The sequence below is a fragment of the Rattus norvegicus genome, chromosome 3, assembly GCF_021556685.1.
Source record: "Rattus norvegicus strain SHRSP/BbbUtx chromosome 3, alternate assembly SHRSP_T2T, whole genome shotgun sequence".
NCBI lineage: Eukaryota > Metazoa > Chordata > Mammalia > Rodentia > Muridae > Rattus > Rattus norvegicus.
Window position 1 is genome coordinate 78,765,736 of NC_141536.1, and position 143,985 is coordinate 78,909,720.

The 143,985-nt window shown below is 49.4% G+C and overlaps 2 long non-coding RNA genes across 3 annotated transcripts; both read left to right on the forward strand.

Moving 5' to 3' along the window:
* The first annotated feature begins 2,290 nt into the window (after positions 1-2,290).
* On the forward strand, positions 2,291-65,563 carry LOC148006514 (uncharacterized). 2 transcript variants are annotated; one of them, XR_015683664.1, is made up of 4 exons: positions 2,291-2,475; positions 2,971-3,580; positions 62,812-62,913; positions 63,644-65,529. It is a non-coding gene; the product is annotated as an uncharacterized LOC148006514 (long non-coding RNA). The 2 variants fall into 2 exon arrangements; XR_015683665.1 differs by having other exon boundaries at positions 2,299-2,475; positions 3,067-3,580; positions 63,644-65,563.
* Positions 10,354-13,217, forward strand: LOC148006515 (uncharacterized). The gene is made up of 2 exons (XR_015683666.1): positions 10,354-11,521; positions 11,729-13,217. It is a non-coding gene; the product is annotated as an uncharacterized LOC148006515 (long non-coding RNA).
* Positions 65,564-143,985: the final 78,422 nt, after the last annotated feature.

Genomic DNA, 143,985 nt, shown 5'->3' on the forward strand with positions numbered 1-143,985 from the left:
GCTCATGTAGGCAAAATCATGTACAAGACATGTCCAGGACATACAGGGGAAGGGCTGCTGCCTGGTCATGCTTGCTGCTGCTGCTGGGTGCAGTTTCCTCATGGCTGTGTACAGGAGGACCTCTGGTGGCCTCTCCCTTGAGCTTTCTGCCAGAAGATTCCTCCTAGATGTCCATCTGAGAAAGGATCTGCCTCTCAGCCCTGCCGGTCCACCAGAGCACCTGAGCCTTTGGTTTCTGATTCAGGAAGTGCTCCCCCACAATAAAGCCATCATCGACATGTTAAATTACCTCCTCAGGATTTTTAAGTGCATTCTGGGAAGGGATTTGGCTCTGACTGTCACTGCTGTTATGGTTGAGCACCAAGAAAGGGGAGCGACAGTGTCAACTCCCAGACCAGTGGTCCACTTGGGCTACTGGGTGATACTTTCTCCCCATTGAAGGCAGCATGCTAGGCAGCAGTTCTCAGCTTTGAGAGCCTTTGGGGGTCAAGCGACCCCTCCACAGGGCTCACACATCAGGCATTCTGCGTGTCAGATATTTACATCATGGTTCATACGAGTAGCAAAATGACGGTTATGAATGAGCAACAAAAGTAATTTTATGGTTGGGGTCACCATAACATGAGGAACCATATTAAAGGGTCATAGCATTGGGAAGGTTGAGACCTATTGTGCTAGAGGCTGTGGGCACACTTTTAAATGATGGCAACCCCACAGAGAGACAGTTGGGTCCGCTCTCCAAGTACCAGAGGTCCAGGAACGACTTTAATCTACAAGAATAGCCCAGGTTAAACTTACAGGTGGAGTCAGAGATCCCTACCCAGTTCAGGCTTCATAACACCCACTGGAGGAAGGAGGACCCCCACGTTTATAAGTAAAAGTTAAAACCTAGAGGGATGACTGTCTTGGACAATGTCACACAGCTAGAAGGTGAGAGTCAGGGGGCGTCGCAAGGGCTTGGATCCAAACCTCTCTGCAGAGGAGAAGGAAGTGGAAGCCGACAGAGGGGATCAGACTCCAGAGGCCTCTACCCAACCCAACTCTTCCCATCACCCGACTAATTCACTCTCTCACTCCTCTGTTTCCAGCAGATGCTTATGAAGAATCTTCTAGAAGATTCTCTGGGACTGGCCACCAAGCCTAAAGCCCTGAGTTCAGTCCCTGGGACCTTCATGGTGGAAGAAGGGAACTGGTTCCTGCAAGCTGTCTCCTCCACATATACCCAGTGATAGACATGAGCATGGATGCCCACAGGCAACGTGCAAGCACACACGTGTGCCTCCACACACAAACAATGTAATTTAGAAAAGTCTCTAAGGCTTGTGCTAGTAAAATGGAGTAATTGAGGTGATATGAATGGGGAAGTAGGAGACAGGTCTCCGCCTCAGTGACTTTGGGGGTCCACCACTTTCTCTCTCACCCCAGGGCTCTCCTAACTAGAGAAAGGCCAGTTTCAGCCCTGCTCAGCCTCAAATTTATTTTCACCCACCAGGCGTAGCCCCAGACAGGGCTGGGGCCTGCAGGTGAGCCCTTGTGGGTTTCTCCCATCTTCCTTCCCCGCCCCCCGCTCCCCAGCCCTGGCCCCTGGCCTCCATCCTCCTGGTGCCAGCTCAGCAGGGACAGGGCAGGGTAAGGGGGCCCCCAGGGAGCCTGGGTCAGCTTGAGGAAGGGGTGGGGTGGGGAATCGGGGACTGCAGAGGTGTGTTTTGAAATCTGTTTCCTCTTGGCCACGCTTGAACTTCTAAGCCGCTGGGTTTGACTGACAGGCAGGAAAAGAGCCGCAGGGCAGAGATGGAGGGGCTCTGCAGGGGCTGTGCTTGTGGCTGCTTTCCTGGTCTCCTGCTCTGGCTCGCGGAGGGGGCCTGGGTTTTAACTCACCCTGCTGGGGGAGGGCAAAGTCGGGTGGGGCTCTTGGAATCAGAAGCAGAAGATCTTGGACTCATCGTGGGTCTTGGCCTCTTGGGGCCCTTCTGATGGCCGAGCGGTCGGCATCATCCCTGCAAGAGAGGGCAGCTTGTATTGTATTCCTGTCTGTTCTACAAATGTGAGAAAGGAGCTAATCTTTGCAAGAAGCACACAGCAGAGGCCCTTCCCCATGCCCTTCTCAACTTAGTGCCTAGGTGAGCCTGGGACCTGTTTTTTTTTTTTTTTTTTTTGTTTTTGTTTTTTTTTTTTTTGACAAGTTTAGCCCTTTTTGGCCCTGCTGGATAGCTCAGGGTCACCCCTACTAAACTACACTTCCCAGGCTCCCTGCCCACCAGCTTCCCATCAGCCTTGGCCAACAGGAAGAACTGGTCTGAGATTAATGGGCCGGAAGAAAGGGAGTCCCAGGTCCTTCCTCACCTATCCCTGTGGCATGGAGGGGACACCTCCACTGTCCAGCTCCCCAAAGCTGCCTGTGCCTGACAGAGACTCCACCTTCCCGTCTGTCTGACTCCGGGGTTTCTTTGTCCCTCCAGTGCCAGGAAGTTACAGGTCAGCACTGCAGCTGGTCTCCAGCTGCCCTACCATCCCAAATAGACTGCCTCAGCTATTGTAGATGAGTTCCCCTCGTCAGACCCTGGGGAGACCCCTAATGTGGTCTCTGCTTTCCCCATTGCATCTTAACATCTAAGACCGTGACTCTGTGCCAGGCTCTGACCCCTGCCCCCAAGGCTGTGTGACCTTTAATGGGCTAGGAGGACTGTGTGCTCCTGGTCAGACCAGAGACCCCCTCGCTGCCTCTTTTTCTCCCCCTCTCTCCCACATGCTTCCCATGGTACCCTCTCCGTTACTCTCTTGCTTCAAGCTCTGTCTGCATCTCTCTGGGTTTTTTGTTTTTTTTGTTTTTTTTTTTTTTTTGGTTCTTTTTTTTTCGGAGCTGGGGACCGAACCCAGGGCCTTGCGCTTCCTAGGTAAGTGCTCTACCACTGAGCTAAATCCCCAGCCCCATCTCTCTGGGTTTTAAAGGGAAAATGTCCTTTCTCTTAGGGCCTGCTGCTTCTGACAGAATGTGCCATCTCCACTAACTGCTCTTCTATCTTAAGGCCATGACCCCTGCAGATGTGACCCTCTTCTTTTCTAAAGGCCTATTCCTTGTCACCTCCTGTGAGCACACCTGTGTGAGGACCTCAGTGCGCACACCTGTGTGAGGACACCTGTGAGCACACCTGCGGGAAACCTGTGTGGAAGGACACCTGTGAGCACACCTGTGGGAAACCTGTGTGGAAGGACACCTGTGAGCACACCTGTGGGAAACCTGTGTGGAAGGACACCTGTGAGCACACCTGCAGGAAACCTGTGTGGAAGGACACCTGTGAGCACACCTGCGGGAAACCTGTGTGGAAGGACACCTGTGAGCACACCTGCGGGAAACCTGTGTGGAAGGACACCTGTGAGCACACCTGCGGGAAACCTGTGTGGAAGGACACCTGTGAGCACACCTGTGGGAAACCTGTGTGGAAGGACACCTGTGAGCACACCTGTGGGAAACCTGTGTGGAAGGACACCTGTGAGCACACCTGCAGGAAACCTGTGTGGAAGGACACCTGTGAGCACACCTTCGGGAAACCTGTGTGGAAGAACACCTGTGAGCACACCCGTGAGTAGTTTCTGTGGGCTTAGAGTTACCTTTCCAATGTTGTGTGGAAGTAAAGAAGCTTGGCAAGGGGCACCTCAGGTCACAAGGTTCCTCGTAGCTGTTGGATCCGTTTGTCATCTCTGTCTGCCCTTTTTTCTCCATGTTCTCTTAAAGTCATATAGTGTGCCCTTTGTGATTGCCAGGTCCTAGAGTCCTGGAACAAAGACAGGCAGGAAAGACAGAGGAACGTGCCAGACTTGAAGATGGCTAGTTGAGAAAGAAAGGAAAGGCACTCTTGTGATGTAAGAGGACAAGAGAGCCAGCCAAGTTTAAGGTTTGAGCCCTTATCCTTACTGGCCACTCACATAGTGTCCCAGTCCCCTCCCTAGGGGAAATGTGTGATTTTCTCAAGTGTCCTCTGCCTGTGCTGTAGCCCAGGTAGGAGGGTTTCCAGTCTTTCTCTGCTTATTTCACTGTGGTCTTCTGTCGTTGCCATTGTTAAGATTTATGTATTTTTACTTTCTGTATAAGTGTTGGCCTACTGCATGCATCATTATGCATGCATGGAGCCTACAAGGCCAGAAGTAGGAGCGGATCTCCTGAAACTGGAGTACAGGTGGTTGAGATGAGCCGTCTTGATGTGGGTACTGGGAATGAAACCCCAGTCCTGTGCATGAGCACCAAGTGCTCTTAACCTCTGGGCCATCCTCCAGCCCCATTTCCATCCTGATGTCTGTCCTTCTAACCCCTACTTTCTGAAACTCGACATTTTTCTGAAGAAGCAGTGAGCCTAGAGAAGGACTGAATGTCCTAGGGCCACTGGACCAGGGGACACCAGGTCACCTCGTCCTGGAGTGGATCCCAGGGCAGCCTCTGCCCTGAGGAATCTTCCCCATTATAGCTCAGCTGCACATTTGCCCTCCTCCCAGCTTCCCTCCAATTTAGGGCTGAGGCAGCTTCAGAAACCACGGAGCTGGGCCCACTGCCAGAGCCGGCCCCTCAGCGACCCCTTCCCTGGCCCTGGTTCCTGAGATTGCTGTTCCTTGGGGGAGGCTTTCTCAGCCCTCCTGGGCTGGGTGTGGTGTCATGCGTGTGTCTGTAATCATTTGGGGTAGGTCTCTCGGTGGTGTAAGGCTAAGGAGAAATTGTGGCTCTAACCTCCCACGTTAGCCTGTCCCTAAAACAACTATCACCACAGCGTGGATGCAACCTTCTGCTTCAGAGGGCACAGGTAAGTGGGAATTTGGGGATTCTGGGAGTCCAGGAGACTTTCCAGGGTAGAGCTCTCCCTTCAGTAGGCAATCTGGAGCCCTGGGAAAGAGCCAATGGCTTTCTGGCACAGTGCTGCCCAGGCAGGGACAGAAATCAGGTCCAGAGAGCAGGGAGGCATGACTCCAGCACAGCTGGGCTGGAGGAAGGTGCAAAACACGCATGCAGGAGAGGGTCTGGATGTGCACAGCCCAGAGGCCTTTGGGAAGCTGGGGGGAATGGGGCGTCGGAAAGCTCAGTGATCTGGGAACTGGCTTGGGAATGGGTGGAGGGAGGTAGACCTGCTGGTGGCTTCCTAAGCACCTGGGGACACTGAGGCTGAGGTGGGGGCATGATTCGTTTGAGCAAGTGCCTTTTGACTTTGTACCCACCAAACCCAGATCAAGATCCTCAAGCCTTAGCCTGACTGCAGAAGGAGCACAAGCAGCCCTTACCCCAGCAGCCATGTTTGCATTTACCTCAGCTCTTCCTGGTCTTCCTGTGTTCTCAAGGCAATCCCAGGAGACCAGCACTGTGTTCAACCCACCTCAAAGATGAGGAGTCTGAGGACCAGGAAGGTTTTAAAACAGCTCTAGATCAAATCTGCTCCATCCCTCAAGGTGGTTTCTCATGGCAATTCTGAGTCCCAGCAGCTCTGAAGCCATCCTGAGTTCTAGGTACTTCAGCCTGAGAAGCTCTGCTGGTCTCTTCTCCTGTGTTCTTTTGTCCTCACCTTCAGAGTCAGTCTGAACTCAGTTACATCTTAGGGAGTCCCTCCCTCAGTCCTGGCCAACACTCCGGTGTTCCCTCTCTGTAGCTGCATGCATTCATTCATTCATTCATTCATTCCTCACTCAGCCTATATGCTCTGAATACTGAAGAACATGCCAGATATTAGAGACTGAGAAAATGGCCCCAGCTCCCAACCTGTAGGCCTGTGAGCTGCTTCTGTGTTGCTATTAGTCAAACACCTGACAGAAACATACAGGGAGGAAATGCTGATTTGGACTCAGTTTCTGAAGGTTTCAGCTCATCACCTGGGGCAAGGCCTGGCTGAGTGGCTCTGTCAGAGGCAGCCATAGCATGAGGCTGAGGCTGTGCACGCTGTAGTGGACTTGAGCGATGGAGCCAGGAGCCAGGAGCTGATCTGCGCTGGTGAATCATCTCTTCCTCCCCAAAGTCCAGCCAGCTCTGAAAACGGAGCCACCCGCTGCACCGAGTGGGGGGCACTTCAAAGCCAAACCCTAACTAAGAGAAGATATACTGAGCAGTACACAGCCAGGCACCAAATGCACTACTTTTCAGGCAACAGTTTAGAGTTCTCAGGTCACTGGGAGGGGACAACATCTTAGCAGAGGTGGGAGCGAAGGAACTTACCACACAGTGAGTTTATTATTGTCTGAAGCTGTTTCTAATGGTTGTCTTGCCCACTGGGATATCATCACCATCATCTGCATTATCACCATCATCATCATCATCATCATCATCATCATCACCATCACCCTCATCCTCACAACCACCACCATCATCATCACCACCACCACCACCATCATTATCATCATCATTTGTTGGGGTGGAGGGTGTGAGAAGGTAGCCACATGTGGAGGTAAGAAGACAACTTTGTGGAATCAGTTTCTCTCATTCTAAGGGTTCTGGGGATTGAACTCAGATCATCAGGCTTGCGAAGAAAGTCCTGAGCACTTTTACCTCTAATAACTGACTGGCTTCTTTTCCTGTTGGTTGTTTTGTTTTTCTTTGCTTTATTTTGTTTTAGTTTGGAAGACAGGGTCTCTTGTAAAACCTCTTAGCTAGCCAGGGATGGTTCTAAACCACTGCTTCTCCTGGCTCCGCCTCCCTGCTACAGGTGTGACCTACTTATAACCCCACCGACGGGTTCAAACCCAGGGCCTTGTCCATGCTAGACAAGCAAGCACTCTACAGCTGAGCTTTGTCTCCTGCCCTTGCTCCCAGGCCACTGCTCCCAGACTGAGGGAACTATTCTGGTGCTTAGAACAGTGTCTGCTGTAGATGCTGTACAAGCCTCCCCCTCACAATTAGGTAAAGGAGCAATTGGTGAATGGTTGAGGTGAAACCCTCTAGGGTTCTGTCTGAGTGTCCTTCCAGTCACCCAAATGCAATGTTCTAGCAATCACCCATAAGCCCCCTCTTCAGCTGAGCCTACCCTGCAAAGGAGAATGCAGGGCACAGCTGAAGAACCGAGAGGATAGGTCACCCCAGAGCACAGCCACCTGCTCCTGTGGACCCAGGCAAGACATGACCCCGAGGGCTTCTGTCTATACAATAGGACATCTGTGGAGCTTCACAGAGTGGCTGTGGGGACCATGAAGAAGATCCTTTGTAGGACTACAGTGCAGTCCACTCAAAGGATGGGCAGTGGGTGGTAAACCCAGAAAAACATCATCGGGGAGAGCGAACCTCCCAGGCTTCCTGACTTCTTGTGATTAGCAGTATCCATTCACTTAGTGTTTTGGATTCAGACAGATGTAGGCTCAGATCCTGGCTAATGATTCTCTGCTGTATAAGACACTGAGCCACCAGCGCAGCCTCTGGAATGAACCCGATGGGCTCCATTAACATCACAAAGTCTGGGTGTCAAAAAGAAAAAGGTGTCTGCTTCCTCAGAGGACCTCTTTGGTCACTTAGGGGGAGGTTGGTAAGGGCAAGGAGGGAGAAGCGAGCCCCTTGTTCTACGCAGGAAACCTCAGCAGTGCCCAGGCCACATTACAGGTGAAACTTCCCCAGGATGCTCCGTTCTGCAGACTCTGGGTCCTATGTGGGCTCAGACAAGGGGATGACAAAATACAGGCACGACCAACAGAGACCTGAATCTTTAACACAGATGTTCTTTGAGCTTAGCCCAAAGTTAGGAGAGCTGGCTCTGCTCCTCAGGGGGATGACTGTAGTCATCACTGTCCTGTGACCTGCTCTAAGTCACCTTCCAAAGGGCCAATCCCTCTGTGGCAATCACTTGGCAGGAACTCAGGGCAGAAACTGGGCAAGGCAGCCAGGTTGCTGTGAGACCCTCTCCTGCTGCCTGGCCGCCCCCCTCCCCAGTCCTTTAACGAAACCATAAATCCCAGGTCCTGCACATGTCCCAGTGGCTGGACGGAGGACTGAATCCCAGGCTGGCTGACTTGTGGGGACGGCGCCCCGGACACCCCATCACTCATCTCCTGCGCCCCGCCGCCCCCTCCTGGGCAGCAGCCCATCCATCTTGGCCGGGGACTTTCAAGTCCAGCTGAGGCCTCTCTGCTTAGTGTTAAGATGAGTCCCGCTCACGCGGACTGGTCTTATTTATCTTTTGGTGTGTCCCTTTGCGGCCATCACTCTGCAGGGCGGCCTGGCGCCCTCAGAATGCAAACCTCCTCCACTTTCCTTTCCGCCCCCACCTGGTGGGACCCAGCCAAGGCCTGCAGCCTGGTGGATCTATCTTAGTCAGCAGAATCTCTGGCCACTCTTCATCTGGGGCTGTGGCCATGCAGTCTGGAAACAGCTCTTCTAAACAGGAGTAGAGTCTGGGCTTGATAACAGTGGGAACTGAAGCACAGAAAAGGGAAAACTTCCTCGGGTCCCCAGATCATGACGTGGAGGTCATGGAGAGGCCAGGAGGGAACTTGTTCAGTCCTGGAGACACAAGGTGTAAGAAGGGCGTTCACAATTGTTGTGGCTCTCTTAGGTGTTGGGTCTTTGGAAGGTTTTAGGAGTTCCTTTAGACTAGTCACATAGTGCCATATCAAGGGAACTCAGGAGAGGTAGAGACATCATAGGGGTGACTCAAGTTTCCACAATCCACTGTGGAGATAGCAGAGACCCCAGCAACCAGAAGTGGAATGAATGACTGCTTTTGAACAAAGCTTAGAACCTCCAGAAATACAGGATCATAAAAGGAGAAGGAGGAGTAAGAAAAGAAGGAGGAAGAAGGAGGTGAAGGGAAGGAAGAGATAGAGGAAAAGAAAAGGAGGAGGAGAAGGAAGAGGAAGAGGACGAGGAGGAGAAGGAGGTGAAGTGGAAAGAGAAGGGAAAGAAGGAAGAAGAGGAGGAGGAAGAAGGGGAGAAGGAAGAGGAGGGAGAGGAGAAGGAAGTAAAGGAGAAGGAGAAGAGGAAGAAGGAGGAGAAAGAGGAGGGGAGGAGAAGAAGTAGGGAGGAGGAAGAGGAGGAGGAGGAAGAGGAGGAGGAAGAGGAGGAGGAAGAAGGGGAGAAGGAAGAGGAGGGAGAGGAGAAGGAAGTAAAGGAGAAGGAGAAGAGGAAGAAGGAGGAGAAAGAGGAGGGGAGGAGAAGAAGTAGGGAGGAGGAAGAGGAGGAGGAGGAAGAGGAGGAGGAGGGAGAGGAGGAGGAGGAAGAGGAGGAGGAGGAGGAGGAGCAGCAGCAGCAGCAGCAGGACCCCATGTCATCCCTAGAGCAGGACTCACCAACTCAACAGTTACATCAAAGGCAGTCATCATAGGGGTTTGAGGGGGAGTGAGCACTAACTGGTGAGTTATGCCACCTGGGTCCCCACTTGTGTCCCCACCTGGAAACCCACCTGGGTGCTCACCTGGAACTCCACCTGTCTCTACTACCTGTTGTCTGGCCCCTCTGGGATGTCCAGTTATGAGGGTGGAGGGCACCAGGCTCAGGTTAAGAGTTGTTCTCTAGGCTGCCAGGCTCTTCTGTTCCCTTCAGTAGTGGCATCTGGGTTTGCTAATCCTCCCTGGTCTAGTGGCCAAGGTCTCCAGTCCCTTATCACCTTGTAACATCAGTGGTCCCTGCCCCAGGGGGCCAAGGACATGAAACACACTTTGAGGGTGGGCTGGAGCTTTCTAGAACATGGGTGGGAGGGAGGACAATCAGAATTTTAAGATCTTCCTGACCAAGGATTCTCCCTGGTGCCCATGTCCCTTCTCGATCAAGAGACAGACTTGTCTGCGCCTCTTTCCACCTACAGCTGAGATCTGGGCGGCCACCTTTCACAAATGGACCACAGAGAAGAAAAGTTCTTCACTCATAATCACACAGGATAAGTGTGACAAAGGTCAAAGTGGAAGGCTACAGACTAAGCTGTTCTTTCTGGAGCCAGCCTATCGGGCTCCTCTCGCTAACTGCCACACCCAGGACTGGAAGGAGTTAAATAGCTCAGTGCACTTCTGGGGGCTCCCTGTATTCCTTTCTTCCTCCTCCTCCTTCCCATCCCCCACACGTCACTGGCCATAATTCACGTGCTTATTATAATCCTGACCATATGCTTAATGGCCTCTAATAGAGCCACTGCTAACCTGCTCCTGCTCTCTAGTCTCTGACCACCTCATTCCTGGGCTGTCTCCTGGTCTCAGGCTACTTCAGTGCTTTCTCATGCCATCCCTGACTAGAGGAACAGGAGCCAAATTGGAAAGTAGAGTCAGCCATTCACTTTGTGCTCATTCACCCATTCATTCATTCATTCATTCATTCATTCATTCATTCACTCTTTCATTAATTCACTCATGTATTTCCTCACCCACTCTGCATGAGGTGCCTATGCCCCTCAGCCTTCGGAGAGGCAGGAAGGTGGAGCCCATTCACTCTCCATGTCCACCCTGACAGACCTGGTGAGGCACACAGGTGCCCCACAAAGAGGTCATTTGATCTCACAGCCCATCACAGAGGAAACGCAAGGCAGGAAGGCCCAGCTGGAGCAGGGTTGAGTTTATAAGACCTGTCAGCATAGACTGAGCCTTCAGAAGGTCAGCCATGAACACCAGCGAGTGAGTGACTGGTTCAGCGGATGGGTGTGCTGTGGTCTGCAACCCAGAAAAGGCTTTCCTGACGCATAAAGGCTCCATTTTAGAATAACAGCCCTCACGTGGTGTGCCCAAGAGAACCCAGGAGGCACATGGAAAATAATAGACTTCTGTTTATTCGTTTTTCTCCACGAAAGGTGTGGGCACCTTCCTGTTGCCTCCCATACAGAGTGCCAGCACATGAGGCTGAGTGTGCAGGAACTTACACCACGCATGTAGTTGGGTCACGTTGTGCTTTTACTGCTGGGAAGGGGGTGCAGAAAGCTTGGGGAGCCCCTGACCTGGTCATCTTGGCTATTTGAGACATCTTGGTGTTTGAGGTGCCATGGGATCTGGTGTCGTTTATAGCACATGTCTATTACTTGGATCCTGGGTGGTGGAAGGCCAAGTTCAAGGTTCTGTCTGGCTAGGTTCCCAGCACGTTTCCTGGCTTGCAGAAGGCCACCTTCTCACTGTCTCCATATAACTTTCCAGTGTGAGGGAAACAGAGATGGGGGGGGAGGTCACCCATGTTTCAAGGCGGGGGACACAATAGGTTCTTGCCTTTGTCGGCAGCCTCATTCACCTTAGGACTCCATACAAATCCTGTCTACTAATACAGTCACACAGGGTGGGCTTCAGTGGACCAATTTGGGAGTGGCACCTGCCTGTTCTATTCTACAGGGGACAGCCAGGCTCTGGTGATAGATTGGCTAGGTTGGGAGAGCCACACACAGGAAGCCAATGGGAAGCCTCCGCTGCTTCCAAGGGGCGAGGAGTGTGCTAGACTTCCAAGGTTAGATTTTTTTTTTAGTTCTAGTTTAAGTTTATGCTGGCTTGAACCAGAGGCCCTTTCAGATATGTAAAACACTCCTGAAGGCAGCAACAGGGCCCAGTGGGAGATGCTCTATCTACTGGGCTCCCAGAAAGAGTTGGTGTTGATATATAAAAAAGAGGCGTGGGCTGGAGAGATGGCTCAGCGGTTAAGAGCACCCGACTGTTCTTCCAGAGGTCATGAGTTCAATTCCCAGCAACCACATGGTGGCTCACAACCATCTGTAAAGAGATCTGATGCCCTCTTCTGGTGTGTCTGAAGACAGCTACAGTGTACCTATATATAATAAATAAATAAATCTAAAAAAAAAAAAAGTTCTTTAAAAAAGAGGCGTGGCAATAAGCACTCTAACCTACTGAGACTTTTGCTGGCCTTTTCTTGACCCACCCTGGGCTCCTAGATTGTCCCCAGCATCTTCTTGGATCTTCTGTGCTACAAGTTTCATGCTGCGTCTTGCTACTAAGGTTGCAGTCTGCCATGTCCAAGCAGCTTTTCTGAGCTCAGCACAAAATGGAGGGCTCCCTGTTCCTAGCAGGGCTTCCCTTTCTCCACCTGATCTGGGGAGTCTGATCACCCAGTCTTCTACCTGAGAAGTGTTATATAATCCTTGATGAAACTTAAGCCTCAGCCAATGAAACTTCACCCTAAGGAGAGTCCCTTCCCACTTTCCAAGGTGTGTGTGTGTGTGTGTGTGTGAGTGTGTGTGTGTGTGTGTGAGTGTGTGTGTGTGTGAGTGTGTGTGTGTGTGTGTGTGTATTCCTTGATTCATCCCAGTAAAGTGTATGCACATATGCTGTTTTATTGAACTTTGTTTAAAAGAGCTACTTCATTGAATAGCATCTAAGAGAGCTGTAGCACTAAAATCCTTGGAGAAGGCCTGCTACCTCTGGCATTCACTGCTGGACTGGGATCCTGCCGACCCACTGATTCTGGACTTCATTTCATCCTTCCTCGACAGCAGTGTTGGGACACCACGAGGGGAGAAGCAGAAAACAGAACCACAGTTTCATGCATACCAACCTTTTTGGGGTGGCCACATATGCCATCACGTGCCAAGTTCATGTTTTGAGAACCTTGCAGTCAAATTACAGAAAAAAAGAAGAAATCACCAAAAGTGACCTTAAAATCCTTTAGGTGCATTTTTGTGTTTGTGGGGACCACAGTTGTAGCTATCCTGGGCTGCCTTCAGAACACATCTATGTTTCTTTCACGGCCCATGGGACCTGCACGGCGTTTCCTTCAGGCACCTCCTCTGTCTTATCTCCTACCTCGCCCTTTGCTCCTCACATGCGCTTCATGTAATGGTTGCGTCTCACCCCTTTGCACTGCTGTTATTTCTTCTCGATGTGCCCAGGGGTCCATAAAAGGACCTGGCAGCTGTGGGTCCTCCTGAAATCTGTACGGAATGATGGAAAATTGATCTGGTAACATATGTAGTGATGAGACAGAGTCACCTGTAGAAAGTGAGATAGGGAAGACAGAGCCTCGGGGTCCTGGAGACCCTGTCAGGAGTCTGTGTTTGACACTTAACTTCCAACGGAAGCCAGCAGAGTGTTGAACAGCATTGCCCTTTGGTTTCAACCCTTTTGGCCCTTGTTCCCCTTCGTGTACAAGTGCTCAAGAGTGGGAAGGGCTTCCCCCCTGTAGAATTGTGAGCAAATGGGGTGATCACATAGGATTATGGGAAAACCAATAACTCCAGTCTCACTTTCTGGATCCTCTCCATGCCTTGCCTTCACACATCCTCTCATCTCTTCAGCTGAGACAAGTCACAAAGGGCACAGGTAAAATGGGTCAATAAAAGCTGTGCCTGCCATTACTGACTTGCCCCAAGTTTTATATCTGTTCCCTGAGTGTTCTCCCCACTCCTGGGCGTGTAAGCAGAGGCCTAGCTCTGATTTATGCTGCTGACAGAGATCCTAATGAATCGAAGACATGAAAGCATAACAAGGCTCCCCCCTGGGGTAGATCTGCTCTGGATGCAGCCTCTGAGAAGGGCGCATGGCTGCGCTGACAGCCTGGTGTCCATGACAGATGTGGCCCTGGATGCTTAGCCAGGGGGTACTGTGGTGATCCTGAGGTGCTGAGAGGATGAGTGGATGGAGATGTGGGAGCCTCTAAGCATCCTGAGCTCGGAGCAAAGGAAGCTGAAGCTGAATCCACTGTGGCGATCCCAAGTGCTCGCGTGCGCGCGCGCGCGCGCGCGCGCGCGTGTGTGTGTGTGTGTGTGTGTAGCATGGTTTCCAGAGGCCAGGGAGGGGCACAGGGAACCAGAGGCAGATGGGGGAGGAAGATCCTGAGTCCCAACATGGCCACCAAATGTGACCTCGGGCAAACTCTGCCTGAGAACATCCATGTCTGCTTGTAAAGTAAGTCGTGAATTGGTCAGGGACCGAAATGTGAGACAAATTGTTAAAATAAGAAAAAAAGGAAGGAAAATAAGCTGACCATTATCCCTGTCACCAACAAGCTCCAAACTGTAAAATGACTGTCGTCAGAGTAGAGTGCAGGCCTGTGTGTGTGTGTGCACGTGTGTGTGTGTGTGTGCACTTGTGTCTGTAAGTGTGTATGTGTGTGTGGGGAAGTGTGTGTGTATGTGTGTGCATATGTATGTGTCTGTATATGTGTTTATATGTCTGTCTGTATGTGTGTATTTGTGTGTATGTGTGTGTGTGTGTGGAGTGTGCATGTGTGTGTATGTGTATTTATGTGTCTATATGTGTGTATGTATCTGTAAGTGTGGGGGGAGTGTGCATGTGTATGTATGTGTATGCATGTGTGTGTGTCTGTATGTGTTTATGTGTATGTATGTGTGTATTTGTGTGTGTATGGTACGGGAAGTGTGTGTATATGTGTGTGTGGGGAGTGTGCATGTGTGTGTGTATGTGTGTGGGGGAAGTGTGTGTGTGTCTGTATGTGTGTGTATGTATATCTAGGAAAGTGTGTGTGTGTGTGTGTGTATGTGTGTATGTATGTATGTGGGGGAAGTGCATGTATCTGTATATGTGTGTGTATGTGTGTATATGTGTGTCTGTATGTGTGTACATGTGTGTATACATGTGTATGTGAGTGTGTTTGTGGGGGGAGTGTGCATATGTGTATGTGTGTGCATGTGTGTGTGTGTGTGTTTGTGTGTTTATTGAGGCTGGGGTGGACATGTGACTCAGTGGGTAGAATGTTGGCCAACCATGCATGAGCCCTGGGTTCTATTCCCAGAAGTACACAAACATGGAGTGATGGCACGAGGCTGTCTTTCCATCACTGGTAAGGTGGAGGCAGAAGAATCACAAGGTCTAGTTAGAGGTTGGCCTGGGGGCTACAGGAGACACTTTTTGAAAACAAAACAACATGGACCTGGGAAAAGGGTGGGAGTCAGGGATCAGGGGTTGGGGTCAGAGGTTGGCAGGGCTCTGCTAAGCTGAGACTCCAAAGTAAAGTTCATTTCTACCTAGACTCTCCCATTTGAAAAATACTGGCAGCTAGAGCAAATAAAAGCATTTAAATGAGGCTGGCTAGACCCAGCCCATTTGAGACCTCAGCTGAGATGAGTACCCAAGGGTCCCATCTCATGTTCAACAGCCTTTACTGTAATCATCAGTGGAGGTCATTGTGCTAGATCCCTCGGATACAGAGAGAGCACACAGGCCCAGCAGTTGGTAAGAGTCACTGGATAGAACCAGAGGGTCAGTGCATCTTGGGTTAGTACATAGGTATGGCCCAGAGGCATGATGGCATCCATGACTACGGGCTAGAGTGGGGAAGGAGGAGGTGGGAAGCGCCTGGCAGGCCTGGGTCAGATGAGGACCTTTATTTGGGGGCCACCAAGAGCTATAGATGGCTTGGGAGGCTTAGATCCCATGCAGAAAGTGCCGCCTAGCTGCAGTGGAGACTATGGTTATAGGTATGATTGTGGGCAAGGTAAACCCTACAGAGGGGCTTCCAAAGAACCCAGAAGTTTGTGTGATGAAGCCAAGCAGAGGCAGAGAGGGCACACGAGAAGTCACCTGTAAAAGATCATGGGTGTCTCCCATATTTTCCAACTTTTCTGTGCCATTAGCAGTGACCCAGAGCTCCTGGGGACTTGATAAAGGCCAGGGCAGGAAGCTTGGAGGCAATGTAGGAAGAGCAGCATCTGTGGCCAGGCTGCAGAGCTTCCCAGAGGATGTGCCATCACCTACCCTGAGCAGACCCCACTGGGCATAGCCCCCAGGCTGGCCCCTGATAATCTCAATGGGCTGGGACACAGAGTGACTGCCAGTGCCGGGGGCGGGACATCTTGCTTCAATGAGTCTCCCTTAAGACTCAAGGGTTGATCCCATCTACAAGGCTCCTGGCCCACAGCCCAGTGCCTGGCATATGACCACACCAGCATAATGGCAGCTGTCACTGTGGTCTTTAGTATCCTCAGTGTCTCTATGGTGACTTTCTTAATAGTTTCAGCATTGAGTTAGAATTGCCCTGAGGACAAGATCCTTATATCGTACTTCATGTGTCCCAAACAGTTTTCTCCACAGCTAAGTGCACTTCCACCTCTGAGTCTCATCTGTGTCTGGCATAAGACGCCTGCTGAGTACCTGCATGGGAAGGGGCTGGATTGCCACAGGACAATGAGTGACAGACGTGTCGAGGTGGACATTCCCAGTGTTTTCTCTTTGGTTACAAGTGTCATCACCCACTTTATTCACTTGGCTGTCCTCAAGACAGAAGGAGAGCAGATGTGCCTTCAGTCATCCGAGGCTCCCCAACATTGTCAAGACACCATCTGTGGTCAGGTCCAGTCCCCGCTAGGACAGGAAGTTTCTGATGTTTCCAGAGAGCTGGATGCTCAGTGGAAGAGCAGGGCATGGAGAATTGTGAGCTGGGAGGGGTTTGGGACAGAGGCTGGCTGCAGGCTGGGTGCTGAAGTGTGGAGTTCACTTTTCCCCAACACCAGGGTCTCAGGTATTTTCTGTTGCTGAGACAAAATACCCTGGCAAGAGCAACCTAAGGAAAGAAGAAAAGGGCTTATTTTGTCTCACAGTTCTTACTCCTTTGAGGAGCCAGGAGCTTGAGAAAGCTGGTCACACTGAAAATAGAGAGGACGAAGAAGATGACGAATGCCTGGGCTCAGCTGACTTCCCATTCTATTCAGTCCAGGACTCAAACCCATGTGATGGTGCCTCCCATTTAGGGAGGGTCTTCCTGTCTTGATTAAGCTAATCTAGATAATCCAAAGGCATGCTTGAAGGCTCCTTTCCTACGGGAGTCTAGGTCCTACTTGACAACCAGTATAAACCGTCAGACTGTCAGAGATCGTTGGAGGCCACCAAATATTTTAAGGGCTCCCCCTCCCCCAGATCTGCAATCCTTTGTTGGTGGTTTGTGTCCCAGAACTTGGTGTCTCCTCCAGGCAGAAGCAGATGTGGACGCCAAGCTTCTGTTGTCTGTCTCAACCTGACCAGGGACCTTGGAGGCCATGTGTTCAGATTGTGGCACAGGCTTCCTATCTGAGGGAATTCCACCATGGCTGGGCTAAGCCATGTCAGAACTGTCAGCTCCCCTGACTGGCAACTGGACTCCCATCTGAACCAGTCTCCTCTGGCCCAGAGATTGTTGCAGCAACATGAGCCTCAGCTCTCAGGATCGTCTTAGCTCAACTGCCAGCCTTACACGAAGAGGGAAACAGAGGCAGGCCCAGGGAGTGAAGGCAGGGTGCCTGAAGCTGTACAGTGCAGCAGGAACGCAGGGGCTTCCACGAGAGGACTGCCCCCAGTCATGACCTTTCACAATCTCCGAATATTAGATATTCGTCTCCATGATACATATCCTAAAACGTTTTCTTCTAATAGGCCCTAAAAGGGCACTCGTCAAGGGCCACTGATAAACTCCTGATGACCACCTGCTTCTGAGTGACTTACAGCAATTGCCCAGCTTCTTTGGAACCATACATGTCTCCTCCTTCCCTCCCTCCCGGTCTGCAATCCCTCGGCTCCACCCTTTCTTCCTTTATGGAATCACACACACCAAAAGTCTCCAGTGAGGCTTCACCTTATCCCCAAAGCTCCAGTGAGGCTCTGTCCCCTAGGGGTGAGTATGCACCCCAGTAATTCACACTGCTTCTCCCCCTCCTCCAAGATGTGAGAGCTCCCTTGACAAGAGGGACTGGCTGGTGTGGCGCTGACGCTGCTGAGGACAGACAGGTTATATGAGTTCAAGAGATAGTCAAGCCCTGAAGGCCAGCGCCCTCCACTGACATCAGTAGATGCCTGCTCTGGAGAGCTGGTGGGGTGACTGAGATGCCACTAAACAATTCACTAATGACAACCATGAGAAAGCTGTGTGTGAGTCACAGACTGGCATGGGAGCAAGTAACATCATGGAAGGTAGAGATGGAAAGCCAGGGAACCCCTAGGAAACGGGAAGCGATCAGGTGACAGGGGAGAGGGACATGTTCAAAGGTCCTGTGCTAGGAAAGGGCTGAGAAAACTTGATAAGAGGTAAGCTAGAGAGTCAGCAAGAGGGAAAGAGACAGAGATGGAGATGAAGACGAGAGAGAAGGGGGGATGGAGGGGGAGAGAGAATGGATGACTGAATGACTGAATGAATGAACTAGAAATCCCTTTAATTCTCATTAATCATATACTTCTATAATACTCCCCAGAATAAGGGAAGCCAACCACAGAGCAAATCCGTGTAGACATCAGGGTTGTCTGTCACCATGAAGGGCAGGAACAAGGTAGAGAGTAAGCACCTCCTAGCTCATCACAAGAGCACTTGCTCCATGTTCCTTCAGCCTGGAACACTTCCTGTTTTGTTCAGCTTAAATGCCTACTTCAGAGAAGGGCTCACCCTCCTAACACAGCACTGCCCAGGGCCTTCAACCCAGTTTCCCTCCTGCACTGCTGAGGAACAGACTACAGACCACGCTTCTGCTGCAGTTTCAAGGGAGGATTTTGGATCCATCAGCCTCGCCTTGCTGGAATGGGGTATTTTACAAGAGCAGAGAGCCTGGCTATGTCTACCTGGAATCTCCCAGGACAGACAGCTTAGCCAGGGCACCCAGTGCAAGATCCCCATGTTTCTAAAGACAACCAAGGCCTGGGAAATTAATTGACTCAGAGCCACCATCAGGGCCACAGGCAGCCCTGGGCAAGTCCGGGATTCCTCGTACCAGTTCAGGGCATGTCCTCACCCTATAGCTCTCATAGTGGCAACTGCATCTTGGCAGAGCCAAGTAAGCTGTGACCACCCTAGGGGCAAGAACCTTCTCCCACACTACACAGTGCCTCTGAGTAGCCTTGCTGGCTTCTGCAACCCCCATAATTGGCCCTGAAAGGCCATAGAGACATCCTTGATACCCTCTCTTTTGTGTGGTTTCACATCACCAAAGTGGCTTTCTTGGAGAGAGGTCAGGGCGAAGGGAGGCTCCCAGGGATGGGCGGGCATATCTAGAGCCAAGAGAGGAACCCCAGCTTGCCACTTCAATGTTTTACTGGCTGGAGAGAAAGGTCCCCAGAGCAGTGAGTCCCACAGTTCCTGCTTGCATGGTTTTACAAGGCTCCTCCACTGGGCCCCCCTTCATCCTGACCTGTGAGGCCTGCATCTACCTTAGCCATGGGGCTGAGGCACCTGGCTCAACAAGGCCTTGTTCCCTTCTTAGACAACTTTCTGTAAAAGGGCTCTGAGAACTGGAACATGAAGGTTGTCCATCACCAGACCCCAGACTAGTGAAATTGACCTGTGTCAGTTTCCTAAGGTTGCTCTCACCTAAGGTTGGAGGAGCAGGAAGGAAGAGCCACTTTCCTGGGAACCAAGGGCTAAGGTGACAGGGTTGGGGAAGAAGAAGAGGAGAGAGGCCATGGGTGGACAAAGAGATAATGTGAACCAGGGATGCTGTTGGGACAGACATTGCCATTCTGAACAGCAGTATTTTGAGGGCGAAGTCCAAATGGACTTTGGTGGCTGGATGCAGGCCAAGGCTCCAGAGAGAGTCTATGACCCCATAACGGAGGTTCCTGTTGTTCCAGAATCTTCCCACCCTGAGGCATGATGTCCTCACCCTGCTAGGCCAGGGGCTGCTCTCCAAGTCAACCTACCCTGGGATGAAATACACCCCTCTTCCATTGTATATCCCCACTGTGAACCCTCACCGGCCATGCCCACCTTCTTCAGACTTCCAGGTGCCAGGCATGGGCTCTAAGCTGGGACAATGATCCCTGCTCCTTCCCTTAAACTTGTCACCTGCAAGCTCATGAAAGGGTTTACGTCCAATGAGCTGCTCAGGTCTTCACAAATGGGAGGGGATTACAGTGAAGGGCTTAGGAATCCTGAGTCTCTGCTTTCTCATCTAAGTGGACACTGTCCTCTGGGAACAGCAGTAAGAGCTGATTAAAACTACAGTCATATCTCCTATTTTCCAGCAGTAGGACATGGGGTGTCAAAGACTAAAGCGGCAGACAACATGGCCACCATCAGAGGCCGGGCCAGTCCTCCAGCTTAGCCACATGTCGGTCAGTTTATAACTCAGCCAAGGCTCAGTTTCCTCTTCTGTAAGTCAGAGAAGGAAGAGTTCCCCTCTCCACCTTCCTGCAAGGGTGGACTGCAGGCTAAACAGAAGCAGATGTGGGAAGGTCAGCCTCAGAGTCTGGCTGTGGTAAGTAGCTGTTCCGAGGCGACTGGGAAATCGACTTTGGGATTTCTCATTAATCATATGCAACCTACGTAAAGAAAGTTTTAAAAGTGAATTGTTGATAGTCGGGAATATTTAGTTTTGTTTTAACCTTATAGCTGATCTAAAGTTGCAAACTCAGGCTGTGTTCCAACAGGATCACCTCCACACTGACTGCGGAGTCCTTGGGGTTTCCTCAGCTACAACTCTCTTCTCTAAGAGCAGTGACCATATTTTCATGAACAGCCGCAGACTGTGGGACCATGACATGTCCAGGACACATAGTGTGCCTACTGCATGTCCTGCAGGACAAGGTGATATGTTCCCCCTTTAGAAAGACTCCATGTCCCATGAGACTTTGTTTCCCTAGACTAGTTCATTTTCCAGGTATGGACAGGATCTGGGCAAATTCCTCCACTCCATTTCAGCATAGTGGCCACAGATGTGAGTGAGTCTCGGGGCTGAGGGACCAGAGCCTGGGGTGCTTGACCCTGTTTATTCAGTCGATTTCCTCTTCCAGCAAAGGAAGACACTCACAGAATCTCTCTAGAGCTTGGTGGCCATTGTATTACTTACTCTTCTCACTGCTGTGACCAAATACATGACAGGAAGTGACTTAAGGGAGCGAGGGTTTATTGTGGCTCATAGTTTGACAGGACACATTCCATTATGGTAGGGATGGCATAGCCTCAGGAGAATGAGGCAGCTGGCCAGATAACTTCTACAGTCAGGAAGCAGAAAGCAGACAGAAAGTAAGGCTAGGCTATGAAACTTTAAGGGTATCCCCCAGTGACCTTACTTGCTCTGTCACCTTTTAAAGGGCCCACATCTTCCAAAACAGTGCCAGCCGCCAGGGATCAAGTGTAAAAACAGATGAGCCTGTAGGGGAACATTCCAACTCAAACCCACTGACCCACTTTATAGCTATGCAAACAGAGACCCAGGTCATTGTTCCAGACTCACTCATGCAAGTCACGTGAGGCTGTAGAGGAGGACAGAGGTCTGTGCCTGACCCTTCCTTTCAAAATGTTAATTGTACAGAGAACTACCCTTACTCTCAGGTGCTGGGAGCAGGACCAGACTGCACGGCCTTCCTGCAGTGGTCTTCCCGCTCAGCTGTCTTGTACCCGTCTGCACTCCATCAGAGATGGCTCACATGGAGTCCATGTCTTCCTAGCTCATGCAGCAAAGTGGTTTAGCAAAGGCTTGGAAGGACTTGCCACATGTACAAGGGCCCTTGACATACTCAGGACAGGCAAGAAGTCAGGGACAGGCAGAGGGTGGTGGGCTGGGGTCAAAGAAGATGACCAAAAGGACTGTGTCTCCAAGGGAGGTAACAGTGGTGTGATGGTTAGTGGTGATTATTAACTTGTCAGAGTCTAGACTCACTGGGAGGTGCGCTTTGAGGCATGCCATGAAGATTGTTTTACCTGATGTAGGACAACCCATGTCAACAGTGGTGGGGACTGTGCCCTTGAGAGGGGATCCTGGGCTGCATGACATGGAAAAAGCATAAGGAACGATCAGTGTTCACTTAGTCTTGAGTGTGAGCACAAGGCAACCTTCTGTGTGGCCTCTCTACTGTGATGGACTGCACCCTGGAACAGTGAGCTAGAAAAGGCCCTTTCCCCCTGAGTTTGCTTCAGTTGTCATGATAGTACTCTGGTGACAGGAAAGGAAATTAAAGCAAGCCAGCCTTTGCAAATCCCTAAGACACAGTCTGAGCTGGAATCTTAGAGAATGCTGCTCTCTGTTTCTTATGTTGTGTGTGTGTGTGTGTGTGTGTGTGTGTGTGTGTGTGTGTGTAAGAGAGACAGAGACACAGAGAGACACAGAGAGACACAGAGACAGAGACACAGAGAGAGAGAGAGAGAGAGGGAGGGAAGGAAGGAGACAGACAGATTGGGAGCATTCAAGCATGTGGAGGGGTTGATTGTTGAACAGTTTGAGGTCAGAGATCAAGCTTCAAACATCAGGCTTGGCAGCAAACCCCTTTACCTGCTGCACCATCTTGAAGACCCTAGAATATGGTTTTCTGTGGTGTATGGTTGGTAGTGAGAGAGGCCCACAGAGGACGCCCCTCGTGCATATGACAGAGCACTACCAGAGGGTGGCTTTAGAACTCTTTCAGCTCTGGAGGCCAGGAGTCCAAGGTCAAGATGAGGCAGGGATGATTTCTTCTGAGGGTAGTGTAGCTCCAAGAGATGGTCACAGCCTTTGGGTCTGGATAGGCCCTCCACAGGCTTTTGATGACTTCTGTTCAAACCCCTTCTCAGCCTCTAGTTTGCTGTTGGTCTTTGGTGCCCCTGGCTCCTAGACGAGTCACCCTGTAGGTGAATCTCGGCCTTCATCTTTGCATGTCTTCTCCTCCTGTGTGCAGAGCTGTGTGCAAATGTCCCTTTTCACAGAGACACCAGTCATCCTGACTTTGGAGACCTCCCCCTACTCCACTGTGACCTCATCTTAGCTAAGCACATCCTCCCTGGGGATGCAGCTCAGCTGTAGGGCACCTACCTAGTGTGCACGGAACAGGATAGACTGGCCATAGTGGGGCACACCTACTTTCTCAGCACTCAGGAGGTGAAGAAAGGAAAGTTAGAAGTTCAAGGTCATCCTTTGAGTTCAAGTTCAGCCTGGGCTGCATGAGAACCGTCTCAGGGTGAGGGGGCATTTAAGAGTCTGCAAGAGACCTGGTGCTAAGCAAGATCCCATCCCACTCGGCTTGGGGCTGGGACATCAGCATAAGAATTCAGGGGAGAGATAGATGCAGTTCATCCCTTAACAAAGAGCTTCTCTATAGTCCCAGGGAGACAGAAAATGGCTTGAACTCAGGTGGTGTCCTCGGTGAGGGTACAGAGAACAGACAGACTAAAGACAAATCTTGAAAGTAGAGCCGAAGGGACTCGCTGATGGATTGGATATGGGGGGAGTAGAGAGAGACCCGCTCATTGTAGATCCAGGCTGAAGAAACAAGGGGATGCTGGGTGGGGGTTGGGCTCAAGGGGAGAAGTCAAGAGCAAGGTCTTGCAGCCAGCTGTGGCTGACACATATGGTGTTTGCCCCTGCTTACCTCGAAGGCCCACCTTGTCCTGGGCGGAGGAAGCAGGCCCTAATGGAAGGCAGCTGTGGCCGGGCGGCCCGCTCCATTTGTTCTGCTTTTCAGCATCAAAGGCCTGCGAAGGGCTTGTCCAGCCCCGAAGGCCATGGCCATCCATCTTGGAGCTACACTGCCAAGGAGCCGGGTCCCTGTGGCCAGGGCCTACAAACTCAGCGAGGAGCCCCACACCCCCTTTGGAGTACGACTTCCTGGCTGCAGCTATGGAAGCTTCCCCTCCATTTGGGTCCCCACCTGCCCCAGGCCTGCTCTGGTCCCCAGGAAGGTCAGACACCTGAGCTGAGAAGATTAAAAGGGAAGAGAGAGGCTCCCAAGGCCATGGCCAACAATCCCTGTGAGCCCCTGAACATATTCCATTCTATTTAACCACAGAGGAGGGCGGCCATCTATTACAGCAAGATGGTGAGATGCTGCAGCCCTGAACAGCCTCTTACCTGCTCGTGTATAAACTGAGGGGACACGGCTGCCATCTGAGCTGGTGACTGTGACCCTGTTCTCAGTAGTACTGTGTGTACTGCACTATACATTCTTGATAAGTTGCTGTTACTATTTCTGGGGTACCTGATACTCATTTTTTTTCTTTTCAAAATTATCTACAGTAAAATTTTTTATTTAAAACACACACAAAAATCAACCAAAGCCCAGGTAGCTTGTCACCACAGATCTTCTGTGTGAGTTAGAGGTGTGGGCAGAGGCCTGGGGATGTTGCCTCAGCTGGCACAGTGTCTACCTAGCGTGCACACAGCTCTCGTTTTGACTCCTGGTACTCTATAAACTCGACGTAATGGTGCCCGTAATCCTTGCACTCAGGTGTGGTAGCAGCAAGAAGATCGGGAGTTGGAGTTACATAGCAAATAGAGGCCAGCCCGGGCTACTTAAGGACCTGTCTCAAAAGAAAAAAAAATGTAAGCAGTTGTGGTATGACAGCCCGAAGATACAGTGGTGGGAACATTCCTCTGCACTAGCCTCAGTGAGTGAGGAAGGTCGTTCGCTGCAGTCAGCAGACATGCAGTTCTCCTTCGTGTGTGCCTCCCAGCTTCGCCTTTCTGAGGCGCTAAATTAAAGACGAGGTAAAAATACTCATAAGTAACGAAGATAGTTCCTCTGTTCCCCCTAACTCATGACTTCATCTTCTGTGGTTTCTATCAGCTGTGGCCAGATACCCTCTGGAAACAGTCAAATTACATTTCTGCTGGAAGTGGGAGATCAATGGACAAGCTCTGGGCTTTTGTTGGTGTGTAAGCAGGAACATTTTAAATACAAATTATGATATAATTGATTAGCCCAATACCAACAACAGCAGTAGTAGTACTTATCAAGCACTTATGTCATGGTGTTCCTAGGTTTGCTATTGATAGCACAGCGAGACCTCTACCATCCACTGATGCGGGTGGTCCCTTTGTCCACTGTTCCTTGTCCACGGACGATATCACTCATTACTGATGCGGTAACCGTCCCTGCTATCAGAACAGGTGCCCCACTGTCAGAATGCGTGTGCTACTTAGCTAACAATGGTCCCAATGTGGAAGAGAGCAATGCTGGTCCTTGTATCACAGTGTCCACATCACTTTAATCACGCTAACCTCTCTCTGTGCCTCGTTCAGAAGTTAGACTTTATCATCAGCGTGCTTAACAATTCCTGTTCTTGTTGCTGTGACAGGGTACTGAGTGGAAGTCTTTTTTTTTTAGTGGAAGAGAGGTTTATTTATAGACTTACAGGTTAGAGGATATGGCCCATCCTGGCAGAGAAGGCTTGGTAGCTAAGGGAGCTCTGTCCATGGTGGTGGGAGCCTGTGTCACAGCTGGCTACATCTTGGAGGAGCGGAAGGCAGAGAGCTCATGTTGGAACCTGAAAAAGATGATACTTTCGAAGTGGTGACGTCTGCTAGTTTGGCCACGGTCTCAAAAGTTTCACAGACTCCCAAAACAGCAGCATCAGCTGGAGACCAGGTTTTCCCAAATTCCGGCCTATGGCAAATGTTTTGCAGCCTAATCTAACGGTGCCTTAGGAACAGACACCGAATCTAGTAGGTTCTGGTAGTATTTACAGTGTTAGGTATCCAAGAGGGAGGCTTAGAGCTTCATCTCCCACAGATAAGGGAGCTATGGTGTGACTGAAGACCCAGCCTGGTTTCTGGCTCACATCAGACACAGTAAATGTTAGGTGTAGTACAGACGCCAGCCCGGCCCTGCCCCCGACAGTCTTTAGCATTTTTTACTTCCTTGCTCTCTTCTAGAAGCCTCTTTAGTGACCTTCCTCTGTAACTGTGGCACACACACAAGACTTGCTTTGACCAGGGTGCTGTCCTGACTGGGACTCAGGTGTCTTCTTCAGAACATCCCACACCGGTTTCCACTTCCTCCCGCTGTGGCTCCGCACTATGCCCAGGCTGCCCTGCCAGACTCCAGCGGGTACAGCCACCTTAGCCTGGTCCTCTCACACCAGCAGAGATCCCGCTGCCTCCACAGAGGGGCCTGAGCCCATTTGAGATTGGTTGAGATGCCTTGCAACCCCAGCAGAGTGCAGATGTCTGAGAGAAGCCCTCAAGGGCACTCCTGGTCTAAAGCAGCCCAGCCCAGCCCAGGTCAGCAGGACTTAGAGACTCCGAGTCAAGTGTATGTTCCCAGCTTCTGTCTCTTCACCTATTACACGCATGAGTGTGGCCGTAGCAAAGGACACGGCTAGTAATCCTCTGCATTACGACTCCCTGCCTGCTGAGGTGGTCCACCGCCGTTGTCAATTTGATTAGACTCACCAAGGACACACGCTTCTAAGCACGCCTGCGAGTGTTTCCACAGAGGTTTAACTGCAATGGGAAGATCTGGCCTGAACCTGGGCATCACCATTCCCTAGACTGAATAAAAATAAGGAAGCAAGCTGAGCAACGGCGTTCATCTTGCGACTTCCTGGCTGTGGATAATATATGATGTGAGCATCCACCTCCTGCTCCTCACCACGATGGTCTATTCTGTACAACATTAGTGTTGGGGTGGGGCAAGACCCTCCCTCCCTCCTTCCCTCCCTCCCTCTCTCCCTCCCTCCTCCCCTCCCTCCCTCCCTTCCTTCCTCAAGTTGCTTTCATCAGGTGTTTGGCTAAAGTAACAAACAAAACAAACAAACAAAACCACCCAGAGGCATGTCTCTTAGTTGATTCTGGGTCAACTAACACAGATCTAAGCATTTTCAGCTTGAAACCCAAATATATCTCTTGAAATTAAAAAATAAAAGAATAATGTGTGTATTGGTGTTTGGATGTATATATGTGCACCGTGTGTATGCAGTCCCAACAGAGGCCGGAAGAGGGCATCAGATGCCCTGGGACTGGAGTTACAGATGGTGTAAGACACCATGCAGGAGCTGGGGACCAAACCCTCTTCCTCTGCAGAAGGAAGCTCTGCTCTTAACGTCATCCCTCCCGTCCTCCCCAGACATAACTTTAAAGCCATAGTGTTCAACCCCTTGCCCTCACAGATCATAGCCTTCCCATAAGGCCAAATGCTTTCGTTCTACCTTCAGAAGTCCCCTGAGTCTTTAATGATTCAAACACTGTTTCAAAGTCCACATCTCAGCTGAGACTCAAGATGGTGCCTCGGCTCAAGCTCCTGTTACGTCCTTCAGCACACAGTGATGCAGGGTGAACATTGCCACTCCAAGAGGAAGGCAGGGGAACTTGGCAAGGAATGGTCGGACAAAAGCAAGACTGAAACTCAGCCAAACACCAAACCCTGCAGCTCCGTGTGCAGCATCTGAGGCTTGTGATGATTGTGTCTGGGCTGCCTGGGGCCTGCAGTGCACCATGAAACCCCTGCCCTAAACTGGCTCCATTCCACGTAGCTACCTCTGGCAGACGTCGTGTTCCTGGCCTCTCCACTACCCTGGTATTTGCACTGCAACATAGACTTCAGCTCCACAGTGTCACTCAGGGGCCTTTCAGGGTCTTGCAGCAACTCCAGCCCTGGCCCAGACTGGCTCAGAAGCTCTCTGGAACCTGATTCAAGACTCCACGACCCCCTCAGCCCTGCATCTTTCAAATCTGAAAAACTAGTATGTCATGTGTGATACTCCCGAGTTCAGCTCTCTGCTCAGTACAGAGTCTGGCCCTCGAATCAGAGCGGCATCTGCTTCCTTGTGCTGACCACGGGGAAACCCTTCCCTACGCAGTTCCATTTGAACAGAGAAGCTCTCTTCCATTCAGTACACTTGCGTTTTTACATGTCATTCCATGCAGAGCAGGGCGTTTCTCCTCAGCAATTACACTCTCTTTTTCAGCTCCTGCCTTGACTGTGACTTTACACCTGCCTGTGTTCTCTTTCTCCATCAACTGTACATTAAACAATGGCCTTCGCCTCCTCTTGTTCTTTCCCCTGGAGACCTGCAACAAGAGTGACGAGCCACAACCATGCCTCAGCCTCACTGCCTTCCTGCCTTGACAGTTTCTCCACCGAACACATCAGTCTGTATGAGTTCTGTCTCATTGGAGCTCTCAGAGTACAGACAGAGCACAGCCAGCTTAACGTGACCAGAATGGCCTCCGGCCCATTTCCTGAGTCTTCGCACCTCTCTGAAGTCTCACAAGCTGTGCCTTCGCTGTCCGGGTTTCTCTGAACTGAAGAGCCAGCTGAGTTCACAACCTTCAAGGACCTCTCTATTCTCTATTCTGACGTTGTAAAATTTTCCACACTCCTCCCATCAGCCAGATCCAAAGGCCTAGGAGCCACATGCCCTGGTTTATCTCAGCGACAGTCCCACTTCTTGGCCACAATTGTCTGCACCAGTAACTTGCCTTTTGTGGAAGCAAAATACCCGACTGCAGCAACATGAAGAAGAAGGGGTTTGATTTGGCAGAGAGTTCCATCATGATGAGGAAGTTGCAGTGCAGGAAGCATGGGGTGGTAGACGACATCACATCCATGGTCAGGAAGCAGCACTGAATGCTACTGCTCAGTTTGCTTTCTCCTTAAGTGCACTTAGCAGCCCAACCTATGTGGTCACTCATGTTTACGGTGGGTCTCTTCGCCTTGATTAATCCTTCCAGCACATACCGTCACAGGGTCACAGAGAGACCTATCTCTCAAGAGATCCCAAGGTCAATGTTAGGTGTCTCCCTCCCTTAGTTTTGTTTTTGTTTAGTTTCAGTTTTTGTTGATGGATTGTTTGTTTGTTTACCACAGGTCTTTCCCTACCCAGAAGCACACCTACTTGTCTATTATTGGATGGTCAGTAAGCCCCAGAGAGTTTTTTGTCTCCACATTCCCAGCATGGTTGTTAAAAGTGTACGCTACCAGACCCAGATTCATATGTGGGTTATGGAAATTTAACTTAGGCCTTTTTTCTTCAATAACTTACTTTTTATTCACTTTACATCCTGATTGCTGCCTCCCTTCTCCTCTGTCCTCCCAGTTCCACCTCACAAATCCCTCCCTCTGTTACTCCCTTCTCTTCTCAGAGAAGAGAAAGCTCCTCTTGGTACCACCCCACTCTGGGGCATCAAGTCCCAGCAGGACTAAGCAACGCTTTTCCACAGAGGCCCAGTGGCAGGCAACACAGAGGCAGCCTCTACTCCAATTGTTAGGGGGACCCACAGGAAGATACCTGCTACAAATATGTAGGGGTCCTAGGTCTGTCCCTGCATGCTCTTTGGTTGGCAGTTCAATCTCTGTGAGCCCCTGTGGTCTCAGGTTAGTTGACCCTGTAGGTCCTCCTGTGGTGTCCTTGACCCCTCCAGCTCATTCACTCCTATCTTCCCACTTCATCAAGACTCTCCAAGCTCCACCTGCTGTTTGGCTCTGGGTCTCTGCATCTGTTTCCATCCGCTGCTGGATGAAGCCTCTCAGGAGACAGTTATGCTAGGTTCCTGTCTGCAAGCATAGCTGAATATCATCAATAGTGTCAGGGCTTGGCTCTCTTACAAAGACTGGTTCTCAAGTTGGGACAGTGGTTGGATGGCCATTTCCTCAGTGTCTGCTCCATTTTTATGCCTGTTCATCTTGTAGACAGGACAAATTCTGGGCTGAGAGTTCTGTGGGTGGGCCAATGTCTCTCTCCCTCCACTGGGTGTCTGGCCTGGTCACTTCAATTTCCATATCCCCCATGATAGGAATCTCAGCTAGAGTGGCCCACATAGGCTACCTGGAGCCTCCCTCTCCCCATCCCAGTTCCCAGATCCAGAGATGCACCTCCTTCACTTTTTGTTCTCACTCCCAGCCCTCTCCTCTTCCCCTCTCCCCACAGCTGATCTCTACTCCTGGTCTCTTCCTCACCCCTCCCCCCACTCCCAGTTCTCTCACTCCATCCACCTCAGATGACTACTTAGTTTCCTCTTCTGAGTGGGATTCACACATCCTCCCCTGGGCTCTCATTACTACCTAGTTTCTTTGATTCTGTGGATTGTAGCATGGCTGTCTTGCACTTTATGGCTAATGTCCACCTAAGAGTGAATACTTACCATGCATGCTTTTCTGGGTCCAGGTTACCACACCCAGGATGGTATTCTCTAGTTCTATCCATTTGCTTGCAAATTCCATCATGTCTTTGTTTTTAATAGCTAAATAGTATTCCATTGTGTAGATATACCAGATTTTCTTTATCCATTCTTCAGTTAAGGGACATCTAGGTTGTTTCCAGTTTTTGGATAAAGCAGCTATGAACACAGTTGAGCAGGTGTCCCTGTGGTATAGTGGGGCATCTTTTGGGTATATGCCCAGGAAAGATATAGTTGGGTCCTGGAGTAGAACTATTCCAAATTATCTGGGAATCTGACAAGTTGATTTCCAAAGTGGTTGTACAAGTTTGCACTCCCACCAGTAGTGGAGGAGTGTTCCTCTTGCCCCACATCCTTGCCAGCACTTGAGTTTTTGATCTTAGCCATTCTGATGGCTGTAAGGTGGTATCTAAGAGCCTTTTGATTTGCATTTCCCCGATGACTATGGATGTCAAACATTTTTTAAATGCTTTCCAGCCATTTGAGATTCCTCAATTGAGAATTCTCTGTTTAACTCTGTTTAAATTAGGTTATTTGGTTTATTGATGTCTAATTTCTTGGATTCTTTATATATTTTGGGTATTAGTCCTGTCAGATGTAGGGTTGGTGAAGATGTTTCCCCATTTTGTAGGCAGCTGTTTTTTCCTGTTGATGGTGACCTTGCAAAAGCTTCTCAGTCTCATGAGGTCCCTTCTATTAATTATTGGTCTCAGTGCATGCACTATTGTCTGAAATCAGGTCTTCATACTTGTGCAACAAGTGACCCAGTGACCCAGCGACCTCTTGGCTCTGGAGTTCATGATCATGACCACTATAGTAATATGGGTTTTCACAATCTATTCTTTGCTGAAAGCTCTGGAATAGCTCTGATTCTAAGTCCAAGTTAACACCAGGGGGTGCTTTTCCTAAAACACCTCATTTGACTTGGTCACCAGTAAGTCAGGGGCATCTGGCCCCAGGACATTGGACTTGTGAAGTAGAGTCCTCGTATAGCTGCCAAGTAGGGACACAGAGGTAAGCAACACAGTATCCAAATGTCCAGTGGGGTACACGGACATGGGATGGAGGCTCTTGGCTTTGAAACTGCAGATCTTAGTCAGGCAGCTCTCATCAATGTTGTGCTGTGGCCCAAGCTAGGACTTCCTCCTTCTTCTAAATTTAGTTCTCGGGTTGGGCCTTGACCTCATGTTCTCAGGCGAGTGTGCTGCATGGCGCATGGCGTGGAGGCTCCTTGCCTGGCTAGTCCATCCCAGAGTAGAGTTTCTCAGTCACTGTGGCCATAGTCTCCTTTTCATAGCCTTGGAACAGCTTGTCCAAGATGGGCCCAGCTACCCCAGAGGTACCGTGAGTAATCAAAGTGCTGTCAGGGAACGTTTCCAAGTTGATTTATTGTGACCAGAATTGTGTTGACTCATGTATTCGACAGTCCTTTGTATAATATGCTGGAGAATAATGAAAAGTAAATCATGAGGAGGCCCAGACTTATCTTGATGGCAAGTACGGAGTCCACCATAGTAGATATTAGAATGCATAGGTTCCTGGCCAGCCTGGGCTACGTAGAGTTACTCTGTCTCAAAACAAATAACAGATGAGACTTTGCCCTGAGCTTTTGTCCAGGCAGCTAACATATGAATAAAGGGAAGAATGAAGTCACTGGCTGAGAATCTGGGAATAAAGATTATGATGTTGGGAAACTGAGGAGTTGGAAGATGTGGTTGGGAGGTACGATACCATTTTGTGGCTCTTCTCCCTTTTTCCCCGGGTCTCACTTTCTGGATCCTCTTCTATAATGTGTCCTCAGCCTAGAGGTGATGGCACAGATGGCTTGTGGCAGGCCAAGCACTTCACTGTCACTTGTTCTCAGGACCTTGCATGGACACATATGTCTGCATCCACCACCATTACTGGAAAGAGAGGGCGTTCTGTTTAAGGGTGACAGCAGTATCTTTCTTGTGGCATGGAGTTCTCTAGAGGACTGGCCTTTTATCAAGCTCCCAGGAAGTAGTTTCCAGCTCTTGAACTGTCCCCTGGATAGTGGATTCCCTGTTATTCAGCTCTCAGACCATTCTCCATGGGCTACGCTGACAGGCAGCTCACATAGAAACATTGCTGAGGCCCCCAGTGTGAAACAGTGCTGTCATAAGCTTGTGCCAGGGAGTGTCTCATTCTGAGGAGAAAGGAGGTGTCACTAGAGAGATGCCCAAAGGCCCTTGCCTGTAATAAAACTTTTCTCAAAGCTCCGTGGGTCTTTCCAATGATTATTGAACTTGATGAGGAGCCCCAGAGAGCTGGATTTTGTAGCCAGTTTCTGTAAGTGAGGGTGGGTCTGGGTGTCCATGCTTGTATCTAAGGTCTGGAATGAGGACAGTCTTGGGTGGAGACTATACCCTTGACCTGTAAAAGTTGGTCCAACTTAGTACATATGGGAAAAACATTACATGTGTGGATTTATGACGGAAGGATTGAACCATGAGCCAGATTTTTAATTTTTTTTAAATTATTTTTGTTCAGAGGGACACATGTGGAGGCCAGACGTTGATGCTGGGTTTCTTCCTTTATCATGCTCCACCTTGTTTTCTGAGACAGGATTTCTCAGAACCCTGGGTCACAGCACTGGGACACATGCAGTCTTTACATGGGTTCTAAGGATCTGCAACATGGTTCTCAGGCTTGCACAGCAAACACATCCACCTCAGAGTTAGTTATCTTCCTGTGTACCAAAACGATCTTCCCCTCCCAAATCGGTGTGGTATGCCAGAGTTTTAGAGTGACTTTAAGCACTGCTTGGACATCTTAGAGGGACCCTGTTTCATAATAGAAAAAAAGGGGGGGCATATGGCTCAGTAGTATTTACCTAGCCCTTGGATTAAATCCTTAGTAATAAAAATTATGATGGTTTGAGTGAAAATGGCCCTTATAGGCCCATATATATGAATGCTTAGTCTCTAGTTTGTGGAACTGTTTTGGAAGGATTAGGAGGTGTGGCCATGTTTGGAGGAGGTTTATGATTGTGTGTTGTCTTTGAGGTTTCAAAAGCCCACATCAGACCCCAGTGTCTGTCTGTCTGTCTGTCTGTCTGTCTGTCTCTCTCTCTCACACACACACACACACACACACACACACACACACACACACACGCACACACCCCTGTGAATCAAATATAAGCTCTCAGCTTCTGCTATGACTGCCACACTTCCCATGTGATAGTCATGGGCTCATCCTCTGAAGCTGAAAGGGAGCCCAATTAAATGATTCATTTTTAAAATTGCCTTGGTAATGATGTCTCTTCACAGCAATAGAAAAGTATCAAAACACAAAATAAATCACAAAACCAAATTTCTTCCCGCTGGATTATCAATGTTCATATCCTTCCAAGAACCTGACCTAGATTCTCAGTGGTACCAATAACACAGTCACAAGCTTAGGGCTCTACTCCTTGTACTCCTGGGGCACTCTGCTCGACTCACCTAAGCCTCTCACCCTCGTCTGGTCCCCAGTTTCTGACATCACTCAGAAGTACCACTGATGTCAGTTTACCCGGCTATGTAAGGGAGACTCAGGCCTAGGGCAAGTGTTCCAGAACCTGAGACTGGGGGTCCTTGGCCAGAGCCATGGCTCACTGCAGAGGTTTAGAGGAGAATAGGCCACCATGCAGCCTACAGCGATAGGCTCTGATTCATATGGATTTGGGGTCTGACCCTGCCTGGAATAAAAGCCACAGCCCATGATAGCGACTCTGCTGGGTTCTTCACCACTGCAGTCTTGTTGTAGTGGCTGTGGCCCTCACTCCACGCAGTGCTCCATCACTGCTTTCCTTTGGCACAGTCAACGTGGGGAGGGAGTGAATGGGAAGCAGAGACTATGGTACTGTCACGCTTAGAGATGCCCAAGGCTTCTCACCATGGCACCTGTCAGAGTCAACATTATCTACTCAGATTTACTGCTCCCCTTCATAGGGGCGGCAGCTGTCATGCAGTGTGATGGATGACTCCATTGGCTGGCCCCCAGACTCATTCCAGTTCATTCCCTTGGTTCCTGGGATTCAAAGAGGAGCAAGTGACTTTCCAGGTCACACAGCCAATGAGAGTCTAGCTCGAGGTGGTCAACCAGCAGCACGGCCATGACACAGGACAGAGGACAACTTGAAGTGCTTTGCAGGGAATTCCAGTAGTCATTTATTCTTTGGAGCTTAGAAGGTTTTGTTCTCTTTTATATTTATTCATTTGGGCATGTATTTGGGGGACACACACTTGCCACAGCGCCTGTGTAGAGCTCAGAGGACAAGCTGTAGTGGTTTTCTCCTTCCACCGTGTAGGTCTGAGGGACCACAGGTTACCAGGCTTGGCCACATATGCCTTTAGCTTTTGAACCATCTTGTCAACCCACTTTTGAATATTTCTGATTTCCCAGAATCCCCTTACAAGATGCTAAGCACTCTGGGATGAAAGAGTCCTAAATAATTTCAATGAACACTTTGACAACTTCTGGCTTCCTGCACCTTCCAGTGGTACAGGAGGGCAGAATGGGGCCCAGGGCATATGCATGATGTCAGGATCTTGGAGAGGGCAAGGCTCTCTGGGAAGTGTTTGCATATCAGAATCTGTTCCCTTCATGTCATCCTTCAGGAGATGTGACTAGACATCCTGGTCAGTCTGCCTGGCTAGAGTCCTGGGCTCTACCACTCCCAGCTCAGTGATGGGCATTCTGGTCTGTCCCTTCATTATCCGACCCTAACTTTCCCATTTGTTAACTAGGAATAACACACCTGTTCACTGGCCTGGTGAAACTGGCCCAACTAAGTTCCAGCCTTTGATCTGCCAGACCCTGGGGAGGCCCAGAGAGAACACAGTTACCTAAAGTTTCCCCATCCTCCTTCTTGGGACCAGAGCTAGCAGCAGTTGGACAGAGGCATCCAGACACTTGGGGACCGCAGACACAGAGGCATTGCCTTCCCAGCGGGAGTATGCATTCTTCTCTGTCCTTGGCGCCTGGAAACTCATCCCTGCTGCCCTTTCTTCTCTTTAGGAAGCAAGGAAGCTAGGCCAAAGCTGAGCCCCTCCTCTGGGGACGGGGGGGGGCGGGGGGGGGGAGGACAAGGAAGCTCCGTCTCCTTCCCATACCAACCACAAGCTCCCCCTTCCATTCTCACCCTCTTCTCCAGCTGGCGGTCGTGCTGGGTGGAGGGCCCTGGGAACATTCCCTGGAGCCCGGCCTGGAGCCCGCAGACAGTGCCCCAGGCCTTGGCGGGGTCTGAGTTACAGGATGTTCCTCTGGGGCCTCTGCTTAGCTTGGGATGTGCTGAAGTGATGTCTGGTGGTTTGGCACCAGCCTGGTGAGCCGCTCTTTCCAGGTGAGGTACATATGTCTCCTGTTCAAGGCTGCCCTGGTCTGGGGAAGGATGGTAGAGGGTTGAGAACCCAGAGGTGAAGAGGAAATTAGAGAATACAGGCTGGAACAGAGAAGAGTGTTTCAGACTCCGATGCCTCAAAGCCTCTATGTACCCCGGCTCTTCCTTCAGGAAGCATCTGACCCATGCCTGGTCTGACAACGGCAGCCAAGAGTCTGGTCAGGAAATTGGACGTTGTCTTGGCTATCTGCCCAGCTTCTCACACAGCAGCAGAACCCCTGCGCCAGCTCCTTAGGAGGTGTGCGTCAATCCCATCCCAAGACCCTCGCCACTCTCCCTGTGACTCCAGAAAAAGAAGTCCAGAGCAACAACGTTGAAATGAAGGTAAAAATAGAAAATAGTGACCATCTTTCTCAAAACCTGGAGAGAAACATCACTTTGTTTTCCTCCTAGACATAAAAATAAGAAATGAACCAAAGCAGTACAAGCTGAGGTTGTTCTCCTGCATGAAGAGAGAATTGGGGACACTGAGGGGAGGCAGCTAGAAATTAATGCCTCAATTGGACATTGCCATCATATTTTTTAATCATCATCATAATCAGCCACATCTTCAGCATCACTAGTAGTAATATATATGTATATGTATGTATATGTAGTAACATTATATGCTATATATTAGTATGCATATATATGTAGTAATATATGTATGTATATATATATATGTGTGTGTGTGTGTGTAGTAATATATATATGGGGGCTGTAACCACAGTGCACATATGGAGGTCAGAGGACAATTTTCAGGAGCCAGTTCTTCTCCATCCCGAGGATGGAACTCTGGTTGTCAGGTATGGTGTCAAACATCTTCACCATCTAGGCCATCTGGACAGTACCAGCTTTTCACTAATGTTTTATTATGTGTTGCAAAGTATCAGCTTGAGTAGATTGGAAGTTACAGAGCCGTCCTTCAGCCTGGCTTCTTAGACAAGTGTGTCTGTTTGCTGACTCCTGTGCTCTATCCCTGGACCTGGGTCTGCATCTCATGTCTCCCTGGCTACCTCAGATTGCATTCTGTGGCTGCTCAACACAGTGTGCGGTCTTTAATCCTGAAGCCTAAGAAGATGGCTTTGGGCGGGGAGGGTTCTAAGCTAGAGTTTTCCCCCTATGTCTGTCATTTGCTCTGTGTCTCAGGGTTCTTTATTTCCCAGTAATTTCATGGCAAAAGATGAGGTGAAGGCCCTTGTAGGATTTTTAAACTCACGTTGCTATGGTGATATGAAGGAAAGCCTACTCAGTCCACTCACACTGAGGGCTCATGTGTTGACAGCAGGCCTTACCTTAGGGCCCATTGCACAAAGCAGCCGCCTCTTGTGATGACAGCCTTCCACATACCTGGAGACCACAGCACCCGCCCTTTCTCTGGCCTCCAAAGCCTCAACCCTTTAAACCCCTTCTCCTGAGTACTCAACCACAGGAAGACACAGTGTGGGCTGGATGGACCACTGCTTCTTTAGGATGCTAATTGCAACTTACTTACTAAAGGCTTTATGTTACAACCATCTGAGGAGTCAGTGAGTGCAATCCAAGATGGTCTCTGCTGAGGACACCCAAGTACACTTAACGTGTGCACTCGTGCATGAGTGAATGTGTGCGCATGTGTGTTTGTGAGAGGATCTCACTATGCAAACAAAGCTGGCCAAATTTTCATCCTTCTTCCTCAGTCTCACAAGTGCCGGGATATCTGGTGCTGCCACTAGGCCTGGATAACAAAATTGCTAGTGAACTCATCCAACCACAGATCTCTTGAAGGAGAGACATCTTTAAGGAGATGGAGGTGCATCCCCGATACAGCAATACAGGCTTGAGCTTCCACACCCTGCTCTGTAGGCTGGCTTTCTGGCATTTGTTGCAGAGGCCATTGAACAGTTCCCATAAAGGAAAGCATTGAGGAGGAAGAGGTCCTTCCCTGCAGCATCAGAGAAGGCATCTTTGAGAATGTTAAACTGGACCGTCGCTTTTGGGGATGGAAAGCCCCCAGACAGGAGGTAGAGAGGGTGACAGGTGACCACAGCGGGATGGGATATGTAGTATATGGGTGAGAAGTGAGGGGGTAGCTCCAGGTCATCCTGGTCTGGTCCTAGGGCAGAGTTCCGACAGTCTATCCCTAAGGCTAAGTTTCCGTTTTTGGCTGCCAGGCTCCTGCCATCACACCTGAGTTCACATCTGTAGTCACTCTTGCTTCCTGACTCCAACATGACCTGGTCTGTCCTACTGATACCCAGGCCCTGGCTACAGGCTTCTATTTCCTGTGTCAAGGGGCTGCTGGCTCACTGAAGACATCTTCCTTAGATGGACTCATCCCAGGGTGACAGGCATTCACGCTGAGGTAGAACAAGTTGCTGGAGTCATAACAGTCTAAGAAATGCTGGCCTTTTAAAAGCAAGGACTTATTTACCCAAACGGGACCATGACCGTGGGATTCCTGGAAGCTTAACAATGACATAATAATTTCCAGACCAGCTGGAAGCTCTCCAGTCTCTTCTTCCCTGAATGGGACTGGGTTTTCTTCTTTTACTCATTCTATTACCTTGATCTTAAAAAAAATCCATCCTGATACAACAAATAGAAAGAGCCCAGAGTCTATGGATCGTTCTCACCAAGAACAGCCAATGTCAGATCGAGTCTTTAAAGTTAGCTTCAAGTTCACTGAAGATACAAGCTTCTAGGTGATGACTCCAGGAAGATGCAACTGTTTGCAGAAGTGAGGTGCTGCATGGAGGCCAGCCGCAGGCCTGCGGCCATCTGTTCTGCTGACTGAAGTACGGCAGCCTGGGTGGTTTACGAATGAGGAGCTCACTGCTCAGATTTCTGGAGTCTAACAATCGAGACACAGGCTCGGGAGGACTTGGCTCGGAGTAAGGGCCACATGCAGGTTTCCATACGGCTGTCCCTCACTGTTCCAGCACTGGGGTAGGAGTGTGACGTCTCTCTGAGGGCTCAGACTCTGTGACCTGATCTTCTGAGTAACCCATGTCTGATACTATCACCCAGTGGGGTGGGCACAAATGTTCAGACTATAGCTCCTGTGAAGGAGTGGAGCAGGGGGCTGGCTGGCAAGGTGTTTTATTGAGTAAAGGTCTTGCAGCCAAGCCTGACCACCCAAGTTTGATCCCTGGGCCCTACAAGGTGCAAAAAGAAAACTGACTCGCATAAGCTGTACTCTGACCTTCACTTACACGCTATGGGATGAGCACACAGATACAGACAGACAGACAGACAGACAGACACACACACACACACACACACACACACACATACACAATTTTTTTTAAGTTAGGCAAGAATAGCTTGAGGATTAAAGACTTGAGAGGCATAGCAACCAAATGGATTCAATTTAAAAGAATCAGTATTAAAGGACATATTTTATTTACTATTATTATTGTTGTTGTTGTTGTTGTTGTTATTTAGTACTGTTATCATTTTGAGACAGGGTCTCGCTATGAAGTCCTGTATGGTCTGGGATTCAGTATGTATGTAAACCAGGTTTGTGACATGGCCTTTGGGGGACATTCAAAATGCAGAGCAGTTGCATTCTTGTGGGTTCTACTATTCCATTTCTCACATTCAGCAGCTCCTGCACCACACACACGCGTGCACGCTCACACACACACACACACACATACACACATACACAGACACATGCACGCACACATGCATGCACACACATACACACACAGACACACACGCACGCATGCACGCACACATGCACACACACACACACACACACACACACACACACACACACACACACACACACACTGGCCCAGCTTTCTGATGAAGGGGGTTGACTCTATCTTGACCCCACCCCCATCCCATTCCGCAGGCCCAGCCCTATCTAGCAGTAGAGGTCAGCAACTTCCCACTGGCTCAAACTCCGTTCAATTCTTTTCAACTGCTTTGCTTTGAATGTAATTTTACTCTCTGGGGTTCATGAAATAATGCACGTCAACCTGGTGACGTTATCACCAACCGCATCAGTAAGTCCTGAACTGTACCCGCCGGGTTGCTGTTCCGACCCATGTAAGATGTATCAGAGTTCTATGTTTCGTTTACTTAAGACACCCGGCACATCAGACTCAAACTTTCATGTCTGAGTTCCTTGTATATTGCCTGGAGTTCATGAAAACAGCATTTTTCAACAAGTTCAGGGAGGTAGAGTTGGGGGCGGGGTTGGGAACGCCACAGAACTAAAAGAATCTCAGGCAACTGAATGCCACAGCCCCAGCCCTGCATCTTCAAAGACAATGGCGGAGCCCGTGGCGCCACTCGGAGTCTAAAACTGCTTTTGAGTGACAGGATCTATCATTACAAGGGAACCTAACCCAGAATCTCAAACCCCAAGACAGACAAAAGAGGAAGATCTTTGAGGAAATGAGGGTGTAGGGCCCAGGGTCGTGTCCACAAGGTCTCCCTCATGCGGAGGTACCAGGTTGGTGAGTCCCAGGACACTTATGCTTCATTCCTGAGCTCCCTCCCTAGGAAGTTAAGAATTGTAAGGTTTCCCATGTGATGCTAAAAAATCAATGCCTCCAAAATCACGATTGTCTGCCTCTAGCATTTTTCTATTGTGTCTGCCCATGAAAGCAACTCGAATGTGACATTAAGGCAGAGAAGATTCTTCAAGTGACAAGAAGCAATGTATAGTTTCCAAGTAGGACTTGCTAAACCTGTCATTTGACGTGAGTGTTGTCTTGGGTTCTCTTCTGTCATTGTGATAAGATACCCTGGTGAAAACAGTTTATTTTGACTCAACAAGGTTAGAACCTGGCATTGCAGGGAAACTGAGGCAGCAGGACTTTAGGGCAATAGGCCTCATTGTATCCACAGTCAGGAAGCAGAGAGAGATAAAGTTCAACTCTCTTCCTCTTTTTTATATAGCTCATTATCCCAGCATAGAGAATGTTTCCCCCCACAGTGGGCAGGTCTTCCCACTTCAATTAATCTAATCAAGTTGATCTCCTACAGGCTACTTAGAGGCCTGTAATCCAGGTATTTGTTATGTCTCATCAGGCTGACAGTGGATATTAATTGTCACAAGTATGAACTGGAAAGCTGCAACAAGGAGCAGAGATGGTGTATTGTAAGGGCTGGTGCGCACGCTTTTTCAATATTACTCATAATCACCAAGGAATAAGTAGACTTAGCCTGGCCTAAAATCCCAGATACTAGTGATGCTGAAGCAGACAGGTCACAAGTTCTATGTCTCCCTGGGCTACAAACTAAGTTTACAGCCATTGTGGGCAACTCAGTGAGACATTATCTCAAACTAAAAATTAAAAAGAGGTTTGGGAATATAGATCCATGGTAGGGTGCCTACCTAATATGCATAAGGTCCCAGGGTTCATTCCCAGTTCCAAAGAAAGAGCAGAGGAGGAAAGGGAAGAAAAGGAGGGAGAGAGAAAGAACAGAAGAACACAAGGATGGGTGGAAAGGATAAAAATTGTGGACATAAAATACGTTTATATTTTGAATGTTTTGTGCTTAGCTGTGTTTTACTTTTTTTTTGTACTCATGTAAGGGGTGTGTGTGTGTGTGTGTGTGTGTGTGTGTGTGTGTGTGTGTGTGTGTGTGTGTGTGTGAGATATGTCCAAGCCATAGCCCCTGTGCAAAGGTCAGGGTCAGAGGGTAATTTTGGGAATCAATTCTCTCCCACCTATTGAGGCAGAATTTACTTCTGCCATGCTGTGTTTTCCAGGCTGGCTGGCTCCTGAGAGTCTAGCTGATTTTCCTGACACCTCACTTTAGAAGGGCTAGGAGTACAGATGTCCCCTGTTTCATCTTGCTTTTTATGTGGGTTCTGGAGAATGAACTGAGGTCTTCTAACTCATACAAGGGTTTTTACCCAGTATCTTCACAGCCCATTATTGGAAACTTAAAATTTTTTAATTATATTTATTTAGTGCTCGTGGAGGTCAGGAAAAACAAAACAAACAAACAAAAACACCTTCTGGGAGATGGTTTTCCCTTCACACCATCTGTGTCGTGGGGGTTGAACCCAGGCTCCGCTGTCGCTGTCCGTAGGTGCTCTTCCCTGCTGAGCTGTCTCCGCAGCTCCTTTGACTTGCATGCACATTAAGGGTGCTGTTAGTAAGTGGTGGTGATGTCACAGGGCTGCCTACATCCCAGACTCCTTCAGCTCTCTCGTTTTGTTGTTCTGGAGTCTATCTGCCTCTCCTCTAGTTCTTCATGCCAGAGACTGTACCCAACTTACTGAGGCACCAGAGTGTGGTCTTCCAGTCTAGCTGCCCGTTCTCCCACTCTCCCTCCTCTGAGACCATTCTCAGGCTATGGAAACCAGTCTGCATCCACTCTTAGGACAGCCACCTGAGTGACAATATCCATGTCTGTCATTCTGGCTTACACCCAATTCTTAGCTCTCCTCATTGTCTATCCCCTTAGCATCCCTGTGACTTCACCTCCCAGAATCCTGCCCACTGTCCCCGGGACTCCTGGGATCCAGCATCTTCTCTGGTGGGGCCTGCCCTATCCTCCACACTTCACTACCCACAGCTGTCGGAAAGAGACATTAAGACAGTCTGCCTCTACTTACCATGCTCTGGTGGCCTCTGTCCACTTAGAAGCAAATGCAGAATGCTTTCCAAGACTTCAAACACTGCCTTCATGATTCGCCACTGCCTCTTAACCGTTCTCCCTGGTGTCCGTGTCCCTCCCTAATGGCTAACTAGGTAGCTGCTGCCCAAATTGTCTTCTGTTTGCAGGTGCCTGCTGTCCTTCTCTGATGTCTGTTATTGCTCTTCCCATGTCTTACCTTCATTTAGGAAGGCGAGAAGTGAGAACGGTGGTCTCGTTTTGCCATGATACAACCCAACCCCAGAGCAACAGGACCTGGCACAGGGCACTGTGTTATTTAATAATTGAACAGCCCAACACTGTAGGATCATCATGCATCTGAAGTCTCTGTGCTTTTTCTGGTGTTCCCTGTGGGATTCAGGCTCAGTCAACACTTTTATAAGGTCCTGGGTCTCACACAAATAATAAAAGCTTGGAATCTCTTCCGGTGGGTGGTGGCATGGCTAGTTCTTTCTTGTTACTGACATCAGTTGGTTGGCTGCCCCTAACACTAGGAAGGAGTCATCTCTTCCCCACTCAGCCATGTCACGGCTTTGAGGACCGATTGTCACGGGGAAATGGTGTCTACCTGGAAACTGGCCCTGCTCCTAGCAGTTCCAGGAAACCGCAGGCCTCCCAACATGTGTCCCTGAAGCTCCAGGGGGAGGAAGAAGCTCCCAACAGGGAGGGCCTCCTTGTCTTGTGGTTGGGCTATTCTTGAGTCTTGGAATGCTGCTCTCCTGGTGCTGACAGCCGCCACCTCTCCTGGTGGTGCCAGGCTCTCGTGCCAGGCCTCTGGAGCCTCGCTTGGTGGGTGGCTAGGTCTTCTGCAGCCTCCCGCCCACCTGGGCTGTGGCAGGCATGATGTGGGGGACAGGAGCATGTGGCACTGGGTGCTCCTCTCTGGCTCCCCCTCCCCTGCTAAACAAAAGCTTCCTGTAGGGCGGGGACCGGGACATGCTTTTGATTGAGCAGCAGGCGAAGGATGAATGGGCGCCAGGGCCTGGCTGGCTGCCTTCCTCATAGGCGTGTGCAGTACAAGAGACCCCCCCTGGACAGTTCTATCTGCTCAGAGAGGCAGGGCTTGTCAGGCTCAGAATAGGGCCAGCTTTTCTACCCCAGTCTTTCTCTTTGCTTCGGCTTCCCAACTGCTGGTCTGTGACCAGCTATACCAGATTTTCTGTCTCCAGCATCTGTTTTATTGTTGATGGAATCTTCCAGAAACAAACAGATCTTTTCCCCTGCACACGGTTCTATCAGTTAGCAAGCATTGTTTTGTCACCTTAATTCTTCTATCTGCGGTTACTATTTACTATTTACCTACCACCTTTAGCCTATGGTGGCCATGGCTATCATTTTTTTTTTTTTTTGTTCTTTTTTTCGGAGCTGGGGACCGAACCCAGGGCCTTGTGCTTCCTAGGCAGGGGCTCTACCGCTGAGCTAAATCCCCAACCCCAGGCCATGACTATCATAATCTTGGTTATTTTGTCAAAGACATTGCTCCTAGTGAAGTGGTTGCTATTTTTCTCTTTGTTTTATAGAAGAGAGAATTGAGTTCAGAGAGGGCGAGTAGCTTGCCCAGAGTCACACAGCTTGGACAGCAGCACAATGCCAGAAGTCAGCTCAGTCCCCAAGTCACATGACTTCCCAGGGCAGCATTTAAACAGTCCAAATTGTGAGTGCAAATTGCTGGAGCTGCACAAATCCTGGTTGCATCCTCAGTACTGACTTGATTTGTGACTCTTGTCAGACCACTCAACTTTTCTGAGTTATTATCCATGGTCCATGAAGATCGGACTTGCCCCTTGGGCAAGGGCAGGAACACCTGCCTGGTCAGACTCACCAGGGCCCAGTCTTGCCTCAGTAGTCTCCACAGATGCCAGCCAATCACGATTCTCCTCCCGGGTAGCCATTTCTTGGGGGGCTTTTCTGAAGCCGGGGAGCTGCACAGCTAACATACTCTGTCGGCTTCTGTAGGGTAGGGGGAAAACTTCAGGCAGGCAGTCGGAGCAATAAGGGAAAGGAGTGCCAAAGATGTTTCTAATATGCATGAGACTGTGCAGCCAAGCCAGGGGCCTCTGCCCGGCTTCCAGGCATGTTCCCGCCCCAGACAGGCTGATGATTTGAAGGGAGCCACGGTCAGACTGTATACCTGTCATCTGCCTCTCCGCACTAGCCTGCCTCACTTGCTCTAACGAGGCTTGACACCTCGGGAATCCAGCAGTCGCAGAGGGAAGAAGGAGCTAGAACGGCCTGCTTCGGCCACTCGGGCTTGCCTGAGAGGTGGCCAAGAAGCAACAGGAGCTCCAGGGCTCCTCTGCCTCAAGGTCTGTCTTGGCCAGTTGCTGGTGGGACAATGAGAGTCACATCACCTCCATGTGCCTTGGCATTCCCAGCTATTAAATGGGTTTTAACTAGGTATGGTGGCACATGTCTATGATCTCAGTATTCAGGACTCTGAGGTAGAATGATTGCTACACGTTTGAGGCCAGCCTAGGCTACATAGTGAACCCTAGATCAGCTGGGGATATAACAGCCTATCTCAAAAAGACTAAAACTTAAGTGAACTTCAATGGCCAATCAGAGATTAATGGGAAGAAATGGAAAAATGCACGAAAAGGGTATAATTTTATAATGCTGTAACAGATGATGATAAATATTATCACCACCAGCCTGGCTGATGGCTGCCTGTCATGAGAGAGTATCCCCCTGGGCCCAAGTTTCTCTGATACTTTCTCTGGTTCCATCTGGAGATCCTCTGCAGAGAAAGGTTCTCCTAGGAGGTCTTAGGAAGGATTGGTCAAGCCTCAGTCTGACCGTTGAGAAGACCAAGACACAGAGAGGAGAGGCGCCTCACCTGAGGTGAGCCTTCTTGTCAGTATAAGGGTTTTAGTGGTGACAAGTTTGAGGGGACATGGATGGCCCTAGGACCTGGTGCAGAGGAGCTGTGAGGACCCCTGAGCTTCATCCTGTCTTAGGAAAGGCTCCCATGGAGAGATGCTAGGAGCGGTCTCTTAGGTAAATACAGAGTGCACAGAGGTGCTCAGGCCTGGGAATCTTGGTACTGAGCTGTATGGGGAATACAGACTTCCAGCCTCTTCCTGGTGGCATGCTAGAAGCAGGCCTCAGGTGGAGGGGCAAGTCCTTGGGAATGATGTTTCTCAGGGGTGCTGGTGTAGAAGCCAGCCCTCGAGGGACTCTGGGAGCAGACAATAAAAAGAACCAATATGTTAAGGGCCAAAGAAGAACTTGGTGGATCTGGGCCTGCCCTAAGCCTTGGAGAGGTGTGGGATTTGTATAGACGAGGGGAGACGGGGAGGACCAGCCTCTGTTGGACAGAGCCTCATGCTGCTGTACATGAAAGGGAGTTAGTAAGAATCCTACAAAGAGGCCTGGAAAAGACACAACTCAGCCCCATGGCTTCCTGACCTGGAAAAAAAAAAACTGATGAAAGATGGACACAGTACCAACAGGGGATGTGACCGGGGACAAAGTCCCATAGACTCTCAGCTCTGAGGAACAATGTTGACCTCAGTGTTCTGAGCAGTAGGAATAACGATATGTCACCTGGGTGGTGGTTGTCAGAGAAAAGTAGATCACAAGTGCCATGGAAGTTGACAGAAGTTACAGGTGTTCTGACACCATGCACATCCTGGATATCCTCCTCCTCTTCTTCTTCTTCCTCCTCTCCCCCTCTCCTTCCTCTCCTTCCTCTTTCTCCTCTTTTTCTTCTTCCTCCTCCTCCTCAGATATGACCCAATCATCGTGCTTGAGTTATCAGAACCATTGAGAAGAGGTCCATCCTCATCTCTTCCCTCCTTGGTATTCAGAGAGTGGTGGGACCCCTCCCGCCCACAACCAGCACCTGAGACAGATCTCACCTTTGCACAGCCAGGCTTGTACCTGAGTAAAGTGACCTGCCTACCCACATTCCTCCAGTTTCAGCTGGCCTCACACTGCTGCTTCCAATGGTGACTGGCATTGAGGAGCATCTACGTCCCCACACCTCTTCCCCATTTCTCCAGGCCTTAAGCCGAAAATCCTCTGGACGTTTCCATCGATCCGTTTGATGCCTACTTACTCTTAGCAAACTTTTGCCACGCCACAGGGTCCCTGGCAGGAGGGTAGCGCCTGGGTCAGTCCAGTCCTACCTCAATTCTATTGCCAACTTCCTCCGCGTCCACCTGTCCTAATACAGGCTTTGGCGTTGAGGCAGCACCATTCACCAGGTCTCCTGGTCTCAAGAGGGAGAACTCCAGCCACAGTTAGGAGAGTGGAAAGGAATGGGACAGGCCAGAATAGAACGGACGAATGGAGCCCCTGGATGATACAAAAGGGGTTCGGAAATAGCGGTAGCGTAAAATGAAAAGTTCCAAAATGCTAACGGTAATTTATTTCTAGCTCCCACCTGGAACCCCTCTCTCTGCATCTTATCTTCCCCTTCTGTCTTGGGCTTGTCTAGCATCCCCCAAGCTTACGGCTTGCTTTTCTGTCACCTCAGAAGGAAATGGAGGCCAGCTTCCTGCCCCCAATGGCTTTACAGCAGGTAAGGACTCTGATTGGTCAGAGACAGGCCACGTGTCTTCTTTGGCCGCCAGGAGAAGTTGCCTGGACTACCTGGGAAACGCTGGTATGGGTAGTTCCTAGCCAGAAGAGCAGGGTGCAGACCTGTGTTCAATAAGAGGAAGTGTGTCTATACAGGGGACGCAGCAGGAGACAATGAATGTCCCCCATTTAGTAAGTCCATGAGGGTTTAGACCAGAAGGGCCTGGTTTTGCTCTGGAACTAGCCTGGGACAGGAAGGAGAGCCAAGAGGAGGGCCCGTGGGGAGGGCAGGAGGCCACCTCTCCTGGAAGCTTCTGAGCTTCCCCAGTAGGTTGGTGCCAATGGTAGCACTGGAGAGGCTGGGAGAGGGAAAGGGGTCTGAGGAACGTAGAACTGAATGGTGGCCATTTGCTCTCCTCTAGTTGAGAAGCATGGAAGGGTGGGAGCCAGAGGTCCCAGCTGCGCATGCCCAGGGCTTCAGGGCTGAATGCTGAAGGCGTGACGCTGCCTGTGTGTGAACTCACAGGTGTCCCTGGACTGTCCCTAACCTCAGTTTCTCTACCAGTAAAGATGGAGGTGAGAACTGAGCAAGCCCAGGCTCCATCTCTTCCCAGAGTCCACCCCCTTTCCTCCCTTGGCCCCAGAATCCAGGAATGCGCCCCAGGCCTCAGCTCCTCCTGACTGAGGGGAGCCTTGGGCAGAGAGGCTGGGGTCTCCGCACCCCCTCCTCCCCTCTGCAAAGCACATGCAGATGTGAGGCTGTCGGCCGCAATCAGGGCTCAGGTGAGGAATGAGGCCTGGCAGCCCTGGACTTGTACTCGTTTGCCGGAGTGCAATTTCCCCATAATTACACTTCCTAGCTTTTCGGCATCTGTGAAAGATCACCCTGGGACACAGAGGAGCCGGGCGTGCTGGCAGAAGGACAGGCCTTCGCTCCAAATCACTCTCCACTGGTGGAGAAAACCCACTCGCCCTGGACCTGATTCTGGCATGTGCAGTGTCTCCAAGACACAGGCCCAGCATGTCCCGTAGATCCGGTCATGCTGAACCCCTGCACTGGCCTCCATATTCTGGCACCCGGTCACCACCAGTCTCTGTCTTCGGCTGCTGGTATTGTCACCTACCTGTCAGTGACTCAGGGTGACCTTATAGAGCTGCCCACCATACTGTTGTCCCCCCAACGCCCCATGACCACTCCAGTGTTGTCTCTATGTCATTACCCACTCATGTGTCCCTGCTGGTCACCATAGCCGTAGGTGACACTCACACACAGATGCCATTGAACTGCTCCTCTGTTAGCCCTGAACCACACTGATGGGTGCTCTGTGTCGTCTCCCACTCCATGTCCAACATGTGCAGTTCTGCTCTGCACTGGGGTTCACAGACACCCTCCTAGGCAGAATCTAGGGGCACCTCTCTCTGGATCTCAGATAAAGATTTGCTTTAACAAACCCATCTAGAAGGCAAGAAGACAGGCAGAGAGAGCCTTACAGCCAAAGAAACTCTGGGGAAGAACCTCTGGGGACCTTGGAAAATCATCAGAAATGTGGAGAGACCCTGAGCATGAAGCAGTATTTAAGGGTTAGTAAGTTCACAGAGCAGCTTGTGCAGAGCTCGGGGTGGGAGGGGTCCTGCTACTTTAATCTCCTCCTCAGGGCCCACATTGCCAGCACTGGGAAAATAGACTATAAGCCAGGTGAAACCACAGCCCTCGTGAGCCATGCTGTGGATCATCCTCAACTGGGCCTCTCCCCTCCTGAGGCTCTGGAAGAAACATCATTGCTTCCAAGATTCCAAGATCAACAATCTGGATATAGCCTGGAAGTAAGATATGGCTTGAAGCAAACTTTTCCTCTGGTCTGGAGGCAGATATGAGACACATGTATGCACCTTGTCCTAAGCCCATAGCAGACATCACTAATCAATCACAGCACCAAGAGGTTAAGTTACTTGGCCAAGGTCATACAGCTAGTCAATGAGAGGCACCAACTTTTGAACTTGGACAGTCTGGAGTCAGAACCCGTGGTCCCAGGCACCTAGGCAACTCTACACCGCACCAGCTCCAACCCCTGTCTCAGAGGCCGGCATGAACTGCTTATACAGTGGGTGTTTCAGCAGAATACAGAAGGCAAAGAAAGGGGATGGATGCAGATACAAATTCAAAACCAGGCTCTGCGTTTCATTCTATGTGGACTTGGATTGTGACTGACCTTTGAGCTCCTGTTTCCACCGTTATAGAGATGGACAGAACTCTGTTACAAAGGCGTGTCTAGCGTGTGGCTCAGGCAGCATGAACAGCTTGCTGTGTTGTCTTGTATAAGTGTTGCTTACATTAGTCCAAAGGCACAAGCAAGCCAAATGCTCACCCACAGATGATCTTTCCTCACCGTCAGCTTGCCTGGACTCAGAGTCACCAAGGAGACACATTCCAAGGGTATTTCCGCAGATGGAATATTATTTAGCCTCGAAGAGGAAATAAATTCTAAAATTCTTCACACGTATGAAGGAACCTTACGTATATTATGCTAAGCAACAGCAGCTTCAACTGTGGCAGGAAGCAAGGCCTGAATTAGCATTGCTCCTAGAAATACTGGTGATTGAAGTGAGCCTCTGGCTGGCCCCACCCCAGAAAGCCAGGTTTTTGGTTTGTTTGTTGTTGGCTTTTTGTGGCTAACCTATGTGGAGGAACAGAGTGTGGGATGTACAATTGGCTGTGCTGAGCCTAGAAGAGCATTAACAGGATGAAGGCAGGGCAGTCGTAGCCTTGGACGTGGCCATGGCGGCACAGTGTTGAGGATCTCAAAGTCAGGGCAGGCCCTCTTACTCAAGGGCGTAATTGTTTCTGCCGTGCAGTGTGGGATCCTGGGGCTTACATGGAACCTTCTTTTGGTGATGTCCTGGGCAGAGTGGATTCTTCAGGTTCTTGAAGGGGCTCCCCTCTTCCCTGGCTTTGCTGGGGTAAACATTTTGGCTTGGTCAGCTGTTAACATGAATGTACACTACACTACACTACACACACACACACACACACACACACACACACACACACACGCACGCGCGCACGCACACACACACACAGACACACACACACACACACACACGTCTGTTATCTCTGTGAGCTCCCGAGCACAGCCTTTCTCTTATGGTTTCTCTGTGACCCCTAGAGAGGGAGGACATGTGTCATTTGTAGCCTCACACTGCAGAAACCTGAGTGACTTGTCTCTTGCAGAACTAGGGCTAGAGCCAAGGTCCCTTGTCCCTCAGTGAGCCCTGCTTCCTGTCCACATGCAGTGCTCCCTGAGGTATTTCAACAGAGGAGGAGTGGGTGGGCTTCTCCCTTGTCTCTACCTCTGTCCTCTGAGCATGGGAGTAGTACCCAGGGCATAGGGGAGAGGCATGGGGGTTCATGGAATAAGAGGTGCCCAGAGAGCAGGAGAGCCACATTTCAGTCTGGTCACTGCCCTCCTGAGAGCTTCAGGGTGGCTCTGACCACAGGCTGAACAAAGGCACTCAGCTTACTGGCATCACTGGTAGGTGGGGGACAGGTGTCCTCAGCTAAGGGCATCATAGTGGAGGACATTTAGGTTGGGCTCAGGGATGAAGTCTGATAATAATGGCTGTGGAGTCCAGGTTGCCATGGCATCTCTTCCTCCCAGACCTTAGCATCTCAGCCTTGCAGTGGTACATGCTGGGAATGCTGGGCATAATGGGAATGCTGGGAATGCTGGGCATGCTGGGAGTGCTGGGCATGCTGGGAGTGCTGGGAGTGCTGGGAACGCTGGGCATGCTGGGAGTGCTGGGAACACTGGGCATGCTGGGAGTGCTGGGAATGATGACACATCAGGACCACTGCAGACATGGGTGCCCTGGATTTTTTTTTAACATAATTCCCACGAGTCTGAAAACTAGTCTGATTGGGAACTGCTCACCACCTGTGGGGGCTGAAGCAGGACGAGTCAACCAATGGCCCCAAGCAGAAGAACCACAGTTGCAGGATCTGCCTTTGCTGTGGTTTGAGTCTGAAATGTCCCACACAGGCTCATGGGTTTGACCACCTGGTCCCCACCTGGCAGTGCCGTTTGGGAAGTTTGTGGAATCTTTAGGAGGCGGAGCCTTGTGGGAAGAAGTAGGTCATTGGGGACAGCCCATGAAGTTTGATGACCAGACCCTATGTCCTTATCATTCTTGTGCTTCCTGACTATAGACATAACGTGCCCAGCCACTTCATGCTCCTGCCACCATGCCTGTCATGATGGACTTTATCCCTTTAAACAGTGAGCCAAAGCAAACCCCTCCCCCACTAATTTGCTTCTCCAGATTTTGATCACAGTAAAGGGCAAAGGAATGAGTACAGCTGCTTACCCTGGGACATGCCCTGCCTCCCAATACTTCCTTAGAGTTGCCTAGGGGAAGGTCTCTCCTGTCTGAGCCTCAGTTTGCATATCTGTAAAACGGGAGACTTAGATTTCAGACTCTTCAAGGCTGGCTCTCACATCCTGCCTCCCTTACCTTGCACCAACGGAGTAGAGGGGACCCTAGTCTTGAAACAAATATGTAACCCTAGGTCCCAGCACCCGTTCAGTGTGTATCCCTACTGGGCAATGAGGGAAGGCAGAGGTGTGACTAGAAGTGGCAGGCTCACTTTGTGAAAAGCAGTCGGAAGAAGCCAGGCAGGGAAATGGGCCGAGAGTCAGGAGGAGCAAAGGATAGTGTCCATGCATGCCTTGACTCCACCAGCTTCACCAGGAGCTTCACCGTAGCTCTGTCAGTTGGTCCCACTCCACCTCCCACCAATAACCACATGGTACTTGCCCATAGCCACCCTTGTTCCACACTGAAGCCCTCAGGTTTCTCAAGTTAGGCTCAGGGGCTTTGGGCAGGGACTCTAGAGCCCTCGGCCTGTGGGCACAGGACGTCTCCTCTAGGGGGTATTTCACTTAGGTCAAGGTTTCCTTTGAACAAAGAGGTGACAGGTCAGCACACTTTGGTTCTGGTCTAAGAGGGCCTGGTTCTATAGGAGGCCTCTCAGAAGCCTCAGGGGAAAGGCCCTGAGGGGGTCTCTGAGAAGCTGATACCCAAGACTTAGAGTTGTAGTGAGAAGCAAATAACCCTACACTCTGGAGGAGTCAACTTGCCTGCTGTCTCCCCTGCAGGCCAGCCAGGGCCCAGCCCTTGCCTGGAGGGCCTGGGAGGTACCTGGCACTTGGAAGCCATCTCCCCAGCCAGTTCCCAGAAAGTGAAAGCTGGGCTTGCTATCACTCTTCGAAATTGTGCTTCCTCCTTGCTTCCTTCCAGGGATGAAGTTGGGAGGCAGATGTGGGAGGAAAACCAGCTGTGAGCTCTTGGCTCTGGCGTGGGAGAGCGCAACTCTGTCTCCACTATCCTGTGTCCTTTACCACTGGACGCAGAGTCTCTGGAGACAGGCTCTGCTCTCTGGCCCTGGCTGTGTGAATGGCTGGGCACTTTTTCTGGTCCTGTCTTCCTGTTGCTGAAAAGTACCCTCTTCCCACATTGAGGGAAATATCTGTTTTGCTCCTGTCTCCTCCTCCACCCCGTCTCAGACATTTGTGACTACCTCCCCATACACCCAAGGATAAGAAACCTTCCAGTGTTTGAATATTTGTCTTCAAAGCTATGGCCCTGCCTTTTAAATCTGAGCCAACTTTAATGGTTGGCTGAGTGTTAGATCACGGAAATAGTGACTTTGTGTGACAGGAGATAAGGTGATCCTTGCAGGTATACCCAACATTTGTACTAAAGCCCCAAGCCCTATATGGTGTTCTACCATAGCAAGGCCACCATGTTGTAAGGAAGCCATATAGACAAGCCTTGTGAAGATGCTAGGCCAGTTCAAGAACGATCAGAGATCTCTGCCTAGCTCCCACTCACCATCAGGACTGCCGAGTCAGTCATCAGGACCACTGAGCCAACCATCAGGACCATTGAGCCAACCATCAGGACTGCTGAGTCAGCCATCAGGACCACTGAGTCAGCCATCAGGACTGCTGAGTCAGCCATCAACTAACTTCATGGAGCTCCTATACCAAAGTGACCTACTAAGCCCTTCCTTGATTTCTGAGCCAGGGGAACCAAAACATAGAAAGCCAACTGCTGGTATTAGGGAAGTTTTCTACCCAGTGATACCACCACAGCAGTGTAGGTGACAGTGTGGGTGACGGTGCCTCTGCTCCAGCTGTGATGGGACTTTGCCTGTGCATTGCTCAGGACCATTCTCTGAACTTTGCTAGGCCGACCCCTCAAGTGCTGATGCTTCCGTGTGACTGGATCAACCCCAGGCTTCCCAGCACTCTCCAGTCTGGCTGGCTTGAGCCAATAGAGGTGCTGTGAGGAAAGTAGAAGCAAAGGATAGGAAGAGTGGGACAGAGGCCCTCCCACCCCTTCCCCCAATGTCTTCTTTGCCAGGCCACTGCCTGTCAGCTGAGAGAGCCATAGCCATAGCCCTCCCTGTATGCTTAAGTCCCACCAGGTCCAGTCAGGTCACACCCTCTGCCCACACGTAGGCTTCTTTGGCTCTTTTCCATATCCCTTGACAATGACCCTATCTGGATGACTCTTCATTAGCTCTCCTCTGGTCACTGTTAACCACTTCCGTGAGGATGTGTATACGCATGTGCACACACATGCGTGCATGCGAGTGTATTCTGTTTCCCGTGGGTGGGGACACAGATCGAGGGTTGACTCTACAGCCCATTGTTTCAGACTGTTGGAAGCCACACATCCAAACACATGATTCGCCACTTGCTGGGGGTCTTCCTGTTCTAGCAGTTGACCATACGGTGGTCAACAGTGGAGCAGAGCGTCCAAAGGCCTTGTGCGACATATGCACGAAGAACTGGAGAGGTGGCTCAGCTATTAGGAATTCTTCCTACTCTTGCACAGGACTGGGGTTTGGTTCCTTGTACGCACATTGGGAGGCCCATAGCTGCTTGTAATTCTGACTCCAGGGACTCTGACCCCCTCTCTGGCCTCCATAGGTACTGTGTGCAAGTACGCATATTGTCACAGACACACACACATGTACACATAAAATAAAAACATAAAGAAAATCTCTTTTAAAATCCTTGTTTTAGACAGCAGTGAGTGAGGAAGCACGGAGTCTGGAAGAGTGATCCTCAGATCCACATGCACGATGGGGACATCATGAGAGCCTTCACAATCACTTACAAATGGATCTGCAAGAAATAAAACCCTTGCTTGTTTCCTGGAATCAAGGTCTGAAAGGCCCCAGAGAGGAAACCCACAAGATGGCTGCCAGGAATATTAACATGGATGAAAACAAGACTATGGAAGACATCTTGAATCCACACTTACTCCTCCTCGTGGGTCTTGGGCAGCCACATTGGAACTGGGGTTCTGCTTGCCTTGGGGGGATGCTGGGAAAGGCCAGGAAGTGACAAAGAACAGTGGTGCCCAGTCAGGAGCCATCTGAGCCCAGATCTGGCTTCTGCCCTCAGAGGGTGATTCTCAGGACTCCAGCCTGTGGCCTATGCAACCCCCACACAGGGCACACACAATAAAACTACTTGTTTGAGAACCCAGTGAAGCCAAGGGCCTTCCCTGTCCTAGAACTGACCAGAATATGCAAAGGAACTGAGTTGCTTTTCCTGGTTTGGGGGAGTCACTCCCAACAAGGCTAGCCACAGCCCTCCACAGGAAGCTCCCTTAGTCCTTTCTGGAGTTCTCTAATGTCTCTTCCCATTCACTCATTTTATTCTGGGGTTTCATATTCTAGCGTATCATGGTCAGTGAAGATGCCTGAACAAACCAATGTGTCTAGCTCACCTCAGGCCCCTAAGCATGCTGGGTAAGTGAAAGGGTTAATGGGAGTCACCATACCCTGTGTAGTCAAAGGAGCTGTGTCTCCTGGAGATTTGGGGTGGATCCCAAATTCCTGAGAATTCCAGGCATCAGCCATATTGTCCCCTCTTCTCCTTACCCGGAACAGTGGTGGAACCTTGCCTCCATATGGACACTGTCCTGCTTTTTATCTACTGGCTAGTAGAGGAAGGTACAAGGGCAATGAAGGGGGGACTTCACTCTGTCATTGCTGCATAGAGTGAACCTCTGTGTGTGTGTGTGTGTGTGTGTGTGTGTGTGTGTGTGTGTGTGTGTGCAGGTTAGTGTGGGCACACACACCTGTCTGAGGACATGCAAAGATGACAGAGGAGAGCATTGAGTGTCTTGGTCTCTCCCCCTCTGCCTCATTCCTTTGGGACAGGGTAGATCAAGGCTGGCAGCCAGTCAGCCCTAGCGACCCTGCAGTCTCACTTGGCTTTTTACGTGGGTCCTTACTCTTGCATAGCAAGTGCTCTTAGTCACCAAGCCATCATCTCTCTAGCTGTCAGTGCTGTTTGTTCTCATGGCTTACAGAGCTTTTTCACTTCTTGCTCCCATTTTTATTTGGTTTCTTTCAGACAGTGATGTCCCAGAAGAGCCTCCTCCTTGATCTCCGCTCCACTTGACCACTCCCCCTAGTGACCTGGCCTCCAGCTGGCCATGGTTTCAGTCTCTGGGGTGGAAGACAAAGGCTCTTCTTAGCATCAGGCCGTGACCTGAACTCTTTAGCATCTCGGCAGTTCCTGCCTTTATCAGATTGGAATTCATCTGACAGCTGAAAATCACAGGGCCCTGAAGGGAAGCAGCCCTAGGCTTTTGGGAGCACCTTTCTACAAGGGAATGGGACAGGCTGGCGGGTAGGGTTGGGACGTGTGGCTCAGTTGATGGAGTGCTTGCCTAGCATGCATGAAGTCCTGGGCTTGATCTCTAGCACTGCCTAAAGCAGCCTTGGCAGTGCCTGTGGGCGCTCCCGCACTAAGCCCAAGCAGGATGACCAGAAGTTCAAAACCATTCTCAGTAGCACAGTGAGTGTGAGGCCAGCCTTGGCTGGATGAGACCATGCACATGGAGGTGGGTATGTGCCAACACTTCCCATAAAGAAAAGCCTAGGCACCCACTTGGCAGGCACCTGACGCCATCTTAGCTGGGAAGGGATCTGAAGATTAGCTCTCAAGAAGGTCTGCAGCCTTTGGGGGTTCTCACAATAGACTCCCAAGCCTCGGATAAAATATTACTTAAAGGTTTTTGATATAGGATCATTAAAAATCTTTTAACATGAGTTTAAATTAGAATTACTTTAATAACATTTTCTTTATCCAAGGTGTCTTGAGTGTCAGTCAACATACAGAAATGATTAGAGCCAAGAAGATGGCGTAGTCAGTAGCTCCTTCACAAGCATGAAGGTCTGAGTTCAAATCCCAAGAAAGCACATAAAAAGCCAGATGCGCTGGCTGACACTGCAATAGCAGAGCAGAAACAAGCAGATCCGGGAGCTCATCGTGAGGCCAGGCAGCCTAAGCAAATCAAGGAACTTCAGAATCTGTGAGAGACCCCGTCTCAAGAAAAAAAAAAAGGCACAGAGAGACTCTATCTGAAAAAAAAAATACATTAAAGACCTGTCTCAAAAAATAACGTGGAGAGCAAATAGGGAAGATATCTGGACTCCATACACACACACACACACACACACACACACACACACACACACTCACAAAAACTAATACACATACACACACACACACACTCACTCACAAAAACTAATACACATACTCAGACACCATACACACACTCACAAAAACTAATACACACACACACCATACACACACACATACACACTTACTTGCTCACAAAAACTAATACACATACACATCACACCACACACACACACACACACACACACACACACACACACTCACACTCACACATACAGCCTAAAGATTATTATCTTCTACGTTCTCCTTTTCATATATAGCTTTCTTGGCATCTGTTGTAGGTTTCATGGTTTCAGCTCAGCTCAGTTGGACCAGCCACATTTCAAGTCCTCTTTAGACACATGTGGTTACGGGCTGCTGTGGTTAAAGTGACCAGCTTCCTTGGTTTGTCCCTAACTGATGCTTCTATGTCCCAGGGACATATCTTTCTCTGGTCCCAGGATCATCAGGGAGAGGGTTGAAGACAGGTCTAGTCCGTCTCCCCAGGAAAGCTCCCACAGCGTTGGGCTTAGGGGAGGATTTGGTGCCTTTCAGGCTCTTAGCTCTGGAACCCTTGAGCCACTCTCAAAGGCCCCTCTTTGACAAAGGGGGGAAGTCTGACTTGGCGAGGGCTTCCCAAGACCAAATGGGGGCTGTACAGTGAGAGTTGTGGACAGAACTCAGACAACCTGTTTTGAGATGCTTGGTTCCAGTCCCTGAGGGCACCCAGAAGAGGATGGTGCACATCTGGGTTCTCAAGTAGGGGCAGCTCTGAATGGGTTGGGATAGGAAGGTATTCTCCCTGGCACAGAGGACCATGAGCTGCCCCACTGAAGCAGCAGAGAAAACAGTAACGCCACAGAGAGTCACTCAACACGCATGGACATCCAGTGGTTCCACACTCTGTGCCTTTGATTTCCATGGGAAGAGCTCTCTTCAGGCTCTCCAATCAGTCAGGAAGTCTTGGGGGTAGAGTTAGCATGGCTGACAGCCATGCTCACAGGAGTCTCATTTTAACAGAGGAGAATCTATCTTGGACTCAGGGGGAAAAAAAATCAATCTTTGGATTTGCTTTCTGCTTAAAAAAAAAATGATTGCAGCTTCACCGGAAGTTGCAAAGACAGCTGGAAATAAACCTGCATGTGTCCTTCACCCAGGACACTTCTTATGTGACTAGAGCATTGTGTCAAAGCCAGGAAGCTGTCACTGGTGTGACGTGTGTGTGTGTGTGTGTGTGTGTGTGTGTGTGTGTGTGTGTGTGTGTGTGTATGTGTGAGATTGTACCTCATGTTTTCAGACACAAGGCACTATCACCAGCACAATGATCACAACCTGACCTAGGTTTTGGTCATCCCTTTTTTAAATCATATTTTAGTGACACCCTTTTTATCAGTGTTTAGTGACACCTTTTTATTTCCCTCATGTTAATCCTCACTGCTGTCTACTCACAATGCGGCTAAATCTACCTTTCTACTTACGATGAGGTGACAGTTCCCTTTTAGGTCCTGACACGGAAAAGAAGCACCGTGAGTGGAGCTGAGCAACCGTGCTGTGCGTGACAATGCGGGCGATCCTCGGCAGAGCCTTTGCCAGTCCCACACACGTAGTGCTGGGCAGGGGAGACCAACGGAGTCCAAAGTATGGTTCGCTTAATCCTCCCAACAAGCCTCTGAGGCAAACCTACTATTATCTTCACTATTATCTTTACTATTATCTTCAGGGATGTGGGACATAGAGCTTGGAAGCATCCATCTGGACCTTTTCCGTGCACATGCCCGTCCCTAGTTTGTAAACACAAGGTCAGACTGTACTGCGAATGTCATTTAATGAGCTGTGGAAAAATCCATATTTGGCTGAGGAGATGGCTCTGCAGGAAAGGACCAGAACATAGACCCCCAGATCCCAGGTAAAAGTCATGGGGTGTGGCAGCCCTCCTGTGAACCCAGAGCTAGGGAGGCCGAGCCAAGGAACCTTGGAGCAAGCTCGCTATGCAGACTAGCCAAAGCATGGAGCTCCAGGTCAGTCGAAACCGTGCCTTGATATACAAGGTGGGAGGAGTTTAAGGAAGACACTCAACATGGCCTCGGGTCTCCACATCACTGGCATGTACATGTGGACCCATACACTTGTGTGTGTGTGTGTGTGTGTGTGTGTGTGTGTGTGTGTGTGTGTAGGGTTGAAAAGATGGCTTAGTGCTTAAGGACTCTGGCTGTTCTCCCAAAGGCGCCAGGTTTGATTTCCAGCACCCACCTGGGCTGACAACTACCTGAAACTCCAGTTTGTGTGCAGATAGCTGTGGAGATTAACATTAAATGCCCTATTCTGGCCTCTAAGGTCACTGAATGCATGCAGTGCCCTTGAAGGCAAGCACTCTATACACACAATATAAGTAAACCTCAAAAGTTCAAAAAATGTGTACACGTGACTCATGCCACACACATTCATATGCAAAAAAATCCATACCTTACTGAAACCAAAACCTCCAAACTAGAATCCTCAAGGCCATGCTGCCATGCTTCACAGCTGTGTCAGGGTAAGTCAGGGTGTCCACACCTTCACTGGTTCACCTCTCAGTCTGTTTAGGCAGGGGCGGGACAGCCATGCCTGCCTTGGCCAGTGGGCAGGCAAAGGATGATGGCCGAACCCCAGGCTCTCTGCGCAGCATGGCCTCTGTTCTAATGGCTCTGATGCTAGCTGAGAGCTTCCTGCTATTATCTTGACAGATTGAATCCTGAAGGGTTAGGCTGGTAAAGACAGAGGGACAGTCGGTGGCCAGAAGAGCAGGAAGGGCCCAATGTCACTATTCAAGTGGGTACAGAAGCAGCTCCTAGCCAGTTGGGAGCAGAGGGTTGGGAGCTGCCTGTGTCCTCCAAGGCAGCTTCCCACACGATTGCCAATTAAATGGCTGGTCCTCTTGTGCATGTCTCAGTTGCCTGTCAGCAGTGGACGCCTTTTCCTAAGTGGTGGTTGTGAAATACTGGCATGTTCCAAAGAGCACATAGATATCCGTTCCGTGGGCTACTTCGAGTGCTTGGGATTCTGATTGTAAGCAACCCTTCCCCTCTTGCCAGCACCAGGCATGCTCTTGGGTACCCCCAAACTGATGCCTTTGCAGCTGTCCGTGGAGGGTGCTTTGACCCATGACTTCCAGCTATAGCATCCTCTTCCATGCTGGCTGCACAGCGCCCCCTGGCTGAGAGTTTTGGCATTGCTCAGAGCAGCTTGACTTCGTTGTGACCATTCACCTGGGGTGGAGTCAAGGGGGTGCTTGGGTCCACGCTCAGCCTATCCCCAGCACCCACCAGGCCAAGCCTGGGAGAATGTATTAGTGTCCATTACCATAGCAGTCTCCATAAAAAGGCTTATGGGGTGTTGCTGAGTTTACAAGCTCATTCTTGTAAAGCTGCCAGACTTGGGGTGGCCACAGACCCTCTGGAAAAAGGACAAAAAGGAATTTTTCCTTCTGCCCCACACCACACAGCCATCAATTCAGTGGGAGCCATCATAGTGTGGTTAGAAGAACAGTAGGCTGTCAATCTGAAGGCTTGGATCAATGTGCTAAGGCATAGGATCTCCTGGAGCTGCTACATTCTTGCCTGGGCTGTCCGCTCGCCTCCTGCATGAGGTTGGGTGGGTAACCTAAGCAGTTTACCTTCCACATCATGAAACTGCCAACGAGCAGGATATCTAGAAGAAAGGGGTCTCTGCTAACAATGAGAAAAGACTCTTCCCATAAGTCTGAGAATGGAGGTGCCTCTGCCCACTATCCCCACCCTTGGCTGGGCTCCTGGGCTCAAGAATGTGGCCTCCAGGCAGCAAGCTGCAAGGGAAGACAGAGATCTTGGTGTGTCCCAAGACTCTCAGGCCTATCTGGCACCTAGCCAGGGTGGGTTCCTGGATACCCTCACCCATTCCAGTTCTGGTTTGTGTCTGCCGAGAGGGTCCTGGCTTGCACAGGCAGCTGGCTCTGCTCCTTGCACCAGGCTGGGGGCCCCAAGAATGTCCCGTGTGATACTTGATCTTCAGGGCTCTTTGCCCTGTCGGCCCTCCAGACCTGGATTGTCTGTGTCAGGCCCTTGTGAAGTGATCAAACACAGCCCCGGGGTCCTGGAGAGTCTGGGAAATGTGAAGCTTGCCTGAGCGTTTCTCTTACCATCCGTAGATCCTGCAGCTGGGGGAGGGGGAGGAGGGACCACTTCCCTGGCATTTGGTAAGTAAGGCAGTGAATCATGTTGACAAAAGGTCAGAAAAACCCAAGAGACAATGGCAACAGGGATTGGGTCTCTGGATAGAGATGCAGCCAGAGCCACAGGGACCGGGACCCATGTTGGTAGGCTCCCAGAATGAATGAGAACTATCCAGTTATTCACAATAACCTACACTGTGCTGAGTTCTTGACTCTAATTCCCAGCTCCACACCACATGGGTTATTACGCTCCCCTTTTTATGGAAGGAGAAGCTGGGGCTTAGGCTAGCTGATAAACCTAAAGTTAAATGGCTAGAGAAAAGAGGCTGGGGTAGGACTGAATGATAGCATGGAGAATTTTTAGGGGAATACCCCCATTTTCCTGGTTGTTGAGACCAGGAGGACAGAGAGAGGCCAAGCGCACACACACACACACACACACACACACACACACACACACACACACACACACACCGCCGCTCATTTGCTTGTTTTCTTTCCCACACAGGTCAGTATGTATGACCCTCAGTCTCAGAGCTTCTCTCTGCCTCTCTTTACCCTGGATTGTCATAGATCCTGCCTGGGCAAGACCAATTGCATGCAAATCTAAAAGCAGAGAAATGCATTAGCTTTTTGGAGCTATACAGAAAAATAATCACCTTCAAAAGCATCCTTGGCCCAGCATTGTGAGCAGGCTTGGGATTCCATCTACTCCAGAGCTGAGACAGGAGAATCACACATTTGAGTTCAACCTGGGGTACATAAGAAATTCAAGGCCAGTCCAGGTGACTTAGTGAGACCTGTCCTCAAAAAGAAATGGATGGGAGAAGCTGGGGTATAGTTTAGTGAGAGTGAGTTTGCTCAGCATCCATGAGGCCACCGGTTCTATCCCCAGTAGGGCAAAACGAGGAAGAAGAAAGAAAAAAATAGGGGAGAAGAGAGAAAAGGGGAGGGAGAGAAACCGGGCGGGGGAGGAGGAGCCAGTCACCAAGGAAGGGCCTGGATTCAGGGAAGGTCGGGCCTGGAAGGAACCTAGCTAGCAGGTGTGCAGTTGGAGGAACGTCCTAACTGGAACTTCTTCTTGCTTCTGAGCCCCCACCCCCCATGTCCCCACCCCCCATGTCCAGAAGTCATTCAGAGACAACTCAGGAGGCCTCTTGACTCCAGATACCACCAACTGATGGGGTTCCCAGGAAGCCTAGAGCTGCCAAAGGAGGAAGTTGTGATGCTGCTGGCCAGGCCCTGTCCTCGGCCCTGGGAGACAGGTCATTCCTCCTCCTAGTACTCCTGTTTGTATCTTTAAGATTCAAAAGCCCATTGTTAAACACAGCCTCTGCTAAAATGTAATCTATGTGCAAATACAATTAAGTAAAATTGTGCTGAAAATGAAGACAGCAGTCAGAATTTTTCACCTCCTTAGTGTTTTTTTTCCTAAAGGCCAGTCTCTTTGCTACTAAGGCTGGACATGACAGCCTCTCTCTGAGCAAGCCCATATCTCCCAACCCTCAGTCTGAGTTCTCATCCCAGACCTTGACATTTGGCTCTAGAGGCAGTATTTACATCATGGGAATCAGCCAACACTGAAGAGCAAGCCTGTCCCCTTCTGAAACTGGTTGACACTCAATGGGGGGGACAGAGTACCAGAGCCCACCCTGCTAGAGGGGATCCATTTGCTCCACCCTCCTGTGCTTTCTGTCTATCCCAGACACTTAGGACCTGTTCTAGCATAAAGGAGGAGCCTCCTGAATGGATGGTGACCCAAAGTTCCCCTTACAGCCTGGGGGAAGCTCCTCCCTCTATTGTCCACCCACCCTCTCAGCTCCTCAGAGGCTCCTCCAAGAGAGAGCTGCTGGGAGGGACATTGAGGTCAGAGCCTTGAAGGGCCGCCCATGTGCCTGCCGGTGGCTTCTATTGTGAGTGCCCAGGGATCTTGGGGCTTCCTCATGCCCAAGTCTCAAAATCCACTGGGGAGCAGCTTGCTTATGGTAAATGATGCCTACTTGCTTTGATTCCTAGTTCAGACCCTGGGGCCACCACTCTGTCCCCATAAATTAAAGGCTGCTTGTATTCAGGGGGGGATTAAGCAATACTGTGAAGGCCTGGGAACACTGGAACCTTCAATGAGAATGGCCAAGTGGGCCTCCCAAATGTAGCTATGGGGTGTGTCTGAGTCCACACCAAGGCGAGGCTCCCTGGATGGTGTCACGCAACTCTGAGGACCAGGTGACAGCATGTCTGCTCGAAAGCCACACTGTATTTAAAATACATTTTATTTATTTTAAATACATTGTTATTTAAAATAAAAAATAAAAGCAAATATATAACATATAAAGTAAGTAAAACATGTTATATATAAATAAATAAAACATATATGTATTTTATTTATAAAACATATATATAAACGCGCACACACACACACACACACACACACACACACACACACACACACACACACCTGTCCTAGTAGCCTTTTCCTTCCTTCCCATTAACTTTTGGCTATGTTGTTCCTCTTGCCTTGGATAGGTCGCATCCAGTACTCAGATGTCTCCCAAGCTGAAAGAGCTCCAAATATCACATTTTAAAGTCCAGTTCATGTTCTAGCAGACCAGCACTAGCAATGTCTAACGGTCCCAGGCCTGACTGAATCCTACAAGTAAATTAAAGGAGAGGGGTGTGCAGAGATGACTCATGGTTAAGAACAGTTGTTGCTCTTGCAGAGGATCCTGGTTTGGTTCCCAGTACCTGCCTAGTGGTTCACAGCTTTCCACAGTTAGTAACTCCAGTTCCAGTGCCCTCTGACCTCCGGGGGCACCAGGCAGGCATGCTGTGCACTTACATGCAAAGGAGACACTCATACACATAAAATAAATCTTAAAAAACAAAAATCAACCCCCCTGCTCTTCCCTTGTGTTCTAGCCCTAGGGGACAGACAGGAGGACAAAGCCCCTGAAAGCCCCTGCTGTGGCGGAGCTTGCTTTGTGGAGAAAGACCCCCAAGCCACAGCATCTTGCCTTACAGGTCAGTAAAAGGAGGCTCAGAGGAGTAAAGCATGGGCGGTGACATCACTCAGTTGCCAAGACAGCACAGACATGGAGGAATGTCCATAGGTCCTCTGTGTGGCCCAGTGACGCCTCTTATGGTGTTTTTGTAGAGAGGCATGTTTCAAGATGAGGAAAGCCCATGGTTAGTGTACCCCAGAATGTTCTCTTGTTCTCCTCTCCCCCCTCTAATTGATCGTTGCCAGGAAAAAAAATTGAATACATGTACAGTTCTGTGTGGTAAATACATTCATTGCCATTCTTCAGATAGAGAAACTTAAGGGTGTGAAGGTACCAGCTGCTGTGGCCCCAGAAGGTCCCCAGAATAGCAGCTTCTCCCACCTGGCTCAATGAGCTTTAGCTGCCTCCTCTGGTCAAGGGCAGTAGCCTGAATGACCCAGTCCCTGTCCCTGGAGACCATTCTCTGGGCTCTCTCTTGAAGACGCTGCACTGAGCAGGGGTTGGGAGCACAGCTGTTCTGCCCAGACAACCACAGCCATAAATAGCCCCTCTCTCCCTGGCTCTGAAGGACCCCATATTCTTTCTTTCCAATTCACCCTTCAGCATCCATAAAATATTAGGGAAATGGGCTGAGTATTAGTCGACGACCGCCCAATTTCTTCTGACAACAAGAGCCAGAGGGAGGAAATTGGCACTGGTGATTTCTGCTTAGGCCCGACAACTCTAATTAAGTGTCTCTCTTTTCCCAGGGAATAGGGGCCTGTGACAGCTGGGCCAATCAATGAGGCCTCCATGTAGGGACTGCTGTTCCCTGGACAAGGCAAGCAGTGTGGGGAGCCCTGGGGTTCATTTGACTCTCAATCTACTCTAGGAGACAGGATTTCCATGACTTCTCTGGAGATCTACCCATGTCTCTGGAGAGGGAGCCTGAGGCCTGAGGAAGCACCTCCTGGAGCTCAGGCTCATTGGGAGTCAACCTTACAGACTCCATCCAGTCCTAGGAGGGCCACCACTCTACCCCATCAATGATGACCACGACCTCTCAGTAGCTTTTACTAAAGTGACCCAGGAGAGGGCCACAGATTTGGAAAACTTGAAACCCAAGCCCCAAGGTATCACCCATGGGCTTTGTCTCAGAAGACTCCAGACACCCCAGGTTCTGCCAGGCTCCGACAAAGGAAAGACGACATGGGTCTCACCGACCAGCACACCCACTCCTGCTGCATCTAATGGAAACCCTTGACCACCTTGGTCAAGAGTAGAAGTGGAGAGTTAGTCTTGGCCAAACTCAAACATCTCTACAGGGTTCACTGAAAAGACCAAAGACCTCGGTCCCCAGTCAGAACTTAAGGTGATACTGGTCGTTAGCTGGCCACATGTCTGGGTACCCTACTTTGCTGAATGGATTTGAGCCTACAGAAGGTTCTAGAACTTGGAATGGTAACGGCATGAAGAAGAATCTCGAAGGCCAAGTGTTGAATGCCTCCCACGTGCTGAGCTTTGTCTCTAGGAGCACGGCCACATTTGGATCCCTCCCCACAAGTCTCACGCAGGGCACAGAGTTGTCCTCTTGTTGCTGAAGTCAGTGTTCTCTTTTCATTCTGTGGGCCTGGGGATCAAGGCTGGTTCCATCTGTCTTCCCAGTTCATCATAGCACCCTATAATCTCAGGCCGCTGTTCTGGCTGGGAAACCCTGGGCCATGACTTCTCCAGCCCCGTTCTGATGAGTAGAGTCCTGGTGATCTTAGGGTGGGTGGCATGGTGCCGGCAATCTATGGCTTGGTTTGATTTGCCCTGGCATCTCTGCCCTCATACATGGGCCTAGACTCTGTCAAACACCACCCTGAGTGGACACTGAGCAGACACAACACCTAAGTCCAGATATGGCCAGGAGGACCCCATAGACCCAACACAAGAGTAACTAGGGAAACCATCTCTCAGGGGGTGCTCCTTCTCCAGCCATGGGCACCTGTTAGGCAACCCTGGGAATTGAGTACACATTGTGAGCTCACTCATGCTGCAGTGCCATTCTCCAAAGCCTCTCAGGTCCTTGGGTTGGGGACAGTCCCAGGAGAGGGGACGTTAGCTGTTAATCATGCTCGCCTCTCGCTGGTCCCCCCGCATTGGTCTATAGGCTCAGTGTCCCCACATGAAGTGGGGATACTTTATCCCCACCATGTGAGCATCTCTTGCAGTTCCAGCAACAGGCCTGTGAGAGCCCTCTGTGCCCCTTGGCATTCCTGATAAGCTGCAGAAAACAAGTGAGTCACCTTCTCATTCACATTGTGAGTACACAGGTTTCTTACATCCCAAAGCACATGTGCCTTGGAAGCCAGCAGCCCTAGCTTGCATCCGGTGTGCCCTGGGGCTTTCTCTGTGTATCTGAGGCTCTAGCCTCAGCTTCTTCATCTATAAAATGGGCTTAATAAGCACTCTTTTTTTTTTTTACAGTCTTGTTCTGATTCAGCAAAGTAATGGTTTATATAACCAGTTCGTTTGTTTTCTAAGACAAGGTCTTACTATGTATCCCTGGCTGTCCTGGAACTCACTATGTAGACCAGCAGGCTGGCCTCAAACTCAAAGAGATCTGCCTGCCTCTGTCTCCCAAGTGCTGGGATTAAAGGCACGTGCCACCATACCTGGCGCTATATAATCTTTTAAAATGCAACACATGGTTTAATGCAATAACATCTCCATGAGGTGATGCCTTGAGTACCCTGGGACCTGTTTCTCACCTATTGGCTATCCCTGCTTCTTGGATGAAGCAACAGGAGCTCAGGATGCTAACCTGCTTGTCCTGGTCATGGAGCTGGTGAGTGGTAGAGCCAGGATTTGAACCCAGTTCCCAGACAAGTGACAGTGAACCCTGGGGGGTAGAGGCAGTCAGACATAGAGGAGCCTTCCTCCACAGGGGCAGACAAAAATGGAGGGCTCAGACTTTTCCTTGCAGTGCCTTGTCCTGTCCCACACTCTACTTCTCCACCCAGGCATCTTGTGAAGGGGGCCAGAGTCAACCCTGAGCCACATGAAAGATCCGCCCTACTCTGGGAGCTGGCTGTACACTCAGGGATGCCTTCCCACAGAAATGTGTCAAAAAGTCAGTTTGATCCTGTCAGCTCTGCACGTTCCCACAGCCGGATCCTGTCTGCAGCCTCCCAGTGGCTCGGAAGGCAGGACACCACCCCAATTTTCCATGGGTTCATTGCCTACAAACCAAGGCCAGCCTCCTGCCTCCCACAGCTGCCTCCAAGACCTCTTCACAGTGGGATGGGCTCACGGAGGTCACCAGCCATCCTTCTCGTCTCTTCAGAGAGGTGAAACACACAAGGGGATCAGGTAAAACAGTTCCAGGCCTCAGGCTCCCCATCCCACAATCCTCTGCTCCAGTCTTCTGCCACTCTCTCATGGAAGCCCCCTCTAGTTCCTCTCAGAATAAACTGCTGTGAAGGACCCCAAACCCAAGGACATGTTTCCCAAGTAGTCAGAATCCCAGGAGGGCTATGTTGGAGGGAAAAAGCCCACTATCCTACTGGTTGGTTCAAAAGAAAGAGGGTTTTGCCCAGAACTTGGCTGTGAAGCTTATTGTGGGTGCAGACACAAAGAGCTGTCAGGGTTTGTGCTCTGGGCAGACAGGCCAGGGGTAGCAGTAGGAGGAAGGACTGAGAACCATTACCAGTGCTGAGCACTTCGCTTTCGGCAGCCTGTGTCCTGGTTCCTCTCTCCACAGCCCTTTGACAGATAAGCTCAGGGGCTTACACCGAGGGGCTTCAACACCTTCAAGGTCTGTGGTGAACATGGACTTCACCACAGTCAGAACCTCCTTTACTTAGACAGATAAATGGTACTGCTGAGGCCCAGAGACCTGATAGACCCTTGTGGTCCCCAGCAGCAGGTGGGTCTATTCTCATTCTCACGGTGGGCAGGTGTGTAGTTGGAGTCCAGCATTGTTTGAGAATCAGGGAGGCCCTGACAAATCCTAATGGCTGCTGGATATGGCCTGGTGCTTAAGGTCATTTCTCTTACCCTGTTGGGTTTCTACAGAATGTTAAGTTCCTGGAAGCTGAGCACTAAGAGGTCAGACACGACCAGGGCCTGGCTTCCCAGTCCTTGCAGTCCCCTCTCCCCTTTGAGTAGAGGTGGCTCTTCTCAAACGACCTCCTTGGAGCTGCAGCTGAGAATCATGGGCTATGGAAGGCAGTGCTGTGCCAGCATCCCTAGGCTGTTATGTGAGAGAGGTGGAACTCTGGGCAGCCAAAGCACTGTGTTTTAGGGGTCTCTTTATTACAGTTGATAGACTGTGTCTTCAACTGTCCATGGCTCAGAGGGTCTCATTGCCTGTGTTGCATCCTTTGTGATAAATAACTCAGTCAACAAACATCCCAAGAGGAACTGTGGGTCTTTCCATCCACTGAGGACCTTGCGTCTATTCGTGACCTGACAATCCAGGCAGAAAGATGGGTAAGGAGCTAAAACAAGAGAACAAGGGAAGATCATTTCACTGGTAATGACTGTGCAAATAAAACAGGGTGGGCAGGAGGGCATTCTGTAACTTGCTGGGTCATGGGGGATCTTGCTGGAAGGGGGACCCATGAGTCCACGCCGAGATGACCAGAAGGAGCCAAGCGGATGGAAGGGGAGGGTTCTAAAGCAGGGAGGATTGTGCAGTGGTGCTGCGGATGTGGTCACAGACACGGTGAGCAGCCCCTGTGGGGAGTTTCGGGGGTGCCCAAGTGTGGCGTGTACAGCAGAGTAGACCGTGCCACAGAGGGCACCTTTTGGACTGGGACCTACTGTCCTTCACTCTAGTCCCTAATTATCTGGTGCCTTGATGGACACACCTGCAGAGAATTCAAATCCACATCTGCCTACTCCAAAGGTTGAGGCTCTCGCTCTCCTGACCCTGGAAACATCTCCATCAGAGAATCATTGCACATGCACACCGAGGGCTCTCTGCAGCGGTCTGAGAAAGTCAGAGCTCTCCCAGAGACCCATCCTCACTGGAAATGCTCTCTACAGAGGCACTGGCTCCCACATACCACCTGCTCACCCAGTGGTGCTTTGTGGTCCCTGAGCAAGATGTGGGCAGCAAACCCTGACAGCCTTTGTCGATTAGGATGGTGTGGAGCAGTGAAAGCCCACAAGTAATGCAATATTCAGCAGAGAGGAAAGAACTGCTCATATTCCCATTCATGGTCTCAGGCTCTAGATTTGTGATTGGGAATAGACAGGTAGCCATTGCGAGGATCAGGTATGCCCTGTGCAATATAGCACACAGGTCGTTTCCTACTTACTGTCCTCGGAACCCTGTGCTTGGACACTCTGATTATCCTCAGCTGGCAGACAAGCAGGACGTGGCCCCCGTCATGTCCTCAGGAGACACTAACCAGACTGCTGCCCAGCAGTGCTAACAGTCTCCTCCTTAAATGCTTGCATCTTTGGTGGGACCTGCTTGTCTTCATGAGGAAGCCAGTGCAATCATTCACAACCAGTGTCTTAAAGAAATATACTGATCCATACCACTACTCCACACCCCAGATGCATGCATGCATTTACTGGTAATTCCCAAATGCCTCCCTAGTTTTAACTACCACCCTGGACACAGGGGAGGGGGAGGTCAGTGAAGGCAGCAAGAGACACTCTCCATGCCTTCTGAAGCTCACAGCTTCCGGATCCTTTGAAGGAGACACTTGATGGCCAGAGAGCAGAGAGAGGGAACATTTAGCTTAGCCCTGGAGGGCTTCCCTGAGGAAACCACGACTGAGTTGAGAAACGAAGAGAGAGGAATACATGAACTAGATCCGGAGAAGAGGCCATATGCTGCTTCCCAGGCACCACACAGCATAGCATGGGCAGAGGTACTGTGTCCTGGGCAGGGCTCAGTATGTAGAGATGGGAGGCTGGTGTTCCAGGGTAGTAGGTGTGGTCCAAGCAGCAGCATGGAGAAGGGACAGAGGTCAGGCCATGCAAGAACTCCCAGGCCACGAGGATTGCAGGCCCCACCCACAGAGCAACAAGGAGTTGCCAAGGATCCAAACACAGCACATGGGATGGTTCAATTTGTTACCTCACCATCATTCCTACAGCTGTGTGCTGGATGGGTTTCGGACTCCATGGAAAGAGGTCTGGAGAGATGGCATCTTGATGCATGGACCAGGACCTGCGTTTAATTCCTAACACCTATGCAAAAAGCTGGGCACCATGGTGTTATAGGCCTATAATCTCAATACCGAGGAAGAGAGAGTGCAGAACCGCTGGGGCTGACTGACTAGCCAGTCTGACTGGATCTGTGAGGCTCTGTCTCAAAACTAGGGTGGAAAGCAATTGAAAAAGACTTTTATCATTGACTTTCAGCATGGGTGCGAGCGTACACACACACACACACACACACACACACACACACACACACACTCCACAGAAGAGATCTGGGGGAGAGGACATCGCCCTTGACTGCCATGCAGTTGAACCCCTCCACAAGGCCTTGAACTTGATGCTGAGCTTAAGAATGCATGAGTAGTCAGGGAAGTGGAAGCAGGCAGCAGGATTGAAACCCAGGTCTCCCATACTAAGTCCCAACCTCTCTCCTGGGTGAGTGCTGTCCCTTCACCCACACTGTGACCGACATAACGAGATGGAATTTTGCCACCATCTCCAGTGTACCTGTGGTTGGTTTGGAGGGAGTGATGGAGAAAATGAAAGAGTGACCAGACTTGGTTAAATGTCACGGTCCCTCACTGGGCTGAAACCAACTTGGTTTCCCCCCCCCCCTTGTTTTCCAAATTAATTCAACATTCCAAATAAATCCAGAGAGACTTAATTGGGGGCCCTTTCATGTGGATCGAAACTCATAAATTGCAATTTGCTGAGTTGCAGGAAGGCGGAGAATGGCACCCCACCTCCTCCCACTTGGCACCACCCTGGAGGGTCTGGAAAGGTGGGGTGCAACTCAAGATTGCTCCCAAGTGGGTTTTGGACTTCCTGCATCAGGCTCCAGGAAGGCAATGGAGGAAGAACCACAGAATGTGGAAGCAGGAAAATGGCTGGAGGTGGCTATAGTATAGGCTACTGGGGAGAAAATGAATGTTCAATACAGCAGAATCAAGGCTATGGGAATCCTACAGACGGACCCTGCCCAGAAAGGTTCCCTCCTGGATGAGCTGTCTGACAACAGGCCTTGAAGGGAAAGCTTTCTAGGCAACAGCCTCATGACTGTATGGGAGGACTTTTCTCTGCTGTTGTGGGCCATTGCTCACAGGAAGTTGAAGGTGACACATTTTTAAAAAGCAGCTAGAGGACTGCATCCTGCGTCTTTGATATTGTTATAGTTGTGGATTGGCCCTGTTAGGCACATCTGTGCAAACTGAAATGGTTCCAGGTGGGACACATATCCCAGGGGATTGTGTTGCTTCCACGGGTGACATCTTGCTCCTGAATCAAGAATGAGATGGAAGAAACTTCAGGTGAGTGGCACTAAGAGACAAGGAGAGGACAGTGGGGAACAGCGCCCTGTAAGAATGGGAGAGCGTTCTGCTAGGTAGGAACTCCTTACTGTTGCTTTTTTTTTTTAGTTCACACCCTGAAGCTCTGTGTGTAACTAACTCCCATGTGACTACACTTGGAGAATGAGTCTTTCAAAGAGGTAATTAAGAATAAAGGACATCTTAAGGGTACAGCCACGATACAACAGGACAGATGTCCTTGTGATACTACATAAAGAGCCATGTGCAGACACACATGAGGCCACCATCTGCAAACCGGAGAGAGAGGGGCCTTGAAGGAAGCCAATCATGCTGACACCTTCCTTAACTTTGGACTTCAATGTGCAAAAGTGTGGGAGTACATATCTGTAGTGGAAGAATCCACTCTATAGCTGTGCTTCAGCAACGCCAAGAGATGGCAGTGCCAGGCTAGTCTTCCAGGGTGACCTTCTCCCCCTTTGGCCTCGTGTGAGCAGATCAGCAAACTTCAATCATCCCAAATACTAGAACAATTTCTCAACCCTCATACACTCTGGAGTCAAGTAAGTAGCCAGAGACCTTCAGCCAGTTCAGTGCGTTGAGATGGGTCTCCCTGAACAGAGGTAACTCCCCACGTGGTTTTGTATACAAATTATCACAGGAAGATGTTTCTGTAAACTTAAAGACTTATTTTTTAAATACTATTTTCTTTGTAATCATGTATGTGTGTGGGGGGGGGTGGAGGAGTGGTCTGTGTGTGGGTATGTGCATGCATGTGCAGATCCCACAGAGACCAGAAGAGGGCATCACAGTGACTTTACATCGGAAGCACATGACAGCTATCCCTTTCCTCACAAACAGTAAAATTACCATAGGCAATGATGAGGCACAAGCGGCCCTCTTGCTGGGAGTGTCGAACTGACAGTCAAGACTTAACAGCATGTCGAGCCATCTGCCAGCAAACCTGGCGATCTGGTTCAATTCATGGGGCCCACATAATAGCAAGAGAGAATGGACTCCTATAAATTACCCTCTGACCTCCACACACATACACCCAGAAATACAAAAAGTAAGACACAGCAAAAATGTTAGTAATTAAATAAGGTGGCTGCTAGGTAAGTCGGCTCAGTGGGTAAATTGCTTGCCTTGCATGCCTAAGAACCTGTGTTCCATCCCTGCAACCCACGTAAATGTGGAAAGAGAGACCTGAGCCATAGAGTTGTCCTCTGGCCTCACATGGGTGTCATGGAACGTCCCCTTCCCCTGATATTAATAAATAAAATTAAATAAAAGGCCAAGAGTAGGTGAGAAAGGAACCCAACATCAAGCTCACACACACACACACACACACACACACACATATACACACACATATACATACACATACATATACACACACATACACACATATTCAGACATAAATACATACACATATACACATATACACACACATATATACACATATACACATATATATACACATACATATACACACACATACACACATATAAATACATACACATATACACACGCATACACACACTCACATATACCATGCACACAAATGTTAAAGAAGGTTATATTTAATTTAAAACACAAAATTAAATTTAGAGACATCCTGCTGATACATATTTACTTTGGGAAAATATTAGTGAAAAGTATAGGAAAATGTTGTCGATAGAGCAGGCCAGAAGAACATCACGATTATGAGTTGTTCTGGTTGGGCTTTATCATCTTAACACAGGCTGGAACTGCCTAGAGAGAGGAATCTCAGTTGAGAAAATGCCTCTGTCAGATTGGCCTGTAGGAAAATCTGTGGAGCTTTTACTTCCTTAATGGCTGCTGTAGGCAGGACCAGCCCACAGTGGGCAGTGCTACCCTGGGCAGGTGGTCCTAGTTATACAAGAAATCAATGGGCAAGTCATGGGGAACAAGCCAGTAATCAGGGTTCCTCATTGACCTCTGCTTGAGTTCCTGCCTCCAGATTCCTGTCCTACTTGAGTTCCTGGCCTGACTTTCCCGCACTGGTGGACTATTACTTCAAAGTTTAAGAAGATAAAAACCCTTTCTACCCAAATTGCTTGACCTGTGGTGTTTTATCACAGCAACAGAAGCCCTAAGAATCTCAACTATCATTTGATTGGGGGCTGGAGGAGAGATGGTTCTCTGGGTATAGAATTTGCTCTGCAAGCTTGAGGGCCTGAGTTCAAATCTCCACGACCAGTGTAAAGGCAGTTACAGTTGCATGTCTATGAAGCCAGTGCCCCTACAGAGGACAGGAGACAGAGAAGGGATGCCTGGAAGCTCACAGACAGCTACCTTCCAATCACAGCAGTGAACAGTAAAAGGACCCTGGCTCAAAACAAGGTGACAGGGGCCTATGGGATGGCTCTGCAGGTAAAGGAGTTTGCCATTAAGTCTTATGACCTAGCCTGTGGATATGTGTTTGACCCCTGGAACTCACACGGTAGATGAAGAGAGCTGCTTGTACAGAGTTATCCTCTGTTCTTCATGCATAGACCATGGCATGTGACATGTGTACAAATGTGCACAGTCTCTCTCCCCCCCCCACCTCCCCGACACCACAAGAAATAAAGAACAGATAATGTAAAAGAACAAATACAAATAAAGAACTGACTCCGCATGTGCTGTGATACATGTGGCTGTGTTCACACACAAGCATACATACTTGTACACATCAGGCCATATCATACACATAAAGGCACATACGCACACATGCAAAGAAAGATTGAAAAGTGTGAGGCGGGAACAATGCCTGTAACTTCAGAGAGAGTGGTTTAGAGATAGTCTCACAGGGGTGAGGTGAGGCCCACGAGGTACAGAGCCCCTGGTAACATGGGAGCATCTAAACACAAAGGTACCTGGGGGTTCTCTGTCCAGTCCGGTAACTCTTCTATAACCTTGAGGTTATTTAAAAACAAAGAGGTTTGTATACCAAGGACTTCCTCAAATGATCTGCAGACTGCCTTCTCCTTGCCAAGATGGACTTTTCCCTGCACCAAGTGTCAGTCAACACACCTCCACTGAACAGATGATAACCTGCAGAGCCTTCTGCATTCCTGTTCTGCCTTGATATCCAGGAAGCTCCTCTAGGAGAAAAAGAGGTATCCGCTTAGGAAAACCCTCTCATCACTCCAAATCTCAATTTCCTTGATTTGGGGAGTGGATAAAATAATGCCTACTCCTGTGGATGGAAGTGAGGTGCTCTCCACTCCTGTGGATGGATTGAGGTGCTCCCCACTCCTGTGGATGGATATGAGGTGCTCCCTGCTCCTGTGGATGGATATGAGGTGCTCCCTGCTCCTGTGGATGATATGAGGTGCTCCCCGCTCCTGTGGATGGATATGAGGTGCTCCCCACTCCTGTGGATGGATATGAGGTGCTCCCCACTCCTGTGGATGGATATGAGGTGCTCCCTGCTCCTGTGGATGGATATGAGGTGCTCCCCACTCCTGTGGATGGATGTGAGGTGCTCCCTGCTCTCAAGTGCACAGTCAGCCTGCCCACTACTATTGACATTCTTGTGTTATTCTGACCCACACTAGCCTGTGAGCAGCCCCACCAGAAAGCTTAAGGGACATTTTCCCATATCTGAGCTGGCCACACAGGACATAGGGACGGTCATGTGCTCTCAAAACCACAACCACGAGGGCAGAGGCACAGTCAGGGCACACCCTTACCCAGCATGCACAAGAAGGTCCTCTGTGTTCCCTCCGGAGCACTGTATAAAAAAGCCATCGCCTCACTCCCCGAAGACCCAGAGCCACATTGTCACAATACTGTGGGACTAGACAGACAGTAACAGTTCCAGAGGCAGCAGACTGAGGTCAGGATTCCAGCTGTGCTGTGTAGACATCCCCGTCATCTCTAAACCACATTCACAACTCACAACATACTATTGTTTAATTAGTATTAGCAAAAGTAGTTTTTAAAAAACCTGTGCCCTCTGTAAGCACAGCACTCTTCAGCGTTGAGTTAGGAAATAACCCCGATAAAATGACAAGGTTACTTGTTGATCATTTAGTTTTGTTTTGTTTTGTTTTATTTCTATTACATATTAAATCTGGAAGGACCACGGTGTTTAAAATCCTTCCCAGTACAGCTCAGCAGCTGAGCACTTCCACAATATGCCCGAGGACTTCTACCCAACAGGATTGGCAGCAAGCAATTATTTTCAGAATCCTGCTTCTACCATACCTGAAAAGCAGTTGGCAAACGAACATCAGCTGGAGGCCTGCGAGCAAGGGGCTTCACCCTGTAAGCCTGGTACAGCCTCTCTGGCTTCTGCTTCCTCTTCTTCACTGGTATGTGAGGCAGCGGAAAGCCCCCATCATGACACCTGGACATTGCCTCTGTCCCGCGCATCCTGTGAAGAACAGTAAGACATATGATTAAGTCACTCGCCACCCAGTGTTCCCAGAGTGCCAAGCAGGATGGCCTTGTGTGTCTCAGGAGCATTCTAGGCAAAATGCAACAGTATGTGTAGAAAAGGAAAAGCTGTTTTCCGACAGGAGATGGAAGAAGGGCTTCATGGTGGAGGTGCCGGAGAACTGTGAAGGGTGGTGGTAAGGTGTGGGTGGGCCAATCTGTGAGAAAGTACAGGGGAGGGAAGATGGCCTTGCGTGAGGTGAGGCACAGAAGTGGGGAAAACAGAGACCCCCATGTCCTCCTAATTTACCTCCCCTCTGAGAACAAAACGATGCCTTCTTGCCATCCTCTGTACTGGTGAGATATCTCCAGTCTGGCCGCTGGCCTTCTGCTAACCCTGGCTCCCATCCTGCTCACCCACCCACATTACAGCGCATTCCTCTGGCTGTCATTCTTCTCTCCTTAGCATCCTAGGGGGATGGAGCCACAAGAAGTCTAGACCGGAAGAAGAACATTGAGGACTTGGTCTACGTGTCCTAATGGCTGCAGACACAGGGATGAGGGTCTGCACCTTGCAGCAATCGACTGGGAGAGGCCAGCCAGGAGTGCATGCTCTGTGCTGCCCCAGGATCAGTCAATAAAGAGCTTGCTGCACAAGCACAAGGACCTCCAGGATCTATGGGAAAGCCAGGGGTAGCAGGGTTTCCCAGTAAAAGATGAATGTCAAGTTCAGAAACAGAGCAAGGCCTCATTAAAGACGCACACCTTTCAGGAGGCCAGGCAGAAACTACCGAGCACTGGCTGGACAGATAGCAGGGAAAGCCACTGAGTCTGAGAGAGGAAACTACTCTGGGTACCCAACATCTGACGGGAGGCACAAGGAATGCACATCAAATACTACACACACGTGTTCTGGAGGAGAAAATTCTTGTTTCATTAGCCGAGACTGGAGCCACGAAGGGAACTCTGAGTCGCAGCGTCTTCTGAGGGCCACGGTGTCTGTCTGCTCGTTTTTGATCTAAAAAAGAAAGGGAAAGAGGAAGGGAGAGGAAGAGGGGGAGGAAAAAAGGAGAAAGCCCCCTCACCGTAATTGAATTAGAGAGCCGGCCCCCAGGCTGCATCTGGAATCCAATAGGCCTTTGTGTAGTGTGCCGAGTAGCCTGGGACAGTGGTTGGGATTTCACAAGGGCTGAGGAGGAGCTGTAGCCGCCAGGAAGCGGGCCTGGGTGGGTGAGGGTGAGGAAGGGAAGGGAGAACTGCTGAAATTGAAAGCTGAAGGCCTGTCTTGCTCCAGGCCCTGCCCTGACCTAGGGTGGCTGGCCTTGCACCAGAAACCAGGGCAGAAGGTGGGTTTGAGGCCGGCTGCATAAACAGAAAGGTCCCAACAAGGGCCAGGAGGTCCCCTGAGGAGCCATGGATGACCAGGACAAAGGTGGAAAGAATTAACACCCTCACCCCTAGCACCTACTGTGTTCCAGGTCTCAGCATCCTAAAAAGAGCTCCAGTTGATCACTATGTATTGACAAGTGAATATACCATACCCCATGTCTTAAACATTGTCCCAGGAACAATTCCATGATAGCCTATGACTTCACAATGGAGAAACCCGGCAAGGCAAATGGTTTGTCTAATATCACAGTGAGCACACAGCAGAGCTAGGACCCCAGGCCGGACCAATTTGACTGCAGTGCTAGAACTTGGCACCTTTCTCCATAATCCTGTTTCATCCTTACAATGATTTTACCAAGTAGAAATGTACCTGAAAGGAAAACCCAGGTACAGGGAAGCCAGGTTGACTGTCAACACGCTCACAGACTATAAAGAACTAAGCTGGGCTTTATAGCCATGATGCCTGGCTCCAGAGCCCTAGAGCCTTCTATCTTACCCACTGGACTTAAGTGTCCCCCACGAAGTGTGTAATGGTTGGTTTTGTCAAGTTGACACTATCAAGAATCACATGGGAAGGGAGAGTCAATGAAAGATTGTCTAGATCAAGTTAGATTGTGAGCATGTCTGAAGAGGATAGACCTGCTGTGTTGAGAGATAGATATGCCTGCTCCTAGCTAGGGGACCCAGGGCTGTACAGAGTGCTAAGAGTGAGCTAGGCACTAGCATAACATCCTTGTGCCAATCCACTGCTCTTGACTGTGGATGTGACTGGCTCCTTTGAAGTCCCACTGCCTTGGCTTCCCTGCAATGGTGGGCTGTAATCCTGGGCCTGCAAGCCAAGTCAACCACTAAGATGTCAGGGTATCTGATCACAGCTACAGGAAACAGAACCAAGACGGTGTGCGTCCTTTTCCTGGTTCCTGTTCAGAGCAAGGGTGCAGTGACTAGGGGCAGGTGTCGCCTGCTGGCAATGTGGTGCTGGTGGATGTCCAAATATAACATGGCCCCATGAGCTGCTTGGATATCCAATTACACCCCTCAGTCCCCCTGCATTCTCATGGGTACATCTTACCTGTCAGCCAACAGTCTCACCTTGACATCCAGGTAGCTGAGCACTGTGGAACAAAAAGTCAGAGGCTGATCTTGTGAAGACTTGGCTATTGCCTGTGGCCTCTGAAAGTGACAGTATGATATACTACTGTACTGTATGTTAACAGCCTGGTGTGACCTGGGGTTAAGGCTCTCAGCCTCACCATGAGTGCCATGGGGAGATGGCTGGATCGTGGGTCCTCTGGGATCCTTACAGCTACCCCTACCTTCACCTGTTTCATGTTTGGGCTACCATCCTGTCTTCCTCCAGGTATACACAGCAAAATATCTGTTCATTGCCTTATGCCCTCAGAAATGCTGTGAAGAGAAGGAATTGCCCCAGCTTGGAAACTGCCGGCCTGAGGGGAAAAAAAGCAAAACACAGGGGAAGAAGTGTGAGCTATGACCAAAAATAAACCAGTGGGCTAGGGAGGCACAACTCAGCAGTTAAGAGCACTGGATGTTTTTCCAGAGGACCCAGGTTCAATTCCTAACACCCACATAGCAGTTCAAAATTGTCTGTAACTCCCATCCCAGGGGATGTGATGCCCTCTTCTGGCCTCCAAGGAACTGCATTCATGTGGTGCATAGGTATACATGCAGGCAAACGACCTCACACACAAAGATAAATTTTTTAAAAGAAGAAACCAGAGCCCACAAATCTAGCCCAGAGAGGCAATGGTAGCCCAAACAGACTCAAGGTCCCTTCTATGTCCCCAGCCCTTGCTGTCATTTGTCTTGCCTCTGCCCTTGGTCAACTCACAATTGCTGGGGGCCATGGAGGAGACAGCTCTGCAACCATGACAACCCCTTTCTATTCCCTGTAGAAACAAGATAGACCAGCCTCAAATACGTCTTTAAAGCTTGCTGCCAGTGGCTATTTTAAGCTCCGTGATCACTGGAAGTGACTAACACCGATTAAGATTTTATGAGAAGTGAGAGAATTCCTCTCAGGCCCTTCCACAGTGGCTCCAAACCCTCTCATCCTCGCTTTATGAACTACCCCCAGCCTGGACCAAATACATCCGGCACAATGTGCTTTACTTTTCCACTGGACCTCAGCCAGCCCTGGGCCGGCTTCTGTCTAACTCCAGCATCTGTTGGTGTCGCCACAGAGCAAAACCTACTCTTGGCAATCATCTGCCCAGCCTTTACTCCAACCCCAAATGCTTGTGGCCTTCTCATTTCTGAGGGAGGGCAGTCCACTGGGTCTCCAGGTAGCCACACCTATCCAAATGTCCCAGCGTGTCTCTGCCTCCCTCCTTCTGGAGCCCCCACACCGACCTGTCCTCTGTACAAGCTTGCCACTGTCCCTTAGAAATGTGTTTTCCTGTCCACTGTGTGCCAGGCCCTTCACCAAGCCCTGAAGATACAGTGAAGAGCTTTCATCTGATGGCCAGGGGTATGGGTCACACTAATACTCCAAGGGAAAATGGCTGTAGTGGTGGGCAGGTGCTTGAATGATGTCTTTAGAGTGGGATAAAATGACTGGGCGTCAGGGTGGAGGGTCATCCTTTAGACCCTCACTCTGGGCATGCTCAGTTGGAATTATAGGAAAACACATCCGAAACCAGATCTTTGCATTTTTCTTCCGAACTCTGCCCTCTTGGTAGTGTTAAATGGACTGGGTTGGAAAGGGTATCTTCACCTCAAAAATTGGTGAGGTCTTTTTAATATTGAATATCCAGAGATCCCTTTACCAGCTGTGGTGGTTTGAATATCCTTGGCCTCAGAAATATTAGGAGGTGTAGCTGTGTTGGAATAGGTGTGGCCTTGTGGGAAAAGAATGTCACTACGTAGTACGGCTTTGAGGTCTACTAGTGCTTAAGCCCCACCCAGTGTGGAAGAGAGTCCCCTCCTGGCTGCCTTCTGATCGAGATGTAGAACTCTTAGCTCTGTCTCCAGCACCATGTCTGCCTGGATGCTGCCATGCTTCCTAACGTGATGATAAAAAGTTGAACCTCTGAAACTGTAAGCCAGCCCCAATTAAATGTTGCTTTTGTAAGAGTTTCTGTGGTCATGGTATCTTTTCACAGCAACGAAACCCTGGAACACCAGCCCACTACAAACATCAGAAACAATGAGATGAGGCACGGTGCCTGTAAGAGGTGGGGACAACAGCCTGGAACGCAGGCTTCTGGGACAAGCACAGTGCAAAGTGAGGCTGCAATGACACAAATGACAGACCAGAGAAATGTGGAAACTTCCCCACACTGAGGAGCAACAATAGACAGAGACAGGAGACATGATTGGATTCATGCTTCAGAAAGACCACTCTGAAGACATTTGAGGAGGGAGACTATTCATAAAGAAGGCTGGTTAGAAGGCCATAGGCAAAGCCCCTAATTTTTCTAAGGCTAGGGAGTATCTACAAATTCAAGTCTTCTTTGTGAGAAAAGGTTGTGAACTCAGGAAAGAAATCCATGTGTGATATAGATTCAGCATATGTCTCCCACGGTCATCAGAGCAAAGTCCTGCCTTTTTGATTGCAGTATCTCCTGGGGAGACTGTCCAGGGGAGAATGTCCTGAGCCTCTTCTCACAGCATCCTCACTGTGCCTGATCACCCCTCCTTTAGGCTTTATCTTCTTTTCATGCAGCTTGATATATAACAATTCCCAAGACTTCCCAAGACCTGACCCTTCCTCCAGGGCAGTGCTACCCCACCCAACCTCAAAAACCATGGCACAACTCAAGGAATCTGAGGATGAAAGAACAAACCTTGATGGGTGGTGGATGGATGAATGGATAAAAGACTCATGGGTGAATGCATGGTCTACAGAAGAATGAGGGTGGAGAGGTGATAGATTACTAGGTGGATAGATTAATGGATAGTGGTTGGATGTATAAATTGATGGTTGGATGGATGGATAGATGAATGGATGGTAGATGGGTGGGTGGATAGAGTAATGGATAGATGATGATAAGTAGATAAGTGTGTCAATGGTTGTATTAATGCATGGACAGTGAGTGAGTGGATGAATAGATGGACGGATGATGGGTGAGGGAATGGACATATGTATATAGGAAGAGGAAATGAATAAATGGTCTTCCCGGCTTATTGAAGACCTTGAGAAAGAGGGACACTGAGGAAGAACAGAAAGTCACAGAAAAGCCTGAGGATCCTGGAAAACTCAGGAAACTTGAGACTGGAGGATCAGTGAGGGAACAAATGTGGCAAGACACTAACTCAGCCTCCCTAGATGCAAGTAGAGGGGGTTTAGGAGCCCGTGTCTCTGCATCAGATCATAAGCATGTCTGGATTCGTTTGTCTTGCGGCCCATCTAACCCAGAGGAATGCCCTTGCCAGGCTGCCAGGCACATGGGACCCTTTTCAGGTGGTCAAGTAGATTGGCAGTGGGTTCTGCTCAGCATGGCTTGGGTAGCCCCTACATGGAGGTGTTTCTTGGTTCTTTGGGCAGGAGGGCAACCTCTAACACTAGGGCGCTTAGAACATTCCTCATTTTGGAGCACGAGTTCACCTTGAGTGGAGAGCAGAACAAAGGCCTATCCTCCTCTCTGGAGGGAAGTGTGGGTTTCTGGTGGGGAAGGAGATGAGAAAGCACTCTGTAAACTGAGAAGAGCTATCCTCTTCTGGAGTGTGCATATTTTTATGGTACCTTGCTTTTCTGTCCTGGTTTTCCCTCTGGGTCTCCAAGGGACCCAGGAGAGGACTGAGGAAGGACAGAAAGGTGATCTGGAGCATCCAGTCACTGTGCAGAGGAATAAGCACTCTCTCCTGTGGTGTGCCTCTCCCATAGCAATGAGGACAGCGACTGTCAGAACCATCAACGCTGAAGCCCAATTTTCTCTTCCAAGTGGGGAGATATGTTGTAGATCATCCACCTCTCCGTCACTCTCTCCCGTCTCATGCTCACTTTGTATATTGATGGTGAAAAGTCAGACACTGGCTTTCCCTGTTTCTCTTGTAGCTGAAGGTAGCCATGCAACTCCATTCCTGATCATGAGATGTGACAGGCATAACTTGTGACTTCAGAGAAAGATTTCCTACTTCAGAGAGTCTGGATAGCCAGGGGTCAGAGCCTCGTTTACATCCGAGTGCACCTTCAGCACAGAAGGAGAGAGATGTGGGTCTTTGATGGGACTCTGACTGTTTCACTCAGGTTAGAGAGCATGTTTCAAGACACAAAGTTCTTGTGTACTTTGAATGTCTTTTTAGACTCTATTACTAAAAGTAGAAGATTCTTCCTACCTCCCCAGTGCTAGGAATGGAACTCAAGGCCTTGAACATCTGACCCTATGCTCTACCACTGAGTCCCAGGCCCAGATCAGAAAAAAGCCTTCTTCATAGACACAGTGGCATATGAAAGCTACACTAAGGGACAAGGGATGGTTCTAGAATGGTCATATTTGCCAAAATCACATGCAGTAGAAGAGACAGATGCCCTCACCCCAAAAGGAAGGAGCTACCATTAAAAGGGAAGACAGAGGTAATGTCATCACTCCCACCCCACCTCATTGCCTCTGAGGATACCAGACTATCCCTGTCATTTCCCCCAAAGGCACCTCTCAGAGATATAGGGTACCAGCAAAGGAGGAGGCTGCCTAGATAAGACAAGTTCTACTCCCAGAAGGATAATCAGGGAAGAAGACTGTCCCTCCAATGGCTCCTTGACCCTTCACTCCAGCCCACAACATGGGCAACAGCCAGAGACTTCCCTAAAGAAAGCATCTGCTATACACCATCCGGTCACCTGGCCAGCATTGGCCAGGCAATAAGAAGACCTAGGGTTTATATGTCTTGGTTTTACCGATTACCTGTTGTGATCTTGGGCACGTGGGAAGAAACCTCAGTATTTCCTATGAGACAGAGCCATCATTGAGTGGCAGTTTCTATGATAATATGTAAGTAGGTTAAATATTAGGCCCCCTCTTCGTCAAGTCGTTTTATGGAGAAAAGGAGAAAAGTTTGTGAGGATCTGGCTGGGCCTAGCCTCTAATCAGAGATCAAAAAGAGGGTTACTTTTAGTGATTGTTGCCAAGAGTCAGGAAGGAACTGATGATCAATAGTCATGGAGACTCTGACCACCCAGGGCCCCATCTGCCATCTTGGATTAAGGGTACAACTCTTGGCCTGGGTGGTACCTAGTAGAGATTTCATTTTTCCAGCTGTGAAAGTCAGTCTGTTTAAGAGCTCCCATCCAGCCCCCATCCCTGTGATTGAAATTGAGAGATTGTGTTTGCTTAACACCCACAACGCAGTAGCTCCCATAGAACCCAGAAAGCAGGAGGCCTGTGCCAGGGGATCCTGCTCACAACTGCAATTGAGCTGGACATTCGTAATTTTGGTTTAACCAGAAGAACCTCGGGTTTCTCACTCCCATTCAGCTGACATGTCAGAAGCCTTATAGCCTGGAACTGTCTTCCAGGCCTCACACCAGTCAGCCCTTTGGGGTGTGCTGGTGTTGTTCCCTGCTACTGTTGAGAGCAGTCAAGCTGCCTTGAAGAAGCTACTGCTCAGACTCAGAGAGAGCGGTCTCTGCTGTCTCCCTCTTTATGTATTCTGCCACCCCAGCTCAGCTCAGTCTTTCCTCTCCTCTCTTTCACTCTGTCCCCTTCACTCACAGTGTCTAAGTTGACTAAGTCCTGTTCTCTGCTTCTCGCCTTTCTCTGGTTACATTTTTTTCTTGGCCCCATTTCCTGCTTCTCAACTTCTTTTTCCTTCACTCTCCCATGATGCCTTCTCTCCCACCATCTCTCAGTGTTTCAAAATGGCTTCCTGCCTCTAGCATTGGGTGTTCTCGCAAACAACCCCCCTGTACCTATATCACTGTGGTTTCCTGTCTTTAGTTCTGTGTATCTTTTACAGTTTCTCCCAGGCTCTCTCAAACAGTCTTACTCTTTTATTTTCTCTCCCCCCATCCTGAGCTTTCATCCAAGGATGTGTCCTCCTCTGTCAGGCTCAGTCCCAGACCTTTGCAGGCCATCTTCCCCAGAAGCCACATTCAAGGGACGATAAGCAAGGACTTGACCATCCTCACAGCACAGCTCTGTAGTTAAGTGTGCTCACCTGCTTTGGAGTGGTGTTTACTGAAGGATTTCCATGTGGTTCCCTTGTGAGCCCATAATCATCAGATGAAACTGGGAATAAGACACAATTAGTCCAAATTTCCATTTTCTGAGGACGAAGCAGGAGTTCAGAGAGGTAGGTCATCACATCCAGGTCAGGTGGAGCAGTCAGGTCAGCTGTTCGAATGCAGAGATGCGGGATTGTCTTAGGCCTCTCTTTTTCGCCTGTAAAATGGGGCTATCTGCTGGGAGGTAGTAGAATGAAACCTACTCCAACAAGCACAGATGGTTGTCTATAGTAAACACCAGGCAGTGGATGCTGTGCTCGTGTCTGTGCATGCTGCTTCTGTATGGAGAACAGACAGTGGTACAAGCACTGCCCATGGACAGGCTTTTTGCAAACAAGTCTCCATCATCTGGCCTGGTGAGACCCTATTGAGTCCTCATTCCTGAAGACACATCTCAGAGTTTCTCTACCCTGCCTTACCCTAGCAGCTCTCAAACCAGAGGCCATTTCAAACTGTTTCCCCATCCTCCCCACTATGGTCACAATAGCTTGCTCCCCATGGACCCTGAGCCAACAGAAGAAAGCAGCCCAGGCAGGAGATCAAACGTGAGTTCTGTGGAAGACAGAGGAGACAGCACAAGAGGCGAGATGGAGCGGCAAAAATAATGACTCCCATCCAAGTTGTTTCCCATAAACCCACAGCTCTTTGAAGCCTGCTTTCCTTTAATAAAACGCACTGTTATTAATGACCCAAGTGGAAGCTTTCTGGGCAGGACAATGCTGAAGTCCCTGGTGGCCTCTGTGGGGCCTTGTGCATGGGAAAGTGGCCCAGATGATGCCTCCACACGCCAAGGGCCAACAGGCATGTCAAAGGAGTTGGAGGGGCAATCCCATCTGCAGGGATGATCATGGGTACCACTGGCATCTGGGGCTGCTGCCGTGCTCTTGGGCTAACAGGGTCTGTGTCGCTGCTGCTGTCCATCCTGTTCATGTATTCAAGAAACATTTGCTGAGGGCCTATCTATTGGGCCCTGTGTGGGGTGTGAAGGGGAAACCACACACATTTCCACCCACTAAAGCTGTCAGCTGAACTTGAAGTCCTTATTACATTATTTTATTTTACTTTAAGCATATGGCTACCTTGCCTGCCTGTATATCTGTGAACCATATTCTTGCCTGATCCCCTCAGATGTCAGAAGAGGGCATTGGATCCCCTGGAGCTAGAGTTATAGATGGTTGTGAGCTGCCATGTGGGTGCTGGAAATTGATCCCACATCCTTAGGAAGAGCAGCCAGTACTCTCAACTGTTGAGCTGTTTCTTCAGCCCCTGAGAAATCACTTTAAAGTGTGTATGTATGTATGTGTGTGTGTGTGTGCGTGTGTGTATGTGTGTGTATGTGTGTGTATGTATGTGTGCGTGCATGCGTGCGTGTATTGTATATGTGTGTGTATGTGTGTATGTGTATGTGTATGTATGTGTGTATATGTGTGTATGTGTATGTGTGTATGTGTGTGTATGTGTGTGTATGTGTGTGTATGTGTGTGCGTGTGCATGCATGCGTGTATTGTGTGTATGTGTATGTATGTGTGTATGTATATATGTGTGTATGTGTATGTGTGTATGTGTGTGTGCATGTGTATGTGTGTATGTGTATGTGTACATGCGTGTATGTGTGTATGTGTGTGTGCATGCGTGTGTGTGTATGTACATGTGCATATGTGTGTATGTGTATGTATGTGTGTATATATGTGTGTATGTGTATGTGTGTGTATGAATGTGTGTATGTGTATGTGTGTATGTATGTGTGTGTATACGTGTGTGTGTGTGTGTGTGTGTGTGTGTATACACATAAGCATGCAAGGGTATGGAAATCAGGGTGAACCTTAGGGTTATTCCTTAGGAGTGTCCATCTTAATTTTTAAGACAGGGTCTCTCAATGGGTGCAAAGCTCACTGAGTGTGCTAGACTACATGGCCAGCGATTCCCAGGGATCTACTTGCCTAGGCTGTGCACTTGCTGCACACTGGTGGGATTATAAGTGCACAGTGCCATGTCCAACTCTTTATGTGAGTATTGGGGAGTGAATTTAGGTCCCAGCATTTGTGCAGCAAGCACTTTATCAACTGAGCCATCTCTCCAGAGCAGAAATCACATCTGAGAAGCAGGAGCTAAGATGCTTAGGGGCCTGGGAGCCCCAGTGTAGATGTTGATACCACTCTTAGCATCCTTGCTATCATAGGGTGCATCTCTTGAACCCTCCCAGGCTGCAGGTCACATACAAGGTCACTTCATACGTGTCTGTGGCTACAGCAAACCTTTAGCATGAGCCCTCTATTCATACCTACCCACCCACAGGTCAGGAGGCTTCACATTATGCTTCTCTGTTGCTGGCTTTGGCAATGGCTTGGATCTGGGGCAAATGACTCCTCTAGGTCATGAGAAATGTCACGTGAGGATAGAATTCTGCCACAAGTCCTAATCCTCATGCTGTGAAGGTGGGGCCCAACATCACCCACCCAGCCTTCCAGCAATTCCTGGAACCAGTTGGGAGCTTCTCTGACGTGCTGAGCACTGGAGGGCAGGCATGACACTATGAAGGACTCACGTTTGAGCTCAGAGAGGACTTTTCCCCTTCACCTCCTCCAAGTTCATATCTTGAGTAAACACCTCTTTTCTGAGCTCGTGTCCCCTGTGTGGTGGGGCAGTGGCAGGCAGAGCTGGTAAGCAGTTGGTTTGTGTAGATGGGTGGGAGCTGGGAAATCACATCTGCTTTGTACGAGGCGTGTTTATGCCTGTTTATGGGTGAGACCCAGTGGTCCAGAGAGCTGGGTTGCTTGACAAGATTACAGAGCCAGGAGTGCAGCTGCACAAGCCTCTGAGTACTAGAGGGGAGAGAGGAGGAAACGGGGAGAAGAGAGGAAGAGGAAGAAGAAGAATGAGGAGGAGAAAGGGAGGGAAGCTAGGGGTAGGGAGAGGAGAGAATTTGGTTTCCAGTGGTTGGGTTTCATGTAAATCTCTGGCCCTCTCTGCAGAATCAGAGGATTAGACAGCCAGGGTCCACAAAGGCTCAGGGACTCAGATTCACCTCAAATCATATACAGACGTTTGAGCGTGCAAGTAGGAGTTAGTTGCAGGAGAAAGGGGGCTGTTTCTGAGGTGACGGCTTCCAGAGGCATGCAGCATGGACAGCTGGGTGACCTCAGGATTTGCTGTGAACTCTGACTGTGATGACTGAGGCCGACAACAGAAGACCCTTTGTCCACTCACTCACACAAAGTATGAAGCTCTTACCTTGTAAGGGCCCAGAACAAGAACATGAAGTGAGAGCCCCTGCATTCCATCTGGTGAGGGAACTTCCCATATCCATGTAATCCAGGGGCCATAGGGCTGTTCAAGAGATTCACAGCGCGTATAGGCTATTTATGTTGCCCTTGGTTACATCCCCAGAGGTAGAAGGTAAGTCCCTGTCTTAGTCTACTATTGTGAAGAGGCACAATGACCATGGCAATTTTTATAAAAGAAACATTAAATTGGGGGTTATTTACAGTTTCAGAGGTTTAGTCCTTTATCATGGTGGGGAGCATGGTGGCATGCAAACAGACTTGGTCTTGAAGAAATACCTGAGAGTTCTACATCTGAATATGAAGGCAGCAGGAAGAGATACACAATGGAACTGGCTTGAACTTTTGAAACCTCAAACCCACCTGCACCCCCAGTGACACACTTCCTCCTCCAAGGCCATACATACTCCAATAAGGCCATGCTTTCTTTCTTTCTTTTTTCCCCCCATCTTTATTATATTGGGTATTTCTTATTTACATTTCAAATGTTATTCCTTTTCCCAGTTTCCAGGCCAACATCCTCCTAGCCCCTCCCCCTTCCCTTCTATATGGGTGTTCCCCTCCCCATCCTCCCCCCATTACTGCTCTCCCTCCCCCCCAACAATCCCATTCACTGGGGGTTCAGTCTTAGCAGGACCCAGGGCTTCCCCTTCCACTGGTGCTCTTACTAGGCTATTCATTGCTACTTATGAGGTCAGAGTCCAGGGTCAGTCCATGTATAGTCTTTAGGTAGTGGCTTAGTCCCTGGAAGCTCTGGTTGGTTGGCATTGTTGTTCGTATGGGGTCTCAAGCCCCTTCAAGCTCTTCCAGTCCTTTCTCTGATTCCTTCAACGGGGGTCCCATTCTCAGTTCTGTGGTTTGCTGCTGGCATTCGCCTCTGTATTTGCTGTATTCTGGCTGTGTCTCTCAGGAGCGATCTACATCCGGTTCCTGTCAGCCTGCACCTCTTTGCTTCATCCATCTTATCTAGTTTGGTGGCTGTATATGTATGGGCCACTTCAGTCTCTGTTCTAAACTTTGCCTCCCTATCCCTTCCTAAGGGTATTCTTGTTTCCCTTTTAAAGAAGGAGTGAAGCATTTGCATTTTGGTCATCCTTCTTGAGTTTCATGTGTTCTGTGCATCTTGGGTAATTCGAGCATTTGGGCTAATATCCACTTATCAATGAGTGGATACCATGTGTGTTTTTCTGTGATTGGGTTACCTCACTCAGGATGATATTTTCCAGTTCCATCCATTTGCCTATGAATTTCATAAAGTCGTTGTTTTTGATAGCTGAGTAATATTCCATTGTGTAGATGTACCACATTTTCTGTACCCGTTCCTCTGTTGAAGGGCATCTGGGTTCTTTCCAGCTTCTTGCTATTATAAATAAGGCTGCTATGAACATAGTGGAGTATGTGTCTTTGTTGTATGTTGGAGCATCTTTTGGGTATATGCCCAAGAGAGGTATAGCTGGGTCCTCAGGTAAGGCCATGCTTTCTAATTCCTCTCAAACAGTGCCACCCTAACGACTAAGCATTCAAACATATGAGCCTATGGGGGCCGTTCTTATTCAGTCTAACACAGTCCCTATTGCTGAAGACACTACATGCCTTAAAAATATGGCCCAGAGTTCCCTGAATTGGCAATGACCTGACCTCCTTCTCCCTGAAAACTAGCTTTCATGAGATCAGAAGGCATCATGCAAGCATTTAAAAGAGGGAGACGACCAGCAGCCCCACACAGCTCCGATGCCTATGAAGCACATCAGTGACCAGCATGGCATGATAACCCTGTGGGTGCACTAGTGGCCTACATATCTGGGCTGTAACCAACTGCTCTCTCCTTGGACTGAAGACCTGCTTGCTTAACAAGAGGGATACCATGACCAGTACTAGAAACGTAGCTAACTACTTCATGCTGCTGAAGTCATGATTATTGGAGGAGAATCTACAACAATTAATCTATTAAACAAGCATATTTCCTAGCAATGATCTATAAACATTTGTCCTTATACCCATAGGTAAGTGTAACCAACAGATGGAGACCACTACCAAAAACACAACCAATGGTGTACCCCAACAGATACATCTATAAAATCCCCCCACACCTAAGATCCAGGGAAGATCGTGGAAGGGACCCCAGAGGATCAGAGAGTTTGCTATGAAACTGTGTCTCCTAGCAACATCAGAATCTTCACCCACAAAATCTCAACAATATGACTGTCCAAATGTGAGCTGAGCAAGGAAGACACCAGTGGGCATCCAGTCTGCACAGGAGAAAAATCCCACAGGCCTCAACCCACGCAGAGAACCACAGGCAACTGAGCAAAGCTGGGAGCAGGAGAGATGGCCCTTCCCAGGGAAAACAGCAATCGGTTGTCCAGTATCAAATGATCACCCCTGAAAAATACACACAAATAATGTAAATGGACTCAAGAGGTGATATTTGGTATACATACATACATACATACATACATACATACATACATACATACGATATATATCTGTGTGTGTGTGTATGTGTGTGTGTGTGTGTGTGTGTGTGTGTGTGTGTGCAATGACAATTGATGACAAAAGGAGATTGGGGAGCTGTATATAGAAGGGCTTGGAAGGAAGAAAGGGAAAGTAGAAAGGTTGTAATTACAAAATAATCTCAAAAACAAACAAACACATGAACAAGAAATAACTCAGGGCTCATATCCTCAAGGATCCTTTTCCTCAGGCCTCCTTCCCCTCTCCTCAGGCCTGCCCCCATGTTCTTCCAACTTGTGAGCTTTGGGGCAGTGGGAGCTGCTGTCTGTCCCTGACCTTCCTGGTACCAGTAATAATTAGGAACAGCCCAGAGACCTCTCCCCAGCTTCTGCATTCCAAGGGGGCTGGGACTGGAGGAGGGAGGGGATGGGAGCTATGGGGATAGAACAAAAGGCTGAAGTGAACAGGCAGAAGATGAAGCAATGAGGCCCCAGAAGGCCCGGACCCAGCCTTGATGTCCCAGCATGGGGTTTGGCCTCCCAGCTGTGGTCAAGGGGCGGGTGCCAGTCGGGCACGGCTTGCTCCGGTGAGAGCCAGCAGCTGCCAGCCAACTTTCCGTGACATCAGAGGCCAGTTGAGCCAGGCCTGTGGGGGTGGGGAGGAAGCTCCACACCCTGATTCCTCCAGCCTACTGAGAACCCTGGGCTGGGGTGAGACGACCCTGGGTGGGGGGCATGTCCTTATAGATACCCACCACCAACCCACAAAACAGCCACTCACTGATTATTAAAGGGGCAAATACCTCCAACTTCCAACAGTGGAGGGATGGCCATCTTTGCCTGTGTGGTGGAGAATCATCTTCCTGTGACGTTCACAAGCTCTTAACAGAGACTCCAATGTTATGTGAAGGAAGAGCTAGGCAGACCTGTAAGAGAGGGTGGACATGTGAAATCTCATGCACCCATAAGTCATACTCACTTTGCAAGTGAGTTGCTTTAAGAACCCTTCAGGAAGCTGCCCATGCCTGTGATCTCTCATCTGGCTGCCTCTCCAACCCTATCTCTCCCAGTCCCATAGAGCCGAAGAGGCAGCTATTAAAAGCTGAACATGCTGTGCGCTCCTGCTAGCCTGGTTATCTTATTTCTGGAAGCCTCCCCTTGCTCTGACACATTCCATCTTCAGCATCCTTCAGGCTGGACAGAAGTGGAACTTCCTCAGGTTCATAGGGCTCATCATAGCACATGATCCCAGTCAGGATTTGAACTCGCAGCCACAGTGCTGTATGATTGAGCTCAGGTTGTCTGGCGTGGTGGCAAACACATGTGTGCCTGAGCTAACTTGTCACCCAGAGCCCTCATTCTTAACCACTTCTACAAGAACATGGGAACAAGAGAGATGGGCAGCAAACAGTGTGGCCTGGACCCAAGGGACTCTGGGGGATGGGAGGAGGCTTAATGATCTTATTGTTTTCTTTAGCTCTTCCAGCTTCTCTCCAATGCACATGTATTTGATTTACAATCAGAGAAAACAAACGGTACAATTTTTTTAAATAAAAGGTCAGCAAACAGCCCTGATGAAACTCATGTTCTCCCAGAACCCCACCAGCCCCCTATCCCACGTATGAGAAGCCAGTGGCCAAGCCCACCCATCTTTTGGCTGCTGGGAGATGGTCCCATCCCATTCTCAGAAGCTCTCACTGTCCAGGAGGGAATCCTGGCCACCTGCAGGGCCCCTCCTCCCTCCCACTATTTCTCAAAAGGAAATAGAGAGCAGGCCTTCCAGGTCACCTCAGCTGTCACCCAGCCAGTTCTCTGTTCAGCCCAGTCCCACTCCCTATGATTCCCCAGACCTGAGACCAGCCACACAGCCCACCCCAAAGATCTTCACGTGATTCCATTTTGCATTATGCGTCCCAAATGGTCTGCTCCTCACTGGAGAGGCTTGTAGCAAATTACTGCTGGTAAAAACAGGAGGCCCTGAGTTTGGAAGCCAGATGCAGCCTTTACTTTTACTGATGGTGGGGGCTGGAAATTAGCAGTAGGCAGCATCCTGAGCAGAGGAGCCTGGACAGGTCTCTTTGTGCTTTCTCTTTCCAGACACATGTTGAGCATCTCCCGGGTGCTGGGCACAGCATCTGGGGACCAGGAATGGGCAATGTTGACAGTCACTAGGCATATAGAACTGGCATAGGCTAGCGAGGAGAAGAAGAAGTGAGACAGAGTAGAGGGATAGGGCAGTGGAGGAAGACAGAGTGGAGATTTTTAAAGAGCTGTCATTCATACTGGGTGGTTTACCCTAGACCCTAAAGAGATACTGATGCATTCAGGAAAGCAAGACAACACAACCCACTTAGACCCTCCTGTTAGTGACCATTAAGAAGCCTGAAGATATCAATGAGGAGGGAGAGCCAGACTCGATGGGACCCCTGGAGATTGTGCACTCCTCTGGTGGGGTTCAGCATGATCTCCTGGAGCTGGAGAGTGAAAGCCAAGACTCAGAGTGTTCAGGCTCTAGAGAAAAACTTAGCAACTCTACAGCTGGGTTCGGGCTCTTCCCAGCAGCACAGGTCAGGAATTGAAAAATCGGGTGGCTTGATGTGGTGAGTTCAGAGTAGGCCGTGATTATATAGACATCAAAATAAGTGACCCACAGGGATAATGCGGCCACAAAGATGGTCCTCATGACACAAATGCAAGTTCCAAGATGATATGCTGTAATGTCATAACCTCATGGACCTATTCCTAAGTATTTATTTCTGTCTGATGTAGGTGTACACACATCGTAGCACACACACAGAGGTCAGATGATGGCTTGCAGGGGTCAGTTCTTTCCTTCCATCATGGGAGTCCAAGGTCTTCACACTTGTCAGCAAGCATCTTTCCCTGCTAAGCCATGCTCTGTGCGTTTTATGGGCACAAGAACTGAAGCTGGGAGTTTTAGACACATCCTGGTGTGGGTGACAATGATGAAGATGGATGGATTCACGTCCTCCCCCCGCCCCATGAAATTGCCAGATTGTAGTCCTGGGGAATAGTAGGCCTGGGCTGTAGTCCTGTCTATCTCCCTGGTCACCCATGGGTGTGATGATTTTATTCACCTACCCCTTTAGCTTGGGGTTTTCTCCCCTTGGCTGCCTCGTCTTCCACTTTGAAAAATCAAACAGATTCACATTCACCAGAAATCTGAGGCCTAACATATTCTAAAGCAGCACCCTCAACGCTGGCATCAGAAACAGCAGGGAAAGCAGAGTGCCCACACTTGTATATGGGATGGTGATTGCCTGGTTTGGAATTGGACTGAGCTAAAGCTCCACAGGGAGACAAGAGCCTCCCTACCCCTGCCTCCTCTCTAAAAGAACCATGGTGTGCAGAGAATGCGTGACAGTTAGGCTGGACCGAGAGCGAAGAAGAACAAGGAAGAAAAGGAACCCATCTTTTTAGGCAGCCATCATAGCCACTCTGAAGTTCTGGGAATGTCTTTTACACCATTTTGCAGATTGGGAGACAGAAGTTAAAAGACACAGAGTGAACTCACTGTCCCTGTGTCTGGAGACCTTGGCGGGTTTTCCAGTCTTAATGTAGTGGTTACTGCAGCAGACCAGGAAGTGAGGCTTCTGCCTGTTTCTTAGGAGGGAATTCTAGTCTTCACGAAATGAGCTGGTGTGTGGCAGAAAGGAGGAATCCAAATTGCTTGGAACTTGCAGCCACTAGAAGTCTGGTGCTCAGGGAGAGGAGAGATGGGGAAGTTGAATACTAGTCAGGCAGCAGGCGGCTCTGGGCTCCAGGCACAGCTTCCTCAAGGTCTTCATTAGCACCTCCATGCCTCAGTTTCCTCATTTGTAAAATGGGGCTTGTAATGGTACCTATTTCACAGAATTCTCAAAGGGTTAAATGTGTTTTTTATGTAATAAACACTCTTCTTCTCCCTGAATCACCTCTCAGAAGTTCCAGAATCTTCCATGGCCCTTGGCCAGGAAAATGAGTTTGCAGACCCTAAGGTACCTTGCCTCGTGGTGGACAGAAAGGTGAGGATGATCCATTTTCTGTTGCATCAAATGTGAGTTTCCAGGGGGATCACAGTTGTCCCCACCATGGGCCTCACCTCAGGTTCCCTCCTTTGCTCATTGTCAATTATAAAAGTAACAAGAATTGGGGTTCCCTGTTTCCCTAGAGTTCTCCCCACCCACTGCTTTCCTTCTGTCTCTCCCATGCTCTGAGTCCCCAAACACTGTTGCAGTGGCAGGCTCTGCTCAGGGACACTAAAAGATACTTCACTAGTAGTCCTTAGCACCCCAAAGGTAGAACATAAATGTCAACTCAGACCAGGGTCAGCAGCCCAGCAGCCCCCAGATGTTTGTGGGTCAAGGTGGTCTCCAAGGCATCACCTCTACCCTCCACCAGACACAAACACTTCAGAACGGCATAGCTTTCCTTCAACTCCTTTAGGAGAGACAGCCCTGGCCCCCTCCAGCCAGCTGTGTGTGGTAAATGCTTGTGCAATTTGGCAAGGCAGCAGCAACAGGTCAGTACTGTTCCCATGGTGGATCCAAGCTTGGAACAGCTAAGCCCCACCAAGAAAGCAAGCTCTGCCTACAGAAGCCTCTGGAGGGTGGGGAGGGGTGGCCCATGCAGAAGGCTCCCACCCTGAGCTGCTCTTAGACCAGATGGTGGGGAAGGGTCTCCTACCCTTTGGGGGTCACAGTTCCCCACTGCTGGATGGCATTTCAAAGCTGAGACTGGGAGGGGGAGGTGCTCTCCCTGAAACTGCTTCATTAGCGGTTTGCATTGTGGAAATCTCTTCATAGAAGCCAGGATTGCAGCAACATGGGCCTTTCATCCAGGGTGGGCATGGGGACTCTGGCCAGGAGCCCCCAGTGGAGAATAAGCTGCACCTCCAAAGCTTCTTTTCCTTTCAGATGTGGGTTCTCTCATGTCCCATAGAAAGTCTCCTCTACCTAGACCACTGCCTTAAGGTCAGAAGGCCCCTCAGAATACTTTATCTCCTCTCCATGGCCACCCATCTTCTTCAGCTTCTCAGGGGTAAGCTCCAAAATGGTGGTCTTTGTGGACCCTGGAGAGCCTAGTGCACCAGGCTTGCCTTTGATCTGTTAGTCTCAGAAGTGCTGCTCACTGTGGAAACCACTGTACTGCTTTCATTTCCTCAGTTATAAGAGATGGGATGAAGTTTGGCAATGACTTCTCAGGGTCCCCTGAGCTAGAAGCCCCTCAGGTGACAACTGGGAGGGAAGCTGGCCCTGGTTGGTTGTCCTGGGGCTCTCTCCTTTTCAGATGCTTTCTCTCCTTGCCCCAGACTATCTCCCTTACTTGGGTTTCCCTGGCATTGCTAACTATGCCTGAACTGTCTCTTCTCTCCCTAAGTGTTTTCTGTCCTACACAATGGTCACATTGCTTGCCTCAATGCAGCCTGGCTGACCTTCTAAACTGTAGCCTTGTGGTGACCTCATCCACAATGGGCACTGCTATAGATATACAAATCCACATGTAGTGCTCTAGCTCCACTGTGGTGCTAGGAGAGATGGGGACTTGAGGTTGCTTAGGATTAGATGAGGTCATGAGAATGGGCCTCATGATGGAAAAATTAATGTCCTTATGAGGGGAGGCTAAAGGGATTGCTTCCTTCCTACTATGTGAGGACACAGAGAGAGAAAATAGGCTCCTCCAAGCCAGAGGACGGTTTCACTGGAACCAACTCAGTCAGCACTTCCATTTTAAATGTCCAAGCTTCCTCCAGACCTAGGAGAGACATTACCTCTCACCCAAGCCACCCATGCAGTCTGTAATATTTTGCTATGGCAACCTGTGCTATTCAACTTTCCATTGCTATAATAGACACTTGAGAGAAGTCAACTTAAGGAGAGAAAAGGTTGGTTGGGGATCACAATCTTGAAGGACTCAGTCCAATGTCCTCATTACTTTGAGATGAAGAACAGATTTTGGTGAGGGCACGCAGTGGAGCAAAGCCATTTACATCATAATGGGGAGCTGTGAGTGAGGCACGGGGTCCCACCATCCCTTCTGTGACATGCCATCAACGGCAGAAGACTTCTTCAAGTTTCCACCACTGCCTGAGAGTGTCAAGTGAGACTCTCATCTTGAACAGTCTTTGTGGGAATCATTATAGATTCAGATGATCACAGTCTAAGATAACCCGCGTATCTGCCAACCATTGCTCTCCCTGTCATGTTCTCGGTCCCAGCTCTGTGGGCTATGGATGTGTCACTCCCATGAGGATGTCTAACATCCTGCTCTTGGCAGATGCTTCTAGAGCAGAGTTCAGTGATTTCCAACCCTGGTGCTCAGCCCCCACTGAGATCTCATGCTTTGAGCATGAGCTAGACCTAAGGACTTCCTCCTGGCCACCTCTCACAAGAGATAAGAGGTCACTTTAGGCAACCAAGGACTGTGTCTTGCTCATACTCTTACGCTGATCCTGAGGCAGTGGGTAATGCAGGGGCTCTCCTGTAGTATTGGCTACACAGCACCAAGTAAACCAGCAGCTTGAGGTGATCTGGGGCCTTCTGTTCAACAGCATGGGGTATCTGCTGGATATCACCAGGAGATTTCAGAACACAGAGGGTCAAGAGACTTTGACATAGTTTCAAACTATTCTAGAAGTAGATCAGCATGAGAAGAACCAAAATGGAGTCAGACTTCTGAAGAGCACCCCCAAATTTCCATAAACACCTGAGAAGTGATTAAGAAACCCAAGGAAAAGTATTTCCAATCTAGTGTTAAAGACCACTGCAAGTCAGCAGTATGGAGATGGGCTGTGAACTTTTTTGTTGTTATTGTTGTGCAAATCTTTTAAGACTGACTGCTGTGCAACTTTTCTGAAAAAGCCATTGAGGATGTGCTCTACAGAAGGGGAAGAAAAACCAGGAATGTGTCGATCACAGCCTGTGGGTCAAACAAAGCCCAGAAACTGTTTTATCAATAAAGTTTTGCTAGAACACAACCACGCCCCTTAGTTTGTATTTTGAAAATGGCTCCTTTCCCATTGCAACAATTGTTTCTAGAGACCACAAGGCCAGTGACCTCCCAATGCTTACTGTCTGTCCCTTTGCAACATAAACCAAGAAAACAGGACTAGGCTCCAACAAGATGGGAGGTGGAAGATTCTAGAACATGAGCTGTGCCCCCCAAATGAACAAATAACCAACTGAAGCATGAGATGGTGGGTCCCCAGGTGCTCATCTCTTAATGGATTTTAAATGGTAGATGATAGAACAGCACTTTTTCTGTGTTTTTAAAAGATTTATTCATTTATTACATGTATATGAATACACTGTCACTCTCTTCAGACACACCAGAAAAGGGCGTTGGATCTCATTACAGATGGTTGTGAGCTACCATGTGGTTTTTGGGAATTGAACTCAGGACCTCTGGAAGAGCAGTCAGTGCTCTTAACCGCTGAGCCATCTCTCTAGCCCAGAACAGTACTTCCTAGCAGGTGTTCTGAGGGAGAAACTGATAATGGGCACACAGAAAACTAAGGTGCTGAACAGAAGGCACAGTGACGTGATTGCCAGATCATCAAGGAGAAGCAGGAAGCTCCCACAGGAAAGCCAACTGCTCTGCTACCTTTGAAGAGTGGTTTGCCTTGGAAAGGTGTTTTTAATCATGGTCCTAGAGAACTGGAAATTACATGCCACTAAAAATTAGACAATCTGAGGGCTGAGGAGGTCGCTCAGTGTCTAAGAGCACTGACAGCCTTCCAGAGGGCCACGTTTGATTCTGAGAACCCACATGGTGGCTCACAACCATGCGGAACTCCATTTCCAAGGGATCTTATTCACTCTTCTGGCCTCCACGTGCAGCTGACACACATGTGGAGCACAGACATACATACAGGGGAAACACCCATACACATAAAATGCAAATTTTAAGTTTTAAAAAATTGGACAACCATTCAGACACACACACACACACACACACACACACACACACACACACACAGAAAAGTAACTCTCAGGCTGAGAAGATGGCTCTGTGAGTGACAGACAGGCTACATAGACCTGAGTTCCCAAGTTCAGATCTACAGCACCTATATAAAAAGCCAGATATGGTAGCATATGCCTGTAACCCCAGGGCAGCTAGCCTAACTCCAGGTTCAGTAAGAGACCCTGTTTCAAAGGAGTAAGGCAGAGAGTACTAAAGCAGGACAGATGTCATCCTCTGGCCTCTGCATATGCACACAGAGGTGCATATATGTGCGCGTGCACACACACACACACACACACATGAATACACACACATACCACACACTTATACAATATGTACATAAGTCAAAAAATATGTATATATACAAATGCACATATACCACACAATATGCACACATTGTACATATACATATTATGCATACACATATGTATACATGAAATACATATGCATACACCACACAAATACATGTGTGCATATGGACTATACACATATGCACACACGCATATGCACATACACTACACACCATACAGATACATATATACATTTATACCACACACATATGTGTTCACTTATATGTATATCATTGTGCACACATACAGTAGAGTCTCCAAAGAATGATCATGGGTAACATACAAACAGAAAAGTCAATATCTCCTAATGCAGAACCTCATGTGGGGACATGAACTAAAAAAAAAACAAAAAACAAAAAAAAAAAACAGCATACAGAACTAATGGCCTTTGCTGTGGAGGATCAGCAAGGGGACTCTTCTGGGTTTTTATAGAAGTTTTACTATGTTAGTTTTAGAGCCAAGGACACATGTTTCTTTAATAAAGTAGATAGCAGGTCTCCAAAAGTAAGATCACTCCTCACTGTCAAATGCCACATGGCAGCCAAGTATGGTGGTGCACGCCTGTAATCCCAGAGACGGAGACAAGAGGATTGCAACTTGAAGACCAGCTTGGGTTGACGGAGAACTCTTGTCTCAGATGAAATAAAACACCGTGAAGAGAAGAAACCGGGGCTGGATGTAGCTGCTGCATGGCTCTGTTCGAGATGGCCACCAATTGGGTCTGGGGGAGAGATGATTTTGAACTTGGCCCTTAATAGTAAGAATCTGTCTTACAGAAAAGGAACCATTCAGAGAAGGGAGCTATATAGATTAAGGACATCAGTGGGCTGAGTGTGGAATTCTGGAGGGACAGAAAGGCCTGGGTGTGAGGTAAATGGAGAGCAAGGAGGGAGATCTGTGAGATTAGGAAGGAGAAGTGAGGAGACATATAAGCAGTGTTGGCTTAGGGATGGGATGGAGCCCAGAGGGGACCACAGTGCTGGTGAGGTCCTCTCAGAGATACTGTGAGAAGGGCGGGGGGGGGGTGGGGGGGCTAGAGTAACTCATCATAGGGAACATCAAGAGGACCCCTATAGGGAGCCAGAGGATGAAGTTCCAGGCCCACAGCCATGTTTGCAGCCTCCCTGAGAGAAAGCAGAGGGACTTGCCCCTGACAGGGTGTCATCTGTCACTTTCCCTGAGCTCCTGGTCCATTTTCAAAGCAATCACCCATCTCCTCCCCATCTCTCATGTCACTCCCTAAACACTGAGATCAGAAATGTAATTAGAAACACAACTGGCTCACCAAGGGGCCAACCTCTCCATCCCTCTCTTTGTCTGACAGCCTTCACTGTAGAGCTCTGGCCTCCCAGATGGGCCCCAACACCAGCCTGGCTGAGAATCTATGTCCGGCCAGCTTCACTCACACCTGAGTCTCCAGTCTGAGTCTCCAGCCCTGTTTGCAAGCTGGATACTATCCGCCACTTAGAGAGAAGTGACTTCAGGGGATGTGCACAGCTTCACCACCCCTGACTGGGGGATTCCTGTCTCCTTCTATAATGCCTTCAGTCTGGGAGGGGCTAAAGGCTGTCTGGCAAGAGTAAGGAATCCCTGCTTTTGTTCTGTTTTTAGAGGTGGACCCCGATTGTATTTTAAACTATAGCACAAATGTGCATCAGCAGTTTCCCGTATGTCTAAGAAGCCTTCCTTATTTATCCAGTCCACAGGAATTTTTCCTGTCCTTGAACTCAGAATTTTTTAATGAAACAGTATCTATAATATTCTTACACAATTGATTTACACTGCCTGTCCCTCTAGAGATGTCAGCAAAAATAGAATGAAACGACCCCCTATTTCTCAATGAAACTTTACAAAAACCTTCAAATTCAGGGGCCACAGCTTGTACTTTATAGCACTTCCCAGCTGAAATTAGAAGAGTGAGATTCAAATCTGACCTCTGTCACACTTGGTCCATGTGACCTTGGGAAAGCCACTCTCCTCTCTGTGCCTGTTTCATCAAAGGCCCAGAAGTGCACCATTCACTTCCTGGGTTTTGCAGACAGTGACCGTCAAGGGCTTTGTAAATTATCAAAGGCTCTCCAGAAGCTAACTGGCTCATTATGATTAGTTAGCCAACATTCAGGTTGTCGCGCACTTAAAGCATTTATATAAAGAGCTTCCAACCACCTTAGGGCTGAGATTTCACCACACAGCCTGTCCTGGCCTCCCACTTGCTCACACCACCCAAGGAGAGTGGTCCAGAAAGAGGGAAGAGTTGGGGAAACCGAGGTCCTTGGGGAGTCCTTTGGCCTTGGCCATGGGGCGGAGCTGGGAGTGGTACCCAGACATCCCGACTGCCCAGGCGGGGCCAGCAGGGAAAGGGCTGCTTGATGTGGGTTAGGCATTGTTCAGTCTGGGCTTCTGTTGTCTGGGGCTTTGTGTTTGGGTCCTTGTTCTTTTCTGTGATCCCTTTAGCAGGGGTGAGGAGGCCTGTGGCATTATTTAGAGCCTCTTTGGGGTCTCTGAAAGCCCCATCCAGGTCATGCTGACTTCTCCCTGAAAGGAACAGGGGCAGAGTGGGGGACAGCTTTTGTCTGGAAGCCTCCCAAAGAATAGCCCCTTCCCCAGAGGCCACCTCAAGACCCAGGTGCTTTGTAGATTATCAATAAACGGTGTCTATATCCTGGGAGTGGAGCCCCTTGCCAGCTTCTAGTTCCAAATCATTTCTTCAAAAGCCATGTTGATTCGTACTGTGTGAATAGGAAGATTCCAGAGTTGGATTTAAACAAAACTTTAAAAGAGAAAAACTTAAATCTCCCAGTGTGTGCTTGTTAAGCGGGAGACTTCTTGGGCCCGCCATGACATATTTTGTCCACAGCAGGCAACTGAGGGTTTATTTACATTTTATTAATATAATCTTTGTGCTTCCCACCTTTTTGGTTGTATGTGGAGGAGGCTTTGCCAGGAAGATTCTGTGTCCTGTGCCCCTAGAATCACCCTAAAGTCCTTTGGAGGCCTAGACCCCGAGGATGGAGAGAGTAGAAAGCAGGCAGCGAGACGGGAGGGAAGCTCTTAGGTCTGGGTTAAAGCTCCCAATGCCTGGGCCGTACACACATGCCTTCCCTTCCCTTAGCTCCTTTAGGACACTTTGCCATCCTTCCTCTTTACCACAGTGAATAGCTGTTTGTAGTGAGCGAACATTAAGCTCATAACCAGGCCTTTGGTCCCATCCCCCACGTGGCTGCTGTTGCCCTACTCAGCTCAGGACCCACGAAGTAAAAAATCCCTTTCAGATCAACTTCCAGGCCAGTAAGATGGCTCCTCTGGTAATCGTGCTGGTGGCCAAGCCTGACACCCTGAATCTGATCATGGGGACCCATGTGGCAAAAGGAAAACACCCATTCCTGGTAGTTACTCTGTGACTTACACACGCACAACATAGCATGTGTCCACGTAAATAAATCAACGTAAGGACATTAGGAGGGGTGGTGGTGGTTTGGGTGTGTGTCCTAAAACAAAACTTCAAACACAGTAAAGTGAACTTGAAGTTTGTTAACATAAATATCTCTTTGGACTTTGTCCTACACTGCAAGAGCTCCAAAATTGGAGGATGGTGTTATTTTCCTCCAAATCTGTTTAAATCCAGGCATAACCGGTCGCTGGCAGTTGGCTCCCCACCCCACAGCCAGCATCCCCTGGATTATCTTAGCCACTCTAGAGACGCCAGTCACACAGAACTGGGCCTTCCAGCTTCTTCCCACACCTCTGTCTCTGAGTGAGCACCGCCCCATAGCTCTGTGGCAGGCAACCAATCACAGCCCAAGCTGCTCCCCAGGCTCTGTGGAGGGGGCTGCATTGTCCACCACTTAGAAAGACTTTCTTAAAAATCTCCATCATAAATAAAATAAATAAATCTTTAAAAAAATCCCTGGTCACATTAGCTAATGCTGAGACAAAAATATCTGGCGTGAACTATTTAAAGGAGAAAAGGCTCATTTTAGCTCACAGCGTCACAGGTTCGAGTCCTTGGCTGCAGGGAGGGTATGATGGGGCGAGCATGGTAGGGAAGGAGGGAGGGAAAGGAGAGCCTATGCTCGCTTAGCTGGCTCCTTCCTCTCCCTCTTTTATTACATCCAGCCCCAGCTGAGCCTTTGAGATATTTGGGGTGGTGCTAGCCACATTCAGCAACCAGCTTCCCACTCACTGGAAACACAAGTCTACCTCGTGGAGTGTTTGCTTATCTCCCTGATGCCTCTCAATCTAATAAACTTGAGCTTGACTTGACAAGATTAATCCTCCTGATCCTCTCCAATCCCACATCTGGCAGGTGTCAGATCTCTTCCCCCAAATAAGCCTTCCTTTTAAAAACTGAAGTGTTTGTGTGTGTGTGTGTGTGTGTGTGTGTGTGTGTGTGTGTGTGTGTGCTCACTCACCCATGTGCACACATGTGTATGCTCCTATGCACATGCCACAGTGGCCACGTGGAGGTCAGAGGAAAATGTGCTAGACTCTCTCTCCTTCCACTATGTGGGTCCTAGGAATTGAACTCGGCTTGTCATGCATAGCCTTTACCTGACGAGCTGTATCTCTGGCCCCAGAGTTGAAGTTTTTGGAAGTATCCTTGGCCACATCTCTCTTAGGCCGAGCCCTGACCTTTTCCTGCCTGCCTCTCTCATGCTTTCTCACATGATAGGTGGGAAGGGCCACAAAGGGTTCCCCTATTTGGAAGATAGGAAAGAAGGGTAACCTTACTTCAGGCTCAAATCTGTGTGTTGCAAGAGGCCCAGAGAGGAACAGTCAGGAGCTGACAGATGATGGAGCCTCATCCCTACCCACCAAACACCAGCCCAGGGACTGTTCCTGTCCCCAGGGCACCTTGAGACCAGCCACAAGCTTTGCAGTGGGGAGTCTGGCTTTCCTCTCCAGGAAATGAAATGACCTCCTTTCTCTTCCCACCCTGGTCTTTTCCTGAGCCCTGCTCTAAGCCCCCTACCATAGGAAACAGGATTTACAAGCCAGCTGCTGTAATCCCTTCAAAATGAGCTTTGGGGCCATAGGGACTCTCGGGGCGTTTCATTTATTCAAAACAATATTCCTGGCTCAAAAGCTAAGATTTCACCATTCTCAGGGGGAGTCTTGGGAGACAGAGGGTGGCCCAGGGACCTGGGGCTCCCTTGGGTGTGAGAGGACACACCCCTCATTTTTTCCATGCTTCCTGGACCGGCTTCTCAGGATAGGCTGTCTGTGCTGAGTGCAACCCTCTTTCCTGTTGTACCCCCACCCAGGAAAATGGTCCTTTCTCCAAACAATTCCCTTTGCTTCTAAAAAGGAAGCTTCAGCTGAAGGTATCACACACAGGCTGTACTTGCCAAGCATGCCCAGGGGCCCAGGTTCCACCCCCAACTTCTCCCTTAAAGGAGAAAGTTCAAATAGAATGACAGTTCTGTCCCAGGAATTCACTTACTGAAATGGGTTCCAAGAGGGATAATAACCAATACACTGTCCTTTCTCAACAGTCTCCCTAATGGCAGCATGGGAGGTGTGAGATCCTGAAGTGACAGTCTCCAGGAAAGGGGAGATGAGGAGGGACAGGTGCAGAAAGGTGCCTGGGGACCCAGGAAGGGGTTGGCCACTTAAAACAAACACCACGAAGCTTCTCTTAGCATCTGTGGAACAGTTTCCCAGGAACTTAAACTCTGGGTCAGGCCTGAGCTCATCAGGCTGTCTTACTGTCTAGCTACACGTTAAGAAAACTCACTAGGTAGGGCCATCCCCAACTCCACTCAGTTTGCCTGGGACTTGCCTGGTTTTAGTGCTTCCTAGAAAACCCCTCAGTCACAAGTAACCAGAGATGATTGGTTAAGCCACACCCACTGCACCACGGCCCTTCCTTTCTTTTTTTTTTTTTTTTTTTTTTTTCCCCACCCCGGCCCTTCCTTTCTTAATACCCTCATCTTTACCCACCACAGAGATGATTGGCAGGTTTGAGTAAAAGGAGCTTTTATGTTTGCTGGTTGATGTATGTGTTTGCATGTGTGTTTATATTTGGGGGGGGGGTGATACATGTACATGCACATATGTGTAGAATCCAGAGGTTAACGTCAGGACTCTCCCCTTCTTATATTTTGAGAGAAGGTCTCTTGCTGACCTACAACTCATCAGTTTGGCCAGACTGGCTAGCCAGTGAGCCCCGGGGGTCCATCCATCTCACTTCCAGTGCTAGGATTACCATGCATGGCTTTTTTATATGGGTTCTGGAAATCAAGGTCAAGTTCATACTTACACAGCACTTTACCAGCTGAGCTATCTCCCCAAAGCAGTCATTGCCTAAGGGGACCCAGCCCTGTCCTAATAAAACTTTACTTTATGCAGAAAGGTGGGTGGGTTGCAAGTTGCTGACCTCTGGGAAAAACCATGCATGCCATGACCTTCCTCACATATTCTTATCATCTCCACCTCTCATACTCCTTACCCCCAAGGGACAGAAAAGGCTCAGGAATTAGTCTGGGGGTCATTTGGCCTTGGGTCCTGACTTCACCCAGGAGACAACTTCTTATCCTATGTTGCATCTCTTGTGGTCCCATGGACTGCCCTGTTGGTACCTGCATGATTCAGTTTTGCTATTTATCAATCCCAGTGAGCACTGGAGCTAACAGAAACATTAGTCCTGATTGCTAACCACCCACCTCTCCTTGCTAAAATGTCTACAGGAGGCATAGGTGGGGGTTAAGAGTTCAGGCATTCAAGACGGTCATACCCTGGGATGCTTCCTTGAGGAAGTTAAAAGGATTGTCTGTAATTCTAGCTGCATAGAGAAACAGACAGAATCTCTGGCTTTGAAGATGGTGACCTATGATGATCCTGCTCAAGCCTGAAGTCTTCATAACTCATTCAGAGACTAATGGAGGGGCAGAGGAAGGCTCTGCCTCAGCCATGGAAAGAGGAGGGACAGCAAGACCATACCGACCTGTTGAGAGGGAAAGTGGCCACCAGAAGTGAGAACACACATGCCAGGCAGTGAACAGACAGCACAGATCTGCAGCTGTCTCTTCACGGGGGACCTGTGAGCACATGATCTCTCTTGCAACCCCAGTTCCCATCCTTCCCAGATATGGGGGAATATCAGGCTGGGGGTGAGGTGCAAGTGCATGTGTGTGTGTGTGTGTGTGTGTGTGTGTGTGTGTGTGTGTGTGTGTGTGTGTGTGTGTTGGTCTGCATAGATCTCAGACATCTGTGACTATAGCCTCAGTTGAAGCTACTGTACAACAGCTAGTGGTAGGTTGGCCAGCAAATACCACGACAGGATGCAGCCCCTGTGCAAGGGCCTCCTACTCACCCTGCAACTTCTGCAGATGCAGGGGATGAGGCAGAACCACCCATGCATGCGTGCTAGTAGCTGCTTATCTATCTGCCCTGATCTGAGCTGTGGGATGTTTCCAGGGTTACAGTCGTTGCCATGGCATTGCTGGTGAAGATGTTGAGAAGAAGAACCTCTTGAAGTCTCACAACTCAAGTGCCCTCAGAGTAGAAATCAAGCTTGTGCAGTCTGGTTCCTGGACATAGGGAGATCTTGATCTATTTGATTGCTACAATAAACAGTCCAGACTTCGGGCAAGGGTGTTTTCGACAATAGACATGGATTTTCTCAGAAGACCAAAGTCAAGGTTCCAGCAGGAGTGTTGCTCAACAACACGCTTCTTCCTGGCCTTAGATGTCTGGCCTCTTCACTAAGCTTCACTATGCTTCCCTGTGGTCTTTCCTGAGGGGTGGGGGGAAAAGGAGTGACAGGGAGAGAGGGGAAAGGGAGATGGAGAAGAGAGAAAGATATCTGACATAGAGTCACACGCTATGTAGGTGAAGATGACCTCAAACTTCTGACTCTCCCATCACTCCTTCTGAATGGAATTATAAGTATACACCACCATACCTGGTTAATGTGGCTGGAGACTAAATCCAGGGCTTTATGTATGCTAGGCAAGCACTCTGCCAACTGAAATACACCCCTAATCTACTTTCTTTTCTTATAAGGACACCCATTCTATTGGCTTAAAACACTACCTCCATCACTTCCTCTAACCTTGAACCCATCTTCAAATACAGTCTCATGACAGTAAAGGCTTCAGCAACCTGAACTGAAGGAGGGAAGGCTGCAGTGAGTATATAACCAGCCACTAACCTCCTCAGCCAAGGCACCCTTTAAACCATGGACCACAGGGACATCTACATGTTCAGAAGTTAGCTGGACCTTGGGCCACAGGTCATTCTCCACAACCCTGCTCCTCTTCCCAGAAGAGGACTGGCTTGTTCTAGCTGCATTCTTAAACCTCCAAGCCTGGGGAAGAGCCCCCCCCCCCCCAAGGGAACTGTGACCACAGAGGCTTCTTCCCCCAGGCATGTTCTAGTTTCTCAGAAAAGCTAAGCCCCCGTTGTCCATGGTGTAATCTCACTTCATCGCCAACTCTGTCTCCCTCTCCGGGGTGGTTTCCAAGCTCATATCCTAAGCAGATGCTACTCACAGGAACCCCATCTCTGCATTCACCCCTGTAGGATCCATAATGAATCAGGGCTCCTGCAAACAGCATACAATTCTAAAAGAAGAAGCTGACCCAGGACTCCCGTCTTCGCGCTGCCTCCAAAAACTCAGGGACAAGGTCTTACATGGCCCTGGGGAGCTCTATGAGATTTACCTCACTTGTCCCCTAACCAGCTTTGTCTGGGGCCTGGGTCCTTCCTTGGTTTGATCCATCCCCGATGTGCTCATGTGAAAGCAAATGCTAGGTTGAGCACGAGCAGGCTTCTCCTGATCGGGGGAGGTGGGGGCTATGATGCTGCAAACTCCCCTCTGTGTGTCCAGAGCCTCTGCACAGAGCTTCGAACCAGACTGAATCTGGCCAGCACCTCTACTGACCCACCAGGACCTGGTAGACATAAGACTTGCAGTTTCTCAGGTTGAAAAAAAGAAAAGAAAAGTTCCGGGGTTCCCTTCCCCTACGTGCTCCTCTCCACCCTTCCCCCAGGCTTCTCTGACCATCACAAGACAACCAAGGACCATTGCACCAAAGCTCCTCGGAACTTGCAAACTACTGAAAGCTGCCAATCCTCAGCTCACCCTGCTGGGCCTGCCTGTGGCAGCCACTGATAGTGGGGCCACTGTGGTGGACAGCTTTTCTCCTTCCTGCCAAGGGTAGCTGGTAGATTCCTCATAACTTAGTCTCTCAGCCCGTGGCCCTTTCCTTAACATCATAAATTTAAAAATGTTCTTTTATTGAGAGAGAGAAGAGGGGTGGGAGAGGAGCAGGAGGGGGAGGGGTAACTATAAACACAGAATAAGAGTTGTTTAATGGACAGCGTAATGAGGCCTCGAGGAACGAGCCTGGCATTGATTTCCCTGACATTTCACCTATTAAATTAAGAGCTTCATAAGGAAGAGCTCGGATTTTCCTCCTCCTCCTCCTTCTTCTTTTCAATCAATTAAGATTCTTTACTGAAGAACAAAGCTGCCATTGTCTGAGCTCAGAGGAGCCAAGTGGCTCTTGAGGGGGCAGGGAGCCTGGGGGTACAAGGTATCTCTTGATTTGCGAGACCTGGTGGCGAGGTCCAGGCCAAGACACAACTCCATGAGTCTCTTCTGAAGGGATGTGTTGGGCTACCTGGTTCTGTCCTCCTAAATCAAGGCCAGAGCGAGGACAAGTAGGTGATTCCTTCAGACAACTTTGTCCTGAGAATTCAGACAGGTCTCTGAACACAGTCTTGACACCTAATATCATTGGGTGGGCAGTGGGGTCCATTCAACAGATAAGGAAACCAAGGTGCCCAGAGGTTAATGTTTTTGCTGGAGACCATGTCTATGTTTCTATGGCAAAGTACCCCAGTTCCTGAAGCCCCTGGGTTAGGCTGTCTGTGTCAGCACTGTCCCTGCGTGTGTTGCTATGGCAATGATGAGCTGCAGAGAGCCACCCCGGGCTTCACTGTCCTACCAACTGCCCCATCCATTTCCAGATAAATCCTGTTCCTAGCTCATCCCCAAATAGGCATGGATACTCACTAACATGCTCTGTGAGAGAGGAAACAGAAAGTAGAAGTCACAGGGTCACCATGGGGGAATTACCCACCTGTGGCAGCTCATGAACCTTTTCGTATGGCTTCCCTACTGATGCCAGTGGGTGGACTCAGCACCTCTGGCAGACCTGCACCTTCAACGCTTAACAAGTAAACTAGGTGGGGTTCTCTCTGCCTTGTGAGACCCTCACTTTGAGTCATAGTATCCAACAGAATTAAAGCTGCTAGGTTCTGAGAGGCCTACTGTGGACCAGTCCATGAACCAATTGCCCCTCTTGCCTGGTGTTACTGCTGAAAATGCTGTTATGGTCATCTGTTTTCACCTTATACATAAGAAACTGAGTCACGAGGAGGTTCAAAGGATGGGCCTGAGGTTACACAGGCAGCTAGCCTCTTTTCTATGTCCGAGTACCTCCAGAATCTATGTTGTTTCCACTGCCTGGTCTGTTCAGGGACAGCAAGAACCTAAATTCACCGTGTCCTGGTGCTGCATGAGGCTTGGCTGAGTATGCCCCTTTAAACTCATCAGGAGAAAGTAGACCCTATTGCAGGCACCATCTGTGGTAACGGCATCCCCATTTTTCTTCCAGGAACTGTCTAGCCTTCAGTCTGAGCTGAGGAATCGGACAGTTATTTGTCTGATATATCTTGGCCTCTTGGGAGGGAAGCCATGAACTTGAATACTTGCATCAGCCACAGACCGTCGGACACAACTGCAGTCACAGCGCAGCAGGAACAGTTCTGAATGGCAGGTGGCCCTGGACTGAATTAGACTTGGCCTCTGAACACCAAGGTGACATGAGGCCAGTTGTTCCCTGGGGTGGACAGCTGTTTTTTATCTTTAGGATCCCAGAGCTCCTAGGGGACAATCCCATTGTCCTGATGTCAGAGGAGGGCACATCATCGGTGTCTATACCTCACAGTATATGCTATCCCTGCCCAAAGTGAATGAAGAAATCAGTGCCTTTGCAAGTTTGAACTACACTGACAGAGGCAGTGTCTCCTCCTCAGGATCCCAAGATACCACCACATACATGACTTGTAGTTGGTTCGTTGCTACCATGAGGAGAAAAGGCACTCCCTCTGTGGAGGAAAGCAGACTGGAGAGATGGGAAGAGACAAAGACCAGCTACGAATGAGCCAGTGAAGTCTCCTTTTTGCTCCACCCAGGTTATATTCAGTTGCTGCCACTTGCCCAGAGGAATCTCAGGGACACATCTCAGGCTCTCAGCTAAACAAGGGTTGGATTCTGTTCCTGACATCTGCCACCCTGCCCTGAAGGACTGGCCACTCTCTCCAGGCTCTGATGAGCTCGTAGCTCTTTCCTCCCACAGCGCTTTCCCCATCCCACACACCTGGCCATGGTGGGAGAAGCACACAGAGAGGCCATGAAGTTTCAGGACCCAGAGACAGGAAAGTCAAGCCAGGGAAAGAAACAGCCAGATCTGACTCCTTCTGGGAAATGTTTTCTTTTAAACAATTATAAAATCATAAAATGTCATCACAGTGATTTTTGTTTATTTCTCCAACTGTGAACTTTGCCAAAGAATGGACTTTCCGTCCATTAAGTTCACCTGCTTCTTTATTCATAATGGAGACAGTCTGAAAGGCAAATATTGGAGTAGCCTGGGCTATGGGGCTAAGGGGAAGCACAGAACAGCTCCAGGGAAGAAAGGGTGTGGTCCTTATCGCCTCCTCTTCAGACACATCGGGTACACGGAGTCCAGGGATCTAGGTCTCCTGCCTTGGCTTGGGTAGACATTGCCTATGGGCAGCCCTCTTCCCTCATTCCCTCACAGCCTGCTTCACAGGGCTTCTTCTGCCTGCTTCTGCTTCCTGTTACTCAAATGTGGCCTCAGCACAACTCCAAGGCATAGATAGCTGGATTTAACCCAGATACACTAGTGTTCCCCTGTCTTTGAGGAGTGTAGACATGGACTCAATTCCAGTAACAAGATGAAGAAATCCTCACTGGGGACTCCAAGAAGGGTGTCTACAGGGCGACAGACAGGAAAGCTATGTCTCTCTTCTTCCACTGCCTTGTCTGACTAAGGTGCTTAGACATGGCTAATCCCCGAGAGGACTCATCTGGAAAGGAAGCCACTGATACTCTCTGAGGATGCACAACTTGCTCACTGGCCTTCAAACTCGGTCCTACCTCAGGACCTTTGCACATGCACATGAAGTTTCTCTTGCAGTGACCATTCCCCCTGAGCTCACCTGGCCTGAGTCTCAATACCTAAACAAGGTTTCTGCTTAAATGTCTGCCCCTTGATTAGCCTAGTCCTGCAGAACTTGATGCTCCAGGACCGGGGGTTTGGGGGTGGGTGGGTACTATCTGGTGAGGTACCACCTTCTCAGAGAAGGGGATGGGGTCTGAGGGGATGGGAGGATGAGGGTACAGGGATGTGGGGATATGGGGGCACGGGGGAGGGACTATAGGGAGTGCCCAAGAGGGGGCAGCAATTGGGATGTAAAGTGAATAATTAATTAATTTTAAATGTCTGCTTCTTGGAAGGATATCTGACTACTCCCTTCCCTACACTCTAGCTCTGTTGTGTTTGTTTAGTTTGTTTTGTTTTTTTTATATTTGTTTGGTTTGGTTTATTTGGGGGTTTGGGTTTTTGTTCTTTTTGTTTTTTGTTTGTTTGTGGTAAGGGGTCTTAATCACATAATGTCATACAGTTGAGCGTGGCCTGCTGATGGCACTACATTCTGAGAAACGTGTGATTTAGTGATTTTGTCATTGTATAAACACCATCGAGAGAAGCTACCAAAACCTAACTGGTATGAAGGTACAGCCCAACCACACCCAGGAGATGAGGTATTGCCATCTATGCGGTCCATGCAGCCTGCTATTGGCCAGGCCACTGTCGCATGGCACACAGCTGGTATAGCCCCCTACACTGTGTGTTTAATATCTGCATGCACTGTATTAGTATATAATGTAAATCATAAATACATACATATATATAATTAGATAGTATATATATATGCTTTACCATATGCACAAACAATATATATAGCATACATCATATATGCATACATATACACACATATATATACACATATACATGTATTTGTTTATTATCAGTCTTTCATACAAGTCTATTGGTTCCTCGAAAGCAAGGACTTTGCTCCTAACTGTATCAGCAGCTCCCATGAGCATGCACGACTCATAGCAGGTGCCCAGTGACAAATGAAGGACTGTACAGGCAAGAAGGAATTCTCTTGTCTTGGTGATGTCCTAGGACTTCTAGGTAGGAACCCCTGTTGCTAGTGGAGATATGTATTCCTTCTTAAGCAGGTTTGAAGCTAGCAGTGTGGGGTTCTGGCTTCTGGTACCTTCAAGCTTTTCCCTCATGCTCTCACTTAGATGAACCTTGCTGCTGGCCTCCAGTGAGCTGAGCTTGGTGGCAGTTCCCACTCCTGTTCCTGAGCAATGGGGCAGAGAAACTGGAATGGCCAGCTTAGTGTCAACAACCCTGCGGCTTACCCTGCCCCCTCTAGCTGACAGTCTAGTTCCTCAAGCTCTTCTTTTCGGGGAGAGAACTCACAATTACACCCTCACACGTACACCTTGTACACTCACAAACATTCAGTAAGATAATAGCAGGACTTCAAAGGGATTGAGGTCACAGGCCCAGCATGAATGACACACTAATTCTGTGTCCTAAGTCTCCAATCCATCACAAGCAGACCCTGATGCTGGCCTTGATTGGTTAAATGAGGTGTGCCATTGCTTAGCGCTGTGAGAGATACATATCAGTTATCTGTAGACACAGTTATAAGCCTTCCTTTCCATGTTGTTTTAACCACAAGACCAAGAAGCCACTGGGGGAGGGGGATGAAGAAGTATACAGGGGCCCCTTTCTGTAGGGCAGGTGAAAGTGTTCAGTTCAATTATGACCCTCCCCAAATGAGGCTGGCCTCCCTCGCTCTGCAAGTCCCTGTACCCCATCAGCATCTTACCAAGGTGGGGAGCATACAGACCCCCTCCGTACTGACCTTCCCAAATTTTAGACCCAGATCTGACCTTTTCACCACCCACAGGAAGTAACTTAGGCCTCGGGTTCATCCCTCCGCTAGGCTGGATTTCAACCGAAGGCATTAGGCCTGCTAATCGCCTGTAATCACCTTGTTTGAATTAGCATAGCAAGAGCTTCCGACTGACTGAACGGTCTGTGATTCCTAATAACCCTTGGTGGTTTTAATTATGGCCCCTGGAATGCACGGCCCCTGGCCCCAGCTTTATTAGGGAAAGGTCCTGGAAACTGCAGGATGGGCGTGATTCCTGACTTCCCCTCACAGACACAGAGTGAGGAGAGGGCATCTGGCTGCTCCATGCACCTCTTAAGTCTTCTTTGGTTCTATTTTTAAACTCATCACAGGACAGAGAGGCTGAACCTGCCGCTCCCACGCCCACCCCTGCTTTGGTCTATCGGCTTCCAGAGACCAGTGGACTACCCTCTATCCTTTCCCTCTTGGCTTCAGAACCTGCTGTCTTCTTTGGGTTGAGACTGTAACCCCTGAGCTTGTGGCAAAGCTGATGGCTTTCTTATGGGCATCTCCCAACTTAGCAAACCTCACAGAAGCTGGGAGCTGGCTCAAGGGCACTCTGAAGGTGCAGACCATATCCAGATGCACAGTTGGATTCAGTGGCTCTGGGATGGAGTCAGTCACCCTCATTTCTAATCAGCGATCAGACTGTGACTGGAGACGATAAGCCACAGTGTCAGGAGACGATGAGAGTGCTAGCTTGCTCCTCTGTCCCACCTGGCTCAAGCTGGCTCCAGTGCTGTCCTTGCTCCCACCTCATCCCTAGGCAACAGCACACACCACTTGGACAGAGCCATGGGTGTCCCAAGAACCTCACCCGGGGAGAGACTGGATGGGTCCTAGCTCAACCATGAACAGAGGAAGGTTGGAGTGTGGGCCCCCTGACAGGCTCCAAGCTTGGGAGTATGGGCAGGGAGGAGATAGACAGGGAAACAAGGGCCAGTGTCCCTGTCCTAGTAGAGAAAGGCTCAGCACCCCAAGCTCTGGCTCATTCTAGCTAATGGTCTTATGTCCTGTCCTCCATGCACAAGGTCGTAACTGCTTGACAGAGGCTGCCATCCTTCGTAGATCAGCCCTGACGGAGGGCTGGGGGAGGTCTCCTGTCCAGCAGTGCACCCATATAAGAGGCTGAAGTAAACACCTGCTGGAAAGACGAATGTGAGCACCTGACACTTGGCACTTGACTGACATTGCTGCACCTGGCGGCCCTCACAGCCCTCCCCTCCAGGGGTGCTGTGATGACCCTTTCTCTGTGAATCTTTTTAATTCTGTTTCAGACCTGGATGTGTAAGGCATAATCGAGACTGAGTCTCCATGATCCAGGACAGGTACAGACACATGTGTGTTGCTTGAATGAATCCTGTCAAGATGAAACTCACCCCAACCCTGAGCTACCCAGAAGGAAAGGGTGAGCTGAGTAATAATCTAGTCAGAAAGGGTGGCGTGTAAACTTGTGATTTCATAGCGGGGTTGTTTCCAATTAATACAAAAACCCTTGCTAAGCACAAACCCAGCATGAGGCAGGCCTTGTGGCAGGTGCTAGGTGCTGGGTGCCAAGTGCTAGGTACTGGGTACTGTGACCAGGAGAAAATAGAAATGGCTCATTCATATATCCAACAGATCACAGTTTGGGCTCATGGGTTCATGAGTATCACAAGGATTTGGGCCAAATAAAGTCAGGGTTGGCCCAAACATCTCTGCATAGTGACATCTGGAAGCCACCTTGTCTCAAGATGACACTTGGCTCTATAGGGAATGGCTAGAAGGAGTTGTCCCTCTATACAGGTGTCAGGTCTGTTGTCCCTAGCCTGGAGGAGTACACGGACAGGGACAGAGCTTCACTGTTCCTGAGGCAGGGCTGACCCTCTGACCTCAGGACCAAGGAGAACTCTGTCCACGCAGTTAGCCACAGCTGGGTAGCTGCGGCCCACCCTACTGCAAGGTCCCAATTAGCTCATTTCCCCAGCCCTTTGGGCCATGCAGTCCCCCTTCACCTCTGCCCTGCCCTATCTCAATCCCGTTAGCAGTTCAAGGTTCATCGTGGTGTCAGAGTGGGGACAGGGACAAGCCCAACCCCCCGAGACATTAAATGAAACCATCCCTTCATGATAGCTCTGATCAGGAGACTTCAATGTCCTTGTGTCCCTGTGGGGGCAGGCTCGGGACTCAGCAGTCCAGCTTCAAACTCTTGTCTCTGGGATTTGACAGTGGCTGTGTGACCGGAGCCAGTGAATTACCCTTTCTGACTCTGTTCCTTCCATGGTAGAAAGCCTGACAACTGTTTCTTTTGGCAGTTAGGAGGACTTGGTGAGGTATGCCTGAGAGGCTGGGAACACAGTGCCTGTGCAGGGCAGATGCAGGAACCACGCTGCCTTGTACGCGCAGTCTTTGGCTATAATCAGGGTGCAGGGCAATGAGACTCTGTATCTCGCATGACTCAGGATCTGTCATTGGTTGTCCTGGGCACAGGACTTTCTGGGAAGCAAAGAGGCCCCCTATCTTGTTGAGAACAGGCACCCGAGGAAGGTACAATAAACTATGTTCCTAAGGACCTTAAGTGGACCCTGGGAATTGTATGAGAAGAGTGGATGAGACCCTGGCGTGGGACTGAGGAGAGAGGATGCCAAGCCCAGCAGAGACAACTGGCCCAGCCGGTGAGCTAGGGGAGGCAGCCAGACTCCTAGGATAGCTAATGTTTGAGAGCCCTGCCTTCCTTCCCACATCTAGGGCTCAGCATAGTGCCTGGCCTGGTTTAGGCTCAACACACTTTCCTGTGGATTGATTCACTTCCATAACCCAGAACCCCACAAGAAGGGATTATGATGATCGTAGCGTTACAGTTGAGGGAATGGAGGTGCACATCATGGGGGTCATTTCTCCAGGTCCCCTGGTGTAGCTGCAGCTGTGGTGGAGACAAGATACGAACCCAAGAAGGCCTGTGCGCTCCTTCCACAGAACACTGCCTCCTGTTTGCCCAAACCTAACAGAGGAGAGGGTAGAAAAGACGGTGGCCCTTTCTTTCTCTCATTGGGTGATAGAATGGATTGATCAGAGATCCATCAATCCCTTAAGCAAGGCAGTGCTGGGAAAGGCATTCACCAAGGTCAAGCACTGTTGTTGTAAAATATAAAAAATAAAAATGTCTTCTACCTCACTAAGTTCAGCACTGCGGTGCCCCAAGATATCTTAATTCTCAGTCAGCAAAGCATCTCACCCACTCTGCTCCATCCCATATCACACTGCCAAAGGCCTCTCTCTGAGCCTGGCAGCAATCTCTCTACCTATCTAGTTCCCAAGGCAGGTTTCCATGCCAGAAACACACATCCCAACTCGGTGGCGGCCCAGGCCAGCCGCCGCACACTTTCTTACACTTAAATCACTACATGAAAGAACACACAACACAATAACCTTTGGCCCAATTGGTAAGATATAACTGCCCACCTAAACATACAAAGCCCAATATACATCCATCCCTTAAAAACATTCGTAACAACCTGCAAAGGTACAGCATGGAATCTTAACGTCACCCGCCATATTGTCCCATCATGGCTTCTTTCCCTCTCCCTCCTATCTCTTCCTCCTTTCCATTCCAGTCTCCTCCTCTTCCTTCAAACTTCTCTCCCACCCATCCTTCCTTCTCATCCAATGACAGGCCTCCTTCTATCCTGTACCTGCCCCTCACCTGTATTTTACAAATTCAACGGGGAGAAGGTTCTGGTGAAGTCACCTGAGTCCTGAGTACTGACTAGGCAGCTGTCCTTGGGGCAGTGGAATTAGCATCAAAATACAGATAACTCCAGGGCAAACCGCAACAAAGCATGCCAGGCACAGGGTGGCCCTGATGAGTCCAACCAGAAGGGTCCTAGAGAAAAACTCTGCTTGCCTCATGGATACGGTGTTTTGTTAACAGTCAGCACTGAAAGGACAGGTGAGAATTCAGATTAAAGTCTGACACATTTTAACCTGGGTGTGTGGGTGTGCGCACACACACGTGTGTACGTGATGTGTTATGGATGTTGTATGTATATGTGTGATGTATTATGTATGTTGTATGTATGTGTATATGTGATGTATTGGGTATGTTGTACATGTATGTGTGATGTGTTGTATATGTTGTATGTGTGTGTGATGTGTTGTGTATGTTGTGTGTAAGATGTGTTGTGTATGTTTTGTGTATGTCGTGTGTGTGTGTGTGTGTGTGTGTGTGTGAGATGTATTGAAATGTGGAGGTAAGGGACAACTTGCAGGACTCATTTCTCTTCTGCCATGTGGGATCGAGGGATAGAACTCAGGTCTTCAGGCTTGATAGCAGACATTTTTACCCACGGAGACCCCTGGCTGCTCCCAGGAAACATTTCCTTATTTTAATAACCACTGCTCTGACTAGAAGACCATTCCGAGTCTGTGATGGGTGCTGGGAAGATAGACTGAGAGGAGACGTTTGTCCTCAAGAAGGTCACATCCCTGGGTAAGAAGACAAGGTACAGAGTTTGCAGTCAAATAAAACCATCAGAGATAAGAGGTGATTTGGTTAAAGGACGTCGCTCTGTTGTTTATCAGTCTGGAGCTGCCCAAACCGTTGGCTTAAGGCTGAAGTCATCACTGGCCTCCAGGGAGCAGGAAGGGAAGGGTTTTCCCTGGAAGGAAGGAGGTAGCTGGATCATGAAAATGGGGAAATTTGATTAGGCGGGGATGGGGCCGGTGGCGGCGAAGGACTTGTAGCCTTCTGCCACCCTGAAACCAATCCCTTTGGCGAAGGGAGCAACCCACATCAGCTCTCTCAAGAACAAGAGTTTTTTTTATTAACAAAAAAACCCATCTAATTTGGGGTCACTGGGTGAAGTGAAGGCTAGGAAGGCAATGAGTGCCCTGGTCTGGCTTTCCAAAATTGCTTGTCCACCTAGAAAGTGACAGACACATTTGAATACCAACAAAGTGACCCTTATTGGCAGAAAGGATGAGCAGACCCCTTGCCTCACCATGGAGAGAATTTTCCATCCTCTTAATATTCTCCAGAAGGCCTGGTCACATGGGGTAGAGATTCCATAATGGGCCCAGAAGACTCCAGGGGGACTTTTCCACTTGGAAGAGCTAAAAAACCTAGAAGGTGGGGAGCGATGTGGCCCACTCCCGCGGAGTATATACATCCCACTCTGGCATCTAGGAATCACTATAGTTGTGTGTGAGTCTTATAATGGCCGGAGCCCTCCAAGGGCTCTTGGCATCCAGGTCACTCAGCCAAGGTGATTTTTCTTCCTTGAAGGTCATTAGCTCAAGCTCTGGTGGCCACCCCTCATCACAGCCTGGTATGAAAGACAAGAGGTGAATTACTCCCCACCTAAGAGGCTTCCTTACTACACAGAGTACAGGGGACACTCCCCTACCCTGCCCGTCCCATCTCTGTGGGCATCAGCCCCAGTGAGACGGCGGGCCGGCACACACAGAGCAGCAGTTAAGTCAAACGCTCACATATCAGTTTTGATTTCAACTGGAATCGCCTCCCTCGGCTGCATTTCAAAAGACAGCGTTACTAATGAGAAACACGCAAGTTCTAGAAATGAAGTTAACTTCTTAAAAAAAAAAAAAGAGTAGGGAGGGGGAGCTTTTCTGTGGCTCTGTTGATATATATTAGAACCACATTGTCTTAGGCAAGAACAGCCGTTCTGCTTCTGAGCAGGAATACGGGAAGCCTTGTGCACTGTAAGACATGGGGAGCCGGCGGCCAGGCCTGTCATATCTCCCTAGACTTGGAAGGCTTTTTGTTTTGTATTTAGGGTTTTCTTGGGGAGGGGGCTGCTGAGCATTTGCAACTTCCCTGTAAAACAGGGAAAGGAAGGAGGGCTAAAGGGAACAGATATCGATTTTTGATTGTGAAATGACCAATTGCGCTTTTAAAGCAGTTATCACATGCTAACCATTTTTCAAAGGAGCAGGAGGTGTGAACAGGAAGACTGATTTGTCTCTCCAGCCTTTCCTGACACTGGCTTCCATTCCCAGGTTCTGTGCACCCAAGGGCTCCTGAAACACCGTCTTAGGCCCTGGGAGGACCTGAGAAATCCTCTGTGCTCTGTCTGAATGTGGTGGCCTTGTTGCCTGAGAGATTGTTACCTAGGGGATACTCAGTCCAGAGTGCTCTAGCACCCTCAATGATAGCATCCTTCAGCGGATGACCTTCTTCATGGAACACTCACTGTTGGGTTGGTAGGGAGCCATTTTCTAGTTTCTCATCCAGATGCTTGACCCTCTACTTGAGTCCAAGCTGAGCAGAAGCAGGCTTAGAGGAAGATGGCCTTCCTGGCTCTGGAGGTGCCCAAAGCAGGAAACCTTATCCCAGTATTCGAGGGCCTGACTCTTCCCATAACCCTAAAGTGCAGGCTCCTGGCTGTCCAACTGCTATCCTCTCCAGTATGCTTCTCCAGAAAGCCCTGGCAGGACATTTCTGGAAAGTCCTCCAGTTCCTATTTCAGTAATGATTTCTCCATTCTGGAAATTGGTTTGCTTTACCTTCTCTTAAGAAAGTTGGGAGAGTTGACCATAAAACCCCTTTCAGACTGGGTGGTTCTCCAGTCTGTGAAAGGCCAAGACTGCCTCTGGCCTGACAAGGACACCCAGAAAGAAACATCCAGAGGCAGGGCTTCCCATGTGCGGCCCCCAGGCAACCTACAGCCTGCAGACATCTTCAGAGCTCTCCAGAATAGCCAGGTACGAAGCGACCCTTGATGGGGAAAGAGACAGTGCATAAACCTTGCTCGGGGAGCTTATGCCTGAGGCATTGGTGTGACCAGATGTAACTGCATCCCTAGGAGAAAGCCAGGGTCCCATAAGAATGAAGGGCACCCTACTTTTACTGGAGCACTCTCCAAGGATCCTTTTCTCTTCGGAAAGATGGAGGCTGCTCCTGGTGGCCTCTTGTTCAATGACAGAATGAGCACCCCCATGCCATCTGGGCCTATCCTTAGTCACTGTTACTACAGCGTCTCAGAGGCCTTTTTTCCAAGAAACAGGATGTCACTTTCCACAAACACAACCTGAAGACTATGTCCTGCTCCAGGGTTCTCTGCCCGGTGCCTCCACTCCGCTCTCTACTCTGTACTTCTCTCACAATGACCGGATTTTGAGTTTCTAGGCATCTAGCAGGAAGTAGGGAAGACTGGCCTCTGTCACAAAGGAAGTCTCCTCTTACCATCAGAAGGGGAGCCTCTTAAGGCCTCAGCCCTTCTGAGCCTGGATTCCCCAGCTGAGAACTAGAGGTGTGTCCTTAGCAGGGGTGCTTGGAAGGCAAGCTTTGGTTCTCACTGCCTCTAATCAGGAGGCAAACTACTCAGGATACTTAGTCTGCATCTGTAGAGATAAGATAGACATTTTCCCCAAGTTCATCCCAACCTGGCCAGCTTGGTGGGTTCTTATGTTCCAGATATCCAGCAAATATCATCTCTAGATAAACTGGGAAGCCCTGTGGAAGTTGGAGGACAGCAGGATGTTTGGGCCCCAAAACTTCAAGACCACAGCTGCCCCATGGGGCATATTCCCAGAGTTGAGGTCTTGAGGGTTGCCACTCCCAAGAAGTCTGGGTCAACAAGGTCTGGATTAGGCCCCTCCACAGCAGCTGTCCCTAGCCTGGCCCCTGCGCATCTAGGGACTTGTTTCCAGCCAAAGCCAGACCCTGACCCAACAAGCCCCCAACCCTTGCAGTCACCTTGAACGCCAAATGTTTTTTTCATTAGCGTCCGACTCCTCTGCTCCCCTACCAGCCCCCCAAAGAGGCCCTCAAGCTTCTGTTTCCTCTTGCTGTCTCTGCAACCTTATAATATCCCCAGGCAGCTGGAAGGGGGAGGCAGTGATCTCAGCCGACAGCCATGCACAACAGCCCGCCACCCACCCGACCCTCCCGTCAAGCTCCCTGCCTTCCTTACGCCCACAGTGGACCAGCATGGTCCTCCTGAGGCCTTTATCCCAGGATAAGCTCCAACCTGGGAAAAGCTGCCCTTGTATTTACCAGAGTCACTCTGAGATGTGTCCTCATCCCCATCTGATAGATGGGGAAACCGAGGGACACACTTGGCTCCTTCTCCCCTGAGTGCAGAGGGGACAGCTGCTGGTCCAGAGGCTCCAGAGCCTTCCTGTCTCCTGTCTTCCTCACAAGCTCCTCCAGCTGTGCTGACCCAGCATTTCTCCCGCCTCTGCCTCCCCTCTATCTTCTCCATTCTGTCCCTTAAAAGTGCTGACATGAGCCACAGGGGAAGCCTCACTCTGGAGGAAACTGACAAGCCTGTGACCCAAAGAGTTACAGGGAAACACATGTGATTAGAAAATGGGGCTAACTTGGCTTTCCAGCTGTTCACATCTTAGTTCAGGTTCTGGCTCTGATGCTTGCTGGCTATGCAGCCCTCCACAGGTCCTTTCTCTACGTGTTGGCATCCTCTTCCTGCAAAAAGGGCTGGCTATTAAGGAAAGTGCTTGTGGCCAAGGATTTGGGGAGGATTGGAAGTTGGGATTGCTTAGTGAAGGCTTGCCACAGTGAGAAGGGAGAGGAGGGGTGTATGCGTGCAAGCGTGTGTGTGTGTGTGTGTGTGTGTGTGTGTGTGAGAGAGAGAGAGAGAGAGAGAGAGAGAGAGAGAGAGAGAGAGAGAGGTTATGGGCATAATTATGGTATGGCACACATATAGAACCAGGAGGACAGTGCTGGTGTTGGTCCTTAACTTCTGCCTTATTCAAGACAGTGTTTCTTGTTATTCCTTGCTCTATATGCCAGGCTCACTGGCCCTTGGGTTTTTGGGGATTTTCATGTCTTAGGAGAATCTCAGCATAGGAGAGTTGGGTTAACAAATCTGCACTACCACACCCAGCTTTGTGTGGGTACTGTGGATTCAAAGTCAGGTCTTCCTGCTTACAATGCAAGCATTTGACACACAGAGCTCATGCTTAAAAGACTCACAGCCTTCTTCTTGATAACGTGAGTTAGAAATAATGGGTATATGAACTGCTACACAATCCCTCATGTGCAGTAAGGCTTAGAATGAAGTACCAGTTAGAACAGGAATCTTTCATTCTCTTGACACTTGGTGTGGATGGCCATCAGCGCCCACAGGGTTCTTCCCAGTGTAAGAGGAAGCTCATCTGGTGCCATAGATGATGTCCAACACCAAGTCACAAGCCGCATTAGCTGCTTCAATTAAAACCCAGTTAACTGGGGCTGGAGAGATGGCTCAGAGGTTGAGAACATGGACTGCTCTTCCAGAGGTCCTCAGTTCAATTCTCAGCAACCACATGGTGGTTCACAACCATCAGTAATGGGATCTGGCGCCCTCTTCTGGCATGCAAGCAGAACACTAAACATGATGAACAAATGTTAAAAACAAAACAGTTGACAAGCTGCAGAGATGGTTCAGAGGTTAAGAGCTTCTGCAGTCTTTGCTCAGTCCCCAGCACCAACACCATGGTTCACAAACACCTGTAACTCTAGCTCCAGGGGATCCCGTGATGCTTCTAGCTCCTGCCAAACCCACACAGAGACAAGTAATTAAAAATAATAAGAATAAATATTTTTTAAGAAATTGAGTGAAATTTAAATTTTGATTGCTCCAAGTAGTCAGTGTGGCTTGTGGTTCTGTGACTAAACAACACAGATTAGGCGGTCTTCAAGCACTGGCTAAAATACTGAATCTCCAACCCGGTTATCTAAGCCTTGTGATTCTGGGAAAGCTCCCCACTTTTCATCTGCCTCAGTTTCTCCATCTGCAAAATAGGGGCAATGATAACGCATGCTCTCTAAGAGTTGTTAAGAAGATTAAACAAATCAGTATCAGCAATGCATTTCCCCAGCATGTAGCAGATTTCAGGCTGTTTAATAAATATTTAAGATTATATCTCGTGACATTTGGCATGTGTATAGAGTCAGGAAGAATGCCTACCCCCTCCTCCACCACACCTCTTATCATATCCTAGATTCCATAACAGATGAGTTACCATGATTTAAGGAAGGACAGAGGGACATCTGTCAGAAATCAGAGGTGCGGAAGGCAGAGTAACTGAACTCCAGGTCTACTGCAGAGCTCCCTGGTGGCCAAGGGGAGAAGAAAAGCAGCAGGTGGTTCCACTCTTGTCTGGTGTTCAGATGAGCGCCTCTGTTCTCTCTCACCCAAGAGCTGATTCAAAGCAAGATTTCGATACATGTGCGCTTCAAGGTAGATTTTGCAAAATTCTGTGATGAACCCTGACCTGGAAAATTCCTACATATTTAAGTTGCTGCCCACATTTGAGCCACAAATCCCCCTGGGAAGAGCCTTTTCTCTTCCCACCTTCTCTGCTTCAAACACGGTCTGTGTTCTCCGCTGTGGAATATTCTAATGACCCAGAAGTGTCTCCACCTGGCCCCAACACTCACCCCTCAGCTCCTCTCTCAGGAAGCGAGCGCCGTGTGCTCCATTGCCTGTACCTGCCCGAGGCCTCACCTAAAGACTTGTACATCTTCTTCGTCACAGGTCCCATCGTGTGGCCCAGCTCACAGAATGCAGATGAAGCCACAGATCATGGAGCACATCTGTGCTCCACAGCTGAGGGAGCAGGCCTTGGCCTTACTCAAGCCATGTCAGCCATCTGCCTGAGTGTGAGCGCTGTGCTGTGGGCAAGACGGGTGGGAAGGAGCCTGGGAAGGCACAGGATGTGGCTGTTAACATGACTGGCCTTCGTCTACTGCCCTCCCACCCGGCAACACAGGACATCTGCTAGCCTGCCTGTCTCACCAAAACGACCTCTTCCCAGTCGCCCCATCGCCACCCCATGAACGGGATTTGGGAGGCTGTCAGCCTAGGGAGGCAGGAATGAGACCTGTCTACAGAAACAAATGTGTAGGAATCAGGTTTGATCCCCTATGGGAATGGCTCGGCCCAGGGGCCACTATGACATGGAAGGTGGCTGTAACGCTCAGTCACAGAGGAGCAATCCTCCTGGGTCCTTGACTATCCTGGGCCCATCCCTGTGACTGCAGCTAAGCTGCTTCCAACAGGAGGAGACGGTGCATAGTGACAAGTCAGACTAGAAAGGCAACTGTAGAAGTTCAAAGCTCTTTGAGGCCCCAAAGCAAGGAAACCAAGCCTCTGGGGCAGGGTGGACAGAAGAGAGTTGATATGGCTCAGACTCTGATGATGCGCTGGAGTTTGCTAAAGGCCTAATCCCAGCATGACAGATGAGACTATATTTTGAGACAAATATATTTAAAGACTATATTTAAAGACACAGTTGATGTCATCGGTGTTCTTATTAAAAGAGAATATAGACAAGTCAGATGTAGAGCACATCCGGGATCCCAGCACCGGAAAGGTTGGAGCAGGAGGATCAGGAGTTCAAGGCCAGTCTCGACTACAGGAGAGCCCCCTCTCAAACAAATAAACAAGCAAAAGGGTTAGGGACCCATACAGGCACTGAGGGGTGGCCAGGATGGGCACCTACCCAATCACTCCTCTCTCAGTAACGGGATTGTGACATTCCCAGCTGATAGCAATGCCATCCCATGGTCAGCTCCCATGTAAAGAGGTCCAAGGAGAAAGCAATGTGCTCCAGTCTTCACCTCCTTCCCATCACGTGGGTCTGTCAATGTTGCTTCCTGGCTCCTCCTACCTTCTGTGTGGTCATCATATTAGTGGCTTTCCAGGGACCGCCAGGCCTGCAGTGCTCAGTGGGGGACTTCTGGGACATCTAGCTTCATAAACTGGCCAGCTACTAGGTTCTCGGCCCCTCCGGTATGCAGGTGACTAGCCAGCCCCTGTTGGCTATATGCCACGCGGGTCACTTCCCCTTATAATGCATACACATTCTATGGCTTCTGGTCTTCCAGACAACCCCAACTTATACGGGGATCATTTGCAATGCTCTCTGAGGACCCTTGGGCCCTTTCCCAGTGGAGCATCCCACCTACCCTTTTCTAGAGGGAACCACTGTAATGACTTCCAACCCACCCATCTACTACCAGTCAGAACAAGCGCTCCAGAACATGTGACATGGGCCTGACCAATCAGAGCATCACATTCCCCTGATCTCCTAGACTGACACAGGGTTGGCCTGTGCCCAAGCAGAGCCACAGTACTGGCTGTGACAGCAGTCATGCCTTGTTCCTGTGCCATGGGTAGAGTATGAAGCGGGAATACCCAATTGGAAATTGGGAAGAGTGGGCAGTCACCAAGGCAAGAGGATGAGGAGGAGCTGAGTCCCAGAGACCGCTGGAGATCCTCAAAACAGATGGAGCCTCGGAGCCAATGAAATCCTTTCCTCGGGCCGCTATGTTACAGAAGTAATGGATGGGCACATGTATACACACCAAAATTCAAGCCCAAATTCAATTACGCCCATCCCATTGAAAAGAGCTTTGAAGCACTTTCTTTGTTCTTAAGATTCAAAAATGTGAGCGGTCCTCACAGCCCTAACTCCAGATGATCCTGCAGCTTCCGAAGCTTGATGTGCCCCTTGTGCTGCAGGCCCTTTGCACAGGCCAAGTCCTCCTGTTTAAACACGCTTTTCTCCCGTCTCCACCTTCACCTCTTCTGCAACACTCTCCCAGACCTCCTCACCAAGGCCTTTTGGCCCGGCTGTGTGCCTTTGTCGTTCTCATTTTTGCTTTGTCTTGCAAAGAGTCTGTATCTATTCCCTGTGAGCTCAGGAGAGTCTGCATTAGTTCACCACTGCACCTAAAACAGGCTCTGACACTCAGGGTGCAAAGTTGGTCGATACTGCAGGAGCCTGGGGAGAGTGGATACCATAAGTTTTTTTTCTAATGCTCTTCTCTTTCAGAGGTGCCTGATTCTTTAGGAAGTGAAAAAAACTAATGGCTTATTTTTAAAGAATGAAAAATAATGCTATATGAGAAAGACTCCTGTGGCATTCTGTATATAGAGGAAAAGGGAGGGGAAATGAATTCATTAAGTGGACAGAGTCCTTCTTCTCCCCTAAGTTCTGTTCCTAGGAATTTTCCAGGAGGCTGCAGTGTTGTATCTCTGCAGGACCTCCTTCAGACTGTACCATGAAGTAGTCAGTGAGCACAGACTTCTAGAAAGACTCAAAAGGAGGTTAGCTTCCTGACTGGGGATTTTCCGGAGGCTGGAGCACCTGACGTGAGTTTTCTGTGTGTGGACAGGAAGTTGTGTCTTCAGTGACTAAAACAATTCCCAAATCACTTTATGATGAAGGGAAACTGGGTAATCTCTGGAGCTTCTGGGGGTGCCAGGATGTGCAGGTGTTTAGGCTAGATGGCAAAGGGCCAGCACTGGGTGTTGTCATGGCTCACGTGCTCTTTGTTCTGAAGTGCGCACACACACACACACACACACACACACACACACACACACACACGCATGCACATGTGAAAACATGCGCTCCCACTTGGTCTTTTGTGCACCCGTGTACATGTGGGCGGAGGCCAGATGTGAACAGCAGCTGCCTTCCCTGATTAATCTCTGCCTTATTCTTTGAGACAGTATCTCTCACTGAACTGAAGCTCCAGAGATTTGACTGTCTCTGCTTTCCCCATGCCAGTGCTGGGGTGACAGACATGAGCCACCATGTCTGGCTATTGTGTAGATATTGGACACTGAACTCAGGTCCTCATGCTTCCTTACTAACTGAGTCACACACAAATGCCACACTCTTGCTCTGTGTTCTTGCGCGAGTTCCTCTGCTCTCTGGACCTTGATTTCTCTGTGTACTGAAGAGTGAGGGGGTGAACTTGTAGCTCAGCAGTGGAGCTCTTGCCCTGCATGCTTAAGGTCCTGGGTTCCATCTCTAGCAACAAAGAAGAATGCTATGAAGAAAAGAAAGGAAGGAAAGGAAAGAAGAGAAGGGAGGTGGGAAAGAAGAAGGCAAGGAATTCGGGAAAGGAAGGGAGTTGAGGGCAGATATGTCCAAGACAGCAGTGTTGGCACACCTGCAGGTTTCTCTCCGTGGGCTTTGGTCTCCATGATCTCTTCTTTGACACTTGCATTCATGCACACACACACACACACACACACACACACACACACACACACGTGTGCGCATGCGCACGCACGCACGCACACAAATGATGTGCAACACAGCTAGCATAGAACACTGCAGAGACTCTGGGGCAAGCATTTCTGCAGTCTGACCAGCTCCAAAGCCCTCATTGTTCTTCCTGACCCTGGAGACAGTGCCCACTAAACGGAGTGATAGGAATGCAGGCTTCCCAGGATTGCCCTTTATCTTGCCCATTACTTACCAGCCTGTGTGAAAACCTAAATATTGTACCCAGGGCACAATGTGCCTGTGGCCAGCACACCTTGGCCTGTGAGCTCATGGTTCTAGGGGGAAGAACAATAAGGCAACCATGGCTCAGATGACCTGTGATTTTGGTGGAGTTTTCCCAGAACCCCTTTCCATGGCTGGCTTGAACTAAGCAAGCCAGAAGCATTTAGCCAAACACCTAATGGGTGAGGAAGCTTGAGGAAGAAACCTTGAGGGGAGAGAAGATACAGCATGTGCATAGGCCCTGTGCCTGAAGCTTGCACCTTTGAGAGCAGAAAGGTCAGGTTGTGTAGAAGCAAATATAAGGGACAATTGAGAGAGGTGAAGAGAGTGGGGTGGCAAGGTGAGGAGGGGACATTAGCCTGGGGCTCAGGTGACCAAGTGGCCTCTGAGGGTGATTTAAAGAAATGTAAAGGGCTGGAGAGATGGCTCAGGAGTTAAGAGCACTGACTGCTCTACCAGAGACCCTGAGTTCAATTCCCAGCAACCACATGGTGACTCACAGCCATCTGTAATGGGATCTGATGCCCTCTTCTGGTGTGTCTGAAGACAGTGACAGTGTACTCATACACACAGAATAAATCTTAAAAAAAAAAAAAAAAAGAAAGAAATGTTAAGACCTCAACAGGTGTAAACACAGACTTGCAGCAGCATTAATCAAGCTCCTGCTGTATACAATCATACTCATGGACTCTGAGGATAAAAATTTAAAAAACAAACACAATACAGTGCCTCTCTTAGGATTTACATCCATTGACAACAAGACACAGAGATAACGGGGGAAAGTTGTCACATGGAGGCACAAGCAGATCCAGGCTGTGATGGAGCTGAGGACTGACAGGGCTACGTCAGGGATTTCTACTGTCCCTGTTCCAGGTGAGGAATGGTTCCCAGGAGATTCAAGGTCACATCCTGAGGAGATGGCTCAGCAGGAAACTTGCCCTCCATGCGTGGGGAACTTATGTTCGAACCCTGGTATCCACCTGGGGGAAAATCTAGGTGTGGTAGCATCTGTGGTTGTCATCCACACAGATACAGGACAGTCCCTGGGGTTCACCAGCCAATCAGCCTAGCCTACTGTTGAGTTCTAGCCCAATGAGAGATCTTGTCTCAAAAAACAAGATGGGCAGCATCCTGAGGAATGACACTCCAATGACCTCTGAAACTGCCCCAAACACACACACACACACACACTCTCACACACACACTCACACATACACACACATACTCACACTCACACATACACACACATACTCACACTCACACACACTCACATACACACATACTCACACTCACTCACATACATACATTCACACAAACAGGCACACTCATACAAGACACTCATATTCTCTCACACACTCACACTCATATACATACTTACAGACACACTCACACACTCACATATACACACACTCACACACACAAACACACCCATCCACACACAGAGATTCAGGGTCATTGAGTATCATGGAAGCTAGAGAACACCAGTCATCTCTATGCTCATCTATGTCCATATTTAGCAGCAGAAGAGATGGTTTTCCACAGAGCCTGAGATCTGGCATTTTGCCCCAGCTCAGTGTGATCTTGAGCGTGTTAAATGACTTTTCTTAGCCTCGGTCTCCTCATCTATAAAATGGACACTGTTCTGCTAATGGTAATATTGCCACCTCCCAGAGTGACAGTGAAGATTAAGTGGTCAGAACAGAAAACTGGGTCAAGGCCAAGATTATTTACAGACTCAAACTCAAAGCCTCTAGGCTGACACCAGAGGGAGGGTGTCACGGAGGGATTTAAACTGTGACTGGAAGTCCAGAGCATGTGGGCGCTCTACCAAGGCCTCCAGTTCCAACATGCTGGTCCACAATTAAACCCCAGAGTCTGTGGGGATGCCTCGTGACAGGAAGGCCAGACCGCTCTCACTCTGGAAGGATGGAAATGGACTTGGTCAGGAGGTGACAGGCACAGCAGGCCAGGGAACACCCTGGGAAGGGGACCAAAGGCATTCCTTGAAGGACAACTGAACCCAAAGGGAAGGACTCCTTCTGGGGCAATTCAGGGCAAGGCAAGCCTCCATCTCAGAGCCCAGATGTGGGGAGCAGAGTCATGTAATGAGACTGTTCTCTGGTGAAAATTGTGAGCGTCGGAGCCAGGCCCTGTTCAAACTATGGGAGAGCGGCATGCACGGGTGCAGCCCTGACTGTTCTGTTCAAGGACACTGATGAATTCTGACCTCCTTGTGGTTCTGTGGCACCATGGCTGCTTTCAGACTCAGAGTAGCCTTAGAGAGAGCCCAGAAAAGGGCCCAGAGAAGCAGAGGCTCTATGCTCTGCCCCAGGTTGCACAGTGGGTGTATGACAGGCACAGACCTTCAAGCCATAGCTCTGGCTCTCCCATCAGTCAACCCCCACATCACCTCCATGACATCTGTGAAGGTAGAATGTGGGCATACCCTATGATAAAATGTTTAAGGGAACAGTACCCACTCCCCAAACAGCTGAATGTCCAACTCTCAGGCCTCAGCCACTCATTCAAAGGCCTTGGCTGGGGACCAGCCACACATGAAAAGGCTGGTGTGTGCTGGTCCCTGACTGTCCCTCACCCATTTAGCCCACAGGGACCAAGCATAGGCTTAGCTCAGAGTCACCTGGCTACTGTTACCATTAACACTCAAATCAAACCCAACTTTGACACCAAACCACAGTGATGTTCAGAAATCTAATGTGCATACAGGCCTGGTTACTTAGAGGGAACCCCAGGCAGAAAAATATCCCAGGGTCCACATCCAAACATTTGCTCCCAGGGCAGTGTGGGGCCAGACTCCGCTTTGGCCTCCAAGCTCCTACCATGGTTTAGACCTTTGTAACATGACATATGGAGCAGGAATAAGACCTCTTGCAGCTTAGGATCCTGCGATAGACTCTGAGTGGAAACTGGGGGCTGAGTTTCTGCCAAGGAGCACTGGAACTGAAGAACTACCTTCCCTGCCAGGCCTGGTGTCAGCATCCAAGAGGCTCAGTGGGTGAGATGGAGCCTGGGCCACCATCCCCAGGCCCTATTTCCTGTCTTCCTGCAGCCAAGGCTTTTCCCCTGTGGGTAGATGGGAAGTGCAGTGTTGGGAGCCTCCCTGGGGCAGTGTGAAGTCTCTCTGTCTGATAGACTTCTGCAGTGGTCTGGGAGTCAGGATGGGTCATGGATGCCTGCAGTGGGAGCGGTCCAGCCAGGACCACAGACGCATCTGAGGTTCCCAATGGATGGCGACTTGAGAGTATGCAGTCAGCAAGGGAATGAGTCTGTCTGCCAGTCACACTGAGCTGTGCTTGGAGAGGAGATGAGAGAAACGGAGCAGAAACCAAAGCCACTGGATACAGCCCTTACTGTCCCAGGAGCTAAAGACCTCACAGATGCACCCTGGTGTGTGGAAATGTCAGACTGCAGGATTCACTGAGCTTTCCAGAAATAAGGCATCTGCCTCATTTGCCTACCCTTGAGCTCCTGGATGAAAGCTGTGTGTGCCCCAGCTACTGAGGAAGGAGATTGGTCAGGGCCTTTCCCTTCCTTTGAGGCCAAGTCAGGGGCTGGAGCTAAATGGGAGGAGCAGGCACTAGGGATTGGAGGAGCCACAGTGAGGCACAAACCCACCTTCTAGGCTTCTGTGATGGAGAGAAGATAATGGAGACTTAGCTCCATCAGGACTCCATAAGGTAATGGGGCTGGCAACCCATACCCAAGCACCAGCCAGCTTAGGTCTTCTCAGTCCAGGCTCAACCTTTCCTGGGACAATGAACCATTCTCTCAGTGAGAAAACCTTACAGAAAGCTTCTGGCATAGAGCAAACAGCACAGAGCAGGCTGCTGAGATCCAGAGTGGGCCAAAGTAAAGTCCTCACTATCCTTCTGTGGCTCTTGGCACATGGCTTAATTTCTCGGGTCTCAGTGTGTCTGTCTGTGCAGCAGGCTGAATGGAGCCCATTTGCGGTGGACGTTCTGAATAATTTGCATCCTTACTGGAGCAACTAGCAGCCCCATACTACTTAGAAGTACACAGCACGCTGAACTCTGAAGACACACTGTAGCTCCCACTGTTAGGGTACATCTTCTGGTGACCACTCTCTGCTGGTGGAGCCTCTTCCCTGGAAAAACTCGCATGGACTATAGAGTCCCACGACAGTTCCACTTTCAAAGCTTCCACAATCCAAATGTCAACACCAATCGAAACAATATGTTTATTTCAGACCTCCTGACAGACCCGATTAATTTGCACAGGCTCAAAGCCCATTCTGGAGTTGTAATGTCTCAATTTTACAGACGAGAGGAGGGAAAGAGGAGAGCCAGGGCCGCCTGTGCTTCCTTGTCTTGGGGATGCTGGGGAGGAGACTCCTCGGCAGGTGTGAGGACAGGCCTGACTGTGCAGTTATGGCCGAACTGCTGGGAACGGTGCCCGGGGTCCTCTTCCTCATTATCTCTATACTTTACAGCTATCTCCTCTTCTCTCTCTCTCTCTCTCTCTCTCTCTCTCTCTCTCTCTCTCTCTCTCTCTCTCCTCTCTCAGTTTTGGGGGACCATACATTCCTCTGCCTGGTGGGGTTAGCAGATCCAGAGGCAGGTGCAGTGGTGAGCATCAGCCAGGAAGACAAAATTCAAATAGATGAGGTTTCTCTGGAGCTATTGGGTTCGTGTGGGTTCCAGATGAGCTGGGACCTGGCTGTGTGGCTGGGAGGAGGGACGGACAGACAGTGATGTCTCTAGTCCAGGCACAGGGTCTGGCTGGCTGGTGGAGAACCCAACCCATCCCCAGACTTCCTGGCATGTGCTAGGCATTAAGTGAGCACTCCGGGCCATCTGGAGTCTTCCGTCTCAAAAAGGTAGACATGGCCATGGCATTGTCATGGTCCTCGTGTTGTTAATGAGGAAACCGAGGTTTGCCTGAGGTCAGCTCGAGTGTGGTGGTTCACATTTGGAGGCGGTGGGTCTGAATATCTCAAGCTTGCCTGACTCTCAAACTTCAACAGAGAAGTTTAACTCCCTATTTAAGCTGAAAGGGTAGCCGGTTCCCCTTGGTGGCAGCAGAGGGGATGTAGAAGCCTAGGTTCATTCTTATATTGTGCTACCCAACCTGACCTAGCTGGAAAATTTCACCGCCACTCCCCCTCACTAATGCAACATCCTACAGTTACCGTGAGATCCATCAAACCTGTGCCCAAGCTACACTGTCATCTAAGCTTCTCTTCCTAACTGTAAGCAAGCTTCTCTTCCTAACTGTAAGCCCATTCTACTCATCCTCTGAGGGACAATTATCCTGTTGTTGCTTCCCAGAAGCTGTGACTTCCCTGTTCTTCCTCCCTGTTAAGTCCTTCTCTATCTGGTGCCCTGTCCTATAAAGGAATGGAATTTTCTGAAAATACACTTGAGAGTTTGAATTGCCAGAAGTCCTTGGGAAAGTCTGTATTGAAGGAATAAATTGAGGATAACTTTCGTTATCACCTTGTGGCCCCATTTTCGAGATAAAAAAACTGAGTCTCAGAAACACGCCCTACCCTAGTCTAGGTCCCACAGCTAGCTCACAGTCTGTTTGACTCCCAAGGGGCGTTCAGAGTTAGGAATGATCAGCTGGCCTCTTAAGCCACCTTGGGAAGACCAGAGGGCCAGAAAGCCAGAGCTGGCTGACCTGTCACATGTCCAAGACACTCTAAAGAGAAGGCAGAACCACTGTGAAAGATTTACCCTGGGTGCACCAGCAATTCAGGGACCCCACCGGGGTCCCGAAGTCGCTGGATGGGGCTAGTTGCAGATGGTTCTTAATGAGAGCAACAGTGGCATATAGCCACTAGGAATGAAAACTCCTCCAGAGTGTGAGTCTCTTACCAGGCGTCCATGACACTTAGGGACAGGAAGTTACCTCAATAGACAACCATAGGCTTAGCATGTGCTCCATCTGTATCACCCACAAAGCAAAACAATAACAATAATAAATAAATAAATATACTGTCTTTAAAACCTATACATGCAGTAAGCATCAGTTCAAGTCCAGTAATATCTCTTTGCAGGTCGCTTTTCCAAATGACGGAGTGCTCCTTCCTGCAGTCTCCTGGACCACGCTTATTTAAAGGATGACTTCCAGCTAGGTATCATTGGATTATCTGCTCCTTTGGAAAGGCGCAAAAGAGGTATGGTTGTGTCACATGGGTGGCCGGGTCTGCAGGAACTTTAGAAGCGAGACTCCTCCCTGTCCTTGAGCCAAATCAGGTAACAGGCAGGAGGCTGCAGGAGCTACATGGGCCCCATGGACTTGTGCAAACTAAAATGAGTGAAAACCTGTAACAGGAAATAAAATTTGCTAGGGAACCATAGCTCTGTCTCTGGTGAGCCCACCTCAAGCGAAATGAGAAGATGGCTTTTCTTATCACTCAAATGGGTCCCTGCATCTTGTCAGTGAGGTCCATGAAAAGTAGGTTTCTTGGGGACTTTAAATTCATTATAGATTTACTCTGAATCCTGGGATCCTGCTTCCCAGGGCTGCTCTAGTGTTGCTAACCCTAAAAGCAGAATCTTTGGGAAGCTGTGGCTAGAGAGTGACTAAGGCGTCAGTGGACAACCTGTCCTTCCAGATCCCTCTAGAATCCTGAGATCAGAGTCTGTATATCATTGGCTTAACCTGGGCTCCAAACCCCTAGGGGCAGGAAGAAAATATTGCTAGCACCTGTCCATCCTGTCTGTCCACTTAGGACATGCCTGCCTCAAGTATTCCATTGCCAACACAATGCTGGGCCTACAGACACTAAGCCATGTCCCCTAGGAAAGAGGGCCTAGTGCAGTAGACATGAAGCCTAATATTTGGCTGGGTGGGTGATGGGCAGCTTCCCATTCAAGTGTCACAGGAGCAGAGGGTCTTGGACTATGGGCAGCTGCTGGCAGCTTATCTCACTGATGTGTGATCACACACACACACACACACACACACACACACACAGAGAGAGAGAGAGAGAGAGAGAGAGAGACACACACACACACAGAGGAAGACCCCAAACGCAGCTCTAACCCCACAGGGCAGCCTCTCTCACTCAGTCTCTTTGGGAGTCCCCACTTGCAGGCAGAGGAAGAAAGCTGGAAGGTGACTTCTTTAAAGGTGAGACTCTGACTCTCTCTGTCTTTCTGTCTCTGTCTCTGTCTCTGTCTCTGTCTCTCTCGCTCTCACTCTCACTCTCGCTCTCACTCTCCTGACCCCTAAACCAAGCCCAGCTGTCTGCTGGACAACACACGCCAGTATAGCAGCCTTTGTCACTCCTTGGGCTGGTGCATTTGAGTAAGATAGGTCCTGTGTGTCAATGGGAGACATCGGTCAGGACCACAGCCCACCTGTCTCAGGCACCAAGTTTCCATGTCCTGTGACTATTGGAATCAGGAAAGGGACGTCTTCCTGAAATACATCCCATTCTTGGGGAAGACTTTGACATCAGCAACATCTTATCATGTACCTTGGAGACTCCCCTTTAGCGGCCACAGAGTCCTCCAAGGAAGGTTCCAGGACTCAGAATGCTCCCACAGAGCCTTGCTGGGTGAATGAGTCTCTCGGAAGAGTAGCACAGGTCCTGAAGGTTCTTACAATAACACTTCCCTCAGCCTCCTCCCTAGGCACCCCGCTCAGCCTGTGAATATTTCACATTCTTCTGAGTTGAAATGTTCGGTCCCTGTTTCAGATAAAATGCTACGTAAGACCCATCTCACTGCTTCTACTCCCGGCTGGTGAGAGAGCAGTCAGCCATCCGCTGGCTTTCACCCGTCTCTCGTATTAGTGAATGTAAGTACTATTAGAAATTATCCAAAATAATTTTTAATGCTGCCTATTTACTGCCTTTTTTTTTTTTTTTTGGAACTGAGGAAAGTCAAGGTCAGGTCTAGGGAGATGCAAGGAAAGGGGCTGCAGGCTGACTGTCGACCGTCACAGCAGATGTGTGTGGTTCCTTGCTGAACATGAATGGAAAAGCACTTGGCTGTGCAGTGGGGGCTTGGGTCTGCTCTAAGATGCATACACAATTCATAATGATGCATTTGATTAATGGTGAATGAGCATGGAATTTGGAGGGCCAGCCCATGTGACGGCCACATTAACACCAGATGAAATTGTCATGCAGGGTGGTGGGACAAAAAACAAAAAACAGGAGCCGAGTGACGGTGTCTGTGTCTGTCTGTGCAGCTAGCCACAGGCAGCATAGAAGACTGAAAGCAACCTTTCAACAATTGTGTGTGTGTGTGTGTGTGTGTGTGTGTGTGTGTTGCATGCAGAGAACAGATGTTGACATTTGTTTAGTGTCTTCCTCAATCTCTCTTCACCTTGTTTTTGAGGCAGAGTCTCTCAGTGACCCTGGAGCTTAGCGAGTCAGCTGGTCTGATTGGCCAGTGAGCCCCAGTGTCTCTCTGCCTTCCCAGTGCTGGAATCATAAGGACACTTTACTGATGCTTCAAACTTTGTACATGGATGTTTGGAATCCATGATTGGGTCCTGGTGCTTGTGTGACAGTTTGACAATCTGGTCGTCTGCCTCCTGGGTCCTGTCTATTATTTCTTCCTTCATGAATAAGAAAGCAAAGAGGAATACACATTTGCCAGAACAAGAGGCTAATAAAGAGTAAGAATCTCCTTAGCACAGTCCACAAGGGCCAATAAGCCCATAAACACAAGAGGGGTCAAGCCGGGAACGTGGTGTTTTGTGATTCTCTGATAAGCCCAGCTGTGGCTCTGGTCAGGAGAGCTGGTTTGAAAAGGAAAAAACTAAAGCAGCTGGGTGCTTCAAGCAATACTGAGAGGCAGAGCCACAGTGACCAGTGATGGCAGCAGGCGGCAGCCTGCCTTGTGACAGGGCGGGCCCAACACAGCCTGCCAGCCAAGAGGTCAGCATTTTCAACCCCCGAGCCTCGCTGAGTGCCCTGTCTCCAACTCCAGCCCCTTTGAGTCTTATTGAAAACATTATCTTTTCCATCAATATTACCTGTAAGTTCTTTATTAGCAAACTCCCTGGCCAAAGTTGACATATTTACAGCATGCCGTAAACTTTACGTATCTGCGACAATATTGAAGGTGAGCGGGAGACAGCCCCCACTCAGTGACCACGACAAATCATCGCATCTTAAAATGATCAAGTTGAGGGCTAATCATCCTGACGAGGACGACTCCCATCCCGTCTACCAGCCAGAAGGGGCATTAAGGAAGATGGGAAAAGTATGTCTGAGGATTGAAAGCATAAGAATATGTATTTTTAAAGGCTGGGCTGGGGAAGAAGAAAGGAAAGTTGAAGTGATAAGGCTGCCCAGGCTGCAGCCGAAACCTGATCTTCCGACGGAATGGTTAACGTTCGGGGTTGTTTGGGGAGAATTGCTCCAAGCTGTTTTCATTCAAAATGTATAGATTTGAGGTAAGAGGCTCTGTGTAGGCTGCGCAAGTCATAACCACTTTGGAAATGAGCCCCTTGCTCCCTTTCAACTGACAAAGGTAGGGACGGGATTTTGTTCCTCTCTGACTTGGGAACTCAAGGCCTCCATGAGAAAGTGTGTGAGAGAAATACTCATGGGCCTCCTTCTTTTCATCCCTCTGCCAGCGTCTTCTACCTTGGGCTGTGGCTTTCTTTCCTTTTTTTTTTCAATCATTTTCTCCTCTCTTTTTGCCTTTGAGCCAACGTGTTTCTACAGGACCCCTCACTGCAGTAGCCACCACTCCTCCAGGCGGGGAAAGTGACGGTTTTGTAGGAACGTTCTCATTTCTCCTTCAGGGAAAGGACAATATGTAGGTTTATGTACGTTTATAACAGAATTTGGAGTTTCCCCTACCCGCCCCCCAAAAAAACCTACTGAGGCAAGAACCCCAATCTCCAAACATCCTGGAATTTTTCAATGAACAGATTTATATTTACTTGGGAAAAATCGAATCAACGGTCTCTGGTGAAGTGTTCAGTTTAGGGTTGCTCTTTTGTAGATCTAGAGAGGGAGGGAGGACCTCCTGACTTTTTAAAAGGAGTTTCTCTCCTGCAAATCCTGAGCTTTAACCATTTCCCTCAAGGGAAGGGAAAAAGAGGGAGGGTGGGAGGAAGAGAGAGAGAGAGAAAGAGAGAGAGAGAGAGACAGAATATTTCCATTTCTGAGAAAGCATAAATATGATTTTTAGAAGAAAATATCAAAGGTATCTTGGGACGACGATGAAGGCAATTCTGTCTTAAACACCGTTTTAAAGGGGGAGCTGGACCCTGCATTCAAACTTTCTAGACTTTGGAAAGTTAGACTAATAACCAGCCTCCCTAGGGCTGCAGGACTCTGATTCCCCCGTCAGCATTTTTAAACCTCTTCAAAATATCTGCCCTCTTTCTAGCTTGCGGGATGGGTGGTCACGTGCCATCACCGCTTATTTTAAAAGTAGGGAGGATAGAGCTTTTTTTTTTTTTTAAATCTGTCTTTAGGTGAAAACTTTTAGTAAAGACGTCTCTATTAAGAGCTGTTTAAAAGCAGAGGTTGGAAAAGATTAAGATACAAGTTGGTGACAATCCGATGTCATCAGACTCTGGGGCTCCTCCATCCAGAGAGCCATCAAAGCCGCCCCTATGTTAACAGGCTTTCTCTATATCTTTCCTATGAAGCTTCAGTTTCATTTTTTATCAACAATGACAGTCACAATCTCCAAATATTTGTGCCAGGGGCAGGAAAGGGATACATGCCCAAAAATACTCTCAAGATTACATACTGATGTCAACACCAACATAAGAACTGTTATGTTTTTGTGGTTTCTCTTTTGTGAAAACATTTCTTCCGTGGCGTGTGTGTGGTGTGTGTGTGTGTGTGTGTGTGTGTGTGTGTGTGTGTGTGTGTGTGTGTGTGTCCAGGCACATCTATAGGATCACTTCTTTCTTGTAGTAGTGGGCATCCTTTCTTTTGCTTCTCTGTCGGCAGTATTCTTTAATTTGTTCTTTCAACCTCTGCAGAAACACACTATCCTTTTTCTTCGGTTGATCTGCGCTGGAAATGAATCCCACAACTTGAGAGCCCCGGCGTGTCCTATCCCATAACAACACAAGATGTGCAAAATGTGCTTAGGATTGAAAATCGCGTTTTGAAAATCCAAGCGTCTCTCTTTCTAGACTTTGGCTAATCGGCTTACTAAACAAATCCAGGTATTGCTGAATCATCTCTAGGGGTTTAAAAAATGATAGAGTAATTTTTTGAAAAAGAGTATGATGTACCATTTATTATATTTCATTAGGTAAACCTCAAAAAGTAAACATTCTCTCCCCTCTGCTCACCCACTGCCTGTTTCAAATTTTAATGCGATGATATGGGTTTTTTTTTTTCGGGATCACCGATATTTATATTTCAGAACTTAAATATCTTTATTTAAACCATACAGCATCATTCTCCGAAACCCTGGATTTTTAATATTTTGGCGACTGAGATCTGGCACGTTTGAAGCTTTGCCTTCCCGCAGAAGTCTCTCGTTATCCAAACTAGAAAAACAAAAGACGGACGGATGGATGGATTCTAAGCCTCCCAGTGCTGGCTGCTAGCACAGCACACACACCACGGTGACCTCCTTCCTTCTCTGCCCCAGGGACAATTACTCTCTTAATAATAAATAGGGAAAACGTAAAATGTTTTCTTTAAATTAAAAATCGAGACGAATTGTTTTAATGAATATCTCTGGTTATGAGGGTAACACACGCCTTCGTGTGTATACTTTCTGAAGAAAATTTTCCTGTGTGGTTTCCCTCTGAGATCAAAAGGAACTAATTAACTTTTCTATAAGGTAAACAAAACCTTAACTTGAAATATCCCCATGAAGTATGTGGGAAGTGAGCTTTTGGGTGTGTGGAATAGGGAGGGGGAGAGAGGGAGAAACACCGAACCGAGCCGACAAGAAAGAGGTAGCGAGGGTTTAATTTTCTATTCAAATCTTCTCGTGCATTAGCAACATTGGAGCGTCCTCCCCCCACCCTGAAAACCTTCTTCATATTCTTCCGTTCCCAAAGTGATATTTAAATCAAAAAGCAAAAACATTGCCAAGTTCAAACCCCAAGTCAGATTAATAGGGGACTATTCTGCAACTAGCAAACGTCTTCTTTTCTGAGTCCCTTTAAGAAGAGCCATGTGTGTGTGTGTGTGTGTGTGTGTGTGTGTGTGTGTGTGTGCGTGCGTGCGTTCGTGCACTAGGGAAGAGTGTGGGAAAGGGAAGAATCTGGAAGGGAGGAGGGAGAAGATTTTTAAGAGGGCAGAGAGCGACTATCCCACCCCCAGCCTAAGTTTCTAGGGTCAAGGGACCAGCCACTGGCCCAGCCTCAGGACTCAGCTCAGTTTTTCAGGTTTTTGATGCCCAGGAAGAGGAAGCAACCCCCAAGGATGGTGAGGGTCTTGGGGGGCTGTGCTTTCCTGGAGTGCTAACCCTTGGGTGAGAAGGCAATGAGAGCTTAGCCTGTCCCTCCCAGAAGGAGCAGCTGCCACCAAGGCCAGTCCCTCCCAGGACAGGGAGTTCTTGGCCTGTTGGGGCAGCATTGCGGCATGAGGCCAGGGCCCTCTCACAGGGCCTCCTCTGCCCCAGCCAGTGTGGGCAGGGATAGAGGTGGGAGGAAGGCAGCTGGCCCAGAGGAGAAGCTCCCAGGCCAGGCACAAAAGCAGGGCACTGTTATAGGACCAGATACCCTGCCCACACTCTGCCTGCCCTCAGTCTCCAACCCCCTGATCTCCCCAAAGTATAAACTTAGATCACATGCTATACCCTGGCAGATGCCCTCTAAGGGCACAGCATACTAATAGCAGTTGATAAGGATTTGATGTCCTGGGATGCCCAGGCTCTGTACTTGGTCAGAGCATAATGACATCGGGTGCTGCTACTAACTGCATTTAGAGGAAACTGAGGCAGAGAGTCAAAACAATCTGCCTGAAAGTACCCAGCTACTCACAAGCAAGGTCACTAAGCTACTAACCTGTCAAGGGATACCAATCGACGAGCTCTTTGAGAGAGTCTCAGCTCACCCCAGTGTTACAGGCTGGCCTGCTTAAATGCCCCAACTGCTTCAGGCCTGAACTATGTTGTGATGAGACTCGGATGAGGAACCCACGTGAGTTTGTGCACTTTTCCAGCTAATACCAAGCCTGCAACCATTCCACAACTCTGTCACGTATCAGGGGCCAGAGGCTCCCCTGCAAATCATCTGTCTCAGTCACGTGGCACCTGAAGACTGTCTTTGGAGGGATAGAGGGATGGGATTGTGTTGACCATGTGCATTGCCAGAATCCACATTGCCAGTACCCTTGAAAGAGCCCATGACCAACTCCATCCTGGACAGAATGCCAAGCACAATGCAAAAACAAAAACAAAATTTGAATGCCCTAAATTGATCCCTTTTGCTTTGGATAATAATTAAATCTTCACAAGAAAAGAAGGGAGGGCAGACTTAGCAGCAATTTCTATGCTCGATTCAGGAGCAAGCCCAGCAGTGGTTTCCCCTACAGCCCATATCACCACATCCTGTGTGAGCTTGAACAGGTTGTTTCTTCTCTCTGATTTGTTCATTCGTCTGTTAAAGAGACAATACCAGCCACCTCTGATGAAATAAAGTATGCTCAGATCTGGTCAGTCCTCAAAAAAAATTAAAAAAAAAAAAAAAACCCCTGTCCAACCCCCCCCCCCCATTCCTTAACTGCCTCCTATTGAGTGACTTCATAATTAATTAATGTAAACCGCATGCACTTTTGGATAATCCGGGTCGTCTCCTGCTTCTTGCTGCTTGCAGACCCTGTCTGCTAAGACCTGGCTTTGGCTTTGTTACCCTAGTGGGAAATTCCCTGCCCACTGTTCCCACAAAGGGGTCTGTCCTGAGGTCCCCACATGGTCAATTCTGTCAGCAGACACTTGCTGAGAGCCTGCTGCTGCGTGCTCGTTACTGGGCAGATGCTGGGAAGCCATGTGTGGATGAGGCAAGGAAGCATGTTCTGGAGAAGCCTGGGTGGCAAGGTGGACGGGACTGACAGTTTCCTTAGTGGACCTGGGCACTCTATGGGCATTTGAGCAAGCCCGCCTCACTGCCCGGTGGGCCTTAGACAAATCCCATTGCTTCTCTAAGGCTCCAGTTCTCCAGTCTCTGGTCTGGAAGTAAAATGGCCCTAGAGATGCCAAGGACATGGCTTTGATTGTGAAGAGAAGGGCTGAACCTGTGGTGACCTAGGCTTCTGCTGGAGAGAAGTGTCATCCATGAGAGGCTAGGTGCTCATGGGACATGCTGGCATTTCCTAGACATTCTGTCTATTCCTTTCAAGAGATGTTGGGGGTTGGGGAGAGAGAGAGAGAGAGAGAGAGAGAGAGAGAGAGAGAGAGAGAGAGAGAGAGAGAGAGAGATTGGTTTTGAGTATAGGAGTCTTAGACCTCAGGTGCCAGTCTTGAAAACTGGTCCATTTTGTGTGTCTCCTGAGGTGGTTGGAAGACACACCCTCAAAACCCATGTTCCGTGGGCCTTCCAGGGATGGTTAGGGTTAGATGAGACCGTGAGGGTACTCACCCATGAGGGTATTAGGAACTCTGCAAGAATGAGCAAATTCATTTCAGCTAGAGTCTGCTCTGTCTTGTCACGGATGTCCTCATGATACAGTGCAACCAGAAAGCCCTCCTGGGACACAAATGCTATGTCATGAACACAACAGCCTCCAGATTATGAGCTGGAGAGCAATCTCTACTTTCTAAATTCCCCAGGCCTGTGGTACTCAGTCACAGCAACAGAGCTGAGATGGCAGAGACAATAGGAGTCTGGGCTAGCCCTGAACCTGATCCTGATCCTGTTTGCATAGGAGGGCACCCGCAGGCCCCACACATCCTGAAGTCTGTCCCTTTCTGCCTTCCCCACTTCTCCCCTGCTCTATTTGGGTGTTAGTGTTACCTGCTAGCTTTGGCTTTAGCTTTAGCTTTAGCTTTGGTCTAGCCAGGCAATATGCAGCTCCCAGCAGCAAAGTATATGCTCCTATAGGCTTCCAGTGACTTGTAATGCAAACGAATCATTGCATTACAATCCAATGCATTCTGCAATCCATGCAGAAATTTAAGCACAACCATGTTGCCCCTATACCTGCACAGATAAATATGCACTTGGACACCTGTCCTGGAGATGGTGCAGACTGTGTAAACATTTACAGGATGAAGTTGAAGAAGTAAATATGTGTCAGTGTGTGTGTGTGTGTGTGTGTGTATGTGTGTGTGCGCGCGCGCGTGTGTGCAAGTACGTGTGAATTTGAACGTGTGTGTGTGCATGCACGCGAGTGTGTGCACGTGCATGTGCCCCCATCTGTTATGGATATATGAGCATTTGATATGTGGAGAGAGAAAGATGCATATGGTTTTATACAAAATGTCAGGGATCAGTTTATGGGAGTATGTATACACACATAACTTTATTTCCAGTTGGCATCAGGCAGGCGGCTGGCATCTGGTGTGAAGTAACCTCCTTCAACTAGTAGAAGTATATCATCTGCGTTTGTGCCTTGTGAAAAATAAAATTGGAATTTTCTTTCTCCGTTTCTTTAAAATGTTGAAAATACAGCTCATGGCAGGCACTTTTATTAGAGAGTAGGGCTCTGAACCCGAGGCCCGGTGGGTAGAGGCTTGGCCTAGTACTCACTAGATTCTATCTCTGACACAGCATGAACTGAGCACAGGGGTACACACCTGCACCCCAGCACACAGGAGGTGGAGGCACGAACCAGAGATTCTACGAAGTGGGTTTGAGGCCAGCTGGGTACGCAGGACAACTCTCATTCAAAGGGAAAACAGAGAGATTATATAAATCTGACCTGCTGTCAACGTAGTTAACTTAGAATTTCCAGAGTTCATCATTAAAAAACATAGCATGGATCTGTCAGGCTCCCAACTTCGGGGAATTGTTTGGGTGTTAATTTTTGGAGGCAGCAGCAGTGTTTTTATGTGTCTGCTTTTGGGGGAGAAAGGGTGGAGACAGGGTTTCTCTGTGTAGCCCTGCCTGTCCTGGAGCTCACTCTGTAAACCAGGCTGGCCTCTAACTGAGAGGTTTGCCTGCCTTTGTCTCCCAAGTGCCACCATTCCCAGAAAATTCAAGTATTGGAAGACTCCGGCCAAATCCTGCTGCCGTTTACAGAAGTGATCGTGTTAGACGCATCATTTCAAGTGACCCTAAAACATCCTGTGACCTGAGTGTGCAAGTCGATGCTGGGGCTCGGGGAGGGGTGGCAGTGGCCTGCCCAGCAACCTGTTCATGAGTATCAGAGAGCCTTCTGCGGCTCCCAACAGCAGTCATACTGTACTGCCCAGCCTAGGGGTTTGAACAAAAGCAGTGTTTGTCACATGGTCCTGGAGACCAGGAATCCTCAGTCAAAATGATCATGTTCTCTTGCTGAAGATTGAGGCCTTCTCTGCCCTTGGTGGCTTCTGATGTTAACTACTTGTTAACCTGTGGCTGCATCCCTTGTCCCTCGTCCCTCCAGCCTCTGCGTCCATCTTCGCTGGCTCTTCTCTCTATGTTGGAGCCTGAGCTCACGTTAATAAGTCACGTCATCAAGGACTCTCTCCAAATGAGCTCATGGTCTCAAGTTGCAGGGTAGATGTGAATTTTAGAAGAGCACTGCTTAATCCGGTTTAGCTGGGCTGAATAAACCAGGTCCTTAGGACTCCAACTTCTCCCCATCTAGTAGAGTCAAGACCCGAGTCCCCATTTGTAAGGCATGGGGATCAATGTGTGCCCTTGAGCTGTCTCTCTCTGTGTGTAGAGTACAAGCCACAGATTCCCCTGCCCCACTACAGGCTGCAGGGCATGGGGGTGTAGCAGGGGTTGCGGGTGGGGGTGGGGCTGGTGCTTATGAGTGTCAGAGCTCCAGCTGGGAACAGGGAGAGAGCACATGAAGTGAGCGGACACCGATGTCTCTGCCGAGACTTCTCCCTCTTGAGCTACTGGTTTTCAGGTCCTGGAAGCCCTACTTGCCAGCCAGCATATTTCCTTTTCCCACTCCTCTCTGCTCAGGACCATATTTGGGGAGCTGCAGAGGGTCCTTAGAGTTTTTAGAGTCAGGGCATCAGACCTGAGTGATCATACAGACAGGCAGCTTGCATACTTTTGGGGAATACTGGTGGCTCCCACCACTACTGGCACTTAGGAAAGCACAAGGTGGGGAGGGGAGCAGACATCATGGCCTAGAGAGTTAAAGTAGGGCTCTTTCTCCCTTCAAAGGAGTGAATAATTGGACAGCTACTGGCCACTTAGGGGAGCCATCTGTCCCTGGGCTACCTCCCTGTAATGTCTGTGCTCATCACGTGTTCTTGCTATCACGACTCTAACCTTGTAGTCGGATACTCTAGAGCTGACCCCTGGGTCTGGTACTCACTGGATGCTCTCCAACCCCATCTCACCTCTGGTTCCCCTCCTCTGTAAAGCAGGCCAAGGCATCAACACTCGATCATACGGTGAAAAAAAGCAACCAGGTTTCTGCAGGTGTCCGCCTGCATCAGGACATGGTGACTCCCCCATGCCCAAGTCCTCCTCACTGGGCCCTTTATCCCTGGGCCCCGACCTGCAGGCAGGCTAGGATCTGAGACACAGTCCTGTTCAGAGTGGTCATGGTTACCTGGTGGTGGGCTTGGACATGAAGAACCAGTTTTCAGATCAGGACATAATTCAGTCCATGGACCTTAACACTACCATGTGTAATCTATGTGACCTGGGCATGCAGCTGACTTCAGACCTTCACTTTCCCATCAACAGAATGGGCTCATCCTTCCGCAGGCTATGGTGCAGAGGGAAAGAGAAAGTGGCTCTGTTGTTATCTGTCACTATCATGCTTCTTGCTGGGGCCTCCATTTACTCATCTGTGAAATGGGAAGGGAGTTGATTCCCCACAGTGATCACTAAGGGTTGGTTCCTGTTCACCTTAGGAGGGAGATGACCAGGGAGTGTGAGCTCTGGCTAGGAACTTAAGAAGTGCTTTCTCCCTCCACTCCTCTAGCAGCAACCCTTTCTGCTCCGGTGACTCAAGGCCCTGGGACTGGACTTGGTCTCCGGAAGGAGCTGTGGGACATGGGGGAGGAGAGGAAGTGGGCCTCCAAGGGGCCGGCGCTCATAAATTCATTGGCGAGTAATTTATGGCATCCCTGTGTAGCACCTAGTGCCTGCCCGTGTGAGAGGTTAATAGGAAGGTTAAGGGCCACAGGCCGGCTGATTTATGAGTCCGGCTAGTGCTTTCATCCTGGCCCAGGCTCTGGCTCCTGAGGCATCCTGGGGGAGAGGGAGGAGAAGAGTCAGC